We start from the raw sequence: 144,179 nt of genomic DNA on the forward strand, positions 1-144,179 counted from the left end.
GTGGGAGTCGAACAGGCTGGGATGGACAGTGACTTGGCCTCAACTGAGTACACAGGAGACATCAGTCTGAGGCCATGGGAAACAGGATGCTAAGGAGGGCAGCATCTAGCTAAGTTATGGAGAGGTGCATGGAATCATGGGAAAGGTTATGATAATATGTTCATGCCAAATAAGGTGATGTTCTGAGTTCTTGTTCGTGATTGGTTAGTTATGTTCTCCATATAAGGAAATGTTTATAGTTCTTGTTCATTGTTTCCCTGCCCTCAGCCAGCACTGTATACATTGTCGTGTTTTCCCCATTTCAAGGTCTTTGAAGTAACCATATATTGTATGTGGCTTATCCCTTTATTTGTACATTATAAATTTTGCTTTCCAGGTTTATTTAATCGTTCCTGCTTCGTCACCGACGTTAGCTGACTTTCCCCCAGGTGGGCTGCATCCTTGTCACTCTGCCATCAAGGATCCATTGCCACTCCTGGGGCTGAACCGGGCAGCAACAATATCCCACATTTGAAAGCTTGCTACACTCACCAGGCTCCAAATAAGGTGAGCAGGGCCAGTCAGCAATGGTCACCCCAGTCAACCAGGAGCCCAGTGATCTCCAAATAGGTTTATGGTGATGACGAAAGTCCAAGTCCAGTCAATGAGTTAAGCCTTGGTCAGGATCAGGGAGGTCCAAGTCCAGGCACAGGCATTTGCCCCAGCAAGGGCTGTGGGCACGGTAGTGTAGGTGAGGACAAAGGATGAGGGTCTGAGCTGCTCACACAGCAGATCTGGACAAGATAAGCTCCACACACAGCTCAAAGTTGAAAGAGGAAACCCCAGGTGCTTCCAGAACAAGCTACCTTTCTCTGCCCCAGCCCCAGTTGTCCTTAAAAGCAAAATAAACAGTCAGTGCTCTGGTGTGACCATGGCTCACAGCTCTCCCTGCTGCTAAATCACTAGAGCTGTACCCAGGACTGATTTTGGCTCAGACCAAACAGCACTGGTGTGCCCCAGACAGTGGACACGCACAAGTTAGGGGCAAGTTTAGGGCCACATAGGCTAGTGACCATTCCCACTGCTGCTCATTAGGGATTCTACTGGTTTGGGAAGGAAGAATGGGACTAGAATTTAGTTGTATAGAAACAAGCTAAGCTGTGCCCATCAGACTCCTGGCCAGAAAACAAGTCCTAGTCTTGTTTTCCCTTCCAGCATAGACAAAAATACTATTTTTTTACTTTGGTGGTGTTTTTTGTTGGGGGTTTTTTTGTTTGTTTATTTTTGGGGTTTTTTGTGGTTTTTTTATGCTAAGAAGTGACATACAAAATGAGGATTAGGACCACAGCCTTATGGGAAAAGTTTTGGGTCTGTCTGTTGGGGTTTCTTTGTGATATACTTTTGCTAGCAATGTGGGCATAAATCTTACAATTTCTTGCCTCAGTTGCTTGAGGGAGAGCTTACAATGGGATCTAATGGATGCAGTCCCAGAATTTAGGTCTGAAAGCATTAAATATCCAACTCACCTGCATACAGCAGCCTGACTTCTGCCTTGTTCTTCATCAGGAGCAAACGGATTTTGTGGAAATCAGAGACTTAATAATCTAGGATAGTCATTAGGCTCTTTTTCCACTATATGAGGACTTGAAGTTTCATCCTTTGAACCTTACAGAGAGACACAGAGGCTGTCAAACAGAAATTTCACTGTAATTTAAGCATGAGGATTCTTCTAGATGTCTCTGAGAAAATAAATTCTGCCAGATTTGCAAGAAAATTGCACTTCAACTAGCAGTATAGTGTTACGAGATATTTATCGTTTCTCTGTGGGCAATATGTATAAAATTAAAAAGTACTATAGTCATTTGCAAGCATAAATTAGTAAAATTTTAGTAGACAGTGCATTAGTGGACACCTGTGTTTCTCTTCAATATCAATGTGCTTTGAAAGAAGCCAGCATTTTAAAGGGCTCAGAATATTAGTGCTACATGCACACAATTCGGTATGAATTATTGTAAATCATAGACCTGGTCAATTTTTTTTATTGTTTTAAAGTTATCAATGACATTTGTTCACTATCTCTCAGAGTAAAAATAGTTGTCATATTTTGTCAATTGTTTTGTTCTTTTCCTTCAGAACTCAAAGACATTCAGTTTTCTATATGTGGCAATGCGCAGTAAAACTTAAAGGGGTTGTCAAGCAAAAATTAAATCTGTGTTTATTTGAAATTAATACACCTAAGCAGCCCCAATAATGAATTCTTTTGTAAATGTAATAATTAATAATTTATAAATGTGAGATTGAAAACAAAACTTTAGAAACCTGGTCTTCTCACATGCAAATGTTTGGCGTCAGTTATGTTCACAAACAATTTTAACCTCTTTGTGGTGTCCTTCCTGACCTTCAACCACCTCACTAAAAATGGGTCACAGGCCTGTCAACCTTGTGCAGAAATCTATGAAGTCTAAATGGCATTAGAAGCTTACCATACATATCGATAACCATATGAAATTGGTAATGAGATGCAACTTAGAGGGGTTTTGGGGGATAATTCTGCATCTTTGCAGTCTAGAAAAGTCAAACACACAAAAGTAATAAAAAAATTTTAAAATACTGAATGACAGCTTGGTTTTGTGGTAATTTTTTAGCCAAAGCAAATTCTTGATATTTATGTGTCATGTGGTATGTACCAAAACAAGAAAAGAGCAGCTCTGAAAAGCTATCTCTTTCACTGAGAAATTCAAAATTACCTCAAAAATAAACTAAAATACTTTACTAGCATTTCATAATAGTTTAAAATTTCCAAATCAAACTTGATAAAAGGAGTAGGCATTTCATTTCTTTCTAGATTCAAATCAATAATCTGAAGCCTTTTTTTTTCTTTCAGATTTCAAGCAAATTGGGTCTTGAATATTGTTGCCTTCCACCCTATAAGAAAAATAGTTTAATTTTACAGCAGTACTTTTTGTGAGCCAGCTTCTTTCATCACTTGGCTATAAAAATAAAAAATTTATTTAAAATACAATATACAAATACAATATTTATTTTAAAACATCTCAGTTTATCTCCTTTAAGATCTCCTAAATTTGTGAAAATTCTTGCAAGTTAATGTTTTGGACTGACTATTTGCACACAAATTTTTAAAATATTTAAAAGGATAGAATTGATGCTCCTAATGCTGTTTATGAGTACATTTATTCTGTCATCACTTATCACCTTATCTAAATTGTCAGATACTTCACTGCAAGCATAGTAGATACTCAGTCTACTACTGTAAAAGACTTTCAGAAATATCTTGAGTTTTCATTTACCTGCTTTACACCAAAACAACCTTGCACAGCATAAAATTGAAAAACATTTCTTCAGAAGAGATTTCCACAAAAAGCAGTTTTCCCTCAAAGCTGCTTGCAGAAGCAATGCTGCCCCTACTAGAAATATCCTCTACTTTTCAACCAAAGAAAAAGAAAATTTGTGTTTATGTCATAGAAATCCTGTAGAGTACTACATCTAATACTAATAATATGCAAGGTATTTCTCAGTATTTTCTAAGCCCCAAGGAGATAAGGAGTTTGGAAATAATGAACTCACCCTTCTTAAAGGTATTTTGAAGTTAATGTTTTAAAACAGTAACAGATATCTATGAGCTGTGCTAGTTTTTGTTGGGGTAGAGTTAATTTCATTCACAGTGGCTGGTATGAGGCCGTGTTTCGCATTAGTGCCGAAAAAGTGCCGATAATTTAAAGATGATTTTGCTACTGCTGAGCAGCACTTTTACAACATCAAGGCCTTTTCTGCTTTTCATACTGCCTGAATAGTGAGGAGACTGGGGATGCGTAAGGTGTTGGGAGGGGACACAGCTGGGACAGCTGACTCCAGCTGACCCAAGAAACATTCCATACCATATAGTCTCATGCTCAGCATGTAAAACTGGGAAGAGATGTAGGAAGGGAAGATGTTCAGAGTGATGGTGTTTGTCTTCCCAAGTCACTGTTACATGTGATGGAGCCCTGCTTTCCTCAAGATGGCTGAAAATTGTCTGCCCATGGTTAAGTGGTGAATTAATTCCTTGCTTGTCTTAACTGGATATGAATTTTATGTTATATTTTTACTATGGATTTTATTACAGTTCAAGTGCAGACAAAACACAGACTCTCTTGATCTTCCTCTTAGATTATTGCCAGAAAAGATGATCTATGACAGATAAATTAAGCCTGAAACATAAGTGCAAAGATGTAAGCAAAAGAATATTTGTATGCTTAAGACATGAATCTAGGACTTTGAAAGTTTACATTTAAAATGTAGCTCTGCAGCATGCCTCCTGTGTGATCCTGGGTTACCCACTCTGAGCCTAGCTTTGAGCCATTATCAGAGTTGCATTACTTCCCCAGAGAACAGCCTGCAGCACCTGATGGATGTTGTGTTCTTCTGCAAACGAGGTCAAAAATAAGCACCAAAATGGAAGGTGATGAGCACTACACTGTAGCAGTCAGAGGCCCTGCAAGGCCTCCCTGGCGGTTACCCACCTAAGACAAGAAATGCAGAGTCATGATGAGTGGACCAAAGTAGTCCCTCTTCCGTCCTCGGACCCTTGTTATCTCTCTGTAAGGCTATAGGTCGTATTCTCCTCAACCCTGGTCATTGGACAATTTCCAACACCCCAGTAACCTGCTTAAACCCCCATCTCTGCCCAGTTCAGTGGAAGAGCTGTCACTGGAACCCTTCGCAGGACCCTGATAATAAAGACACCGCTGCGGAACTCTACACAGGCTTCTCCTCTCTCAATCCCTGCGTCTGCCAAGGCACCTTTGCAAGCTCAGAGCTGAAATCACTTTAGAGCTGAACTCACAGAGCTGAAATCACTCAAGAGTGCTCGCTTAGGTTGCTTGCGGCTGGGAGCTAGCCCGAGGGACCCAGAGAGGTCGTGCCTCATCCGCACAGCGCTATCTGGGACACCTACGGCGGCAGCTGCCCAGGGGGGACCCCCAGGGGACCCCCGGGGGCCCAGGCTGCGATACTACACCATGCTCAAGATACCCCCTGGATCATCAACTCTAGTCATCTGTTAATGAATACAAACTACAAGGCAATCGTTTTTATACATTGCTACAGTTCCACAGAAACAAATCAAGAGTTTGCCTTCTTTCTTCTAGAAGACTGTTTCAAATTTTCACAGTATTCACAGTTCACAAAAACCCCAGGTTTCTCTTAATTTCACATTTAAATTAATTTATGTCCTTGTGCCAACTCAAATTTAACTCAAATACATCTTCACTCTTCTGCCCACTGGTGATTAATCACACCTTTTTCAGTCTCCATTTTGCAAGACTAAGCAAGCAAGCCTCCTTTCCTTCCTCTCCTCAAGGAAAAGCTTCCTGGCATTTGACTATCTTTCTTTCCACCTGTTCCTAATTTTGTAAATGTATCTTTCTCAGTCCTGAACACCATGACTCAGAGGTCTTATGAGACAAGTACCTGTCTACTCCACTAGAAATGCTTTGCTCAAAATCTGCTTAGGTAGCATTTCCTCTTTTCATGTCCACTTATGTCCATATTTTTTATACTATCTTGTATAGAAAATGACCCATTACCTTTACAACTTCCATTAACAACTTGATTACATTCTCTGTCTATTAATACTCTTTCCTAATAAAACTATTGCGCTCAGTTCTTGGGGTCATTTCAGTTTTCCTACCAAATTATATTCTCTTCCTACTTTTTTTTAAGGTTATTTTGTGACTTTAGCAATTTTTCTAGCATGTGTCTACTTCTGTCCACTTTATTTATGACAATATTAAAGAAAATTGTCTGAAGATGGATCTTAAAGAAATTTCAGTATAATGACTTCCTTCCAACCCAGCAGTTTCTCTTTCAACTTCATCCAATGTAGTCTTTTTTTACCCAGATATGTATATATATTGAACTGCTGTTGAACTAATAACCTCTTATGAGGCACTACATTCAAAGGCTGCATTGTATTCTAGATAGATGAGATCTGCTGCAGTTCACTTGTCTGGAAAATCAGATAAAATATTATCTTCTCTTAGGAAAGTATCACATTAGCTTCATTCCTTCTGCGTTTGTTAAAACCATGTTGTATCTTACCTCATCTTTTATTTACTTTCTCATCTCAAGCTCTTCTTCACTTCTGTAACTGTTCTAAAACGTTCTGTGTTATTAAGGTTATATTGCCAAGTCTGTAGGAAGTCAGCAGTAGCTAGGAAGTCAGTATTCTTCTTTTGTTTTCTTTAATGTAAACACATATACACGCTACATTTTTTTCCACTCATACAGACCATTTCCAATTCTACAGATACTATAATAGATATTCTTGACATAAATAAGCAATTTTACATGCAAACATCTTCAATGCTCTAGTCTAAATGCCATCTAGTCCTAGACACAGAAGTATGGTTCTAAATCAGTTATGTAAAATAGAAGGAATTTTTCTTCTGATAGTCTGATCTTGACTACTGATGATGAGTACTGTAGTCATCTCCAAAATAAGTGTTTCTTCTAAAACAGATTTAATCAATCTATAAACAAGAAAATAGATAATAAGTCATTTTTTGTCCAATTACATCTCTAAATCTTTCCAGTTCTTATGTATACAAGGTTTTAGAAATGTTTCTCAAATGGCTTCAAAATTATTTTAAGAATGTACCTTATAAAAATGGAATTACAAAATTAATCTTTATTATTATTATTATTATTGTACATTGTTAACATTAATCATTACGGTGCATAATTAGAAAAAAAAAGCAAACAAACAAAAAAGAAAAACACTGGAAGAAGAAGATCTGATTACACCATTGAAGTACAGGAAGAATTTCAGACATTGAAATACTTGAGCAAAGTAAAAAATGGTAGTGACTGAAAGTCAAAGCAGATTAATTTAAATTAGAAACAAGATGCATCTTTTAACAATGAAGGTGGTTAAGGAATGGAGTGAAACCTCAAGAGATGCCATGAATTTTCTGTCTCCTAATGTTATTAATAGAACTCTCTTGGTATGGCAGAGCACATCAGTCCTGGCTATAGCACCATGCTAAAATTATAGTCTCTAATCATGTTAGCATGCTGTTAGTGGCAGAGCTGGTGAGTTCCGTCACACCTTTGGAGAGCCAGCAATGAGAACTACAGTGATCAGCACTCCCCAAGAAAACCTACCTAAAAATTTTGCAGTTTAATATTAAAGATCATTTTTCAAGAAAATCATGATAGAAGGAATTTCAGTCTAGGTAGCACTTCTCCTTGAACTTTTCCAAATATACTGATGGTAAAGTGGCACTTTAATTAAATATACAATAACACACTTATTAAATCTACAAAAGGCTGAAAGATCAAAAATTGCCATCATCAACTACACAAACAAAACAAATACAATCTCAACGGAGTGTTTCAGAAACAAAAGAATCCAGTAAAGTAGAGGTATTTCAGAAAGAACATTATAAAAAATTAAATATTCTTGAAATAAAGTATCAGAGACCATGCAGGAAATGAGGAATCAGACCTTTATGAAACAGAGGTACTTCACATAGCAGAAAATAGATATAGTTTTTAAGAAGGCATTAAAAATTACAGTATGTATTGGCAATGTCTATCAAGAAGAATGACAATTAGAGCATGGTGTTCTCCAGAGCTCAGAAACGTGATGGTAAAAGAGCCCCATTGATGGATTCATTTCAGCCCAGATGACTACCTGTGTGCAAGTGTGATGCCACATCTTTTCTGTTGAATTAGGAGACAAAAGATGACCCGTCAGAATTTTTACCTTGTTTTAACATGATAAAACTACTGACACCGTGTTTGCTGTCATTGCATGACCATGTGGATAGGAATGATAGCTTCTGATCCATACCAAGAAATTAAACAGTATTGGAGAACTATCCCAGCCACTGATTTTCTTTGCTGTTAAACTGCTGCCACCAGAATTTTGGCCCGTGTTTATATGTGCATAGCCAAACATATAACATATGTTGGACATAGTTTGATAGTGAGGGCTAGGGATTTCCCCAACCAGGGACCATTCTCAAAAGATAGTCTGGATGCAAGAGACCTTCTTTGGAGCTACAGAGATTGTGGACATTGTGGACACAGACGTTTCTATTACTTTTTTTACCAGCATCTTTTCTTTAGTGGTAAAGGGACACTCGTGCTAACAGGATTCAAGACTATAAATTATTTTAGCATGGTGCTACAGCCAGGACCACTGTGCTCTGCCATACCAGGAGGGTGTTGACAATGAAAAACTTAATTTCATTGTTTCTAATTAGTTTTTGCTAAAACATAATAATTAAGATTGAGTGAGTGTCAAATATAATTTCTTTGAGACACAGAGGGAACTGTTCAGGGTAACATCTGAACTGCACAGAAATGGCTGTTCTCTAAAGCTAAAAGAAAAATAAATATATAGACACATGTAATGGAGAACTCAGAAAGAGAATCAATAAGAAATTGTAACATTTTATTATAAATTAATCAAATTAAAGTGACATATCTGCAAGAAACGTCAATGTGGATGTAAGACCAAAGACGTGTGTGTGCATTTACATTAAATGACATAGAAATATAAGATTTTCAAACTATTAATTGCACTTTATTTATGCTAAGGGGATGTTAAGTACCCAGTGTGTTTAATACCTGAATCAACACCTTGAAAACTCAAATGGATGTAGTGAAACTAGCAACATATTTATTAATCATTTTGATGTTATGGCTTAGGTTCCATCTGTCGATTTTCTTCCCTTTGTGACTGCTCTTTTAGTTATTTAAAAAATATACTGAAGTTAAAGTTTTATTCTTTTCAAATATATTTAGAGGTTGTAATTACAAGTTAATCATTTTTCCTCATATACAAAAATATCTTCTCTCTTAAAGCTATACTGTATTAGTGGCAATATCTTAATTCTTTTCAATTGTTGCTTATTTTTCCCTTCACCACAGGTTTTATTCAATGTACACAGAATTTCCCATAGTAGAGTTTAGTGTTTGGGCTGGAGAAGACAATACACTGTTGCTAAGACTCTTCTTGGAAGTTATAGAACCCCATTCAATTGCATAGCCAGCAGAACACACCAAACTTCCCATTTTTTACCCCTTCAAAGTACATTTCTGTGTCAGTTGCCCAGCTCATCTTCAGGGTGCTGGGATAATGCACAGCACACAGGTTAGCAAGCATGAGAGCAGGGCCCCTTTCTGACAGCTCCAGATCTCTAATTCAAGGGAGTTTGATGTTGAAGATCTCTAGGACATTTGTAGTACAGTGACCAGTACATAGATTTGAGCTTTATTTTGCCATCATCCATACTGCTCAATTGCTATCAGGCTATAATAGCAACAAAATCTAAAACTTGTAAGGAGGTTCTTGAGAAGAAAGCAGTTTACATATAGCTTCAGCAGTAATGTTGCTGAAACAAAGACTCAATGGAGATGAGTCTTTGACAAAGACCAGTAAATTATAAAAGGAAGGCTGTCTTCCTTTGTTGGGTTGACCCTGGTTGTAGGCCAGATACCCACCAAAGCCACTCTATCACTACCCTCCCCAACAGTGCAGGGAAGAGAAAATATAACAAAGGTTCATTAATTGTGACAAGGACAATAATAGTCACTCACGCATCACAGTTAAAGTATTTACCATCACAGTAAATCAGACCCGGCTTGAAGAAATTAATTTAATTTATTACCATTCAAATAAGAGTAGGATACTGAGAAATAAAACAAATCTTAAGACCACCTGACCCCCAGTGCTCCCTCCTTCCTGGCCTTAGCTTTATTACAAATTCTCTGCCTCCTCCCCCAGTGGTGGAGATAGCAAACTTGGGTTACAGGGATTTCATCACATGTTTCTGCCACTGCTTCCTTCTCAGGGAGAGGAGCCCTTCCCCTGTTCCTTTCGCCCAAGGGAAACAGTCCTCCATGAACTCCTCCAAGAGTCCTTCCCGGGCTGCAGTCCTTTATGAACTGCACAAGGATTTCCCCAGCCAAGAATGCAGCTGATTCAAATTAACAGCATTTATTCAAATTAACAGCATTTTTCAGGGCAGTTAAAAAAAAGAAAGAAAAAAGAGAAAAAGAAAAAGAGACTTTTATAAAAATAAACCCATCATGAATTTTTATCCTTTTGCTCCATTACAGAACATCTTGGATGAATAATTAATATTTCTTTTAACATTTTAGCTTGGAATTACTTTAATCAGGCACTGTTGTGGTCTTCTAGAAGAAAAGGATTTGCAAGTGCACTAGGCAACCGGGCCTAGAGGGATAACAGATGGGGCAGGCAGCACAAACAAAGCTATGCACATTTTGCAGGCAAACAAGATGCCACTGTGTGCATACACGGAGCAGATACAGGCTCCCACTGTCCATGCCTAGAGCTATGTAGCTGCTCTTCTGCAGACCTGAGACCCAGTTTATTCTCAGGTTTAACATCAGCTGGGTCACTGCACAAAACCAGTTTCTCTGCTGGTGGTGTGAACTATGGGCAAAACAAGCTGGTATCTGCCTGCAAAATAGCACACTGATAATACCTCAGGAGTGAGTGGGACACTTGCTTTGGCTCAAAGGGGAGATTTAAAATGTTGATTAAAAAATTTTGTTCCAATATGAAATTAATATTAAAAAGACATGGAAGTTCACAAAGGGCAACTATATCTCAAGTCTACAGAGTGCAGCAGCCTTGAATCATTTGTATATATTCTGTATTTAGAGTGATAGAAGTCAGTAAGGAACCTGACTTTATCTCGCTAATCCATATAGGGATTATTAGTGATCATTAGCCACTGGAAGGAGGCTGTCCTATTTTTGCAAACAGTCTACAACTGCCTTAAAATGCAGTATCTGTCATCATAATGCTTTCTGAGGTATATTCAGCTTACAGATGTCCTATGGCAGTCAAACTTTATTGATCTACTGATGATGTGCTGACTGGCAACACTCACAAGAATGTCTGTTTTGTCCCCTTCCTTCCTTTTCATACTTTATATATTTTATTCTGATTTCTGAGTGTAGGAACATGGTTCGTGCTGCAGAATTTTCAGAGCCCACAAGAAAATAAATTCTCTTTCCTCTGATGTTTATTGCAAACACTGTGCTGATGATTTCAAGCTCTAGCACTAGGCTAAAATGACATTTTGGGGAAGACAAAGAAAATAAAATTCTGAGTCAGGGCCAGGAGTTGGGACCCTAATCTGGACTTCCCAGTTCAATCAAGGAACACAAAAAAATGAGAAAGAATGTTCTTCAGTAAATTCATTCACTCCATGGAAAAATTATGTTTCTTTGAAAGAGGAGTGGGGAAGGAGGAAGGAAAAGGACAAGTGTTGTTTCCCAAAAGGACTAAGGTATCTTTGAGAGCTAAAGTATATGCCCATAAGTTATTGTAGGGCATAAGCGAAGTGTTTTGCTTAAGACCTACTTTTCATTGTTTAAATAAAACTCTAATGTATTCCATCTATACTTCTGCCAGCTTTGGACTGGGAAGGATGGTTTGTTCAAAGATGAGGTCATACTTGTGATTAAAGCTAGTTGTGAAGCCAGAAAAGCCTTTATGCATAAGACAGAGACTTGGACTAGGTTTTCAAAATCTTCTAGTTATGCTGCTGAGAAATACTGAATTTATAAAACATTACTGCTCATATCTATGAAAATCAGAAATATGACACAAATACTGAATAACCATTGTAAGAATTCACCACTGGTTCTGTATTTGAATAAAGCAAGCAACAACTTTGATGAGACTTATAATGTAGATGATGCATTATTTTAATTGCTGCTTCGTTCATTTCCTAGTCATAGACCACAAACCATTTACATTGGACACTGTGAAAATATAAACAAACTGCTGTTCCAAATAACTTGCAGTTTAAATAAAATAAATCATTATAGATAGACTAGCAGTGACGTGATTCAGAAGAAGAGTCAGAGATGGTAGGTGAGAAGTCATTTGGTCCCAACACAATCTCCACACAATCCCTGTTCTTTTAAGTGCAGGAATTGAAACTTGATCTTTATTTATCTGGGTGCTATTTTAAGCATCACTTATATTGTTGGATATTTTACTCAATCTTTGTTTACAGCATGTCATAGTCCATAGAGTGGCATGCTTCAAAATCAAAGCTCTTAAAAAAAAAAAGACCCATGTTTGAGCTAAGAACTTGTTCTGAAAGCAGTAGTGTAATGAAGAGGGCCTTAGCCTTTTTCTCCTGGAACAGAGAGGATTGCCCATCCTGAGCCAGAACAGCACACTAATAGAAAAATCATAGGGTCTTTCCTGTGCTAATTATCAAATTCATGCCTGGTTTACTTTTCCAGTCCAGATGTAGCTCATATAGAAGTATTATCTTTTTCAGTGGGAAAAATATCTAACAGATTACAAAAGATTTTGACTTCAAGGCACCTTTTTAGCTAAATGAGTATATGGTCTTCCTACAGCCTTATGCTTACCTCAATCAGTACAATCCAGTCTTTAGCGAGCTATAGAACTATGAATTGGTAATAAAAACAGTACAGCTGGCTCTTCACATGACCATGTCTCTTCAGCACCACAATCAATTGGAAATTCACCAGACCTCCACTTTGAGTTTGGTAGCTGCCACTGGAAACTTCCAGGAGTCAGAAGGCTGACAAAATATTGCATCATCTTCCTCTCCTATCTACACACTATCTAAGATTGGAATTTAATCCACTATCACGTTATGTTTCAGAAATTTTATAAAAAAAGAAGGAAAGAAAATGAATCATATAATCATAAGTAACACTTGAATAATTGTAGTTGCTTCCCTCTCTCAGTCATTTTCTTGCTATTCTTGTACAATATTAATGTTTAAACTCCTTACAGAGCCCAGACATGGTAGCCTGGCACAAATTGTTACCCATGAGGTCATCAGTCTTGATGATGACCTCAGCCTTGCCTACATGAAAGGGCAAACAGCATGGGGCCAAATTAAGTGTGGAGCTTCATATACTGAGTGCACATGTCTGATGCCACCACTGATTTACTTTTATGTGCTGTCAATCTATACTGGCAATATATACTGGCAATATATGAGAAGCAGGAAAACTTTTAATGCAGCTAAATTTGCATGTTTGGTGGTTCTCTGTTTACTTAGATGCAAATACACAGTAATGGGAGAAGTATGTGCATATTTCCTGTGCTGATTAGCTTGCCATAGGCTTGATCCAATTTCAGCTCAAGTCAGTGGGAATCTTTCCACTTTCTTCAGTAGCAGTTGGCCCACATCCTCAATGAAGCATACTGTACAGAGCAGAAATTCTCCATAAGAAAAATTATTAAAGGATTAGAGTCTACGAGGGGAAAATGGGCATAAGATGTCCTACAAGCACGCTGACAAGACAGTCACAGTGAGAAATGAATCTCAACAAACTGCAAGCCTCATTTAGTAAATTGTAGACATAGGGATTGAAATTTACAAAGTAAAACATGTTATTTGTTGCACTGAAAACTTTAATTTATTCCTTTAGTTTAGGTGACTCTTGTCTGTTCCAGTTTGATAGTACTTTCACCATATTATCAGGTAGTTTCAGTGTGATTTTTATTCACATACCAGTTTTAATGCTGAAATTGAGTTTGTCCAACTAGAAAGGAGCAGGGGTGTACTTTGGATTGAGCTAAATTGGAACAACTGGGGTTTTTCATCACTGAAACAGTTAACAGGAACAACAATTGTGGTTGGAAGTGGAAGATTAATTTTCATGTGCCTTTAATTCTCAAATGTTATTTTGGCAATAAATAAGTCGTGCTTAGAAAAACGTTGATAAAACCTCACTTTATTTACATTTTTGATTAATATAATTTAAAATATCAGAATTATGTGGTTTTAAATGGATTAATTTTATTAAAAATTTTCCTTCTCTAGCCATCACGGTTTAATCACTAATATTTTTTACTTTCCCTGTCTCAAAACTGAAAGGAAGAAACCCATTTACACCAATAAATGACTACTGCATTATGCAGTGCAGTTCTGTGGTATTCTGAAAACTAGTTTAGAAGAGTTATGTACCCAAACACGATAAGTAAAGAGCAAAATGCAGATCAGTAGGCAATACTCTGGGCCTAAAGTTTATATATGCCATACTACTCCATATATCATGGTATAGAACAGACGCCCAAAAAAATATTTGGAAGGCCATCTAGTGTTATCCAAGTGAAATGCAATATATTTAATTGCTTAAAATGCATGCACATGTTCTCTCATAGAACAACCAAAAAATCACAAGTATTCACTTTGGTTTTAAATTCAACTGATCATCACCATCTCTAGAGCATCACTGACATTTTGCAAGGAAAATGTGTTCATTTTAACTGTCACAAATATACGAGATTTTATAAAATGATGGAAGAAAATATAACTAAAAGGAAAATATACACAGAAAGTAAAACAAGTGAAATTTGTGTCATTGTAAGGCTTTAACAACTAACATTAAAATGTCAAGATGTAAAGAAATATAACTTTGCAAAACAGATAATCAGGAAGATGGTGTGATACCAAATCTGTGTGAGGAAAGAAGTTCATCCAGTTACAGTGCAGCAACACAGCAGTGGAAGTGTGTTAATTGCAAATGTGTTCTGAGTTTTAAAAAGTGTTCATTTTATAGCTGTTCTAAATATGTGTGAATAAATAAGTAAATAAATACTATCTAGTCTATCTTAATTTCTATCCACTGAACACACATGCACAAACACCCTTACTCATCATAAGGCCAGAAGAAGCTGTTCTGAGTACCTGCTCTTACTTAAAAAAAAAAAAAATACAGGCGGCAGAACCTCAGCATATTCATCATACATACAGCATGTATAAGAAATTAATGATTTTCACATCTTTATCCTTGTTTTATCTGCATTTGAAAAGACTTTCATACATGTGATAATTTAACTTCCTGGTTTTCAGATAAACCATTTAATCCTAGTAAGAAAATAAACTGAAGAAATCGTTGTAAAGCAGTAAAAATTTTACTTTGCAACATACTGTTTACTTTTTCTGCGATACTGTAACTCTTCAGAAATGCTGGGAGGCAAAAAAATTACTTTAGTATTTTTCTGAGATTATATGCCAGCCGACTGGCTACAGGAGCCATTAAATTACTTAAGGATTTAAAGTTTACAGCTCCAGGCCTATGATGGTATATAAAAATTCCTATTAAAAATTACAACTGCTTTCTCATTTCACTAATGAACTCACAGTGGGATTTAAAGTGTTTGTCTTTTTTTTTTTCTTGCACATTTAATCTTAAGTTATTTGAGATAAAAATCAAGTTCAGCTTTACTAGTCATGACAAAATTTATTATGGTGTCATCTACCTCATTTAATTTTTTCTGTTAAAAATTATCAAATTAACACTGCTTTATCAATGGCATTGTCCAAGTATGACAACATTTGAAGATGGAAAGAAGCATTCTGTGATGTTGATGACAAGGTAAGGACTTTTTCCATTAGCCTGTATCTGTGGAGGTCCTTTCCAGATGTGCTTATGTCACAAGACAGATATGGGTCACAACCTGGAACTATGCCATCTTCTTATCAGATTCAAAACTAGTTAAGTCACTGCTTTTTGGCTCCAGTCTGCCAAGTTGAAAATTACATCCAAAGAATTTTATTCTTAAGATACCAAAAAGAGTAGGTAGCAAGTTTTGTACCAAATTTCAGTTTTAGGCCTGATTTCATCCCTAATTCAAACACCCAGATTCTATTTAGATCCACATACTATTTAACTCCTAAACCATTGCAATGGTTTTGGACTAAATTACTACCAAAGCAACAAAAAGGTCAGGGCTCTTCCTTCTGAAGCAGCCATAGCAAAAACACAAGGCCTCACTCCCTGGGTGTTCACACCACAGAGGAATCTCCAGTGTGACTCCTCCTTTGGAAGAGCCAGGCTTTCTCTGACAGCCACTGGTGGTTGCACAACCACCAGTGATGGTGCTGGTGCAATAGCCATTCAGGCCAATTATTCACATATCCACAGCTACCTCCCACCCACCTTTGCTTTACAGGGACAGCTTGCACTCCCAGAAAGTGTCTTCACGGCCATTAGCAGCAGTAACCCAAATACAAGATGCAACAATCAGTTCCATGTATCACATGTGAGCCCAGGGCAACACCAACCAGTTACACCAGAGACTCTGCCTACTGCCACAAGCCTTTCCCATCACCTTTACTGCAACCTGCCTCCATATCCCAATGGATCCTCTACCTGCTCAGTCCTCTTTGCCCTCTCCCATCAGCTGTAAAGATCAGACCCATCAGTGTCACAGCTCTGCTCTCTGATACATGTGAAAGCAGTCACCTACTTATAGAGGCTGAACAGCTACAGGAGTGGTTTATCTAAGTAAAAAGTGCTAGCTCCCCATCCATTTTCTCCTCTGTATTTCCCCCCACTAACATCCATACAATTCTCAGCACTATTCTTCATTCTCACCAAGTGCCCGTCACCTCAGAGAGCTTTGGCTGTTTGCCACAATCAATACAAAGTTCATTCCCAATGAAAAATGAGATAGGGATATCAAAACATTTGCTATGCAAGACAGTGAACATCAGGGGGTCAGGACAGAAGTGTCTCCTGGGTACTTGGCCAAAGCAGTTTGGGAACAGACTCAGGACTGGTTTCACATGAGGAGGTCTGCTTCTGTGCTGCATAATCCATGCTATATAACCCGTGCTATGTGCCAAAGTACAGGTGTACACCCAGACGTCATTTTCAGTAGTGCCCTCACTGCTTCTGAGCAGAAGGGTCCTGCTGGAAGAGTTGCAGCCCTCCTGGGATGCCAATTTAGTAATCACAGCATTTTCCAAAAACTACAGGAGGGGACACAGTGGTCAGGCAATCACCACAGCATAACAAGGCCTGAGACCACTGGAATTGCCCAGAGGTACACATCTCTTCACAGGACGTGTCCGAGATTGCTCAGTTTATTGCTAGCTAGATTGAGGCTCAGGTGAGGGAATCTGGGAATTACCAAGATTTAGACTCACTGCCCAGGTGACAAGGGCTATTTTTCCAGAAACAGGAGTTATGAAACACTAGATGCCTTCATTTAAGTTTTCCTAATCCTGCCTTTTCTTCACCTGTATCTTAGAGAGTAGCTTTTCTCTTTTCCTCTGCTGACAGCGGCAGACACAGCCTCTCTGGGAGTGATGTTCCCGATTCCAATTACATCATCCTTTATGCTGTGTCCCTCCAACATACCAATGTTTGTCCCACCAAACTATAGAAATGTCTGCCATTCCAAACTTATTTCGAGCCCCTGGAGAAAGAAGGATTCTAACATACAGTGGTTAGTAAAGTCTTTATCCAGCAGAAAAAATACCAAAGCTATTGTCTTCTACACCTGAGACACTGAAGCTAAGAAAACCTGACGGTGATTGACATGTCTTTGTCTTGTCTAAAGAACAGAAAACTCCACTTTGCCTTTTCTGAAATTCCATCTCCAAAAAAGGGCCACAGTAAATGGAAATACCTGCTCTAGAAAGCAGTAATCAGGGATGCAAGGAGCTGCACAGCAGTTCTTTGGACATAAACTTTCTAGGCTGCTTTCTATGTTGCAAATTAAGATGCTGCAGTCAAATGAGTGCTGAGGAAAGAGCAGACCTGAGCTACCTTGACAGATAAAATAGGTAATATCTTCTGTGGGATTCTTTCTTGTTTCGAGTCAAAATTATGGCTTCAAAATCCCACTTAAAATTTGACCCTATTTTAAAACCCACTGACAGAGTAATAACAGAAGAATTCATAAAATGTTTGGCTTTGAACTAACCACACTGGGCCATGTTCTACAATATGACTGACTATTTTCAGAATATTTTACGTTTGCATCATAAACAGAGGCCTCTTGAGGTTTTTACACATCACAGTGGAAAAAGAAGTTAAGCAGTAATATCTTGCCTGACAGATTTGTTTAAGAACAGCACATACAGTATCTCAGATATTTAAGTATACTTCCAGTGAATAATGATCCTAGCATCTGACATATCTTTTATAATCTTTTGTTGGAGATTATTGTCTCCAGAATTTCTGGTGTTGTCATGCCTTTGTTATGAGTTGAGCATAGAATCCTCCTTACAGGTTTTCTTCCTTACAATTAAACCTACAATTGGACAAGGTTATATCATATAAATCAACTTTGAAGACAGGAAATATCTACAATGGTAGATCCCCAAAGATCTTCTGGGAAAATAATGAATGTTCATGTGGTATTCTGTAGGCTCAAAAGTGTCTGTGAAGACAGGAGTACCAAGATTTGGAACCTTCTTACCATTGCCTTAGTGTTGTCCTGTTGCATAATTTCATTGCCCAGTAGGATTGTAAGGTAAGACAGGAACCAAATCATTCATGGTGCTCTAAGGAGCACAGACAGGTCCAAGCTGTGTAGCTTTCTAAATTCATAGTGCATAGTCCATCATTACATGCAGTAAAAGCAAATGGATGTATAATTAGTTCAGCATTATATGTACCATAAACATATTCCATAACTATAGCATATATTTCTTTCAAAGTTGTGGTGGAACTTTATTTCTTCCAATAAGAAGAGGTTTCCAGGTGTGTACACTGGTCTCTTCAACCAGCAAAAAACACTGTTTAATTCAGGACAAAAGCAAATGCACTGTTCAGATGGCCAATATGTTCCACAGTCATTTAAACAGGATTCTGGACATTTGCATAGTCCTAGCAGCAGCCCAAGCAGTCGCTGCCCATGCAGTCAAGGGGACATTTCAGTTTCTGGTGCCCACCTGTGAAAGACAGGCTTGTGGTAGCACCAATAAGTATTTTAACAGCCCTTCATGTTCAGGTCCCAGCCTGCAAGGGCTGCAGCATGGGGTCTCCCACTACACAGGGGTCAGCAGGGATCACAGCTGATTCTTTCCCCGGCACTGGACTTCTCTGAAGGAAGTGAATAACTGAATCCAATTGCTGGCACCACTTCTGAAGTCATGCTACTACATGTGCTACTCATGTATCATGATGTTTTTGAATACTAATGGCTTAGTGTTCTGCACTTCCCTTTAATCATGTTAGAATTAAATAATTCCTGTTTTGGCATAACTAATTTATCATCACATTGTCAGAGAGTGAGGAAAAAGCAGAAATTCCAAAGATTTGGCATATCTCAATGTTCATATACACACAAAAAGAGAGAGATTAATAAATCAAAAGTTATGTTTCTGTTATTTGAAAAATAGTAAGTTTTTTTCAGGAATTGTCACACTGAAATCTATTTAATTTCATCCTTCATTTTAAAGGATGTCTTAGAAATAAAATTTTATTTTGAATACTGCCATGGTTTAGGAACTGTATTCCTCAATTTAGTGGTCCTACTGAAACACTCCGAACTGTGTGCAGTTCACTTGCTTCCTGATTTCAAACAACAATGACCCAGTACCAAACCCTGGGCTCTACCTCTAGTGACCAGCATCCAGCTGGTCTTTTTATCACCACTCCTTTAAACCATCAGTTCAGACAGTTTTCAGCCTGCCTTGCCCTCCTCTTACAGAGTCTATAATTCATCATTTTGTCTATGAGGGTATTACGGAGGACAGTGTACAAAGTCTTGTAGAAGTCAAGTCAAATGATATCCCATGTTTCTCCTGTTTCCTGCAAACTGGTGATTTTGTCATGGAAGGTTAGCAGGCTATCAGTCATGACTTCTCCTTCCTAAAGCCCTGCTGACTATTTCCAGCCATTATCTTGTCCTTCATGGTTTGGAAAGTTTTCATTATTAGCTCCATCACCTTCCCAAGGATCAAGGTAAGTCTAAGAAATGTAAAGCTCTCCAAATCGTTCTTCTTCAAGCCCAAACTAACACTTAGCTCTCTCATTCCATAGGAACTTCTGCTGGTAGCACTGAGTATTTGTATCAAACTCAAATGCTGGTAGCACTGAGTATTTGTATCAATCTCAACTGCTGCTGTGATTTCTAAGTAATTGATCTTGACCTTAAAAATAGCTTGTACTTTAATGCTTTGGTTAAAACATCATGGAGATTAAAAAACACACAAGAAGATGGTTGCAATTACATACTTATCAAAATTATTTTTAAGAAACCAGTAGTGTAGAAGCCAAAAAAAGAGGAAACAACAAGTTTTTTATGTGAGGTTCAAATTCAGAGGATATGAGATAATTCATCCTACAGTACTGTGGCTTAAAAACCAGTTGGCAAACATCTTGGAAATAAGATAATTAACGAAAAGACTCAATTATTATGAACAGACAACAGCCTTTTTTTTATGGTGTACCTTTGCTGGTGAATGATGGGAAATTAATGGTTATGATATATCTTAACATTTGTAGAGTTTCTGACAGCTCATCTTATGACATTACCACAGGCGAGCTAAGGAGATAAAATCTAGCTTTAATCATCCATGAAAGCATGAAAACCAGAACATTCTTGCAACAGCTCACAGTCTTATATGTAGCTACTTCCAATATGTTCCCAATGTCCTTTTTCTGTCAGGATGATGTTGATAGAAAGAAACATCTTATGAGTACCCCTATGAAGGTGATTTTGTGCAGAGATATGGATGAAGATGGCTTCAAACAAACATACAGGGGCAATTTTATTCCTAGTCCTTTCAGCACAGTAATTCTTGCTTTGGTTGTTTCTGCAGTTCCCCCTGCTGGCTGAAATCTCTGGCTTGTTCCATAATATGGCCGCAGAGATTTATGCAGGAATATTTTCAGAATAAGGTTTTTGTTCACCTCACCAATGTAATGGGATTCTAAGGTGATACATACTGATACAGAAATTTTTGAAATAGGAAGCCAAATTATTTCAGTATTTAAAATTAATCGCTGTTGCCTTTTAATAATTTTCATTACAGCATATCACCGTATCACTCAAATTGCTCATTCCTGCTAAATATAATATACATTCAGCCTTTCAAAATACCAAGATCTTCCTCCCCTCTCACCTTCCTCAAATTTTCTTCCATTCTCCCATCATGGATCAATGGTCAAAGGCAACAACAGATCATGAGCCTTCTCTCTCTTGAACTCAGGCCAGCAGACAAGCATCAGTGAGCTTGCCATTTGGAAGTATTTATTCAAGGCTGTTGGTAGTAAGTGTACAGTTGGCTGAAGCTCTGGGAATTACCTTCAGGACATCTGGCTTCATGTCCAACCTCTCCATGTGAACTTTCCTGAAAATAAAACACCAGAAAGTATAAAAATGTATTGACTTGTCTGCAGAAAAGATTTGCAGGTTGACTGCTTTATTGTAAAGTAAAAATTAACAAGGTTGATTTGAGCAAACAGAAAGACATAAAGAAGCTAAGACCTGCAAATAAAAAGACAAAACATTTTTCCGTTACAAGTCATTCCACTGGGGACTATCTCTAAAAGCATGATTTGTTTTTGACATCAGGTTTTAAGAAGCTGCTTAAACTTTTCTTAAAAAATATGTGATAATTTACAAGACTATATGAAGGAGAGGATCAAAGAACATCTCTCATTAATTATCATTTCACTGTTTGAAAAGCATCCTGGTTTTGTGCATGAGGGAAGAGCAAAACTTCACACCTGTGATCCTTACATCACTGGGGAGCTCAGACTTGAATTGCCCAAGTAACACTAATTCATATTTTCTTATAGTTCCTCTGTTGGGGAAACAAGTTTTACCTTGCAAAAAAGAGACGAACAGTATTTTTGCTTTTCGATAATTCAGTGTTTCTTCTGCCAAAGATTTTAATCATAAACTATAATTAATATTGCTTAAAAATAAAGCAGTGAAGAAAGCCAGTAGAATCCTTGCATTGCCTTTGTAAAACAGAGATAATATCCCCCAAGATAATAACTATCAATTTGAGTTGGACAAAGTTATAGCTTTAATTATGTACATTACTAATTAGTTGCAACTCATATTTCATATGGTAGCCACCTTTTCTTTACCTTATGGAAATAGAAAAATCAATATTATTTAAGTATCAAAAATTTAAAAAACTGGAAAGAAACATAATACTTCCTGACATGGATTTGAGTACATGTATATGAGTACATGCAAAAATACTGGATTTCAGGAGTTATCAGAATTATACAGACTTGATAAAACATCTAACCTATTTTGTACAAATCAGCAACAAAAACCTATAAAACCCAAAATAACATCTGAATGAGGGAGCTATATTTCTCACTTAGAGAACTCAGTTCTCTTTAGGTTTCAAACTTAGTTCCTAAGAAAAAAATAATTTGCCTTAGGATCTCCAGGCTACTGTATAGCTGCTGAGCTTACCATTAGGAAGTGGTACTTAGAAAATAGTGCAGGAATCCTTTTCTTTCAATCCAAAGTTCCAACTTGCTAACTTATTTACTTTCCCAAAATGTGGCAAAAGATAATAATGCAGTGTGAAAGCTTCTAGGAGGTTCTCCATGACCTCCATAGCTGCATCTGCCCCTTTGCACATCTTATCTGCAACATCTTGACAGCATTCAGCATCATACCCTGCTGTGAAAAACTAGAAACAGCTGTAGAACTAGCCAAGGTATTAGTACTTTTCATGATAAATATCCAAACCAACAACAAACAGAATGGTCTGAATGACAAGAAAATTACTTGAATCTTTTCTTCCATTTGCACTGAGTGTTTTGTGTTTCAGGAGATGCCAGTTCTCTGGTGTGTTTGTCTTTCATTTTCAATAACTACACTGTTTTCTAGTTTTGACTTTATCAAAATCAAAAATACAGAAAAACTGTAATTAAGGACTGCTTTTATAATCTTTAAGTAGACTACTGATTATAAGGCAGAGATCTCATGAGGCAGTAATATCTATTTAACTTCTTGTCTTACTGACAATAAAGCACGTGATAAACCAAAAAAAAAAAAAAAACAAAGGAATACACATTATATTAGCAATAAACTACTATCAGATGTATTCTAAAGATAGTATAGCCCTTATCATGGAATTATATAAACATGGAAAGTTTTGCTTGGAAGTGACCTTAAAGACCATCTAGTTCCAACCCCATGGTATGGGTAGGGCTGCCACCCACTAGTAACTATTAGATCAGGTTGCTCAGGGCCCCATCCAGCTTGGCCTTGAACACTTCCAGGGGTGGGGTAACCTCTATGGGAAAATGAAAGGATAATAACTATTTTTGTCTTCAAATATTATAAATAGAGTATCTGCTGTTATAATTAGTGAATTAACTACATCATGATTCTGCAAAGAATTCGGTCACTATTTATAAAGATCTTGATTGTTCTATTAAGGCCATCTGACTTAAAAATGAAACTAAGCACACGTGTAATAGTATATTCAGTAATTGTATGTTATAGTTTGTTATCAAGACTTTTATAAAATATATTAATAAACTGAGTGTTAGATTATTTTGGATGTTAATAAAAAAGTAATTGAGAGTTATCTGTGATTGAATGTAATTAGTATTATCAAGAAACTATTAACATCATTAAGAATGCTATTGTTCTACTATAAAGTCAAGATTGCTATGCTATTACAAGTAGAAAGCCTAGAAGATATTTTATTCAAAGAAATTACATAAATATTAATGCATATCTTCTCCTTGTAAGGAGAATTTAAGTCCAAGAGACCCCAAATTCAAATTAAGTGAGAAAAAAATTTGTTATTTTCATGCATTTTATAGGCATTCTGCACTGCCCAGAAAGTATTAACTGAATGAGATCTTACAGTTTCCAGGAAACTGTACAATGATTTCCAGGAAAGCCCTTTTCACTCCAGGACTTGTTCCCTTAGTGATTAATTTAATGCCCAGAAGAAGGTGACTGTTATTTATGCCATTAGCTAGCCTATAACTATTATTATTGTAATAAAAATAAAAGTTTAATTTATGATCTAATAATACTTAAAGGGTACAAACAAATGGGAGACCACTGTAGTCTTTGATGTCACAAACAGACAGTTCCTTCCCTTTAAGTCATACAAAAATGAGCTCCTTAAGTGTGAGCAAGACCTTTTCTGACCAGAAATATGGAAAGGAACCAGTAAGTCATGAAGTTTCATGGAGAGAATTAGAAAAATAAAGATGGCTAAGGAAGAGAGTGTCTGAAAACCAGAGAGGTAAAAGGAATACAACAATGATGAAAACCACTATCAGTAAGCTTCAAAACAGGGCCAGGGTATGGGAGACATAATCAGGATTTGCTGTAATGGAAGAAAGCAAAGTAGTGGAAAGTGAATGAGGCTGAGGAAGGATCAGAGACAAAACGAGGAGTAACCGTGATAATGCAAATAAGATGAACACTGAATAAAGGCACTTGTAGGAAATGATTGTAGAAAGGACTGACCAGCCAGGGAGTGGGACAATTCTGAAATTTAGCATCAGGACAGAAAATGGGAAGGAAATTGCAAAACAGGTTTACAAGAATAGGAGGTGAGGGGTGTTAAGGGATCTTTCTAGGACAAAGGAGAGAACACAGATGACAAGTTCTTCCTGCCTCTTTTTTTAAAAAAGAGAGGCTTCCACAATGAACCAGAAACAATTTTCCCCAAGGCTGTGTGCTTAAAAGATACAGATCTCCATACTTTATAATCTTTGCAATACCAATGCTAGCTGTTACCAGGATTTCCAATGCTCAATTGCAGGAGAAATTATAGGTTTCAAAATTTTCTTACTTAAATAGTGCCCTTCCTGGAAGTAGGAGGGAGGAGGTATGAACATGTCTTTGTGCTGTCATTGTCTCTAAAGTCTAAGTGTGTAAGACCTGCTTATAACAGGTCTTTTTTTTTTCTTTCCCCTCTACATAATCTCTACTCCCAAATTTTTGATGACAAAACACAGAGCAGAGCTTCCCAACTCTTACAAACTGTTGTCAAACTCACTTCCTTTTCATTCTTCTCTTCCTGACTCCTTTACTTCCCTCTTTTTAGTGGACTGCTTGCTCTCTCCTCTGCTGCTCTCTGTTTCCCCTTGGAAAGATATTTTTTTGCAAATAGAAAAGCATGTCTATGAGTACATATTATTACCCTTTTTGCAGGAATATTTACCAGAATAAAATCCATTTTATCAGCACACTTTGCATCTGTACAAAGAGAAAAGGTTGGCCAATCAATGTTCTTCTTCCTCTCCCTTTCTTCTCTTTCCTTGTTTTTAATCCCTTCCCTGTCTCTCTCCTTTGAAATACCGATCAAAACACACAAAACCCCCCCGCATTTGGAAGTTTTGTTCTTAGCACATAGCACAGGTCAGATTAAATTACTTAATTGTTGTACAAACATCACGCTGCCCATCATTAGTCCAGGATGAATGAGGGGGCAGGACCTATCCAACGGACCTTTGTGAAGAGAACAGACTTGTGCCAATTACAACCTATGTTATTCCTCTTATTGCACTCTTTCTCAGCTTACACAGATCATACTAACTCTGGCTGATCTTCCACAGTTTTTCAAATTTTCCTTTCCTCTGAAATTTCCCTAACCTAATGCTAGTTGTTGTATCCAGATGCAAGACTGACAAAAGTGACCGTGTGGCTGCTAGGAGGATTTGGGAATAGCATGCTATAAGTAAAACACAAATAAAAATGAAGCCTATGAAAAACATCTCCGCAGAATATTAGTTTCATCCACCTCATATTTTTAATACTCAAGCAACATGGGTGTTTATGTTACACAGAGTTTTACCATGCCCTAAACTTTTCTTGCAATGAAGATGGGAATTGTATCCAAAAAAAGCAATGATTTAAGTATTGATTACATCAAAATATGTGAATTGGAACAACTTTGTTAATACTGCAGAGTGAAACACTCCAAAAGATACTAAAAATGAGGACCAGGCTTAACTAACAGTTTCATTTTGAGTTTTTGGAGCACTTTATACCAAAATTTTCATTCATTTGACCATTCACTCTGTTTTTTCCAGGATCCACTCCAGACTACAACAGTACATGAAATACTAGTCTATATATAGAGTAGTATATTATAAAATAACCAAATTTATTCACTGAACAAGAGCCTGGGCATGACCCTGGAGGCTGGAGGTTAAGGACAACCAAAAGGGAAATTAAGATAGATAGATATATATATAGTGTATATATATATAGTGTGTATATATATATATATATATATGTATATGTGTATATGTATATATATATGTAGTATAATATATATATATATTTGATTCCTAATCCTACTATTATTTTGAGTTTTTTATAGAAAGTAGACGGTAGGAGAGACTGAAATACACTGACTTAAATACACTTTCATTTATTTGAGATGGAAAAGCTATTTCAAAATAGTTTCTATCCAAACTCTAACCACTCTAAGCATTTTATACATTGGGGTTTTGGCAGAAAAAATATTCATGGAAGTATTATCTTCTTCATGTGCTAATAGAAATCAGCCTTTTCTTATGCACTATTTGAGAACGTGTGGGTGGATGTATATGTGTGTGTGTGTGTGTGTATGTGTGTGATTTCAGGAAGGCTAAAATATACTGTATGGTAAATTAGGCCTGAAAGTATATTTTTGGTCAATCTCAACCTGAACTTCTTAAAAATAAATGACTTGCTGAAAAGTATTTTCCCAGACCTGCTGGGCCTAGGAAAGTATAGGTTTAAAAATCTGTAGCAGTTAATCAGAGGAAGCAATCTCTGGTATAGCTAACAGTATATGGTAAAAAGAAGCAGAACCTTGTTATTATATAATCTTAATCTAGATACCTTAATCTGGATTTTGTAGAAGAGTATGCACCAGACTTCATGCCACAATTTTAACTCATCGTTCTAAGAAAAAAAAATGGAAAAATAAAAGAAGAAAAAAAATTACAAGAATATTTACTTCTCTCAGAATGCTCAGTCCTGCATGTGACTTCTGACAATTTCTTTCACCAAAAATTTGCCCTGCCTAATTGAAGACCCTGCATGGCACTCTGTGATTATACAAACTAAATACAGAAGAATCTTTTTCTCAGGAATTTCTAGTCGTGACCTTTATTAATATAATTAGCCATAGTAGTTCAGTGAAACCCAAAAGAACAAAAGAACTAGTCTCTCTCTCTCTCTCTCTCTCTCTCTCTCTCTCTCTGAGAAATGGTATTTTGCTTCTCTCACTGTAATGGATGTATTTTACCTTCATTTTTAGGCTCAAGCTATGAATTTTTATCAATTTAGATTTTAAAGTATAAAAAGATATTAGAATTTGCAATAAAAAGGGAAAACTTGGCCCCTGGTCATTTAAGAATTGGAAAAGAATATTACCCAAAAGAGAAAATCCCTTCGCTATTCTTTTTATTTTCTTAAAATAAATAGCAAGAATTTTAACTGGCTTGTGCAATATCAAAATAAGTCAGGAGACTAAGTAATTCAGCTTGTAGCTGATTTAATTAAAGCACACAAATTACAAAAAGTATAAAATTTTTGATTTGTGTATATGCATATGCCAAATCACAAAACCTCAGTGGGGGAACACAGAAGCATATCACACAGTGGACTTTTTCCCATTCTGATATTAGCTTACAATGATGAGCAATTTTAGTATTAAAGCTAAAATATAAAATTTGGGGGAAAGAAAATTCACTCATTGAAGTTGTTCTTAAATATTTCTTAAAGCCTGCAAAGGAATCAATTCCCTCCCTTCCCCTTCCTTTGGTTTCATCCTTCTGGATTAAACTAAACAGCAAATCTAAACAGAAAGCTTAAAAACAAAAAGATTTAAAATAAGGCCACATTTGTGAAACCCAGTAATATAATCTTATGTACAAGAATCAGAATTACAGCTATTATAAGGCAGAAAATAATCAATTAAATACTTAATAAGCATTAAATAAATGACAGTTATTATCAGAGGTCAGATCTTCTTTTTTTCTTAATAATAGAAAAAAAAATCAAAGGTTTCTGGAAAGTCAGACACAAAAATTGGACATGGTTGTTTTAAGAGGTTTACCCTGCTTTTTTGATTATTTCCCTTAATTTAATCAATTCATTCTGTATACTAATGAAGTATACAAGATACCATATAGTAAGGTCAGGCTATTCCCTGTTCAGTTTTTGGTATGGAGTACACGGGAACTTGCATCACCCATCAGAATTATCCATCTAGATGAGAACACGAGAGTAGGGAAGCCTTTGTGGTGAGGTCCCTCACCAAATCCTTTTTTTGGCAGATAGGTGTAAGTGAGACTATGCAGCTGCTTCAAGCTTAGAACAGATCCCCTCATTCTGCATGGAATTTCCCAGCAGCTTCCACATCCTTATCAGTACTCACGCTCAGAGTCAAACCCTTCAGCAAGGGGATGACAGATTATAAAAACAAAGAGATTATATTGTCATACAAGTAATGACCCTGTGACAAACTATGGAATGCTCTGGGATGCATTTTGAAGGGATGGGAACTGATCAGTGAAATTCTATTCTGATTTCTTGGATGGGGAGGGGAGGGTTTGTGGGGTTTTTTGGCCTCCTCTGTTCTTTAACAGCCTGGCCAGCATGTGGTTGGCAAAAGCACATGTTCTACACTTTAACTGCACAGAGTGGCCCTTACTGGTGCCAACTATTACTGTGTGCTCTGAGCAGTTAATCTCTACCCATCCTGATAGGCAACAGATAATCATCAGCTAAGGTATTATTCAGTTTGTGCACTTGTGGGAAATTTTTACCATGCGGAGGGAGAATAGGATGAAGAAAAGATGGAGATATGAAACAAGAATTGCAATCATAAGATCACCCTAGGAGCAAGTCCTCCTTAAAAAGTGAGAACCAATTTTTGACACACTGGTTTGAAGAAAGTCTTGCTATACCATTTCTTTTTTAATTTGCTGTTACAGCTAAATTGTCATCTCACCTGAGTTTTTCAGAACTTAAAGTGAAACAGAATGTCAGCACTGACTAGATAGACCATGGCTACATATTTTGCTCCAGCCTAATACATATTTATCCTGTCAAATCTCCTAACCACGCACAGAATTTTAAATTGGTTACAAGATAAGTTAGAATATTTTTTGCAAAATCATGTATTATTTAATGTATTTACTACATAGTATTTCAGATAGATATTATATATATTTATATTATATTATTTTTTTCATTTATAGTTTGGAATATTTATTTTAATTCAGAAAAATGCTATTCATTAAATAGAACAAGAAAGATTGAACTGCAGCAAAAAGGTCTGGACCCTTATTTAGTAGTGAATGAAAACTATTACATATCAATAACAGATTTGTGTTGTGCCTCTGGAGATCATTCTGGTCATTAGAATTTTTACTTGTCACCAAGAAAAATGTCAGATCAGAAATAGCTAAGTACAGAAGTCAAGACTAAAAGTGACTTCACAAATTACAAGGCAGTAGTAATTCCTTCTTTTTTTCAGTATCTCCTAAAATCCATTGCAGATATTTAAACCTCTACACATTCTGCAATGTCTTTTGGGCTTGAGAATTTTTTCTTTCCTCTGTGAAAAGACATTTGAGTGTTCTATATGATAAAAAAGTTTTATAGTGGAAACAATAACTGACACTACCATAAAACTTTTACCTCAAGGTTCTCTATTTTTAATGGGTTTGGATTCAAACCAGCAGGAAAAATACTTCAAAAACTGATACTTACATGACATAAACAACAGTTGTTACACTGATCATTTAAATGTTTCATAAATTTACAATCATCTATCTCTTTGCAAGATAGCTATTAAAAATAGCACTTCAATTCCTTTTTTTTCCTGGTGAATGAATTTTGCTGAGTTTATTTTACTATTTTATGATTACATAATGACAAAGTAGTTCTCTTTCTTTTTTTAGCTGTGTACTTCATATAACATCAAACTTGGATTTCAAGGTTGTACAGATTCTCTTTTAGAGTGAGAGGCAAGCACTGAGATATGGACAGTGGTAGAAGAGAAAACATCTCTGTACAGACTCTTTCCAAGAAACTTTGTTTACTGAGTCATATCATATAAATAATAATAAGGGTGCATGCAAACCAGAAATTAAACATTTTCATATCATTATTTGAAATTAATGTAATATAGATATTCAGAGAAACCTACTTAACTGCTGGTGAAGATGCAGAAGACATAAGAGAAATTTACTTTCTTATACCTCTGACTTCTGTGTGTTAAGGAAAGAAAAGAACAAATGGAAGCTCTGCATTAAAAAGCCACAATTTTTGTCATCAAATTTCAATTCTACTTCTTTCCCTTATATATCAGAAGCAGCAGTCTTAAAAGTGCATGAATTTCTTTCCCCAACTGGTCACTTCAAGTGTGAAGAGCACAGTTTGGAAAATTGAAAGGCATCCAAGGACAGTAGTTTATTTTACTATGTTGTAGCTTAAAACTCCTGCATAAATGTGTGCCAATTGACAGTGTGCAAAAAATACATTGTCTATTATCCACTCTAATATGGCAAGCCATCTCCTATTTCAATATGACCTATAGTCATATTGAAATTATGGCTATAGGTTTTGGAACCCTGGCTTGTGAGAATTTCAGACTTTCTGTGATGACAGACACTGGCCCCCCAAGAGAGAAGTGCATTTGACCTGAGGCCGGGGAGAAGGCTTCCAAAATTGAATGACAGAACAGGGATTCTGGGTGTGTGGTTGAATGGAAGTGTGTAATATCACAGGGTGGAAAACTTAGAGTTTAAGGTTTTAGAAAATAGCAATATGTATAAAGCAAGATGGAGGTTTTAAGGCAGAGGCTGGTCCTTCTTCTTCACCTTCTTCCTCATGGGTTTGGGTGGTATTGTGTAATTGGATAAAAAAGTCCACATTGTGAGGCACGAGTGATTAGTTATTGGGTTAAAAATAAAAATAATTTAGGTGTCATTTCTTAATTGGACAGTTTATCCTTAAAAGGCCTTGTAGAGAGAGAGACACGGCTCCATTTTTAGTTTGTTTGAGTGAAGTGCTGTAGAACTTACAGTTTGTGAGACTGTAATATAGATAAGAACTAATAAACATCTGAATCCGAACAAGAAATACCATATTGTGCATTTAATCCTGACCTTGGCAAAAAAGAAGCAAAGAATCCACATTGTTTGTACACTGGTGCTTTGATCAAGGGCAGAGAATTGAGAATTAGTGATTCCACACAGCAGCAGAAGGCAGACCCTGCCCTTCTTGCTGCCCATGCAGTACTTAGAGAATCACTAAAAAGACACCAAACATTACACTTTCTTGTGATATGCAGTATTATCTGCTTCCTAGTTTTGTGGTGTGTCAAAGTCTGGTGAAGTGACTTCAATCTATTTCTACCATGCATTGAAGAAAAAAAGAGCTGTGAGCAAAAGTACTAGAAGGGTGAAAATCTGGATATGTATGAATAAAGTATTGATGTCTAAAATGAAAGCTTCTGTTTATTGATCACAAGCTTCTTTCTGTGGCTGTAATAGCTATAGCAGAAAAGTATTGGAATGAACTCAGCAAAGAATCAACCATTTGGACTAATGCTATAATTCAATACTGTTTATGGGTGGATAGCTACCAAAATAATATTTCTATATTGAAATCAGTTAAAAAAAAAAAACAACAGCATTGTTCAAATCCCATTAAATCACTCAGGAAATCTGTCCCACTGACCTGACCAATATTCCTGATGAAACCTCTCATATCTGGAAATGCCCTATACAACTGAGATGGAGCCAGAGCTAGCCTATTAATCTCCTAGAATTAGTATAATCTTAACAATAAAGCAAAACTGAAATACAACAATCCCTCTAACTCTACTGAAACTCATTATCTTGTTTTTCTTGTCTGAATAGACATCTAACCATGGCCCGCAAGTTATGGGTTTCCAAAGAACACCTTTACAGAGTATAAAAGTCTATAAATTTTCTACATAAACTTGACTTTTGCACTTTTGTAGTGGTGCGTTTCGAGAGGGGGGATCCCCCGGAGATGTTCCCAGTGGTGCCCCCCTAGGCTGTGAGTTGGCTGGTGGCAGCAGGCAGGCGAGGAGACTCCACACAGCTTCTGAGGGTGCTCATTAGATGAGGGTTTATTGGGGTCCTACCCCCGGGAGGCAGCATGGTTTCTGAGGGAGAGGGGTGAAAGGGGAGGGGGAGAGAGGGGCTGGGGGAGCACCAGCCAGGAGAGCTGGCGAAGAGACAGTGAGAACCGTCCCCCGGCACACTGAACAGGGAGATTCAAAGTGGGCGCGGAACAGATTGGGCCAATGGCATTACAGACACAGGACACTGCAGGGGAGGATCACAGGCTTGGAATAAACCAGACATTTTCCAGGGGTAAGACAGAGCATACCATTCAACTAAAATATAACACCACACACTTTAACCATTAATATACTGTTTTAATGTAAAACATGTCAGCTAAAACATTAAGACGAAAGGCCATTGAAGAAACAACAATGAAGAAGGACCTGACGCACAGGTGTCCTGGTGGTTAGTGCTAGGAGAAAAATACTGTGGGATGCATTACCATTTACTTAAACTAATGTCTATACAGATTATGTTCATTTTAAATTGAAGATTCTTTTTCACATACTTTTCTAAAAGAATTAGTGATTCCATTTATTGTGCATTACAGGAAGAAAGGTAAGGTCACTTAAAATGGATTTGAAGCAGAAGCAAAATTAAAACTATCTTAGTATGACTCAACAGATAACTGGTTTATTTTTTAATATTTTGGGAGACGTAATCAGCAATTGTTTATTTGCAATACATTCAGAATCTCAATATATCATACATTTTGCTTAAAACTTTAGTGTAACCAGACTAAGGTGAATTCATCAAGTAACAACTCAATATCTTTTAATGATTCCAGATGGAATCTTTTAATGATTCCAGTGGGAATAGCCACTTCTCTCAGACTGGACACACACCATAGGGACAACCATTCAGTTCAGAAGAAAGAGGAGGGGAATTCAGCCAAAGTGTCCTCTCCATTAGAATGCCCAAGGAAAGGATATTTTGTACTGGCTGCAGAAGCAGTATAAGAACTGGGAGAGTAATTCATTCTGCAAGTCAACAAGATTCTTTTGTGCTTGCAAGCCAGCAACCCATTCACCTTTAAAGACATTCAGTGCGCATTTAATGATTTATAAATAAGCAAAGAAATCATATTAATGTACAAGACAAAGGGTAGTACCAATTGGACTGAATATCCTGGTTCTCACTACTTGACACATATCCCTGACTTTACATCCTATTTAATGATACATAAAAGATAATTACTTCTGTCTGACGCATTTGTAAGTGCTGATCATGCTCCCTATTCTCCACATTTAACCTGCTTCACTTCAAGCTTCAGCTGTATTTATATACTAAATGCAGGGGGGGTTAATAGTGAGAAATGGTTGTATCATGCATAAGAGTAACTAGTCCAGCATGAACAAAAAATTTCAGGCTATATTCACAAATTTGTAGATCTGATGCTTCAGTTCTCAGTTGGTAGCAACTATTTTATCCAATCATCTCCTTTCATAAGCAAGTGGCTGGTTCAAGTCACTTCTAGTCTCTCACTTCGAGTGACTTGAACTTTAATATTAAACAAAAAATAAATTACAGATTACTCCAACCAAAAATAAATATTATAGTTACCATCACACCATCACAACCTATAAACATAGCAACAATCTAGCTCTGAGAAGTACTAATTTTTGTACTTTTTTTTTTTTTTTTTGGGATTCTATTTCTTTCTTGCCTGTACAGTGAATTACTTGGTAGACCTGAATGATTAGCAAATTCATCCAAATTAAAAAATGTTGGTTCAAGTTTTATCATGAATGCATACACACAGACAACATTAAACATTGTGACTTAAGCTGTTCTAATCCAGACATAAAATATATAAAAATGTGTCTGCTAAAGAGGCATCAATATGTGTCATCTCTGATAGCAAAATAATTATTAGACCACTTAACTCATCAATATGCTTGACAAGAGATTAGTATAGACAGGGTCACTGCAGACATGTCATGACATTTTCTATATTTTTTCTGGTTTAGAAATTCACAGCTATTTTCTACAAAAGAGGTAAATACTTGCAAAGCTTATTTAGAATCCTTCACCCTTCTAGTGTTTCCCATAAGCCTTCTCTGACATTTGACCTCCCTCTCACAGGTCAGGACATTTTATCTGAGTTGGGAACAATTACAACTGACAGCAGCTCATAGCTTTTTTTTCCCCTAGTCTTAGTTATAGAGAAAGAAGAACAGAGGCAACAGATTAGAGGATTGTGCAGCAATCCAATTTGTGGCCTATTAGAGTCTTGAACAATCTTTTATTCTTGCTGAATGGGTTCATTTATAAGTTTATCCCATGGAAACTTTGGTCACAAGGAAACACATGTGACAAGAAACTTGATAAACAATTCTTAAAGAATTACAATCAGAAATCACTTCCATGGAATCTGATGCATTATCAGAGCACTCAGTACAAGGAATAATGCTGGAACTTTTGCTAGTAGGCATTTTCTGAAGTACTATTAAAAAATACATTGAACTCTTTTGAAGACTTTCATTATACCTGTTTTCTTCACAAGGTGTTCATCTCATTTTCAGACCCATCTCAGATGGGTCCTGTCACTGTTAATTTAAAAATTATAGTAGATACAAGCTGATTCATTATCCAGTCATCTTTAATAGCCAGAGTTTAGCATTAGGATTAAGTATGGCCCACATTAAAACAAATTCATAAGGCCTAGATATTAAATTAGAGAAATGGGCTGTAAAAAAAGTTCACAGTAGTTCTTTAATGCAGGATAAGCTTCCTCTTTTCAGGGAGAATATTTTTTTTAGTTATTTCTTATTTAGATACCTATATTTGTCCTTAGAAATAGCAGTTAGCATCTTAGCAGTTCAGCATCTTCTAATCCTTGATGGTTTTCTTCTAACAGAATTTCTTCATCATTAGATGAAGACATTTAAACAGCATGATCCACCTCTTAACAGCTATCCTGCACAATTCCTAAATTCATTCTCTTGTAGAGGAAACTTTCCACAGTCTATTTTAGAAGACTGTTTAAACTATACAAATGTGTAATCACATGAGGGCCTCTCCAGCACCATCCTCCAGCCTCTCACAGAACTGATGCAGTAGCTGTGGGATAGCCACCTCGTTCTCTCTCTTCCAAACTCAGTTTTAGTAACACTTAAGCATCCCATTCAGCCCAGAGAGAAGTCCTTTCACAAACCCTGCAAACAGAGAAACCCTGCTGTATGGCAAAACTGTCACTACTTCTGTCCTATGACTTAAAATTTAAAAATAAAAAGGTGCTTTTCTTAAGAAAGCCATGCCATAGGAAAATCACCTGAAAGAGTGAACATTTATTATTGCAGGTATTATCATGCAAGAGTCTGTGTCTCTGTTACTCAGATATATAAGAAAAGCTGTGCTTTGTCCCATTAACCCTTTACCAGCCTCAGTCGACAGGGTACACTGGCAACAGTAACTGCTGAGAAGAGCACAGAAAGTTACAACAAACTTAATTATGAACGTGTCTTCAGCCTGAAGACAGGATTTCCCCTGCTGTGAAAGTACAACACATGTACCTGCTTCTTCCATTTCATTGCATCCACTTCATGTGTGTGCAGGTTTTATGTAGCTTTTCTTGCTCTGGCATTCACTCACAATCCAGGGAAAAGTGGGTAAGTGTAGGACAGCATGAGTTTGGCTTTGTCAACACAGTCATTGATCACTAAGGAAAGGACAGTTTTGAGCTTGTGTGCAAGAGGTAGCTGATTTTGAATCCAATTGTCAAGCTAAAAATGCAGACTTACAGCCTCACTTGAGAAAGTGGCAGAGGTAGGTTGTGTTATGGTTTTCAGTTATTACTCTTTTAGTCTATAGGTAAAAACCAGTTTAATTGTGTGGCTGTTTGAAAGGTCCCATTTAATCATTAAAATTGTTCATTCCAACCACAAATAATGAATAAAATTACCCCATTAATTAGAGACAAAAGGGATTTTAGCTGGAAATCTCACTTCAGGAAGCTACACAATTACTGACAAACGACATAGGATAACTAGAATCAGAATATTTTGAAATGTTTTTCATAGAAGGAGGAAATTATTTAGCTATGGTGTGAACTAAACAAAAGCAGATCAAATTGTATGATACAGTAGAAATAACATTTTCAGTTACTGTTCCACTATTATTCTGTAAAATCCCATCTTTCATGGGTACTCTTTTTGTGTCTAAATTGTATAGAATAAAATATTGCAAGACAGGTTTTTAAAATATTGCAAAAAGAAAAAGGAATTTCAGTTTGACATTAAGACAGTTTCTAATCATTGTAACAATGTTAACATAATTTAAAATGTTCTTAACACTGATTACTGAACTATTTTTAATATCAGAACTATAGTTTCAACTTTATGTGCAGTTTTATATTGCTTAATTCATTTACTATGTCATTTCACCATAGCCCTCATTGAATTTGATTAACAAGATATGTGATCAGTTATTAAAAGGGGAAATGTTTGCTAAATGGCAGCAAAATAACTGTGACTGAAGATCTGATGAAGGACCATAAGGAAAGAAACATATCACAAAAACAGAACAATTTATAAGTCTGCGGTGCATTTTGCATTTATTGAATTTTACCCTTTCAGACTGTTAAGTGATTGTAAGGAACACTATACTGACTTTCCATGTATTCTATCTGGGGGAAGGTTTAATATCACTGCTAGCACAGTAGGATATGGATATCTTAGTAATTTTAGAAGAAACTCATATTTCTTTCTGTCCTTCACCAGCAAGGAGGTCCTGCTTGGCTTTTTTTTAATCTACTGTATGGCTGGAGCAGATTTTCTTTGTATTATTGAAGTTTTTGCTGCTCCAATGAAGTGTAGAAATGAATTCAATGCTGGAATTCAGCACAATCTACATATTCTGGGTAGCAGCCAGTGCGGCTGGTAATTCCCTTCTCCAGGGAATGACAGGTGTTGATGATGATCACACTCAAGACCGGTGTGCTAGCTTTGGTAGCTGAAGTCATTTCCATGGAGACCTTTGGAAGTCATAGTTAAAGCTTTAAACATGGGCATATTGCTTGCACAGCACAACCAAGGGAGCCATCTAAGCTGGGCAGTAGGAGCAGCTAAGAACACTTGGGCAAGTTCTTAGACTGCTCTCCCAGCACAATTAGGTAGCCAACTGTGCCAGAAAGAAGCACCTATCTCCTCTGAGGATTCACAGCTGTGCATCCTCCTTTACAAGCTGCCAACAAGGGTATTTTAGGCATTTGCTACAGCAATGCTGCCCTCTTCCCTTCTCAGAGGCCAGCATACACAGAGCAATTATAGCCCACATGCAAGGCACAGGTCCCCACCTTCTTCCATGCCAGAACACAGATTCAAAGCAGGACTCACCCCTCCATAAGTATTGCATTAATACCTTGGGTTTTTTTCCAGGTTCTTCTTGTGAATCTGCTCTTTCTTATAGAAACAAGGGTATCCTAGAGGATACCCCAGGATACCCCAGTTTTCAACACCAAGCTAGATTTACTTTTCCTTCTTCAAACCCAAAAAAGCCCAGGAGAACTTTGGAATGCTGAATCCAATTCCCTGCTGTTCAGTCACCAAACCTTATAGTAACCTGCCAATTTCTACCTTTACAGTGCTTAAAATTTTACTTCCTCTACTAGGAGGCAGAAATTGTTGCTCTAATGAGTTAGAAACTTTCATATTTCTAGTCTGTGTTTTTTCCTGTCTGCTATTTACACTCACTTACTCATGTGTCAATAGTGTCTCATTCACTGCCCAGCATATTTATATTTGGCCACCCTATGCCTTCTTAGTCCCTGTTCTGTTAGGTCAAACAATGTTGTCTTTCAGGTGAGCAAAAGTAGGGTTAAAACAAATGGAAATTTTTCTTCTTCCTCCTTTATTGAAAGCAAAGTAATAATTCCCTTTCTTTTTCATGTTCCTACAGCTCCCCCTCCCGTTTCTATTTATTCAGGCCCTTGGGAAAAGACAATAGCACCTGAAGCAAATTCCTTTCCTCTGCCACAGTATGGGAGGCAGTGTGAAATGCAATCTTTCAGTACACTGTGAGTTTAATTATGCTAAAATTCAATTAAGCTCATAGGCAGTTGAGGACCAAAGACACCGGGCCAAATCCATCCCTTTTGTTCATCTGTGAAGCCATCAGGTTAAATTGTTTTCCCATATATGTAAATATTACTCTGGGTGAGAGTTGCATTGGCAGGAGAGCAGATTCACCCTCTGACCCAGCTATGTAGGCTCTCACACCTCTTGCAATTACCTCACATCTGCTCAAAAGAGAGCTGACCTATATGTGGGTGAAGGTCTCTGCCAGCTGATGCGTTCCCCCAGGATGAACGTCATGTCATCTCATCTCATCTCATCCATCTCATGTCGCACTGGTGTGAGACACAGGCGCAGGGATGCTTTTATTGTAAGAGCTGGTGAGCACTGTGTTCTTTCAGTTTAGCCTTTACTGTAAAGCCTAAAAATTCCAAGAAGTTGCAAAATGTGTTGATGGTTTCAATGTTTAATGCCACCATTTTCAAAGCCATGTATGTGTTTGGGTAAAAGTAGCAAAAACCATAAGGAAAAAACAAATTTGAAAAGTCTCAAGGTAGTAGTTATTTTAAATGCTATGTTTTTAAATGCTGAGAATGTAAAGATTTTAAGTGATTGATCTAGAAAATGCATTTACAACATTCACCTACAATCCTAATCTTTACAAGCGAGGCTTTGTACATGTAAGTAAATACAGAGTCACTTCATAACCTATGAGTTTTGTGATTTTTACCTGCAGATCCTTATCACAATTTCCCATCTCATAGGTGTTCTAGAAACAATTTGTATTATTACATATAAGGAGCTGTAAGGATACAATTGCATTTCCCATCTACAGTTCTTCTGTGAACCAGAATCTAAGTATCTATCAACTTGAAAATTCAAACCTAATTTATTAATAGATAAATTATTTTAGAATCCTGATGTGCTACAGACCAAAAAAATGGGGAGAGAAAGAAACTGAATACATGAGAGTCTAACTCAGGTGCAGACCTCCTCAGATTAACAAACCTCCTTCAACCTCCATTTCTAAAATTGAGAGCACTTCCCTGTTGCAATATGTCTGCAACCATACTCACTTCTGACAAGTTGCAGAGGACATCAGGAGATCTAGCATGCAATTCAATAACAAACAGAATACATAACATTCTTCCTTTTGTAAATATCAGCAGCACAGACTGTCAGTTAAATAACATGCATCCCCATCACTGTACCATTTTTCTGCTTTGGACCTATATGTTTTTTTTTAAAATGTCATTCTGATGAGCAAAAATTGTTTGTTCAAATCAATAGCACATGTATGACAATGAGCCAGTGATCAGGAATAAAACTTCCAGTGTTTTCCACTCTTATGGTTTAATTCCCTTGTTCCCATACCACAGGTGCATTATGCATCCTACAAATGCCACATATTGCCAACACATCATCAGACATTGCAGCATCTACACCAAGCTACCCAGCACAATGACTGGCCCATATTTCTCTTTATTATTTTCTAGCTACTCACACATCTTATTAAGTTTCAACAACACATTTCCTCTAGCCTGCCACACCTACCTTTTTCAGTATTGACTGTTGGCCAACACTATGTGTGATAAATAGGATGGATCAGCTGCATCAGTGGACAAGGAAAGGGCTACAGATGTCAAATACCTGGACTTCTATAAGGCCTTTAACAAGTCCCCACCATATCCTCTCTCAACTGGAAAGAACTGGATTTCATGCATGGAGTTTTTGGTGGATGAGGAATTGATTGGACACCAGAAGGATAGTGCTTAATGGCTCAGTGTCCTGACGGACATCAGTGACAAGAGGTGTCCCTCAGGAATCTGTATTGGAACTGGTGTTGTCTAATATCTTCATCAATGAAATTAACAAAGAGATCACATGTGCCCGCAGCAAATTTGCATGACACCAAGCTGAATTGTGTGATTGATACTCCTGAAGGATGGGATGCCATCCAGAAGGACCAGGAAAAGCTTAAGTGGCCCATGAGAATCTCATGAGGTTTAACAAGACCAAGGTGCTGCACCTGGGTTTGGAAAACGCCTTCTATCAGTCCGAGGGTTGGGGATGAACAGATTGAAAGCAGCCCTTCTGAGAGGGATTTGGGGGTGCTGGTGGGTGAGAGGCTGGACATGACCCAGCCATGTGTCATTGCAGCCCAGAAAGCCAAATATATCCTGGGCTGCATCAAAAGTAGCATGGGCCAGCAGAGTAAGGGAGGGGATTCTGTCCCTTTGCTCTACCCTGGATGTGCATCCCCACATGGACGCACCCAGGTCTGGGATCCTCAGCAAAACACAGATTACACACTAGGAGTTGGATTCATCTAATCTAGAAGCAGAGACCCTACTAAGAAATTATTCTGTTCAGGTTTACTAGGTCCTACATTCAGTCAAGAGGAAGAGGCAAGACTACCCATCAAACCATTCAACCCAGATGTCTAATTGATTTAGAGGGACAGGATCTGTGTCTAGTACCTATAAGAGACAACTGCCCTAGGGAAGGTGCACATGTGATATCAGGACATAAATCCTGTGCTATGGCAGAAGTTTCCTCAAGGCATTGAGAGTGCAGTGTAACTAACTCCAATTGAAATCAGTGGAGGATCACAAAGACTAAATGTGTATTTAGCTAAAATAAAGCAGAAGTTATAAAATTATAACAGCAAACATTGATAAATGTTGCTCCAGTACTTGTATATTGTTTCAATTAAATCCTTGCTTTACTCTGAAATGCATGTAATGCATTCTATTATGGAATAACCAATCACAGAAATGTGAAGGACCCTAGATGCATGGTGCAGAAATGTAGACTTCAGAACTTTTTTATTTTTCCATTTAAACCTCTTAATACACATGTATCATAAATGAAAGACATGCATTGCCAGCCTTCCAGATGTTCTTGGTTTCCTTTGGGCGCTATACTATTTGCTGAAAAAGACTTCTTGCTCAAGAGAAGCCTTTGACAAATCTTCACTGGTTGAAGGGTATCACCCCTGTCTAATGGATTCTAAGTACAAACAAATAAATTAATCTCTTTCAAAAATAAATAGAGCTTGCAAATAGCAATCATAGATCTAAATGTGAAAATATGGAGTTTTTCGTGGTTGCAGGGCAATACTTCTAGGTTAAAGCCTGATTTATTAAATCTCCATCAAAGTTTACTATTTCAGTCATATCATCTATCAATAAAGAGGAAATAGTATTTTGTTTCCCAGACTATGCAGAACTCATGAAGCTGAAGTAATACTAGTTGCTTTTTCTGTCAAAAGGAAGTTTGTGCAAAGAGAAAGAAGAGGAATGTAAAATGGATACAAAAGACCTTGTGATAATTATCTGTCACTAACTACACATCAAATCTCTAAAAAACAGTAGGTTAATGATGGTAACCTGTATAACGAAGATTTCCTTCTATAAGTATATACACTCTGAGAAACCTTTTAACTCCAGCTTCCCTCAACATGGCAGAATATCATATTGCAAATGATAAGGGAACAGTTGTGAGGCAGGGGAGGAAGCAGTTCTCAGCCTGGTAAAAGCCATTTAACTTGATGCCATTTCAAGCAAAATTTGGACAGCAAAAAGGAAAGATTTGTTTCCAAGAGCCAAGAAAGCTGACAGTCCCATCCGAGGACCAGCATACATATAGCCAGCAGCATTTCTGTTATATCAGATTATTGGCACTGCCAGACTAAGAAACTGCTAATTTAAAACTTTCTCTGCTGCCTCAATCCAACATAGGAAGTATTCAGCAGCATCAAAGAGTTTGGTGGTTCCAAATGTACCACAAGCACACATGATACCCACCAATTCATCAGCCTGAAGGAGAGGGTATCATATAATCAACAAGAATTACAAAAAAAATATGAGAAAAGTAGAAAAATATTGAGAAGAATTTGTATTTTCCTCATTATAGAGTGCCCAAGTGGGAACCAGCAACTGAAAATCACAGGAGAAAAATCACTGGCAACTTTTCTGACAGTGATATATGTACAGTTCAGCAATCTCATACTCTCAGAGAAATAGACATAGGATTGACAAGTGACTGGCTGGAATATCTCTGAAATAATTGTGGAAGAGTACAACAACATGTATCAATGAAGGATTTACTACAGAATGCTACTTAAAAAAATAGGAAGGCTCCAGCATTGAAAAACTTCATCCCAGAATCTGCAGCAAGGTCAGTCATTTTAAGCAGTTTCCAAAATGGGCAACACTTACAGATCCTACACTCTTAAAGTCAGTCTTAATGGAATGTCCTCATCATCTTCTCTGCTTGCCTGCACATCACAAGCTGTAGCATTCCATCTAATGACAACTTGTAGAATTAAAACATATGTAGCTATTATATCTTCTTTCACACTTGACTTGACGTGCTGCAGGTGTTTCTAAAACAACACGCAATTAAATGAACAGAAAGTGAAGATACAGTCACTAGCAGAGCCCATAGTAGCCACAGTGCCAAGACTTCCACCAAACCTGGGGAGTTTTGCTGCTGAATTCTTACATGTGACTTTAATGTATATTATAAAAACAATGAAAAAAGGCACAGTGTTCAACTACTCACCATACATGTGACTGAGTCTTTATATAGAATATAGTGACTAATTTGAAATTCTCTAAAAGAAATAGGACACTTTTTTGCATTCCAGAGGGATTTTCATCTCTTACATACATACTGTATTACACATAGGTATGGATCTTCTATCTGTATTGTGTTACAGATTAACTATTTTCATGAAGAAATATAAATACTGTACTACAAGTAGCAGTAGTACTCTGCACCATCTAGGATTTTGTCTGTGAACATAAAAGAGACTTCAGAATCTACCAAGTGAAGGAGTATAAAAATTAATTTTCCATATTGTTGACAAGATAAAATGCATACACTTGGCCTAAAATCAACTGTCTGCCCTTATGCCATGTAACTATTTTATTACTTCAGAATAAGTACATTCAAAACTCCCCTTTGAGTCACTATACATCACACAGTATCAGTCTATACATCATTCATCCAGGAAATACCACACGTACAGCCAAAAGCAAAAGTGCTATTCTGTACCCATACCCTCTGCAATGAAAACAAAATATTAGGGTTTTCTGTGCTGCAGGTGTTTTTTCTCCCCTTTTATTTTTCATTGTCTTTACTACTAGAAAAAAAAAAAACTATGGATTTTCACACATTAATACATCTGAATGGATGTTTAAGATCTAAAAGCACAGATGGTATTGGAGGTGAGCCAACTTTGAGGCTTATTTTGTAGCTTGAAGCTTTTTTGCTCTGCTGATCTGCATTCAGAAGGCACCATTGGGCCCAAGAAGCAAAATACCCGGAGTATTCATGGGCATAGGCAGAGATTCTTGTCTCTGTTTAGGCTGACTTAAGATCTATGCTGTAGCTTTGCCAGATTTCCAGCATGTGGTTGGTATGCAACGACACATCTGCTCTGACTGAATGGGAGAGAGGGAGATGCATGAAAATGGCTACTATTTCAAAATCATGCTTTTCTGTGGCAGAATCAGAATCTGCCTGGAACAGGAGACATGAATTTTAGAGGACGAATACCCAAGTTAGTAAAGGTAAAAATAAACATGGAGTATGGTTTTACTGTCTGACTTTTATTGAACTTGTATATGTCAAATGTGAAACATTTTATTAGAGGAAATTATTTTTCTTTCCAAAAGACTCTCCTTTTGTTCTATCTAATTTAATTTTCACAAACCTTTACATTGACAATCTCTTGGCCAGTATCCTCAACACATAGTTGCTGTGAGTTCAGCTTTCCCTCAAAGGATGTGTAGAACAAACATTAAAAAGGTGTGCAAAAGTACTAGAAAATCCTCATTTCAACTTTGTTACTGCCATGAATTTTCTGAAACATTAAATATATATAAAACAGTCTTTCTGTTCTCCCCTTATTCTTCTGTAAATTTTCTGCAATTTTCATTTCATTTTTAGTGCCTGGAGGGTCAAAGATTCTTCCACATAAAGGATGGAAATGCAGAAATAGACAACCTCTGTTCTAAAACTATCATAATATTAACAGCTAGAGTACTAAAAATTGTGGGGAAAAATGAAAAATTTCCCAGGGTGCAGGAACTTATGTAATTTATTCAAGTTAATATAAAAACCTAGCAAAATTAATCTAGATGAATCACTTGAAGACCAGCTAAGTGACTGTGTCTTATCCTCTAATAAATTATATAAGAATGTAATTCATTTATAAGGATATTGTGATATTAAATTAATCTATCTAAAAACAAGAGACAAAAGGAGGCATAGAAATTTTGCAAAGTATACTAAATTCAACTTTAGTCAAAGACTTGGGATATAAATCTCTTTGTCACACAATTCCCACATAAGGGTCACTGATGTTCCAATGCCATTGTCTATATAGGAGAAACATGATGGTCAAAATGTTTCCTTAGGCAGAACTGCCTTACTAGTGAAGAAAGGACCCCAAAAAATCTGCCTGGGTGGCCAAGAAGGCCAATGGCATTCTGGCTTGTATCAGGAACAGTGTGGCCACCAGGAGCAGGGAAGTCATCCTTCCCCTGTACTTGGCACTGGTGAAGCTGTGCCTTGAGTTCTGTGTCCAGTTCTGGACCTCCTGAATTTAGTAAGGATGTTGAACTGCTAGGGCATATCCAGAAAAGGTAACAAGGCTGCTGAAGGGTCTGGAATCCAAGTCCTGTGAGGAGCAGCTGTGAGAGCTGGGGTTGTTTAGCCTTGAGAAAAAGGAAACCCAGGGGTGAGTTTATCATGCTCTAAAACTACATAAAGATGGTTGTAGCCAGGTGGGGTCTGCCTCTTCTCCCAGGCAAACAGTGACAGGACAAGACGACACAGTCTTAAGCTGCACTGGGGGAGGTTTAGGTTGGACATTAGCAATTTCTTCACAGAAGGGGTGATTGGGCATTGGAATGGGCTGCCCAGAGAGGTGGTGGAGCCATTGTCCCTGGAGGTATTTAAGAAAAGACTGGATGTGGCACTCAGGGCCATGGTCTACTTGACAAGGTAGGTTATGTGTTGGATTTGATGCTCAAAGGTCTTTTTCAACGTACTTGATTCTATCTTCAATTCGAGCATTTTGTACTCACCTTCCAAGTAGATAATGTCCAATATACTTATATGGTGTCCTAATTCCAGATTTCTGAAGGTCCTATGTCATCTAATATCATATTTAAGCACTAATTTATGAACAAATAAATATACCTCAGTGCATAAGGTGAAACACATTCCTTATTAGTGTGCTAAATACTGTAACAATTAGAAATTTATGTGGACCTAGAAACCAAACTTCATCTCTGATTTTTGTTTGAAATTAATCTGGTTTGCATACCTATATACACAGGATGTTTGTGAAAAAAAGTGCAAGGGGTGACAATTACTGCTCAATATTCAGACATCTCCAATTTTATAAAGTATTATTGCAAAGCTAATAAAAAAACCTCTGCTATAATTTTTCTCATGGATCTAATTACTTTTTTCTCCACATTGAGTCCAAAATTTTCAGTCTTTCTCTGTCATCATGTGTTATCATTGTTGCTTTGATCTAAGAAATAGCTGACTAATATCTCTTTGAAGTTCATCAGCTCTCTACTGATTCTTAAATGTTAATTAAATGCATTTTCAGCCTCACCTGAATGTTTCAACTTTCCTATGAATATAATTTTTTTCTAGTCTATAATAATTTCATGGTGGAAGAAATTTTCACAAGTAATGCTTTCATACAAAAAAATTCATTACATTTCAGTGATATTTAAGAAATGTGTTATAAATCATCTGCAGCTAGCTTATATTTGCTTAAATAACCATATGTCAAATCATCCATTTTTATCTCAAATTCATAAATTTGGAGTAATAAAGCAGTTGAAATATATGTTCTTTTATCAACTGTGCACCAAATAACTTGCAGATCAAATGTACAAAGACAAGGGAATTCAAAGGATGTATTTATTATGTCACTACAGATTAGTTAATAATGAAGATATCTAATTATGTAATTAGATTTAGCATTCAGATGCCACACACAATTAACTTAATTACAAATGAATTAAAAAATCAATCCTGCAAAAGGTAAACTTTTACTATGGGGCTGCTCAATAAATTTTTCAAATATTGCAGACAGAGATATGAAGTATTTAAGATACCACTAAATGCAAATTAATGACAAAATAATTTGTGTGTTTCTTCTTAACATGAACATACTCATACATCAAATTTAGAGTCCATTACTTTGTCTAGTAGATAGCAGTAATAATGAAGATAATGCAGAATTCTAATTATATCTGGAATAGGACATAAAGAAAAGCAAACTATTTTGTACTTAATGTCATCTTCTCTAAAGAAAAGCAAAAATCCCAGTTGGTCAAGAAAATGCTTCATATTTTTGTGATAATGACCTAGAGACTATGCATGGTGATTCTGATTAAAACATGAAAGAGCTATTTCAAGTCATGTAACTCAGTCATAAACTGAAATTGTAATTTTTCTAAATTTCAATAACCATTGAGAAAGCAATAGGATAAACTGACAGATTTCCCAGAAGTATTTCAAAATGACCAGAGAAATCTTCAAATTCTGATTGTAATTTTAACTCAATCCATTACAAAAACAGACTGGTGAAATCAAATATCTACATTTTATTAACAGATACTGAAAAAAAAATACTTCAAATCTCTTGAGTAAAAATATGCTTCACTGACAGTGAAATCAAGTGACTATATATTTGATGTACCAAACCCAAAACCTGTGAGGAGTTGGAGTGAGTTTTCTCAGTCCCAGTGTGCTTTGGATCACATGCTATTGGGCTCCCCCAACAATTATAAAGCAGTTATATTGAAAAACTTTTAGCTTGAAGTTAAAGCAGTGGAGTGAATGGTGCATGACTACTGGTCCGGTATGAGCTGCTCAGGACCATGACCTTGGATGAGGGAGTCTGAACTGGCTCCATAAACTTAGCTATTAACACCACAACTGATTCCTAGATACATACTTAACTAGTCAGAGAAACCTACTTTCTTTCTGCCTCTGATCCCAGAAAGGAGAATCCAGTAAAATATCACCAGTCACAAGTGTCTCTTCTGTAAGGCTTTCTTCATTCTTCTCTTTTCCCACTTGCTTAAGCGAGGCTCCTAAGAAGTTTTCATCATTCATATGGCCCATATCTGAAGGCTCAAGGATGCAGAAACCAATTATTATTTAATTAATGAACAAAAATCACTAAAATTTTAAGGCCTGATGAATGAAAATTGAAGACTATCCATAATTTCGCTGATGTGAAAGGGAATACCTCAACTGGAAGAAGATTACGGAAGGTGAATAGGATATTTATGACTTTTCCCACGTTAATTATACAACATCTACTCCAAGAAAATTTCACAATCACTGAAATTGTAGTTTTGCTGGAAATGGGACTCATGCTAACACTAAATCAGGCCAAATACAGCCTTGTGTTTGGGCTTACATACCCTTGAGTTCCCTGGCAGACAAGTTCAGCAGTGTGCACCTGCAAAACAGAAAGCCAACTTAATTTTTGACTTCATCAAAAAAACTGTGGTCAGCAGATCAAGGGAGGTGATTTTCCTCCTCTATTTGCCCTCTTGAGATGCCACCTGAAGTACTACATCCAGGTCCAGGACCTTCAACATAAGGACCCATCAGAGCAAGTCCAGAGGAGGCCACAGAAGGAACACCTCTCCTGTAAAAACAACTCACTTTGCTGAACAGCACAGTGGGGAGAGGGTTCATATCCTTCTTCCCATCCCTTGTCTTTGCTGTTAACCACCGCTGTCTGGAGTGTAGAGAAAATAATATTGCAGTTCAGATTTGTTAACACCCACTTTTGCATGACCCAGAGATAGGGGATATTTTTTTCACTTTAAGGGTGTAAAAATCATACACTCTATGCAAATTTGCAGCAAATTTCAGTCCATTTCAGTCCCCTGGTACAAACAACCTGTTTAATAATAACTTATTTGTGTTCCAGTTGTGGATGCTTCTTTGTAAGATGAGATTGTGTTCATTCTTTATATACTTTATATACCTTATTTTTTTTAATTCCTTGGGGTTTTGTATCTTAAAAAAATGGAATCTAAATAAAAGGTATCCCGATAGGTAATTGCTGCTGACTGAAAATCCCTCAATAGTACAATTTCCTCCAAAAGCATCAGCTCATGAAGCTTTAATTAAATTTTACTTTTTGGGACAATCCACTGACTAGACAAAATTTTCAAATAAAAACTTTGAAATAAAATATTGCTGTCATTCCTTTCTGAGGCTATGTGGTTCATTTCAATTTCTATATTAACCTTAATATATACTTTATAGTCATTACTGTAAGCGTATGAAAGAATCAAAATAATAAGTTTGAAATATCATTTAACCAATTCAAGAAGTAACATTGTCCAAGAACATGCTGTTAGCTCACCAAGCTGAGTGGGGAGTTGAGATTCCTGCTTCCCTTTGATACATAATGCAATTAACTTTTAGGATGTCTGAATTTCTTTCCCAACTGAAATGCCAGGTCCTGACCAGATGGGCTGATTAGGGAAACAATATTTATTCCTGTAGTTTGCTGTCTAATTTTGCTATCTTTTGAGTGTCAGAGCGAAACATTCAGAATAAATGATCACTAAAGGTCATCCAAAATGAGTTAATATTTTTTAAAAAGCCTACAAAGTTATAACTGAGAATCCGCTTCTTCTGTAGTGACATCAGTTGTGTGTTTATCTTGAATTCTGCTCATGCACACTTACACTCCCAACAATATTGAGCTGGACACCTGCCCACACAAGAAACAAGTAACAGTTATCATTAGTTCTTATCATAAGAACTGCTACATGTGCACATCCTGTAAATTTATTTCAGCATGTAGCTTTTTGCCAAATTTATGAACTAAAAAAAAAAAAAAAAACCAAAAACAAAAAACAGAAAGTACAAAAAATACCTTAACAGAAAATACCTTAACAGAAAAAAAGCTTTTTCTGTTGAAAACTAACATCTAATATTACTGATGGCCAGAACTAATGCCCTCTGATGTGTTAGATGATTTTAATTTCCCATGCAGATATATTCATAATAGCAAGAAATGCTGATACAGTTAAAATTCAAAAAGGAAATCCTGTCCCTACAGCTGAGTACCAGCACTTTCGCTGTGAAGACACCAATATGTCTTGCATCATTCTGCAGAGATGAGGTGGAGCTTAAGACCTGCCCAGCTGCACCTACACCACCACTCAAGTGGTGAAATGAAAGCCAGCTCTGAGTTGCTCCCTGCTGTTCTCTTTGGAGCACCTCTGTGACCTGTCCAGGTATAAACAATCCCTGCTGCTACAGGGGGATGCTTTCAGACAAAGATTTGTGAGGACACTAAGTCAACTCATTTAAGCCATTCTCTTTTTGTCAGAAAATTATATTAACATAGAAAATGGACAAATATTTTGTAGATGGCTGTTTAATGAGTCTATGAGAGGGTATCATCTATTTTAGTTTTATGTGTAGACCAGCTCCATCCTAGTACTTTTCCCTTCCAACTACTAGCAGCAATCTTTTTCTGACCAAAGTTTTTTTTTTCTTGCTAGCACCAAACAGGATTTTTAAATTCCCCAAACTGTAATCTTGCTTGCTATCTGGCACATGCTATCAGCATGTTAAGCTTAAACTAGTGTTTTGGGAAGCCAGTCATAAATTCCTTCTTCCTTTTCCTCTCCCACCATTCTGCTGCTCCTGTTTGTTCTCTCACCAGGTAAATATTGTCCCAGTCCTCCAGCCCTGGCTCACTCACCAGTGCTTCCTAGTTCCTGCTCACTGTGGTAGAAATGCTACTCCAGCGAGTCCACAAGACAGTGACTGGACATTCAGCTGACCCCACTGAATTTAGAACCCCTGGCAGAAGTCTGGACAGTTCTTAGCTGTCAAACTGAATAGCTGTCAAAGCAAACCATGAACCTTTTATCAGAAATAATCCTAAAATCATAGCACAGGGATGACCAATCACTCTGATTTTACAGACTTACTGTACTAAACCATCTAAACTGGTACCCTTAGTCTCAGTGAAAAAAAGAAAAGGAAAAAAACAAACAAAAAAAAACACAAAAACAAACAAACAAACAAAAAAAAAACCTACACCTGTCTCTCTCTTGAGCTCTCCTAACTCAACTCTCCTGAAACCTGAAAACTGGGGATCAGTACTTCATTGTGCCATGGTCAAGCTTCCTCATGGAGATGAAAAAATACACCTTGTGTGAACACTTGCATTTCCCTAAGGTGACAAATAAAGTCTTCCTCAGCTTCAGATTGTTTAGAGCTTATCCTTCCACTCCCATAACACACATTCAAGGAAAGTATCTTTGAACCTTAGGTTCTATCCTTGATAACAATGCTCCTCATGTCTCACATTGAAATGACGTCAAATTGCAACCAGGAATAAAAGAGGGCACAAGAGAGAGCACGAGTAGGTAATGTCTGCATAGCATGAGGTAGAAAAAACATCAGTTCTGGCTCCTAAAGTATTTCAGAAAATTAATACTAAGCCAGACAGGAGCCAAGCCTAGTTTTACCTGCTAGGAGAATTCAAGCATTCTTCCCAGTAGTGATTAGGGCTTTCTAAATGGAAACAGGATTAAAGGATTCAAATGTCTTTAGAGATAACAAAGAGAAGGTTTCCCTTTACCAGCATGAGTGCTATGATTGCTTGGCAATGATTGCCACCACACATTCTGAATTGATTCAGATCTGCCAGCACTTGTTGGACAGCTAACACTGACAGCTAAGTTCTGCTAACAGTTACTGGATAAAACTCCTGGGGACACTTGGAAAAAGAGGTGTCTTGAACTACACAAGGGTGCCTCACTCACCTGCCCAGGAGTCCTCTGAATATGGGTGCTAGCCTAAATAGATATGCTTAGGGGGATTTCAGGTTGGCTGGCAATGCACCTCCCATGTGTACTAATGAGCAGCCCAGAAGACCCCCATTAGCCCTCTTCTCTGCAGGAACTGGGGAAGACTACACATGGCAGCAAAGTATTCTCAGCTGACCAACCCTCTGACCTGAGGAAAATAAACCAGGTGAGACTCAAAGGCAGGACAGTCACTTTCCCATAGCACTGGGTGCTCTTGATCACATTCTACACTTCAGCAGAACTCAGCGCTGCACTTCCCCAGTCATATCCCTTCTATGTCAGCACTTCCTTGGCAACCTGACAACCTGAGTGTGCCCTCCAATCTGCAATGCAGCTAACATTCAAACTACCTGTTTAATAGTGTATAACAATTTTTCCAACCAAAGATGGAAGAGAATGCATCCTGTGTCCCAAAGGGACTATTTCACAGCCATTTTCCTTGTTTTATGTACAAATGACATGGGTACAGATATAAAAGCATATTCCCTCTTTCCAAAAAGTCTGGTACTGAGCTTAGATCTGTTCAAGGACTACATTAACCTTTACACTGTTATTTACATGAATTTTGTCATCTTTTAATTACTGCTGGTTCACCCACAGAAAAAGCTGCCCTCTTCTTTTTAAGTGATGGCTGAGTACAGGAATTATTTGTGCATTACTGAACACATACCTAGTCATTAGTCTACCATTCATTTCAGAAGTTGATTACATTAACAATCCAACCATTTACAAGAGACTTAAAAATATGGTAGGTTTTTGTTTGTTGTGTTTTTATTTTAAATAAAAACCCACACTGCAAAAGCAAATGTAAAAAAATGCATTGTGCTTTTTTGTACCAATGTACTGTCTTGAAAGTTCTCTGAAGAAGACAAATATTTTCTTTAACTCGTGTGAAAGGAAGACATCAAATACTTGCATGTACTTCAATATGCATCTATGTAAGCAAAAAAATTAAAGGAAAGACACAGTCACAGTGCAAAGGAACATGCTGAGTGGAATTTGAGACAATTTTATTGATTTGTTTCATACATACCTGTATTTTTCATTGCTGTTTAGCATCTTGCATACCAAGGTAGAATAGCATGTGTCTGCAGCAAGTATCAAGTTCCACTTTACTGTATAGTTTATTCACCAACCTATATCCACATAAAACACACTTATTGATTTCTTATATTAAAGACATAGGTGATATCAACAATTCTGTACTACAAATCATGGGATAATCTCATACTCCTGCGCAGCCTTCTATTTAAGAGCTTCACTTCTATCACACTGGGGTTAATACAGGAGGTTGTTTTCAACCCTGAATATCACTAACTCCATTCAGCTGTCTTCATGTTGACACAAATGAAAAACAAGTCCTGTGAAAGCATTACCAAACTGGTATAATAACTGATAAGCTACAAAAATCTGTTCTTTTCTTACAAGCTTCTCTATTCCGCACAATTTCTTCTGAGACGGAATCAGGTAATTTGAAGCACAAACAGATTAGCTTTTCCCAGATGTCCCTGCTTAAGCACTATATTTTCAATATATTATGTAACATGTCATTAAAGTTAATTCATCTATTTATTGCCAATAGCTTGCTGGTTGGATTGGCACATCCCCCATTAATGACTCACTGAGGAACCAAAAGTCATCTTTATGGATTTCTTATTACATATGATTTTACATATTCTAAATAGCATGATTTTCCAAATTTTGTTTTAGTGTTCTTGATTAGCTCATCAGTATTTTGTAGAATTAGTAACCTTATATAAGATAATATTTTTTTCTAAAATCATGAACAAAGGCAAGAGAATCTCTAACTTAAAATACCTGTTTAAATTAACTTCTTTAGGGAAGTTATTTATTTACTGTAAGTATTGTAGTAACAATGAATTTTCCTGATGCTGAACTGTTAAAGTCTCTAAAATTCGAGAACAATGTATAAGAAGAATAAGCACTGTACAGATGCTACAGGAAGTTGGAAAACACATAATCTAAAATAAACAGGGTTTTTTTTAAACATTATTTTCTCAATATCCCTTTATAGTCACAGAAAAATCTCTTAGAAGATTACTCAGGACTTTTACCTATATTTGACACTTTGATAAGGAAATCAAATGCCAAATGCCACAGGTATGAAGAAGATAAGGTGTCTGATTTTGTGAATTTTGAGGTGTGGATTTTGTGAATGGAAGCTGCAGCACAGCTGTTTTCTCTGCAGTTGTGGAATGATAGGAAGAGGCAGTCCTCGGGCAAAGGGGCATAAGGCAGGCAAAGGACTATCACAGACCAGTCTCTTCTCCTCCAGCATACATGTGATACACCTCTAAAAGGAATAGCTGTCTTTTAGGTTGAATATGTTGTTATAGTGGCCAATTAAATATTTGAAATAAATAAAAAATCAATCAAATTAATCAATTAAATATTTTAAAAGGTGTTACGTGTTGACTTACTGTAATAGTAGTTAAATCTTTTTCTGATATTTAACCTGTAGCCTCCAAGAAGCAAGAATCCATTTTTCCCCACAAGCACCAATGTGTCCACATTGTCAAAGCAATCAGCTGCACACTAAAGACCTTATTTTCAAAAGATCATGAGAACATAACACTAACTTGACTATTTAGCACTAAACATTAATTTTACCAAAGCATAATAGCCATTCAAACATTGCAATCTGTAATTAATTGGGAAACTTATAAATCAGTAAAAATCATCATGCTGACCATGGGAACTTCAGTTTGCCTCTCTGTAGGCTCTCTCCCCAGCTCAACAGCAAAACTATCCACAGGTGTTAGTGCTGTGTGAGTTACAGCAGACATATAGCATCTACTTTTCTCAATCATGCTAACGTTTCTGTGACTGTGAAGAAAGAGAACAGCATTAAACCATGAATAAAGAATTAGATCAAAAATGCACAGACATTTCAATATAGCTTTTTCGTGGGTGGCATGGTTTGAATTAAGCAATATTATATCTTGAACATATCAAGGTACAGAGTTTTCCCTATTTCTTTTTGCGTTATGCAAGCTAGACTGATGTTTCGGCAACTCTCATTAGTTATTTGCAGATTTGAAGAGAATATTTAAACAGTTTTTACTTCTAAGTTGCTATAGCATTTTTCTTTTATAATTGCAGCAGATGTTATAATGGTTGTTATTGTGGCCAAGGTGAGTTACAGAATCAGAGGCCTCTGAACATGACCTTTTTTTAAAAATGCACAAAGAATGATCATAAGGAGGAGCTTTGTCAATGGTTTCACTGTGGCCAAATCATCTTTGAGAAAAGTGAGCTGTGGGTTTAAATCCTTGGCTCCTAGACAGCAGCAAGGTCTGATCCTTGACAGTATCGAATGAGAAACAGAAGGTCACTTACAAAGTCTACAAATTAAAAGCTCCAGTTAAAACAAAACTGACAATGCATGAGAGTCTTTAAAATAAGGAGGAAAAATACAATTTAGAATCAAGAGTACTATGAAACTCATCAGGGAAGATAATCGGGAAGAGTTACTTATTAAAAGCCCTAGTATATTATGGAGAACACCTTAAGATACCAGAGTGTAGAATCAAGATGCTGCAAAGTAGGATCATATCACTGCATAGAACAAAAAGAAAAGTGGGACTATAAGAAGACAACAGAAGGCAATGCTTATCTTATCTGTTAGCATAAACTGTCCCACCTTAAGAAATAATTCACAGGCATTTAGGCCAAATAGTTTACTGTCTCTCTGATATGATATAGTAATATAAATTTTTAGTTAGGATATAGTAATATAAATTTTTAGTAAGTATATAGTAAATATAATATATAAATGTAATATATAAATATATAGTAAATATAATTTTTAAAACAGTTTTAAAAATTAAGGTTGCTAAGTTACAACATACTTTATCAGCAAATTTACCATTTCTAAAGACTCATATTGAAGGAAACAGATAACAGTGGTGCTCCTATCATTTTCTGAGCAGATAAAAATTATTTTTCTCCGGTGTGAAAATTTAACTTTAAAACAAACTAATGTGTGTGCTTTTCTGGCAACAGAAATGTAATTGTTCATTTCCATGCTGTAAGTTGTATGAATTTAACAGGAAAATACATTGTTAGAAGTGTCTCTCAGTAATGAGTTTGGTTCTCTGGATATTTTAAAAAACACATTTAACCTTTTCCATTACTATTGTTACTAATGTACCAACAGTATAAGCCACTGTGCTCCTAAAATGCAGATACCTATATAGATTTAATTACCTTTAATTTAGCCCTGTTGGAAGATTTCTAAGTTACAGCTTCTGGAAACAGCACAGCTTCCTTTGGTCTGGTCAAGCCTTATACAGTCACCCAAAGTCACTAGTAGCTCAGGAACATTATTTCAGAATATTCCACCCTGTACAAAAGATTTAAGTTCATGCTTCAGCAAGGTGATATCTTTATATATATATTCCTAAACTCAAACCAAATTGCCTTGGTATGAAACCCAGTTGAGAAAAGATGTCTGGGTAAAATTAGAGGAAACAGATAAGTTACATTCACATCATAACAGATGTTATAACATCTGTTATATGGAAATATAAGGTAAAATACAGTTGCTGCTCCCTAGATGGAATGTGGTTGGCATGCTCGAAGCTTGAAAAAATAGTATGCAAAGATTTTCCTGAGATGGAGGGAAATGTTAAGGAAAAGTGAAAGGTCAGACTAAGATAGCTGCTCATGATTTCTAGTTCAGACACAGTCTTTGCAAATTTGGCTTGCATTCCCTGCAACCTTCAGGAAATCTTTCTGAAGATTTCCTGAAACTGGCAACTTTCAGGAAATCAAATAGTGCAAGACAAAACAGATACAAAAATGGGGTTTGAGGAGTAGATGATTCTAGGTTATGATTCTTCATTTTAACTAATTTACAGTAATATCTATTGAAAGGACTAGCAACAAAAGTTTTGTGCCATTAAGAAGCAGTGTAGAGTTTGTATCAGTGCTGAGTTTCACAGTATTTTTTTTCACAACTGTTTTGTCCATGTCTTTACAGAAGAAGGAGTTGGTTGTGAACCAAACAGGATTCAGTATCCTTTGGGTCACTGGAAAAGAATTATACATAGAAAAGAATTGGCTGGATAAATATTAGGTGTACTTCAAGTAGACAAAGCTGCAGGACCACAAAATATGCATCAATAAACATTATCAGATGTTTTCTAGGAAACTGGTGAACCTTTAAATTATATTTATAAAAGTTCAATAGCTTCAAAGGAGATTAAAGAGGAACCCAATTCTCTTGATTTTAAAAGCTGTAGGAGCAACATAAGAAACTAAACAAGGTGTTTTAAAATAAGAACCGTTATCGAGAGATATAATCTTAAGAAATAACTTAGAGAATAAGCCATATCAAAAAGCAAAGAAACTGTGTTGAGGGAATAGAGAAATGGGTATTCATTATTAACTCATGAGTTTGGAAACTGTAGTTGTGTTGAGTTTTGTTTGGCTTTTTTTCACAATACATCGAGGGATAGTAATCAAGGATAATGAGATGAGAGTTATGTGGTTTATATCACTCTGGGGCAACCTAATCTCAGCATATTAAAGAGAAAAACTGCAGGAAGTCTAGGATTTCAGCTGTCCATAATTGGAGGGTTCACTTCTGGGAAAAAAAAATGCAAAACAGCAGGATAGTTCTAATTCTGGAGACAAATTATGTGGTTCAGAGAAAGAGATTGAGACTGCAAATCCTTCTCTTGCTATCAAGTGAGAAGCGAAACAGGGATGTATGAAGAATGTCTTCCTTCTTGAGCCTTCCACTCAGGCTATGGAAGTGATGTAGGAAGTGTGGTGGGAAGGGCTCTGCTTCACCTACTAGAAACCTATAGAGAAAAGACTTCTTTATTCTTCCATTTTAATAGATGGTTTCAGAACTGGCAGAATCTGGCAGACTGAATGTACTGCCACCAATTTGCAGAAAGAAAGAAGCAATGAGTTGAGCACCAGAGTGTTATTTGGATAGCACTGTACTTTTACTTCCATGTGCTTCATTTGGAGAGTAAAGTAAGTCATTACACCATGGCTTAGATGAGGAGAATCTTAACTAGGTGAAATGAGATTTATTTCATTTAGAAGATGTCATCGGCTTCAGGAAGACTTCACTGGGAGAAGCAGTAGAAGGGAGGATCAAAAATGCTGTCTCAAAGCAGAAGGAGAGGACTACGGCCTAAACATAGATTTTCACATGTGAATTAGCAAAGACTGATTTTTATGACTGATGTTTTTATAAATAAGACAGGTAAGTGGAGATCAAAATTTAAGACCTTATTTATTTCAGATATTAATGCAAAGCATAGCATAAACTCGTAGTAGTAAAATGGCTGGTTATTGGGAGAAAAAGAAGTTTGAGATTAAAATCATTGACCATAAGTTCAAAGGCACAGCGCTTATTAATAAGCCCTGTATCTACCTTGACTTCAACATAATATTTATGAAAAAGAAATTCAAGCAAAATGGAAAATACAAACATCATAATTGAAACTCATGGCACTAAATTCAATTTTTTCTATATATTCTTGGAAAATTCTATTCTGCCCAATTAAAATGTGACTAATATAAATAATAAACTAGGTTTTCACTTATAGTTTTATTAGAAATGAGGCTCGATTCCAGATAATTTTTCTCTCAACCTATTATTTCCTGCATTATAAAATAGGAGATACCAGAACTTCCTCTGAATACAATTTCAAGTCTATAAATCACCAACTACTATATCTATACAGTGAGATAAGAAATTGAATATAATGAAGTGAAAATAGATTTCTCCTAATGTCATGTTATTTTGAGCTCATTATTTTCAATATATGGTTCTTATGCCTAAGTACAAACTAAAGTATCCTATTTCTATGCACAATATGGAAAAGTCATCACTTCAGAGTGCATGTTGATCCAGCTACTGCACAGTGAAATGGTAACTGAGGGTTCCTACATTATGTATCATTTAAATTATAAGCATGCCACCAGCAATATCAGGGGTCAAATATTAAAATTTTGCTTATATTCAGTGGTTACTTGGGCAAACACTGGTGACATCAAGTCATGTCATGCTGAAATGAACTTTTAACAAAAATACCATTAATATATGGTGTTTTAACACATATGCATCTTCTGTTAATAAAATGTGGAGTATGGTCATATTAGCAAGTTTATAAGAGCTATAGCTTCATTTAAAACTTCCTCCTGCTCTTTGATGTTGTACAATCACCAACTGCTCCTTTGAAATGCAGCAGCAGCTGAACCAAATCACCCTCAATCGACATTAGTGATAACCCATTCAATCTCCTGTCCCACAGTTGACCTCAGTCTGGTTTTGATCAGAACTAGTTTGGGTAAAAAAGCATTCACCTTCACAGTCTGACAAGGAGAGTCAGGTAAATTGAAAGCTATTTTTGTCAGCATTTCAATATTGTATGGCTATTATAAATATCTACATAATCAGCATTACATAAAGTAGATTGTGTGTTATCTGAACTTTCAGCTGATAAGCAGTTGATCAGAGATTAATATTTTAATATACAGCTAAACAAATTCATCAGCATAAAGACTTTTTTTTTATATCCTGGGTTATAAATTGACAGCAGCAGTTTTCATTCCAATGGTATCAAATATATGATCAATGCTTGTGAGAAATTCAAAGTGACTTTAGATAGCAATGTCCTAAGCTACCTTACTCTGCTGACTGTTACAGGGTTGTGGATTTCAATATGCATTTTAATTTGACCTTTTACAGTCATATTACTCTTTCACCAGTGTTTTTTTATCTTCCCTGTGCCTGCTTTGGACTCTGAAGTAATCCTGTCTGAACTTAGGATTCAGTATTATCCAAATTCACCACTATTTCCCTGGAGTTAAATGTTTCTTTGATTCTTCTAATCAAAATATGTGATTTTATGACAAAAGAAGCATTTCTGTTTCAAACAAATTTGTCTTGGAAAGGTTTAAGACCCTCAGTTCCAGTAGACTGGTGTTGAATACCATATTTTTCTGTGCAAAGCTGGGAACATTCTAGCCAGGTTGCAAATACACACAATTATTTTCTCTGAAATTTTAACATAAATAGCCTTTAATTTACCTGACTATTTAAAATAATATGTTCCAGTTTCAAACTTAGGACAGGAAAACAATGAGTTTCCAGAAGCACACTGTAGCATCCCCCAGGGTCCACATGACACACCACGTAGAGCACTTAGTTTTCAATAAATTAATTTTGTCATATGGGATATGACAATGTATTAATACTAATTTTTTCCCCTTTATGCCATCCACCAGCAGAAACTAGATTCTAAGGACACATAAGCAAATCTCAGCCATCAGTTGTGGCCATGCATCCCTACTGCAGACAGCTGCATTGTGTTGGTGATTACAGGAAGTTTTCCTGCAAATGCAGATTCCAGTTTATATAATATTCTTAGGGACTGTCACAGTTACCTCTGATTGATGTATATAATATATGTTTGGCTGCATTCAAATACTGTAACCTGGAAAAGCTTTCAGAAAAAGAAGCAAAATGCTCAGAAATCAAAATATCTGAAATAATATCTAAAAATACCTTAACAGATATTTTAATGACCCTTCCCAAGGCCAAATCAGCTATATCGGTCCCATACCTGGGAGACTTTTGTGTAGCCTTTTCTTAAAGACCTCCAAGTGTGCAGACTTCATAGCTTCTTCCAAGCAATATTTTGCAGCACTTACCTAAAACTGCTGTTAAAATGCCATTCCTGATTTCTGATTTAAATCTTTCTTGCTTCATTTTGAGCCCTCTGCTCCTCATCTCCTCCATCTCTCGTTAACTGATGGGCAGCTCTTGACTGATAATACTGCTCACACAGTGAGGAGATGCTGTTTTAGAACCAGAGGAGATGCTGCTTTAGAACCAGACCAGTTACAGGAAGTGGAGGCAGGAATGGTTTATCTCAGAGGCAGAAGATGACCTTTGTTCTGTCATTCCTGTTAAACATAAAAGAGTCTTGTATGTAAATTTGTTAAATGTGTTAAGAGGGTGAAGTGTGTCTTTCCCAATAATAATCTGTACATTTGTGCTCTTCTGCCATGAACAATCTTGAGTAAATATGCACACATTCACATCTATTCCCAAACTAGGAATATATGTAAAAATATTTTAATTAGATTATTTGGGTTTGAAAATTCATACAGCAGCCATGTTTATTAGTATAAGAAACCTTACAGATGTTGATTTATGAAATCTGCTCCCTGCTCTTTTAACGCAGTAAGTGCTACTCTGATGTGAAAGGAAAGGTTATTGTCTTAATACACAAATTAAGGATTAATTTGCTTTACACAAATTTTTACTGCTCCTAATTTTCTTCATTTCTTTCTGGGTGTTTACAGGAACTTTGATTGTCTATGACAGTTGAAGTTATAGTAGTTGATCTATTAATCTTCCCACTCCTCCCTTCCTTCTTTCCATTTGATGATAGGGGACACATCTGCCATTTCCCAGCTTTCTAGTACATTAGCTGATTTTTATAAGACTTCCTCAGTTAGTCTCAAATACCCTAGGAAGAAGTCCTTTAGGTCCAGTTTGCAACGTATTCAATCAACTTTATAACAGTTCTGGAAGAGAAAAAAGCAAGGTAGACTTGGGAGACCGCTAGACTAAAAGTAATCTGGAGTACATAGCAGAATCTTTCCTTTGATTACAAACAAAGAAGCAGTGAGCCATCAAGCACTTTCTACTTCTGAAAATATTTTGTCAACATTCTATCACTGAAGTTTCTTTAGAAGCTTCTTAGAAGAATCTAAATTCCTTAGATTTGCAAGTATTTAAGCCTATATAAATTCACATCTACTATTTATATTGTGGTATTGCATAAATGGGATGGCAAAGTACCCTCCCAAAGACATCTTAATTGGGGTTAGGAGGAAATAATTATTAGACAGTCTGGTAGGTCCTGCAGGAAGGTGGAGAAGCTGAAATAAGACAGCAGGGGAGCAGGTATTTCTGAAAGATTCTAATATGCTGAATAATTTGATTTTTCTGCCATAAAATGTTCTAAGAAAAATTTACAAAGTGTTATGATGATTACAAGGAACAGAATTTGATCTTAAAGGTATGAGACACTTGTAATTTCTTTTTCCTTAAATTGTATAAACTTTTATGCTTTATAAACTCTTAAGATTGATGTTGTGTGCCAAAAAAAGTCTTTAAAAGAATGCATTAGGGCCACAGTGTCTTGGCCTAAAAATAGCAGATAGTCAAAGTTCCTTTATCACCCAAAATTATTGGAAATTTTATTTTTTAAAAAAATAGTCTAGTAATTTTTCTTTTGAGTTCTAAATTTAACAGAAGCAATGCTGATAGATGCAATAATATTCAAAGCCTTGGAAAGATGCCATTTCCCAGACATCACTGAAAAAAATATTCAGGAAATTGTTTAAAATTCCTCACTCCTCTCCCAAATATCAATAACAAAATGAATACAGCATTTCATTTCTGCTTGGGTAGAAGTCCTGGATATTCTAAGAGGCTATTAAACAGATAGCTTTAGCGCATGAAAAATGCATGCTAGTCGTTTTGTTCTTATGTCAGTTATTTAGCACACTGTACATAAATCAGCCTGCAAGATATAGAGTTTAATCTTTTCTGGTTTTATTGCTCTACCAATTCACTGTACTTATATTGCATTCTGTGAAGATGAAACTTTGATTTAAAATTTTGCATTTGTAAGCCTGAGTGTTAATACTGCACACACAACTCAGACAATCACTGATGGGAATCACACCATTAGGCTTTGCAGCCAACATCCCCCCTATGGGTTAATGTAATTTGTAGTCCCAAATGAATTCACATTGAGTGTGCATACAGATAGTACTGACTTTTGGACAAGAGCTCCTTCTTGTTGTCTGTGCAACATCAAGCACAATGTAGCCTTTTGTGTTTGGAGTTTCCAGGTTCTATTACATAATTTATGCTCTTTTGGTTTTTTTCCGCCCCTCTGCTGGTAAAAAATAGTAATTTATTAATCCATTATATAGCTGTGTTTTAAGTCCTTTATGTCCACTTATCTTTAAACACAACATAGGGACTGAAAATGGAAAGGTTTTCTGGGAGCATGGAGGCCACTGTCCTCCCACTATAGCCACTGAGCCCCAGAGACCCTTCAGAAAACAGATAAAATGGGAAAACCCCTTAAGCTCCTCCACATTGCTGGCAGGCAGTGACATTTACTCTCTCTGTGCTCTTTCCTATGCTGTTTCAATTCTGCTTTCCAAGTTCCCACTTCCCTTCCTTTTTATTACTACATACGTCCCTTTTCCAATTTTTCTTTCATTCTTTCTTACACTCAGCCTTCATCCTTGTTTTTCTCTCCTAGGTTTCCTAGAATTATCTTCTTCTCTATGCTTGTCCAAGCACCATCCCTTCTCTAATACAGTGGTTTGTGTTCACATGTTACAGGTTAGTGTTATCAATGTTAAAATATCATATCTCATAGGAAAACTTATAATCTTTATTTTAAAATCTCCTGCCATTAAGTATATCCCCTACTGTTAAAGCTTCCAGACATTCTCTTTTATTTTAATAGCTAATCATTTCTTTATCATACTACATTTTTGTCATGCCCTGAAATAAATTTTCTCTTTTAATGTGAACTTTGCATTTTCTGATTTTTTGAATGTATCCCTTCAAACATTTGGATTTGTTGCATTATTTTCACCTTATGAGTTGTTATGCATGAACATGTTATGCTGCACTGCAGAAAAGGTCCATGAACACCTTGGTCAGAGTGACATCTAGAAAAAAAATTAGTCCCCATTTCAAAAATGTCTAATTTCCACAACCTGTCTTATTTTTAAACAAAGACTGATCTATCTTTATACATCTAAACACATTACTTCAGTGAGTAATTTACACATTCGGAATCCCATATGGCAGACATGTCCAGCAGTCCTGAACTGTAACCTCAGTATCAGACAGACCCTCTCTCCTGAATTCTCTGCCAGCTGTCTGAAGCATCCTGCTCCTCCCCACACACAGTACAAGGAATTTATGTCCCTAACAGCACCATGAATTCTACCCAGCTCTCAGGCTGGATCTCAGGCTCTTAGATTGCTAAGGATTCTACCTCCCAAGCCTCCTTTACATTTAGCCTGAAGTGTTTTTTCATGGACATGTATTTAATACAGATGGCAAGCCATAAAACTGTTAGAAAGGTTATTTATTTTGAGGTATTTCATCAGGAAAAACTCACCAAGATGACTCAGTTCATTTCCAAGGCTATCCTAAGGCAAAATATGTTGGTAGTAAAGTCAAATAAATCACATATACAAAAAACAATTACAAACAATTGTGATTTTTTTGTGGAGAATAAATTTTAAAAGCTGTAAAATAGGAGCTAAAGTCTTCTAGCATTAAAGGTTCTTCATACATTCTAATTCAGGCCAGCTGTTTAGTGTGCAAAACCTATTATCTTTCATAATCATTAGCCTGTGCATTGAAACTTACTTTTTAATGCTATAAGTTGCCAGATTACCCTTTAATAATTGCATGTTGAAATATTAAAAGTACACACCCAAATTCTGCTAAGACATGATTGTCTCTCAGAGCTATGTTCACCCACAGGAAGGCTTCAGTGCCTTCATAAAGAATAGGTATGTCAAGTAGATGATCCTTGTGTACATTATATTGGTCTAAACTATTTTAACAGTTATCAAATGTTCTTCTTCCGTGCCTGCAGTTTGCATACTTTGCCCTTGTTCCACACCATGAGAACTGTTTCTTGGTGAAAGGCACCGCGTGGAATATATCTGAGAAGAAACAGGTGACTCGCAGGAGATGGATGGGCTCAGATTTGCCTGCCCAGTCATCAGATACCTCCTAGCTCCATCTTCAGTAAATTCTCCTCAGTTAAACTCTGCTCCATCCCCAGAAATTTCCTGTGGATTTTCTTGCCATATATCTAGAGAAGTGAGCTTTCCTCATAGGGACACAGCACTGCCTCCAGAGGTAGCAGTACGACTCCTAGATGGTTATCTGAACAGAGAGGTTCAGGGCAAGCTTAGGATATCACAGCCTTACTTCTTTAAACGTTTTCTACTCCAAATGAATTTCAATTTATCACTTCGTGATGAGCAGTTTGACACCACATAACAAGACAACAGAAACATCAAGGTTGTAGGTCAAGACAAGCAATCAGAAGCCAAGTAGGGAAAGAAAGAAACTAATTCCAGAATTAAGATTGAGGTAACAATGGGATCCTGACAAACCTGGAAAGAGTGAGCAGTCTGGCCAAAGCATCAATACACCAAAGAGGAATTATGATGCACATAGAACTCACATGTGATTATTATCATATAAACAAAAATCCTGGACTGTTGTGGAGACCCTCACTCTTCCTGGCATGCTGTTGGGTACCTATAAGAGTGCCCAATAAAGGTAGGCTATTTTTATCAAATTTCTGAGACTCATTTCAAGACAAGAGACATCCTTCTCTCTATGGTCATTTGAAAATTACAGGATTATTTAAATTATGACTTCTAGTTGATTTTGGTCTCTGTGTAAGCATTATTTGAATCACAGTCTACAGTTGCCTGTTTCTGCATTCTCTCTAAAGGAAAACTGTGACAACTAGCTCAGAGCTGAATATTTACACTAGTGACATCAGCATTTGCTGAGATGAATTTAAGCCTTAGAGTTTGAATTGAGAAGACAAAGAATAATGATTTAATAGCATGAACAAAACCATGGCTTGCATCAGCATCTTGCAATACAACCTGAGATTTTTATCTTTGTAGAAAAAGGGGTTACCAGAGGGACTTGGCCTTTTTAAAACATTATTGAATGTTTCTATACTAAGTACAGGGCTAGCAGGAAAAGAAAGGAAAGGAAGAACAGGTGAGGGACTACTGAATACAGGATATGGAAAACAACAGGAGAGTGTGCATGATTCACATAAGGTCAACAGTGGGTGGGACATGAAAAGGTAAAACCAACAGACAGCACTTTTAGGATTAGCCGTATCCAGCCAGAACTTCAGCGTGGAGGCTGATAACATAATCACCACCTGATGAGCCCAGGTTTGTTTTCCTGAACTTTCACAGATCATGAATACAAGACAATGACATGGACTTGAAAAACAAATTTTATGGCATTTAAAAGCAATAAAACCTACTGCATATCTGTGTTTTTGTGAATCTGACAGCATCCTCTTGATTTTTTGAGCTTTCCTCCAAAACTGAGAGAAGGCATTAAACGCACTTTTACAAAAACTAAAAATCTCAGGGGTGCTTTACTGAGCAATAATTGAGCTTCTAAGAGAAACAATAAAAATTGCTTGATTTTTGTTAAAATTTCTAGGAATTAACAAACGACATTTTCTTTCTGAGCATATTGTATGCCTGTCCTTCTTTACTCAAAATCGTAGGGCCTCAGGGCCTAAAACCCCTCTGCCACTTCTTTATTACATGTCTGCATGATTTAAGTGATTCAAAGCTGTCATATGAACTCTTCTCCTTTCACAGCCTTGACAGAAATATCTACTACTTAGTTCTCTATTGTGACTGGTCTGAACAGAAAGGAAATTTTGTTTCTGGTATTCTCTCTTAGTAGCAACAAGAGATCAGCATTACCTGACACAGACAATAAATAGTTGAGTTGCACAACTATTTCCTTTGTTGCCGCCTTTGAATTTTTCCCATCCTTGAATTGAAGGCTACTTTTACTGTGCATCTGAGAATGAGATCTCATAAGCAGCATGTACAATGAAGTGTCTCATGACCACTTTTCTCTTTCAGGCAATTGATACCTGTCCTAAGTCCAGAATCACTACAAGTCCTATCTTCTCCAGTGGTTAGCAAAAACCACGTCTAGATCTCTAACCATGCTCTGTGATCATATTGCGGAGATAAATGGAGACTATTGGGACTTCCTAAAAATGCCCATGGCAGATGAGAGGATACCCTGGAGCCCTGGGAGTGTTTCAGTACCTGAGTACCTGAGGTTCACACCATGAGGACTAAAAAAAGCCATCTGGGGTGTTTCACAGAAAGCAGCAGCAGTGAATGAATCAGGCCTCCAGCCACACCTCCTGCCCAGACTGCAGACTTCACATGAAAGTTCACAGAATTGAACAAGGTAGAGCCACAGCTGCAGACACAGGAACTTTGGACTGTATTAGAAGAAAAGTGTCTTGTTCTGTCTGGTACTGAAACTACAGAGCACATGCCTGCATGTCAATGTCTCTCCCCTTGACTTAAACAGAATTCCTTAGACAGTGCTTAGCACAAGTAGCATAAGACTCAGAAAGATTTTTTAAACCCTCAGTGTTCAGGTACAGGTAGCACAAATATTAAAATCTTTCTTTGTGGCAGGTCATTTAAATGTTTTTCATTTCTATTATACCAACATTTTCTTATATTATCATATGTATTATAAATAAGTTTTTTGTTTCATTTGGCATTAAAAATTGTTAGTTTCAAAAGGAATAAAACCCCCAAGGGTGATTAATTCATTGTGATTTAGAAAATAATTCTAAGGAAACATTTAATTTGAATTTTAAAAATTTATGAAGGATTTTCTCAAATGCAATTTGCATCCAATAGTGGGTTGATTTTTTTTTCCTTGATGTTTGTACAAAATACAGATCTTAGGTAACAAAACAGCTTTCATGTAAACATACATCTAGGCATCCTATTTTTGCATACATTCTGGGTTAAGTCCTGAAGGAAATGAATGCCACAAGGTTTAACTGATTTACATCAACTGATATGACAACTTACACTATGTGATAATTCAGCTTTCCTTAATAATTTTGAATTGCTTCAAATTATCCTGCACATCCATGGAAAATTAAAAATACATGAAGTGAAACTTCTGTTTTCAGCCCCTTTTGACTCTTCTGTACTACCCTGATTTGCCTGTAGTGAAGAAGATTGAATTATACAGGCTGAGGATGGATCAATACAGGCAAAATAACAAATACCTGAATGTTTCATTCCCATAATGTTTGACCGTTCTGTGTCACATATTTTTTCAGTAACTCCTGTAAGGAAGCATAAGAGATAACACTGTGAACCACCAGAAGAAGTGAACACAGCAGATTTTTTTTTCCTCAAGATTTTCAATATTAAAAAGTAGAATGAAATATATGGAAAGAATATATTGGCTAGTCACTTGTATGGTGTAGATCAGTCTACCACCTTTAGTTTTAGCGTGGTCTTTTCAACTTACATCAGAAAACGATTTGGCATTAGAGAGCCTGTCTGACTCTGAAGTCATTACATCTCAATAGGAAAAGTAACATCATTAATTATCAGCTACATCATCAGACTTTCTGGAAAAGAGCTGGAATAAGAAAGATATAGTCAATTTGCAAAGAGTCTTATTTTCCAATCACAGTGATATAACAATCTTTGAAAGAGATAGTTTGAAAAATAAGGCAGCTAGCATGTATTTTTAGGTATTTCATAGAATGTCACCTCAGTTGTTTCATAAGCATCAGAAAAATATCAAAAGCAAGCTCCATTCTGAGACCAGAGAAAACTTTAGTATGAAAGCTCTCCAGCCTGAAGTGCCTTGTATATTACAGCATTTTGTAACCTCTCTTCAAATATTTCTCTGTCCCTAAAGTTTCAAATTCAAAGGCTCAGAAATCAGGGGCCACTTAGTCTCCATTACCTTGAAGGATTTTTGAATAAGCCTGATATCACAGTAAGTCTTTTCCAGAAGAAACATTTCACACTATAGCAAAAAATTCCTAGAGTCAACAGAATTTCAGAAGTGGAGGTTTTGATTTGCTCAATTTTCTTTTCTCTCTCAGAGTGCAGAAAAGAAACAGAACTTTACCCAGGATTTATATTAATTTCCTGAACATTTGGAACCTTCCCCTCTTTCCAAATGTCACTGGGTTGATGGGATGACATGCATGGGTATTTCTAGCACAAATAATTTTATGTGCCACAGCACTACCCATCTTTTTAGAAAGTGAAAGATTGTGCACAATCAGGAGCCTGAACACAGCTGTTCGTTTCAGGTACATAGTTTTCACAACTTGACTATCAAATGTATTTAATCCATTCTGCTCTGATAGGAAATCACAAACATGATCTCAAAGCCAATTCTCAAATAATGTTCTCAAAATTAGGACCTCCGTGAAAAAAATATTCCTCTTTTACAAATTGGAAGCAACATTATCTCCAAAAATTCCTCCAAAAGTTTGTTGACAACTCAGTCTTCCCTATGCCTTCCTTCTGTGAAGGAAACAGAGCATTTCTGAGGCCTTAATGTAGGGTTTTAAGAAAAGTACTGCACAGGGAAGGATGGTCTTTATTAAAAACAAGTCACCAGACTGACAGACACTTCCCACTTACTAATTTCCCTATCATGCCTGCAAGAAAACTCTGGGAAAACACTGACTTCTTTTCACTGCTCCAATTCTTCTTGTAATCTTGGCCTGCTCATTCAGTCAATATGAAAGCAAACAGACAGATGGGGGTGGATGCGTTCATTAGGAGCAGAATCCAGGTAATCCATCCCTTACTGTCCAAGCACTCAGTGCAGTGTGCTGAATATCTAAGGATAGACCCTTAAAAAAAAAGTGAGTTCAGTACAATAGCATGAGGTGTTTATTTCAGTGCCAAGGTTAAACTAGTTCAGATGATACAAGCTTCCTGTGACAGAATAATTCGCAGGGTGGTGTTGATGCCATTTACTTATTCATTTAGAACCTCTAATCAAAATAGTTTAGGAAATAAATGGCTAAGTATGTCCTACATGTAAAATAATTAAACATTCAGAGCATGATATTTATCAAGTATGTATATTATATTAAATATGATATTCAACTTTATCTAAAAGGACAAATTAGGTCCAATGAAAGAAAGCAAGAAAGAGAAAGAAAGGAGATAAAGAGCTGATGGGGAAGGAATTTACCAACAAAAATTTACTAACTATTCCTGGAATAGCACCAGAAAATCATGGTACTCACAGTTATATTTCTCCATGTATACTACCGTTATTTATCAAGAATGGATAGTAATGTAGCAGATGAATGCTCATTTCATATTCTGAATTCCTAATCTAAACAGTCATATTGCACTGTTTGACCCTGTCCTGAATGAAGAGAAATCATGCTGGGCTAAAAAGATCCTCCCTCACCTCCTTTAGGGCACGCTGACCCTGCATAAAGCAGAGCAACACGGGAGCAGTGAGGCAGCTGCAGTGCACAGTGACAGCAGCAGTGTTGCACCATGGCATTACTCCAGCTGAGCTGAGCATCTCTGCTAGTACAGCAATACTCTTCTGGGACTGGAACTTGCTCTTTCAGCCTATGCTCAAATTTCCCCAGAGAGTACAGAACAAGCAGGAACAAACTCACAGCTGGTACAGCAGCCAACATTTATTATTAGGAGTGTCAGAAGCATTTCTGAATATAGGCTGAACAGTAATCTTGGTATGTTGCCCCCACCTCCTGTTTCCAACAATCTTGAAGTTATTCTTAGGTAATTCATAAACCCTTCACAGGGCTCTCAGAAGTGCAGAATAACCTTGGGATCCACTGGTACTTCATGTATGCTTGAGCTAAACAACTAAAAAGGCCAGTAGGCAATGCTGCTGGCAGATTATTGACTTTCTTGTGATGAGATAACCTTTACAGACAGAGAAGACATGCCACACTGAAAGAGCATACTTTATGCTTAATTTAAAAGCTCTAAAAATACCCCAAGTATTTTGTCCATATTTCTTATTTCCATGTGTTTAGAAGTAAATCTGTTTGTATTTTGTGAGAAAGGAGATTTGGGATTTTACCCGCACATGTACAAGAGACTAAGGTTTCCTGTGTATTTAGATTCTGCTTAGCTGTCACAACGTGAATAAAAAATATATAAGTATAAATGTTCCCAAAGAAGGATAAGCAAAAGGCAAGCCTCTGGGAAACCTTCATAGGGAAACAATGGCTGGGCCAACAACACACTGAATTTTGCTGCATCAGAAGGATGCTGTTAATCATCAATTGTTCTCTTCTGCCCCTTCTACCATTTCTTTGTAAAATAAACAGCAAAGGAGGTAAGATCAAATAATAAATATTAATTTATCATCAATAGTTGTTAAATCAATAGCCATCTCTGTGATATGCAGTAATAATTATTTTCTCCTCCTGCCTTTTCTTAATTTAACTTCCAAATAGTTTTTATTAATAGTGGATTTTTCATGTGGATTCTTAAATGTGTTTTCTATGTAAACTTCTCAGACGGATGTTTTGTAACACTTTCATAGCCCAGCTGTAAGAGATACTTTGTAGTAAGTTAAAATGGAAATAAAATAAAAGCACTTATAATTTAGAATCCTATATGCTATTACTGCAAAAGGCCTTCATTATGTGATCTGTGTCAATGCTCTGCTACAGTAGAACTAAACACTAATATGAGGATGGGGCATTTTAAAAAATATTATAGCAAGCCCAAAATGTGTCTGAGTTGAGCATATCCTGGTTGTCTTCATTAAAAAGGTTTTGTGAAGAATGAAGTAAGAAATGTCTTGAAGAAAAGGCAGCCTTTCAGTGACATCTGCTGTAAAACAGCCAGGTCCAGCTGCAGCCTTGAACAGGCATCTTCTGTTTGGGTTTCCATCTTCTTTCAAGGGGCAGCCGCATTTTGGGCCAGGACTGTTCAGGACAAGGAATCTGATCCAGTGGCACTGCACATAGGAAGGAGAGATTAGGTTTGGCCCTTTTTCCAGACAAACATGGTCCCAGCACAGAGTCAAGAGCTGTCATTGAACTCCTAATCCAAATGCCCAGCTCCAAAGTCTGCACTGCCCTGTTGAAGGTGACTCTTCCTAATGGCAATCTCTTATGTCACTGTGATCTTCATACAGCTGTGTGAAAGCCACTAGGAGATTGATTTCAAAACTTGCTGTTCAGTGGAAAACCTGAGATGTATTTTTGAATGGTTTCTCGGCTCCCAGTGTCACTTCTTGAAAATCAAAATTTGCATTTCTCTTACATACACTTCCTCTGCAGCTCCATGAAACTGCCTATTAGCTACGAAATATGAGAACTACTGGGCAGTTCTACACTTTTGGTAGGCTGCCAAAATAGACACCCCTGAAAAGGAGAGTACCACAATATTCTGGTGCCTAATCTCATAACTGTAACATGTATATATACTTAACTGAAGGTATCATTTCAATCCTTTACAACACTTTGAATTTCTAACATATTCTTTTTATAGTAAGAATGGGGGAAACAAGGGAAAGATAGTCCTGACCCCTAACCACAAATGAAACTTAGAAACTAGGAAAACAAACAGTTTCATTTCTAGATTGAGTAAAAAGGACACAGCAGAAAAAATGGAAATTCTGGGCCTTCATCTGTTCTCTGGCCAAAACCGCTTTTTCCATCACTGTATATAAAGGGTGGATATTAATAGAGCTAGCAACGGTGAGGCCTGAATTAAATATTTCAAATAATTCTGGTTTCATTTATCAATCTGACTACTAGCAATCAGGGAATTTTTTAAAAAACTCCAATGATTTTTATCTTGACAGTGCCTCTTTAATAACTAAATGGAATTCATATTAATTATTTATCTCCTTTAAAGTGCACTGAATAGCTTTGCTGAAAATTACCACGTTTATATTTATAGAACATGTATGGATAGGTTCAAAATTTATTATTTATACAGTGATGGCTTTATTTATAGGAATCAAGTTCAATAATTAGCATCAAATACAAAATCTCCAGGAGTGATGGTAATATTAATGGAAATAGTGCCATTAGGTTTGTTTTGTCACTCCTGAATTTTCAGTGGCTGTTTCAGTTCCTTACTCTTTAAGTCTTCTAATCAATACTGTTACTTGGGTTTCCCTTGTTCCTTTGACAGATGTGAAGATGAGCTCAAAATGCAGTGAGCCCAGCCTTGTTTTCAAAACTCCCTACGTGTAAAGGTGCATAAGGATAGTAGGATAAAAAAAAAAAAAAAAAAAAAGAGGAGCAATACAACTGTTCTTCATGACTGTGAAATGAATGACCTCTCTGTTACACGGCATTTTAGATGTTGTTAAGGTTTTGAAAAACTCCAAACAACCTTCACCCTATATTTCCAGATTATATTGAAATTGGCCTGATAAATACAAACCTTAAACAGATACTTGCAGAGAAAAAGCCTAAGGCTGTAATCCTGTGGCCTTGTACCCAGTAAGACTGAATGCAGTCCACTTTTATTGCCATCATGTAACTAATGCACCATCAATATTTCATGCATGTAATTTCAAATGAGTAAATAGCTTTCTGCAAGTTGCATAATTTGCTCATAATCTCAGTGCATCTTGTTCCATTTAAAGCTAAGTGCTACCATTTTCAAAATGCCCCCGCAGGAATGATTCAGCCTAGCCAAGAATGATTATATGTTACAGAGTCCCCAGCCTCACTTCTGCTGTTACCCATCTTTACTGCAGGGTGAACAATTTATCCCAATGCAAACACCAAAACAAAGTAATGCAACAGACCCTACCAAACCTTTAGTGTTGCCACTTTTTAGTCACTAAGGCAGAGAGAGGACAGCAAGCAAAAAGCTGAGCTGTGACATATGAGGTGAGATACGTTTAGCGAAGGTAATGAAACCAAGGGCTCAGCCATTAACCTTCAAGGAAGAAAACCCCAGCCCACTGCTTTAAAAATTGCTGGGACCAATCTTTCACCATGACAAGCATTAGTAATGAATAATTAAGCATTTAATATAATGTTGCTTTGGTGAAAAATGATAATTTTACAATTGATGGCCCCAAACCTATTCAGTGTTATTATGGTGCAGTAAAAGCAGGAAGAGAGTTTTGATGAAATGCTTGTTTTCCACTGGAGTGGGATTTTCCCCTTTGTTTTTTTTTCCTGATGGCTGGACTGAAGCAGTTATGGTTATTAGGTTCAAAAACCTTTCAGAGCTGAACAGTGGCCTGCTGAGAGAATTTCATGAAAAATTTAAAAAGGAAAATTCAACCTGGAACAGTTTCACATCTCATGCCAGCCTGCCAGAGGTTGAACTGTGTTTTCCCCCATAATATTAGGCTAATGTCAGGGATATAAATCATTCAGCAGATGCAAATGCTGAAATCTTCCTAAAGGAAACCTTAACAGTTCTAGAAGCTATTTCGATTGACTGACACAGTTATTTTAAACAATTGAACAGATGCTCTCTAACAGTTCCTCATAATCGAATGTTTATTGCAAAGGAACTATTTGAGTAGTAAATTATTCGAACTGTACTCTAATACCTCTCTTTGCTGTTAAGAAAACTGAAGAACTAAGCTGCAGCAGCTCCTCACAGCCACTTCTCTCTTCTTTAGACTTTGTTGTTGTTAGAAAGAATTTTAACTGTAGATTATCACAAAATACAAGTTTTGGTGGGATTGGTGAGGCGATGGCAAATTTTTCATTACATATCAGACTACATTATTGTTCTGCTTTAAATTGGTTCAAAGAGAACTCCTTTCTAATCCACTTTCTAATATAGCATGGAGGCATTAAATATAAAATTACACCTTTTATCCCATAGGTAAGAGGTGATGGGAAGTTTTCACTTCTTACAGTCATACACTTAGGTATGACATTTGCCAGTGACATTGAACATTTGGTTCCACTTCCACAAAATAGGTTCAAGCACTGTGAGTTTTCAGTGTATAAGAAATTATCCTTGAGAAGCAAAAGGCTAAAAAAGATGTATCTAGTCCTTCGATAACAAGATTTAGGCTATATTTTCCTCTCTGTGGAGTAGATTATTCTCCTAACCTCTCAAAAACTGAATTACCTCACATCTATGGTATACCTTTTCTGACTTTTAAAAACACCGTAGACTGTGGGGCATGTGCATATGTGTGCACACACACATGTTTAGGGTTACTAATTCCTGTGAAGTAAGCACAAATCAAGAAAGAACATGGAGTTAAATTATTCTCCAGATAGATTGCAGTCTGTAGCTATTGTGTAGAAATGGCCACTAGCTGGTTGCAACAGCTTCTTTTATCAGGGTTTAAAAATGCATCAGCTACAGGAAAATCTACTAAGCAGATTATTGCTGAAAATCAGACCCAAACAGTTCATAAATGAATGAATTATCCCAAGCCCCTAAAAGAGAGAAATACAGGTTTTTCTGAACACCTAAGAAAGTTTTCTAGACTATCTACAATAACAAGAGATGGAGCATTATGAGTCTCTGAAATATAACTATTTGTGCTTTCTCTAGATAGTATATACTTCAAATTAAAAAAAAAACAAAAAAAAAAAAACAAAAAAAAAAAAAAAAAAACAAAAACAAAAACAAAAAAAAAACCACGCCACCACGGAAAACACCCAAGATGGAGTAGGTTTTTGCTGTCCAAATTTCTTCTTGAAAAGTAGACACAGTAACTCCACCATGATTTTAAGTAGATCTTAACTATCACCATTCCATTTTGCAGTACAGCAGTAGAGATTTGGAGATAAAGATCTTGGGGTGAAATTTTCAGAGGCACAGGCACAGCAACCAGTGCTACCTCATTTCCCCTCAGTCCCAGATTTTCTGCTTCTTTTGTCATACAGCACCATCTGTGTCTTATTCTCCAAGTTTATCACCACAACACCCCATTCCAACCACACACTTGAAAAGAAACATCTTAGGACTGCTTCTGACTGCATTAATACAAAGCCTAACAACTTATGCTCTGGATTTTATGGAATTTGTATAACAGTACAGCACAACTCAGTATGAGATTAACTGCAGGAAGCTGTCTGTCTTCTTTCAGGAAGATAACTTTGGCAATAACAATTACTGAGCTTTCATCTTCTTACTGAAAATGTCTCAGAAAATGACTGAAATTTGAAAAACCCAGATAAGAAGGGAGCTTAAAACTGCAGACATTAAATAGTATCCATGCTATTACAAAAATAATGCTAAAAAGTAGAGAAAACTCTAGGGAGGGAAGGAGAAAGTCAGTTGTGTGTAGAAAGAGAGGTTAATTTGTTCTTGACTTTAGAAACAGAACAGTTTTTTTCTCCAGAAACACCTTCTTAAGATCTAACTAAGAAATTAAGTTCAGCGCTCATTCTTATTAATCAAATAGGTATATCCAAAGATAACCAAAGAAAATGAAATCTTTAGGAGTATTTCCTCCATGTATAGAACTATCTCCAATATTTATACACCATCAAAGATTTCAAACAATGAAAATACAGATGGAAAACTAACATATGTAATAGGGAACAGGAGGGAACATAGGCTCATATAAGTGCAGTACAAAATTCTACTAACTGCTTAAAGTTTAGAAAACATGGTAGGCTTCCCATGAAGGCATTTTTCTTGCTTCTTAGCAGAGATGACACAAAGTGAGTAGGTTTACTGCTATTAACACCAGAAATAGAGACAGAAATTACAAAAGAGCCTTAGTACCTCACTCTGAAGAAAAAAATCCATGAAAGTCAGCATCATAAGACTTAGTGAATAAAAAGGCACACCTTGGAGAAGGATTCAGCTGGACACCAGAGTCAAATTAAAAAACAGTCCCTCAGAAAAGCTCAGCTGTCATTCCAGAGGAAGCAGAAGTCTCAGGCAACCTTCTCCTCCCTTTATTCCTCAGGATTTTTCATTGACTTCTACCCAGTCAGTGAGTAGAATGAATAGATAAATTTGACTGAGAAAGCCATTTCTGCACAAGACAGGGCCTTCACATTTGGTAAATTTTATGGTGTGAATGCAAGCAGTGTTTCTCCCTTTACCAGGGCACCCTTTCACCCCAACTCAAGGCAACATTTTCAAAACACGTATCTATATCCTTGTCAGAAGAGAGAAACCCAGTGTTCTCAATGCACAAGACACTAGGAACACACCTCTTCTATTAATAGGCTTACCTACACTGTTTTCCATTATTTATCTGTGTTTTTACAGAAAGATCTACACTGTAACATAAGGCAACACTCCATATTCATAGAATCGAAAACTTGATCATAGATATAAGATAAAGTTTGACTATCTTCATTCCACATTTTTTTGTAATTTCTACTAAGTTCACCTTTTTATCCAGCAATAATTTGATTTCAGAAATGCTAATATACAAAATATAATTTATCTAAAACTATGGGAGATTAGATTACTTTGTGGAGATTTGGACCTCAAATACTTGTGGTTTGGTCTTAGACAAGACACAATCATGTTGTGTTACCTTACCAATCACTTTAATCAGTTCCCTGCCAGTAAAAGTGGCTAAGGCATGATTACCTAAATTGCTACACTTGTTCCAGGGAATCAAAGCCAACAGCAAGTACAAATGGATCAGTTACTTTGGTGAATGCAAACAAAAAGGTATCTAAATAGAGTGCCATGGTTACTGGATAAAATTAGGGCATATGTATCTCATAGGCAATATTGAACCTGCTGTTTATAAATACACTTATGTACATATATATACATGTATAAAGAAAAGTAAACTAAATAAACAGTATTAAATACTGAATAAATGGTATGAAACTGTATGAAATGCAGTTTCTAATACCGAGTTCTAATGCAAATTACTGTCCTTCCCAATCAGAATCTTTTCAATTGATTTACTTTAAGTTGACCAGAGAGATAGATCCAATACATGAACAAAATGATCCAAGGAATAACCACTGAGAAAACACTCAGTCTGCACAATTCACTGTGTTCAGTGAAGCAAAAACAGCACTATTTTGAGTGTCTTTCATTTTATCCATATAATTTTCACTGTACATTTTATCATGTCTGCAACATCATAAATCATAGAATCTGCTGGAATTTGCAAGAAATATTTGAGAAATTGTTCCTTCCACCAATACCCCTAGAAGAGAAAGAAGAAAAAAAAAAATAAGCAAACCAGTTTTGGTGGTCTAAGCATATGTGAAATAGGGTTCATTGTAGAATGTGCTTAGATTTCACAGGACAAAAGATTTCTGCCTCAATACAGAGACCATCCAACCCTGAGATCCCTGTGGATGAATCAATACCTTGAAGTGTAGCCATGACAACCAAAGAGATAAAATAGGCTCGGCACACACAGTATTCACAGTATTGATTTTTCAGCACAGGACAATACAGTGCTCTCAGTGCCTGAATATGGATGAGGAGTAGCTGGCTGAGCCAGACTTCTCCTGCAATGTCTGAAGTGATGCTGCTGAGGAGAGAGCAGCACTTGGAGGAATTTCACATCACAACAGTGAGGCTGTCCATTCTCCAGTCATTAAGCTAGACTGCAGCCTTTCTGTCCGCAGCTCACAGCCCCAGGTTTCTAAATAACTGGTTAGCCATGATCATGAAAAATAAATCTTTACTATTCCTTTTGTTTTGGAAATAAGTATCACTGACATGCTAACATTTATGACTGGGGCTTTGGATCTGCAACTCTCAGCATTTAAAGAATGAAACTGCTGCACTTTAAATAAATAAATAGAATATATATTACAAGTAAAACACTACCAGCAGTCCAGAACAGCAGTCTCTCTTCTTAACAAAGGCAAGAGTATTCATCATTGCATTTTTTTGTGGCTCTATTCTGCTCATGTTATGTAGGGCCTATATTAAGACATCTAAAGTTTGCAAACTCTTCTAAAACAATCCATATGACTGTGATTTTGAGTGGTCTGGAATGCTATGTTAATATAATTAATGGGCACCACACACAATGATCATGACTTCTAACAGTTAAATTTAATTGGAACAACAGAACAGCAAATTTAAGTGTATCAGATAAAAAGCTCTTAAGAGTATGGAACATGTTCATGAAATCATAAACACAGTTAACATAAAAATTTCCTCAAAAATGTCATTTTTTTGAATTATCAATTGAACATTTGCAGCTTATAAACAAGGACAATTCTTTTTCCAGAAATCATCATTGGCTTCCATCAAAAAAACACAAGAAATATCAATATATTATATAAAATAACATTAAAAATCAAATCAGTTTCAACCAGGGTGCAATAATTTCTAATTGTTTTATTGTGATGTTTCATAAAATGTCCAGTTCCTCCACATCCCTGGTACTTAAATTTCTACCTAAGCCTGTGCCAACACCTACTCAATAATTTTTTTGTAATGCCACACTGAAGGCACAATCTACCTAACCTCAGATTGGCAATGAATGTGCTTGTGGGTTTCAGAGCACAAGGCTCATGAAAATATGACCATCCCAGGACAGAGCTCAATACATTCCAAGAGCTGAATCACACAGAAGGTGACTCAACAACCACGCCTTCCTGGTCTTTCTCTCCTAAACATCATGTAGCCCTTCATGACAACATTCCAGTCATGTGAGCTGTCCCTCCTCATCTCTGTAACTGCAATGAGATCAAAGCCCTGATCAAAGCACACAGATCTCTAGTTCCTCCTGCTTGTTCCCCATACTCTGTGCATTTGTGTCCATGGGCTTCATAGAAGTGTTTGAGTGTGTCAATATTTCAGTCGGGTTGCAAAGGCAGACCCCAGTAGTCTTCTCTCATGGTTACATCTTTGGGTGCTTGTACTTTTTGGAAGTATCCCCTCTTAAGCCTCCTTTTGCTACTTGAGTGGTACCTTCAGTTGTCCCCATTGCATAGCTTTTACCTGTTGAGCCTGCTATATTCCTGTACCACTTCAAATCCAGTTTAAAGCTCTTTAAGCAGGACTGTATTTCAAAATTGAGCTTTTAGAAATAAAAAAAAAAAACCTTTTAATCCTTCAGCTTTATTTTCTTCATAATTTGCTCTTTTTTTCTTGAAAGCAACTATTTCCTTTTTCTGCAAGTGTATCTCTAAAAAATAAGCCTCTAGAGGTGGTGCAGATATCCCAGAGTAGATTCCTACTCATTGACTGCTTATATCAATCACCAATATCAATCTTATAGCAAAAAATACAGCAATTATAGTTACTATGAAGTAATTGTTAATACACAAGTAAACTTTCAGTGAGCCAGCTATAGCTAATAAAAAATATAGATTACCTAATTATGTTAAGGATATGTACACGGGGTATTTCCCCTCCAGACTCACTGTGCATTGTACTGCTGTAAGTCTGCAATGGATCTTCATTGCTGCTAATGTTAATCCAGCTCTTTTTTGCCTACGGAATTAGGCCAATTTGAAGCAAGAAAGAATCAGGCCAAGCTATTCTCCAGAAGTGCTCAAAATGCAAATGGCAAGGACTCCTAGTTTCACATTTAAAAAAGCCCTTCAAATTGCACTTTACTAAGTGCTTCTACTGTAACATTTTATTTCTGTATGGATGCCCTAAGAGCAGCAAGAACTCGTTTGCCATTACAGCTGACAAAACTTCAACCGTACCTATTTGCTCTTGGTTAGGGCATACAGGAGAGGTGTCCTTTCCTCTGTCTTCTCAGCCACTGCCAAACAAGGGGTTGACATTTCCCATCCTGTCCCATGAACCAAATGAGCTACTGAGAAACCACCCACAAGCATCCAAAAGAGCTGGAAGAATTATGTCTGTGAGTCACCATATAGGAAGCTAAGGTTAGGTTCAGAGATACATCTCCCAGTTAGATATTAACTGATATCTCATATTCTCAAGATACATAGCACATGTTAATATAGAACACAATCTGAGTAAAAAATGTCCAGCAAACTGAAATATCAGTACTATTAAGGAAAAAAATCATGCACATCCAGCAGCAAAAGTCTTAGGGAAAAGCTATTTTCCAAAAATATTGCCATATTCCATCCTATAAAATAACAAACCTATTGAAGCTTTTGGGGAATGAACTGACCTGCTTCTCTACATGCTTCATAATGCACTTGTGATAAGTTTTAATGGTCCGTGACATTTATGCACCTGTTCCCTTGCTGTTGATTTGCATTCCATTATTAAAAATAAGGCAATCTTGTTTCTAATTGCATGCATCTGTCCACAGTTCAAAGACCTTAATTCTTCCTTATTAACAGATAGCTGGTTATTTAGAGAACCTCTCTGTACAATTCATAAATTCTCTGTAAGATTATGATCTCAAAATATGCCTGTGCCAGAATATAAAGTGTTTTATTCAATGAGTTGCCTTTGCCTGCATATTTTTGTTTCCCATGTTGCATATTATTCAAGAGTAGCAGATAAGAGCTAACAGAAGAGGATTGTTTTCTTAAGTATTCTAGCAGTGAAACGTATTTAGCATAGACAGCAAGTCAGTTACCACCAAAACTGGGTCTCTGAAAGGTGATCATACAGACAATGTTACTTGCCTGTGTTTGTTATGACCCCAGAGAAAACGATCCAAGCAACACCTGATTAAGGGTTTGGAGAAAAACACAAGGACAAAGGCAGCTGTTATCCTTCACTTGGTTTTAGTCACTAAAACCGTAGGAGAGTGAGCTGTCTTCCCTGAGAACCTGGTGAATGAAGGAAACACTAATATTCTAACACACAGACCTCCCACAAGTTCCAATGAAAGGATTTATTAGAACAAGTAAGTTCATTGTTTGTTTGGGTTTTTTTTTCCTAAAGCAGTACCAACTCCTGTAATTTTTCTTCAAGAAAGTAAAAATATAATAAAAAACTGCTGCGTTTTTTATATGCCATGCCCAAAAATACACCAATGAAATACCACAAAAACATTCCAATATCACTAGAGACTGAAAAAGGGGTACTTAAAGAAGTCGTCTCAATTATGAGGTCAGACACCCGGAACATTACAAGCCCACTGAATTTTATTTGGAAGGAGTGTACAACTATGCCTCTCTTTATACCTAGCAGTATTGAGGGGACAATGTTTGCAAGAGCTACCAGCTTAGATTCAATCTTGTCAATCACTAACCTTCCCTAAAACCCTTTCCAATTTTCCTAGTCTGTACTTGTCCATTTGATAAACCTTTCCTATAAATAGTACTTGGCATTCATTCTGATTAAGCAGCAATTTTCCTTCAAATTCATAACGTTCAGTTTGGTCAAGGTAATTATGAATGTCAATTCTAGATTCCAAAATGTGGAAAAATGTTTTACTGAAAAGTTTCTAACAAACTCATAAATAAATTCCTGCAGATTATTTACTTTATATATACATCTTGTATAAAATAGATATAAGTATAGAATCATAGAATTGTTTGGGTAGGAATCTTCATGTTTATCTAATTTCAAACCAAATGTAATGCATTTTCCAATACACTGTAATAGCAGTAGAGCTCAATCTACTTAAGAAACTACACAGCCTATGATGGCCAGTGACAACTTTTAAGTCCTTTTAGCAGTGAAACTTGATAAATCTAATAGTTTAAATATTAAATACTGATGTAAGACAGAGCTGGTGATCCAAGTGTGAAATATAGGTGACAGAGCACTGACTTGTGACACGTTTTTGCCAAGTAAAAAAGAAAATAAAAGGAACAGTTTTTAAAAATGTTTCTAAGTCACATGTTGTCTCCTGGGAGACAACTAGCTTTAGTCTAGAAAATTAGTGACTTGCAGACTGACGTGTTTGATCCTATTTGCCTGCAAGAGGGCTACCAAGGGCTAAATTCTATGTAGTAGTTAAGAACAAAGTTCTGTATGAAAGAAAAGCAATTAGTTGGCAACAAGGGAAATATTTTCAAGGACTTATAGACAAAACTCACCATTTATTTTACTGACCAGGAAGATGTCTTGAAGGTACATTTCTAACATCATCAAACAATAGAGGTTCCCACAGTAATAGAAGCACCTGTTACAAGTGACAAAACAAATACAGCTTATAATAAAAAAGACTTCTTTAAGTATTTTATTCCCTCCATTTTAAAGTCCTCTGCTCCCTTTAGTGGCCCTCAGGCCACTATGGAGGAGTTTGTTTACAAAAATAACTCATGTGAAACTGAACTTTCTAATTTTGCCAATATGCACCACAGTCTGTTTGAAAACTTAGATGAGAAACTTTGGCCTGGATTTTTAATTTTAATCTAATAAGGCCTCACTGTGGTTTGTAATGTTTTGAACTTGGTGTACACACCTTCTGAGTCTTTCATCAAAGAATTTCTGGGCAGAGAAAAACTGTAAATGTTAAAATAAACAAAGGATCTTAGTGCCTGGGAGCAGGTGTCCCAGCTGTTTGGTAAGATTTGCAGGCTCAAAAGATATTACTTGCTCTTATCCCAAATGTCAGATGCCTGTTACAGTAGGCATATATTTAGTAGAGGAGCTTAATCCTTCCTGCTCCATCAGTGCTGAAGCTGCAAACACTTCTGGCTTATGCCAGTGCAAAGTCAATTTAAAGGATACCAAATACTGATGAGCTAACTACAGTAGCTGGAGAGCAGTAGTAAACCATCCGTAACAGCTTCTGACAAACTGCTGAGCCTTGGAAAATTATGAAAATTAATTCTCAATTCTTGAATATTTTCAGGTTTCCTAAGCACTGTTGGCTATAACTCTAATCACAGCACAGAAAAATTTTAATAATGTGACAGGTAAGGTGAGAAAGATAAATAAATCATAAAACTGTTTAGAAAATGGCTTGAGGTTTTAAATAGAAGTACACATAGACACCAGGCATTTCTGTCAACAGCCTTTGCACATCCTTGCTTGCATAAATCATACAGGAACAGCAAGGTCTAGCTGAAGTGCCTTGAAGGCACTAATAAGTCTTAACAGTATCAGTGATAGTGGGTCTGAGTCTGACCCTGGTTATCCTCACCAGGCCTGATCCAGAGCTGTGGTCTGATCTCCAGCCCCAGCACCACGAAGCTGCTCTGCCCTCTCGGTCCAATGTGGCTGTGGTCTCTGGGTCTGCTCTGCTCCCTTGCTCATGTGCACCTGGGTCCCAGCTGGCTGGGTCCCTGCCCTGTTGGCTCTGTTGTCCCCTAAGAAACCTCCTGTATCTCATCTGGCCTTTGCTGCTCCCCTCCAGTGACTCAATCAAATCATACTCAAGTGACTAAAATAGAAATAATCTTCATCTCTTTGTTCTCATTATTCCACATTTAGATTCCATATAACAGCAAGCATTTTTAAAGACCTGTCAGAATGTCTCTGTTGACCTTTACAGTAGAGGAAAGGATTCAAAATTAGTTTATATTATCTTGTAATTATTTTAAACACTTTTGAAAAGTTATTTAATTTATACACTTCACCGTTCTGGTGATTGGCCAGAATGCCTGCTAAAACATAAATTTGGGCTCGCCATTTTCTGTAACCTTGGAAAGAAACCCACAGCAGTGAGATAGCATGAAAAGAGTCACTGTAATGACTACAGGAATTTCTAATGACTGGGAAATCAGGCAGAGTGACAGCCATGACTTAGTGTGACTTACCTAACAATTCTAATTGTCTTGTTGCACAAAATCCCTATTCAATCTCAGGTGACAGTCTTAGGAGTAACATCTCACAAGGTCTATTATTCCGCTACAAAAGGAAACTAAGCTAGGTTGGCTCAATTAATTTTAGAAAATTGTATCTTGCTAGTCATTTATTATGTTTCTAATACTTACAAATGCTTGTCATATTTGTTCCAATGTTCTTTTCTAGAAAAAAACTTGCTTGACCTATGCTTCCTTGACTCTCCTTTTTGGTTTTCAAAAGATAACATGATGCACTTCACTTTTCTGTCAGTTATCCTGCACAAAATAAGCAGTAAGAGTCATTATTCTTTTGGTAACTAGCCTATGTTTAAGCTCATCAAGAAGTTGATAAGAAAATATCTGCGTTATCTATCCACACAGTACTCTGGTTTTGCCTGAGCTCTTTCAACAATTTGTGGCAATAATTGTACTGAAGAGCTTTTCAGCATTTAATTTTTTTGGTGAAAATCAGTAGAAAAAGCAACCATTAAGCAGTGTTGCATTTCTGCATCATCAATCATTAGTAAAAAGGAACAGATCATCCTCAAAATCTCTTTTCCTGATAATAGAGTTAAATAACTATTTCCTTTACACTTAATTTCCTTTACACTACTAGTTGGTCTATATATATTCTTTTATAATTTCCTTATACACACCCTTAACAACTTTACTTGGTTTATATTTTTCACCTACTTTTTATCCTTTGATGTCAGTAATGAGTTTGTGATTTTGCCAAGTCAGTCCCTATTTACTCTTCTTACTTCTTTTTCCTGTAATTAGTATCGTCCTTCTGAAAAGTAAAGGCTTTTTCTCTCTTTTTAAATGTAAGATTTGCCTCTAAGATCTCACCCAATTTGTTCAATTTAATTACCTCATACTGGTTTTAGTTCATTTATTTTTACCTTCATAAGGATTCCAAAATTAAGCATACCTTTCTTTAGCCACACTGCTTTCCTTCTTCAATCAATCACTTCCTTTTGAGCAAAAACTGTAGATTTTGATTTCTGGGCTAAGGAAAATGAAGGGAATGTTAACTCACTGTGTATCAGTTACTAAGCCTCCACTGATACTCTTGTGTTTGAAATAATTCAAGAAAGGTTATTCAATGAGGAGCCTTTGACATTAGCCTTTGGAATCAACAAAGAAGTGGCATATAGACCCACAATATACTTAGAATATGCGGGGTAGTATATTGTATCATATTCAGAGGTAGAGTTCTTTACTAAGAAACCAGTGAAAACATCTATTTATATATATATGTATATACTGTCATTTATGTCCAGAGTACACTGTGTATTACATAAATTTTAAATTTACATTTACAGGAGTGAATAACAATGGTGTTGGATGTTACCCCTGATTTGGGTCCAGGATCTGTGATTGAAATATAAGCAGCAGATCCTACCACACAGTCAGTAAGAACAAAGAGTCACCATGCAAAGCATGACAGATGGCAAAAACAATGAATGGTAGAATACTTGAACAAACAAAAAAGACTGACGAAATATCCCTAGGCCTGGCATCTGCCATGACATCTCCTACGTCTGTTGTACCTGGCCTACAATCAACTGAACAGCATTCCAGTGATGTAGGGAAAGGATGGGACAGGAAATGAGGCCCTGAGGGCAGGCAGAGATACTCTTCTAGCAAGGAAATACCCAGGGCAAGTATTGGTCTGGTGAAGAAGTGCATATGGATTACAGAAGTGTTTCTTGTTTTCAGAAGCGCATTTTGGAAGAGATTTTGTCCTCTGACATAAGAAATAAAAAGCACAACATAAGGTAAAAAAGCTGGTTTCCATCCAGACTAAAATGGTAAAAATATATAACAGCTTGGCTTTAAAAGGATGTCCATCTGTTAGCAAACTAGTGATCATACCATATCCACAATGGTCTAGCAAAATAACAGCCAAAAAATTTATTGTCCACACCCACAACTCAAGAAATATTTTGGGCTGGTGTGCTTTTTTTGTTTGTTTGTGTTTTTTGGGTGGTTTTTTTTTTTTTTTTTTGGGTTTTTTTTTTTTTTTTTGGTCTACAACAAGACCATTTTAAGTGATGAAGTGAAAGTTTTGCCATTTTAAAATGTCTTTAAACTGTCTAAATCTTACAAAAATATCTTATTGGAAAATGTTCCCTGTCCTTACAGGTCCTGGTGGCCCCACAGAAAACCAGTTCTTTGCCTTGGTAGGAGAATCTTGGTCTGAAATCTGATAATAGTATTTGACATTCAGTGCAAGACCTGGTGGAGATAACAGTTTTCCACAAAGAGTGTACTTGGCTAAAAATGGTGTTCTTGACTGACGTATTGGAACACAAGTTAAATAGCTGCACTACCAATTTCAGCAGATTGAAGATTGCCTGGTTAGCAAACACATGCCAAGGCCTTTTCATTACTTGCCCATCTAAGCCAGCTAGATCTAAAGCTAACTTGGATATAGTATCCAAGCTGAAATCATGTTCCTAATATATACAAGCACTTCAAGGCTTTATCTCATGTCAATTCAAAAAATTTTGTGTGATTAAATAAGTGAGGCCAGACTGATGGTACTTCAATTTTCTGAGGTTTCAGCATCTCCTGCTGGTTTGACCAGAGCTCTGTTTGCAAATGAATAAAGCTGAAGTCTCAGAATGGTGTTTACATTTGCTGCACTTCATACAGCACAGGTGCTGCACTGGTACACCGTGCAAGGAGATGAACTCAAGATGTGTAGAGCTGTTCAGCTGAAATGTCACCATGAGATTCTGTTCCTACTCCTTCATATTATGAACCTGAATTTCATAAGGCCAGAACTGAAACAACAACCTTCAGTAGAGTGCAAGCAGCAACATTTATTAAAATTGCTTTCTTGGTATATTTTTGTTTGACTCTCAATTTATCAATGTTTTTAAAAATGCGTGAAACATATAATAGTATAAGCCTTGTATTACAACACAGAGTCTTCCTCTAGGAATGGTTATAATGATTTACTAGTTTAAGTTCAGTGCAATAAAAATTTGCTTGGATCAGAAGAACTATAATTCGACTGTCATTGGCTAGTTGGCAAACACAATCCCATACAAATTAAAATGTCTTTGTTGCCTGGCCTAAGAATGTGAATGACCATTCTGGAAAACAAAGAATTTACCCTACAACACCAATCCAGTACTAGATTTTACAGACTTTTGAAACAATACTTAAAAATGTAACAAATTCAGAAAGGTTAATTCATAGATATGTATAGCCTACCAACCCTCCTTTGTGAGAGTCATTTTAGAGGCCTTCAGCTAAGCCAGGTGTATTCTACAGTACATACCACAGATAAAGCTGGTCACACCAGCACAGTCTATATCATAGAATCATAGAATTACTTGGATTGGACTTCAAAGGTCATGGCCATGGACACCTTTCACTGTACCAGGTTGCTCAAAGCCCTATCCAACCTGGCCTTGAACACTTCCAGGGATGGGGTATCCACAACTTCTCTGGCAACCTGTTCTAGTCCCTCAGTATCCTCTAAATAAATAATTCCTCTCTAATACATAATGTAAATTTACCCTCTTTCTATTTAAACCCATTATACCTTGTCCTGCCACATTTTCCCCCGTGCTGGGACTATCTGAGCCAGGACACCACAACTGGCATTCAAGTGTAACACAAGCCTGCAGAGATTTCCTACCTGCTGCTAACAGCAGCCCACCTGGAAGAGAAAAGGCAGAGTCCTTGGACATCTCATGACGTGCTTTGCAACAAAACTGGTGCTGTTTTAAATGTATCATGACCTTCCAAATGGTACCTAATTTTAAGGAAATGTTTTATTGTATTAATTTATAGAAACAGGAGATTGGAAGGAACCGGCGTCATCATGCATAATCCACTGCTATTACAAGCAGTCACATCACATAATCCTTTTAATAAACTGAAGTGTACTTGGATACCATGGTGATGAGTACTTCATAAATATGGATATTTGTAGCTGAGCAGAAAGTAAAATGAAAAAAAAAAGTGCAGTGGAAGAAAAGCAAGACTATGAATGACAAAGGTGAGTATAACACAGTTCTAAGGATATTACAGCTTTGGATTTTTCACAAAAGACTAATGAAAATTTTACTGAAACCTTCACACCTCTGAAGTAAGAGTGATGCCAACTAGAGAAGAGGTCAATTTCACACGGGACTTGTGAGAAATAAAATAATGGAAGAAAGAAAATAAGGATAGTAAAGAACAAAAGAAAGGCCACTGTCAATACAAAAAACTTACTCCATTCTTCACAGTGCACAATGCAGTGGTAATAGCTCAAAAGAGCAAAAGCACGGCCATTTACAAATTTATCCTGAGGTTATTTAATCAGACAAGTTTATAGAAGAAAAAATAATTTCCTTACTTTTGAACCTATCAGAAAACCAGGGACCCAAACCAGACCTAATTTAACATCCTTAATCACAATAACTCATTTTATGCATTGTGCCCCTCTATTTATTTTCGTATGCTTGGCTTTCCTGCATTTGCAGACTAGTTCTAGAAGATAATTCCTTTTTTAATGAAGGAATTCTGGTGGAATATATATCCATTTTAATTTCTTTCTGTAGGGTTGATCAGTTTCAGCATGAAATGGAAATCCTCTCCTTGTATATTCTTGATTCAATCTCCTTCCACGTAGGATAAACCTTCATTTAGAAACCACACCTTTATCACGCAAGCTGCCAGAAAAAGGAATTAAATTTCCTAAGGTAAACTTTCTATTTACAGCCACAGAGAGAAGTATTGAAATTTAACAAAAGCTGTAGCTCTAAATAAAAGCACAGGGAACCTCTACCCCTATCCTGCTGAAAATGAGCTTATGGGTTGCACACAATGAGTAACATTCCAACTCTTTGCATCCCCATTGTCTCCAAAGGACTTACAACAGAGATATATTTGTCACACATTTTATTCCAGACAGAGGAATGAGGAGTAAAGAATTAATCATTTTCATTCCTGCAAGTGCACAAGAGGAAGAATTGGAACAAATGTTACAACAGTTATGATTATAACAGAGTAAAATTATGTATTTCTTCTCCATTTTTTTAATATTAAATACATGTTTAGGTAAAAGAAAAAAAATCTAAATACTAGGCTATTTGTGATTTTCTAGGAATCCCAAGGAGGAAAAATGAAAGCATTTACTATGGGAAAAAAAAAAAAAAAACTGATCTCGTTATTTCCTATCCCGTGCAACTTTTCTGTTGAAAGCAAAGAAAGCAAAATAAATTTAAGCTGTATCAGATAGGATATCTTCTCTGTTGTGCTACAAAGAACAGGTATACATTCCCTTGAGAAATTAAAGAGATCGTTTTGGTGAGTCTCTGATAGAGATTGAGGGTTTTTAAAGCCATTGCAACAATTCCTTTAGTTGATTGGATTATGAAAGGAAGTTTTGAAGGTCAAGAAGGGAATATATTCCCTTTATAAGGGAATTCTCAGTATGGTCACAATACATCAATTAATTTTTTTTTTTTTTTTTTTACTTTTATGAAATAACGTTATTCAAGTAGGAAAGGACAAATATTTCAAGTTCAAACTGCGGGGGGTTTTTCAACCAGATAATTTTTCTTGCCAAAGTTTCTTCCTATATTAGGAGAGAACCGGTTTAGTTCAGTTGAGTCTTCTGAAAACATGAAAATATGGCAAAAAATTTGCAATGACTCGGTGTACCTATGATGTCTTCTTATTTGCATACCTGCTTGATAACATTTGAATTTGCCAGGCCCTGTGTTGCAAAAACCATCAGTCTGGACAGAGTATTGAGGCCTCACTACCAGGCTGCATTAACAGAAGTATGTGATGGCCATGACCACTCTCATCACTAAATGGGACTTGTCTCAAGAGTACTGGATCTTAAAAAACGTTCTTAGCTAAAAGTCTGGGACAAGAATGTGAGAAGGATTCCGTGGCTACAACTACACTAAAAACTAATGTGGTGGGTTGACCATGGCTGGACAGCAGGTGCCCAACAACTCTGCTCCATCACTGACCTCCTCAGCTGGGCAGAGTAAAGGAAATACAATGAAAAAATTAGTCAGGTAAGGATGGGGAGACATTATTCACCACTCACTGTCAAGGGAAAAACAGACTCAAGCTTGGAAAACTAAAGAGAAATAAATCCAAATCTTAAAAACTCTTTCCCACCAGCCTTTCCTTCTTCCTGGGCTTAAGTTTACCTATTATTTTCTCTATTTTTTCCTCCCCAGTGGAACAAGGGGATGGGGATTGGGAACCGTGGACTGTAGGAGTCACTAATAATCATTGCATAGAGTTAGTCCAGTGTTCCACATTCCTCTGATTGCACACAAAAGGCATTCCTTGTATTTTGATTAAAGTCTTCTCCATTCTTTAAGGCCATTTTTATGCCATTGTCATGTATTTATACAATTAAATCTAATTTATACTATTAGACCTAATTACTTAATTGTTGTAGCGTACATGATGAAATAATGAGAATGTGCAATTAAGATGTGCAATTACATAATTACAATGTGTAATGACATTAGGTATAAATATAATAAAATGTTATGGAGAAAATATACTGTTAAAAACAGAAGAAATTTTTTAGATACTACATTGGTTTTAAAAAACGCAGACAAAACTATTAAATCATTCCTCAAAGCTTAAGAATTTTCTTCTTAAGTCCCCACTTAAAACACTGCCCATTTTTAGCAGAAAAATTTATGTTTAATACAATAAAAAAGGGTAGGGTACTGTATGGAAAAAAATTATATATGCTGGAATAGCCGAGGTTATCTTTTTTGCCATATTTTTGAATATCAGTTTCCAGTTTCCGTGTCTTTTTTTATAATCTGGACAAAAACTGTCAATTTAACTCTTATATATAAACCATATATCAGCTTTAGAATTTAGTGTGGTTGTACAACATGGAGCCAATGAACTAACACAGAAATAACTAATTCCAGCCTTGCTGTGAAACCTGGTACCAGCTTCTCTCCAAAATACACGAACAGAAAAGTATCATGCCCTCAGGAACCTCCTAAAGTATCTTTTTCATCTTCCCAAGATTTGGAACCTCCTCACTGCCTCCTTCTACCCCACCCCTGAGAAATCCCACAGCTACCACCTGATACTTCCTATAGATCCCCACAAACACCTTTTACTGCATTCTCAATGGTGTGTCACAAAAGGTGAGATTTCTCATTTGACAGCTGTTTACTTGTTAGAATTAGGTTTAATTCCTGTAAGCATTTTAAACCCCCAAAGATACAGAAGGGTGAGATGGATTCCACTGTACCTGGGGCAACTTCATTGCTGTTGGTGACATACAAGCATCCCAGACTGACCCTGAGCTCCTAATGGAGCTGGCAAGTAGAGCAGCAAGAATTTTACAAGTAAAATGAGCACTAGTGATTAGAATTTTTCTTTTCTTCAGAAAAATAATCTTGACAAAAGATTTTGACTAGCTAAATTTGAATTTCCCAAATACATACTTTGGTAATATTCCCACTCTGAAAATTCAAAACAAAATATAATTTTCACCTGTCAGTTCAAAATGTTATTCATGTTTATTTAAAAAGCCTTTTGTTATAATATATCAGTTCTGATGTCTTTTACTTTATTCTCTGGGGAGCTTTATTTTCAGGTATCTTTCTCTTACCCTTTAATTTCACTAGAAGAAGGAAGGGAAGGGAAAAGAACCACATAAATATAAAAGTTTGGTAAAGTTTTCATGGCCAAAATACTGATGTTAGAACTGACTGGATGCTGTAGGTTGATTTCTACTATCAGTATCTGAAGTATAATATCTGAAGAGTATTTGAAGTGATAGGAAGGTAGACATTATTTCTCTATAAGGAACGCAAAGAATAATCCCAAACACCTTGAAGTGGGTGCCCATTAAGGGATAAAAGGATCAGTGGAAGTAGGAGGCTGGGGGAGACTTTACTTGCAGTCCTAATTTCTAGATCTCCAGCCCCAAGACATGAGAAACCCATAACTCACTGAGAGCAGAGCTGCCAGAGTTACAGAGGAGCATTTCACTCCCTTCCAGCTGGGTGGTCTCTGTGGAGGAGACACTGCACAGGTAATTAGGTTGGTAATTTGGACCTCACAGCATCTGTCAGTTGCAGTCTTTCCTGAGGCAATAAAGCTTCTTGTGACATACCAGCAAATTCAACACCTACACGGTAGTGAAATCCCAACTGGTCGTATGCTGTGAAGCTTGAGATTTGTGGGCCTTGAAATTTTGTTCTGAGCAAAACAACTTTAGATGTCTTTTACGAATCTTCCACTATGCACCTTTCTTTAAAAAAGTAATTTTATATCAAAACAAGTTATAAAGAAACATATTTTTTCCTTATTGAAGAGCTCTCAGATAATAGCAAATTATACTTAGGCTTCTCAAAATGTTCTTCCTCTCTAAATATTTTAACCTCAGCAACTCCCCAATGTCAGACCTGAAGGCCTGTGTAAAACACGAAGATCCCTCTGTAACAGGTGTGTACTTCAGGTTTAAAAGATTATCTGCCTTGCGCTAGTTCAAACTTGGCTTGTCTGATGCTTCTTCATTCTTTTTGTGGCTGCACATCTTAATATCAGAAATATATAAATGTAACACATCCTCAAACCTTTAAATGTAAATTTAAACACTTTTCATGATTGAGATTATGCTGGCAGAATAGCTATTAAAAATGGAAAGGAAATATATGGTTGCCAAATTTTCTCTTCACTTTTTTTCCATTTCCTGACTGACAAATCCTTATAAAAAGGGACATGAGGAAGAAATATTTATCTTGCATTCCTTGAAAATCCTAGAAACACTAATAATAACAATTTTTGTTACACTAACATTTTGAAACACTAACAATAACATTTTTGCTCTTGACTTCTAAAGAAAGACTAACTTTTTATATCTGTCAACTTTGTCAAATGATAAAGTGACTTTCTGTGTCAGATTATCAGCAATATTCTCATAGGGTAGGTTTGCATTTTATGTTAGATTAGATTATCATAATGTCTTGCTCTTTTTATTTTTTTGCCATTTATGATTACATTTGTTATAAAATAAAATTTAAAATGAAAAATAGTTTTAGCCTGAGAAATGTATTGGCAAACATAATTACTACCTCAAATATGATAAAGCCATATAAATCACCCGCTCATAAATCCTGCATTGTAATGCTCTAAAATCTATCACTGGCCTTTATTGCAACTTTTCTATTGTACAGGTGAAAGAAACATATCAGGTGAAAGAAACAATTCTATTGCTTCTTTTGCCTGCTATGAGGTTTGTGAAATTACAAAAAATATATCAGAAGTAAAGCACTGTCCATGAAACCTGGTAGGGTATGTAAAAGTTAACTGCATTGTGTATTTTACCCTGTAGTTGGATTACAACAAAGCAAATCATGCTCTGAATACTGTGGTGGAAAAGAATAAATTTTTCATCCAATTAGGCATTTTATGGATGCTTGGGACCACGTGGACTGAGCCCTGGAAAGCAATCACACTGCTCCCAAAGAGATAAGATAATGCTGGAGGATTTATCTGGTCCTATGTTTATACAGACAGTTCATATAGCCTGAGTTCTTGGGGCTGCTCTGGCCTGGTTTTCAGCCCTGAGCTGAGCCAACTGTCAAATGACCTAGCAGGTCATTCTGTTTTACACGCTTCCTGTTGAGCACCTTTGAAAGAAAGTCTGAAAATTGAATTAAAATCTGTTCCTAGAGATGATTCAGTGAGTTAGAGTTACTACATAAATATCCCACCTGAGTTTTAAGCAAGACCTGAAACACTCATAAGCAGAATTCACTGTTCACAAAACAAGGTGAAAGATAAAAATTTATTTTCTTGCTTGTTTTTAAGAGACATAACAACATACAAACAAAACTTGCCTCTTGAATATCTGCCTCGTTTAGTGTGGACACAGCCAGGACAACTGACCCCAAGTGATCAAAGGGATATCCCATTCTATATGTTGTCATATCCAGGATATAAAGGCAGGGTGGAGAAGAAGGAAGGGTGGACACGTTCCAAGTTATGGTGTTTCTTTCTGAGTCACCAGTACATGTAATGGGACCCTGCTTTACTGGGAGTGGCTGAACTTGCCTGCCCATGGAAAGTGGTGAATTAATTCCTTGTTTTGCTCTGCTTGTGTGAGCAGTTTTTGCTTTCCCTATTAATTTTTTTTTAATCTCAACCCAGAAATTGTCTTACTTTTATCCTTCTGATTCTCCTCTCCATCTCACTGGGAGCAGACAAGAAGTGAGCAAATGGCTGCAGGGGGCTGAGCTGCCAGCTGGGGTAAAACCTTCAGCTCTGGTGTTGTACACCCACAGATACACTCCAGCTTAAATCCCCCCAGATCAAAAATGCTGCAGCACTGCTTTCCCCCTTGATCACAGGCACACTTCATCAAACGCTTCCTCTTATTAAAGTTAATCAAGGCAGCTGCTTGGAGGATCCAGTCAAAATGAAGCCCAGCATAAGAAAGTTCTTTCCATCCCCTTTAGTCAGATAGTGGCAGAGCCAACAGAGCAAGGCTGGGAATACAGGACAAACACTTTCATTTTAGGACACTTGTGAGACAGAAGAGTAAGGCAAAGAGACTCTAAGGGCTTAAGAGACAGATGCAACATTTGGAGCCTCGGATGGCAGGGAGCTCTTTTAAATGCTGATCAGCATTTGACAGTACCAGCAGTCTGTGGAAATACTGCAGGATTGGGCTTTTATTTAACATTTACAAATTAATACAGCATTCAAGATAATGAATGGCTTGAACACACATGCTTTCACACACCACCTGTCCATTCCCCTCTCACTTCTGTTGTTTCTTCTCACTCTGAAGATAGCTTGCTAATTGCTACACTTGTATGTAATATGACATGGCCACAGGGAAAGGAGAAATGGGAGGGGAGGGGGTGAGAGAGAGAGACAGAGAGAAAGAACTTGTGCTTTGAGTAACTACTTCATCTTGTCTCTGGTGGTAAGAGTTTATTATTCTAACCCCTTGGTCACCTCTTAAAATATATGAAAGGGCAATGACAACAGTTCTTAGACACTGCTGAGGCAGACCTGTGATATATGGCTACACACCACCCTCAGTTTCATCAGTCAACTGCTCCCTTTGCTGGCATTCACAACTGAAACAACCAAATGTGTCTATTAGCACCCATCAGATGAGCACTTAGTCAGTAACCAGCGAGACCCATGTTTTATAAAATGGGATGAGTCTTCTGGATAACAACTTATTTCTTAAGTTGCCATCATCAGAAGGATGAAATTATATAAACTCAGGCTTTTGCAATAAGATGCAGTATCCAGATGGAAGACCCATGTTTTATAAAATGGGATGAGTCTTCTGGATAACAACTTATTTCTTAAGTTGCCATCATCAGAAGGATGAAATTATATAAACTCAGGCTTTTGCAATAAGATGCAGTATCCAGATGGAAGATAATGTGGTATCAATAGGGATTTTTAAAATACCCAGAGTGCTTTTTGGAAAGCTGCAAAATTTCTAGGGAAATTGATAAGTATGGACTTTCAAGAAGTGTATATTCTAAACGGTAATGCTGTATGAGACATTTATTTCCAAAAGAAAGCACATTAATGTTTCTGCTTCATTGATAATAATGATGAAAAACTCTTCTGCTACTTTCAGACTAAAACATTTTTCATTAAAATGCTGCCATTTCCATGATCTGATGCTTTTCTTTCAATCTTAACAGCAAAAAAAGTATTCAACATAAAAAATATTAAGTCATTTTTGAGCTATTTGATCAGGAAATATCCCCAAGCATGAGTATTTGTTTTGGAATGATGTTCTGTTAAGAACGCACTTTAATCTCTGTCACAAGAAGATATTTGCATCTCAAAACATCTGCATAAATCAAAATAGCTAATTTACATCAGACATAAGTTTACATAACTTTTTATTTTGTCAGCTGGGACCTAAGCATTTTTCTAGATGTAGAAAACAGAGCATAGGCAGTATCCAAAAAAGGTACCCTGAGCACACATTGTGAGTTAGCCATGACATCCATTGTATGACTACCATATTAAATGGGTGGCACTTTTATTTATTGCCCCACGTGTTCCATGTACAGCCTTAACTCAGTACTTAGAGCACTTCCTGATCCACACTGTCTGTAATATGAGAGGATACATTTTAACACATCTCAGGAATACATAACATGAGCACTTAGTCCTTACTTGAACATTAAAACTCACACTTTCTGGCACTGAACCAAGCTAAAGCTCTAGTAATATGTATATAATAACAGTATAAACCGAAATATATGCCTTCTGTATATGCTGCACAGGTACTACACACATAAGTTCTAACTAGCAAAAACAATTGAAAAATTTAAGTGCTTCTGTGTGAACACTTTTTTCTTGCAAGTTGGATTTAATTTCATATGGGTACTGAATAGCAAATCCTGCTGAGGGTACTAAAATCAGGTAATCTCTCTGTTATATCTGTAACTTTAATTACATATTTGGATCAGACTTTTTTTCCTGTATGGGGATATTGTTTCCACCTGCAATAAAAATGACAGTTAGTAGAGTTTTCCCTTTCTGTCTGCATGTGAATATCTGCTGGCACTTCAAAATCATTGACACAGCAACATATTTCCTGTGCTTTTATAGGAGACTGGAGACCAGAAAGATCAGTATTACAATTTTATGCTGCTGTTTGGTTTACCACTTGCGTGCTAACCCGATTAAGATACTAATGTCAATTTGTCCTTCAGACATAGTATATCTATGTTCTTTGGGATGATTTTTCACAGAAATGTTCAATTTTTATATTCAGAGTTCTTAAAGGTTTGAGATGTTACTTTTTACAAACTGTATAAGAAATGGTAACAAAAAGAAAACCTCACGCTTGTTACATTTATTTGTGTTCTTCTGTGATACTTTCTCACTCAAATTAATGAATTTATGTCCATAATACCCTTGTGAGTGAAACATTCCCATTTCCATTTTTCTCTGTACCCATGTAGATGTTTGAAGCTTTTCTTCTTGGCTTGGGAGAGTAGGGGGAGGTATTCATTTGTTGAGTGGATTTCAATTTCTGTATAAAGCAGCTGGGGACCAACCTATATTTTAAAGCAAAGGAAAGCCCAGGGAAATGTACCATACTTAAATTGGAATATATCAAAGCTGACAGTAAGCAGGCTCTCTTCGTTTTCCACCATCTCCTTGTTCTATTCTACATCCCTCTTATATATTCTTAATTTTAATTCTTTTTATTACTTATTATCTATGCTGCTCAAAATATGCTAGGAATTTTTGGAGACAGCCCTTGCCCTGAACAGCATAATGCAATAAAAATGTGTAGTTCCAGAATGTAATTTCTCCCCCTATTACTGTTCTATCTGAGCAGCTCTGAATTTAATGCATTTCTTCTCATCTCCATTTGCCCCAGGGAAGGACCACCATGTCCACTTTACATATGTGAAACCAAATAGGTCTATAGTGTACACAAGAGTAGAGCTCTCAAGCCAGTTTTTCTAGTCTTTGGTCTCATTCTGACGTGATCCACTTGGAAATGGGCTGCAGGGCCCTGCCACTGACCATTCATCCATTCCCTCTGCCTTAGCAAAAATTCTGTGTCATCCTCAGATAATTTTTATAGGGCTCCTGGTGCCACCTGTCTAAAGGGCATGAGTGCTCACAGAAAAGTTGATTTGTGGTTGCTCTCTTAAATAATTGAATTAAGACACAAGCATCTTGCAGCTCCTTAGGTTCTGAGCAAGGTAAAAGAGAGAGTCAGATTCTAGCTCCCACAGACATCTTTTCTGTCCCCAGAGGTTAATGGACAGATTCTTGGGGAATTACATATCTATTTATGTATGTATTTATCTATCTGTCTATCTATCTAATCTATCTATTTCCTTTGAAGGCTGAACATAAATTACTGGGGAAGTCACTGGATGAAAAGTAGCAGGGGATTTCACAGCCTGCCTTATAAGACCTAGGTAAACTAAGAAGTCAATGAACTATCCCCATCTCAAGTCAGTTGGACACCCAAACACAGGGATCAACTCTGCAGAGCTGTAATACGTAAAGCTATTTGCACAGGCCACCTGTCTTTCCCCATTCTCCCCTAGGCAGTAACACCTTCAGTCATGCACTGCAGAGCCACAAAACTGAGGCATTTGCAACCCATGGAACATCTGCCTTTTGAATTTCTCCTCCCTAAATATGTTCCTCTGCCACCGGAGTCTGAAAGTGTTGCTTTTGATTATAAACACCTCCTACATCCCTGCTGAGCAGATTGCCATTCTCCCTCCCAGACTACCTCTGCAAGTACACTGGGAAATCTGCCAGAGTACAGGGTTCCCCTTCCTCCTTCCTTGAGAAAACTGCATCCTGAGAATATGGTACAGGTGCAGCTTTCACAAGAAACAGCCCCCACAGTCAACTAAAGTTGCTTTAGTCAGGATGGAGACTTCTTGGGGATTGTCCCTTATTTTCTACAACCTTAGTAACTGTACACAAATACATAAAGTTCCAACCATTCTCTCTGGGATACATGAGCATATAATAACTCAGAGTAAAATTGGTTCTATAAAAGAGATATTTATTAAAAATGTCTTAAGTAACAGTACTTACCCTCTTTTACATACAATTTCCCTTTAAATTAGTGGGAAAAGAAGGAAGAGAAGGATGGAGGAAATAAATAAAGTACAGAAAAAATTATTTGCAGTTTATTGGGATTTGTTTCTCCAAGTATCATCACATTGATCATTAAAATTCCCATCTTTCAAGAAGACAGACCTGTGGTCACATTCCTGTAAACTCACTAGCTCTCACATACTTTCTTTTCTCATTTGTCTCACAGTCATCTAGATTCACACTGCCAAGTCTCATGCAGTGAACATGAAAATAAAACCAATAATGTCTCCTACAATCCAGCTTTGCTGGAAGTGGCTTCCATATGCATGTGATTCCAGTGTCTCTCTCACGTACAAATATGAAAACAATCTTTTTTCTGCTCCACAGCCATCTCTCCCAGGCAGTGAATTTAGCAGGGCAATGTGACCCTCTGTCTGGATGTATCCAGGGTAAGGTGACGTTGCAGAATAAGGGTAGGACTCTGACTGTGACTTCTGTACAGCCAAGAACATTTTCTTGAGCAAGAAATCAAACACACGGAGGTCAGCTGGACAATGTGATGTCCAGAAGGGATTCAAACCACCCGCAACACCCTTACTGCAACAGCAGTACTTGTAACTAATATTCCATATGGAACAATAGTCAGCGCTGCAGCCCAACAATACAGTTAGTTCTTCCACGGATGGTGATCTAATGTTAAAGAGAGATGTAGAATAAAATACAACAGCAGATGAGATAAGAAGTGTTGATATTGGCTAAAAGTTGAACATAATACAAGCAGAACCACAACAGGCAACTGGCACCAGCCCTCTGGACATAAACACTTGTTTTCAGCTCTTGGAGCCACCACTTCCAGCCATTTTTTCCCACCGTTTCCAGTAGTGTGCACTCATTCATAATATGGCACTATCTCTTGTGGAATAAAACTTCCCCAGTTCACTCTGCTTCCTCCATATATATATATATATATATATATATATATATATATATATATCCCATTAGAAATTGTAATCAGTTACTGCATAGCATGATATAGCACATATAACTGTGCGTTGCAGGCAGAAGACTCCTGATTCAGGGAATTTCACTTAAGTAACTAACGATTTTTAACATTAAGTTCTAATTACTGATCCTGGTATTGAAAAAAATAGAAAGCATACGATAAAGTCAACACTTTGCCTCCCCCTTCTTCAGACTCAAGCCCAATACGTCTCTTCCCACCTTCCCAGTCTCACTTTCCTATGATTTGCCAAACCCTTCAATGAGGTATTGGGTAACTCAGGAGCTCCAGGTCAGTGCCAATTTCATCTGCCCTTTGCTTCTTGCTGTTTTTCTTCTGCTCCTTGGCTCTTACTGCTCCTCAGGCCTGGTGCAGGACTCTCCATCCCTTCAGGTGTGTTCCTGCCCCAGTGTGAGGGTCTCCAGGTGTGATCCCAGCACTGTTCCTTTTCACACTGCTCTCCCACTTTTCCTCCCTTTTCTCCTCATAGGTTTATTCACTTTTTTCTTCCAGTGTCCCCTCCCAGCAGAGCTCTATGCTATCAAATCCTGCTACTGCTGCTCCATGAACAGTGACATGAGATTAAACCCCATTTACAGTTCCACTTGTTATATCTTCTAAACATTTTGCATTCCAAGTTTGTTCAGTAGCACTGGAAGTCCCATGGAAGTCCACATGACTGTTAACATAATGAAGTGCTCTGCTCTGTGTTCCCAAATAGGGGTTTACCTCTGTCCACCATTTGAAGAAAAAGGCAGTATGTTTTATTCAGAAATTTTGTGGTTGCTAACCACACAAAAATGAAGAGTCAGAATCATAGAGGTCTGCAGATGCACAACAAAATTTTGGGATTTGCTGGTATGGTTGAAATTAAATTCTGAGCTGTTAGTGATGGTGAACAGGATCTGCTGTAGCAGAATATAACCTCCTATTATTGTTGATGCAGATGTGGTGCTTAGGGACCTGGCTTAGTGCTGGTCCTGGCAGCATTAGGTTAATTATTGTACCCAATGACCTCAGAGCTCTTTTCCAACCTTAATGTTACTATGATTCTGTGAAAGAATTCACTATCTTAATCTGCTCTGAATTCACGTGTTGCATACCAAAGTATTTATTACATCAAAAAGACATGCAAGAAATGACAACTAGACAGCTGATCCTACTAAAGTATCTACTGAAATCACATTAGTGCTTTGGTTATTAAGCCAAATAAATATACTGCCTGGCTTTGGGGAATTTTTGAGGCTGACACTGCAGGACCAGTGACAATTTCCATCTCTCGGTTACCATGGTTACAGTAAGAAAAGACTGTGAACTCTTGAGAAGATAGATCTCAAATACTGAATGTCCCAGTTATGGCTTACAGTTATTCTAGCTCTTGATTAATTTAGATATATGCAATATTTCTCTTTAATCCTGGATTGTAATCCTAATGCAAAATACAAGATTCCTTTTTCTATGTGAAAGAGCAGTTTGTCTTTTTCATCACTGAAAAAAAGCATTTTTTGCCATTTAAAAGATATTTTTTTCATTTCCCTGCACTAATTATATGACTAGTGTAAAAATGTGGCAAAAAATTTGAAAGAGATCCCTGCTTGCTTTAAATCTCTCAAAAATTATTTTAGACAAGGTCAAATTATATACTGTGAGGAGGAATGTCAGTATTCTTTCTGAAACAAATATGCCTGAATGATGTTCTGCACATGAGCTACTTTTAAGTCATTTACTAATAGTATGTGTTTTTAAATTAACAGAGAACTTTGTATAAAACATGAACATGATCTAAGTAGTGTTGACATTACATTTATGATACTAATAATGAATGGAAATTATATGGTCAGGCAAAAGAATAAAGAAAAATAAGCTACTATACCTTAGGCTATGGTTTCTAGAAGTCAAAACCTCTGATAATTATTTTTCATGAACCCTTTATTTTAACAGGTAATACCACAGTGAAATATTAGATTAATTTCAACATGAAAGTTAATTGCATTCAAGCATTTGAAGGATAAACAGTAGAAAGTGGTGAAATTTAGGATAGGTGTATTGGTGTCCAGGCTTTGGTAGCAGGAAGCCTACAAGGGTGGCTTCTAATGAGAACCTCCCAGAAACTTTCCCCATGTCCAACAGAGCCAATGCCAGCCAGTTCCAAGGTGGACCCACCGCTGGACAAAGCTGAGTCCACCAGCAGCAGGTAGCACCTCTGGAGTAATACAGTTAAGAAGAGGAAAAAAAATATGCAGCAGCAACCAGAGAGAAAAGTGACAGTGTGTGAAGGAATCAGCTCTGCAGACACCAAGGTCAGGGAAGAAGAAGAAGAAGCAGGAGGTGCTTCAGGCACCAGAGCAGAGACTGCCCTGCAGTCTACAGTGAAGCCCGAGGTGAGGCAGCTGTGCCCCTGTGGCCCATGGAGGTCCATGGTGGAGCAGAGATCCACCTGCAGCCCAAGTAGGAGCCCATGTCAGAGCAGGTGGATGCCCAAAGGAGGTTACAACCCCATGGGAAGTCCACTCCTGGCAGAACCTGTGTCCCTGTGGAGAGAGAAGCCCGTGCTGGAGCAGTTTTCTGGCAGAACTTGTGACCCCATGGGGCACAGACAACATGTGATGAACTGACAGAAGTCCCCATTCCCCTGTAGTGCTGAGAGGGAAGAGGTAGATAAAAGCAAGAATAAAGTTGAGATGGGAAAGAAGGTAAGGGGAAGGTATTTTTTAAGATTAAGTTTTGTTTCTCATTATCCTGCTCTGATTTGATTGGCAATAAATTAAGTTAATTTCCCCAAGTGGAGACTATTTTGCCCATGTTGGTAATTGTGGCCCTATCTCCCCCTGCTCCTATTTCAACCCTTTCATTACATTTTCTCTCCCTTGCCCAGCTGAGGAGGGGAGTTAGAGAGTGGCTTTGGTGAGAGCCTGGAATTCATCCAAGGTAAACCCACCACAACAGGATAAAGAAAATATGATAAGGACTAAAGGAATACAGTTAGAGAAAAGAAAATATGTATCTGGAGTCAAATCAAATATAAAATATCGAGTCCAATCAGATGACAAAAAGAATTTTAAAAATTCTGTCCCAAGACTCAGCTGAAACAGGAATAATCAAAATGTTTGATACTTTACTTTGTACAATAGTCCTAAGCTAATAACAGAAGGGTCGATGTTCTGAAAAATCTTAGCATCTGCTAAGAGATAATAACTCTCTTCAAGTGAGAGGTCAGTATGACATTCCTAAGTCCTCCAGCTGAACATAGCTCAACAAGCCTTCTGACAGGTTGAAAAAGTGTGAACCTAACACCTGTTGTTTTTAAGTACACATATACTAGAGCTGTAACAGCCCACTAAACAGGGCTGGAGCACAAGCTCAGCTGCAGCTGGTTCCCACATATAGGAGCACTTATGAGCTTCCATGCTCCCAGACAACATCTAGGCATAGATTTGAACACAGAATAGGCCAACGAGAGCTTCAGACATCCTGCTTTGTGTAGGAAGAAAGTTTAAGTATCAGGGTATAAGTTGTGCCAGCTAGTTACCCTGAGGGCCAAAATGTTGTTCATTTTATTTACCAGGATGCATTTAGTCATGAAGTTTCAGAGCAGTAGGGCATAAAAGTAAATCCATGCCCTTCTCTTGAAATCCATTGCAAATGGTTTGAAATCCATGAGACTTTTCTGTTTTGCTAAGGAATAATGAATGAAAAAATACTCAAAAGCAAAGAAAAACGAGCACTGCTTTTTTTTTTTTTTTTAATAGAAAGCTTAAAATTTACTAAGAATGTGTGGCACATCCCTCAGGAATCACTGAGCTGATATTTCATTCACTTCTGCTGATGTTTAATTCTGTGTAATGCTTTCTGAGAAGACAGAATTTTATTCAGCCTGTGCTTAGTGAGGAAGTTAATTTTGTGGAAGAAGGGGATTTTAACCATTATATTCAGTTAATTTTGTATAGAAAATACTGTCATAATACCAGGAGCTTCAGGAGAGATGCAGGAAAGGAAGACCGGTTGATTTATATGTACTGTAAAAACAGATTCTACTGAGTCATTTTAAGACTACCTGAACACAAAATTTGCTTCTGGATTTACACATAAGACTACTTGAGTAACTACTGACAAAACAGCACTTTGAGCCAGTCACATATTAACATAGCTCACAAAGTAGTCCACAGGACCCTCTGGATATCCCAGCTTAACAGTAGGAATGGCAGTTTTGTCTAGCTCTGCCACTGACTGACTAACTAACCTTATACAAAATATTTAATCTTGCTTCACTGATCCCTTCCTGAAAGAGGATTTCAGTCCTTAACTACCTGAAAGCTATGTATGAAAATGTGTGCAATTATATAGTAATATGTGTTATTATATAGTAAATATTACTATAACAAAACATGCAAAGGAAAACCCCTTTTGCATGTTAACTTAAGGCTAGGTCAAAATACTCTTGCAATGAGTTTCTATTATGCTTACTTTACAATAAATCAACACGAAAGCTCTCAATATTCCAAAACCTTGAGGAAAACTATAGACCAGTTTGACCAGATCTGAGCTTTGCTGGTCTGTATTTACATTCAAAAAAGGACTCAGCTGACCAATTGCAGCCCCTCCTCTAATATGCATTAACCTAAAGCAGAACAGCTGCCAAAATGATCTCAGTAAAGCTTCATTGCATTCCCTGCTAAGTCTTCATTTTGTCACTTTATAGTATTTGTAGATCAAAAACAGCTCTCCAGCCCTGCCTTAAGCAGTGGATAAAGCAATTTCCTTTAAGAGTTTTAGGGTATTACACCCAAGTGCATTTCTGAAAAGTCTCAAATGGAGCAGATAAAAGGGCAAGCAATGGATATAAAAAGAAATAATTTCAGCTTGATACCTGGCAAAAGGGGGTCATTTTTGTGTCTGTTGATTTCACAAATCATTAAATTTAACAGCAAACGTAAAACGAATGTTTCCTGCCCGTTTTTTAAATGTGGAGGCGTACAGGCACTTGTAATGTTCCCCTATGTGAGTGGCCATTAGATTGAGCATTGCATGGAGGGCAGATGCATAAGTGCTCTCACAGTGTCATCGTCAGACACCAGATGCAGTTGTTGTAGCCCCAGGGCCAGAAACCACAAGTACTTATTGTGATTGCAGTCAAAGGTCTCATCTGTGTCCAGGTTATTCTTTTCTTCTCCAGGAGAAAACATCAGTGATTCAGCTTCACTTAAACTATACAATGCTTATATAGAAAATGACATCACTCACTTTCTCTGCATTTATTTCAGGAAATCTCTCTCTGCTTTGCTGTGCCACTCCTTAGCTGATACAAGTATCTGCAGCACAGGGTGCCTTTTTCAGCTGATTCCAGCTAGCCTGGTACACTACCTGACAGGGAGCTATCTTTCCAGATGTTTTTCCAACTTCCTTTTCTTCAAGTGTAGCCTTCACCAACAATGTATTGCAGTAAAGACCTTCCTCAGGCTGTGCTTCAACAAGACAGACAAAGTAATGAAGAACAGGTCCTGGATTCAACAGCCCACATTTAAGAATACCCAGCTATGACAGTGCACCGTATCATTGCAGTGAGATGTAACCCTTATGCCCAACACTGGCCTGAGCACCTTGCCCTCTAGGCATCTGCTGCATAAACACTGGGTTTCTCATATTTGTAGCTTGAGATGTTTGTTGTGGTAATTCAATCAACACTAAGGAGGAACACCATTGTTTCTTAGAGTATCAGCTCCAATGCTTCAAAAAAAAGTGCAAGTAAAACAGAAGTTAAAATTACATTAAAATAGAAAAGCCAGGATACAAGAGTTTGGACTCCTCTGTAGAATCACATTTTAATGAATTTAACATTGAGTCCTGCCTTTGATGCTTTTGATTACTACATAATAATTCCCTCATGTGCTTGAGTAAACACAGGTCAGACAAGTCAGGACCATCATGTTGGTTCTAATACAGAAGTATCCTTTTTCCTGAGGACCTAAAATTTATGTTTTTAACATCTTGCCTTATACTAAGTCAATCAGTAATAAAAATTAATATTTTAAAAAATAAAAGCAATTTTAGAAAGGCAAAATCTCTTTATTCCCTTTACCCTTGATAGTTTTACTTTTCTTGGCAGTCTTCCAGATTTATATTTCCTGCTCTTTATCAGCAAACTTCCAACAAGAATAGTTTTGACAGACTGAATAATAGAAAACAGTGTATGCTGACAATCAGACTTGAATTAATGGACAAGTATTGGTACTTAAAGCTTACTTTTAATACTAGCTCAGACGTGTGTTACAGCAGTGAAATACTAAATCACTGTGGACAGGAACAGAAAATGTGCACATTGGTATCACATCTCTGAATTAGCTCTAACATTTCTGTTTTTAGTTCTTTTTTATTAACTATCAAGATCCTGTATGTGGTATTTCAGTAATTAGATCATGTTTCATGGAAAAATTCCTTCCAATTATGGTGATCATACCATACGGTACTTACTTTTGAATGTCATTTGTTATAAAAAAAAAAAAAAAAAAAAAAAACAAACAAAACAAAACAAACAAACCAAAAAAAAACCCAAGAAAACACCACAAGAAGGGATGAGAAAGCGCTGACTGCCCTGAGTTAGTCTTTGTATGACTGTACTCAGAAACTGCTTGAATCTCTAAGTTTGAATCACTGTAGGGAAAACAAGCAGATATACCCATGAGTTTTTCATTCAGAATTTGTAATTCAGATTTTGCTCAAGACTTGATTGGGAAAAACTCTTCCTGGGACTAATCCAGAGAAAGGCTAAGTTTTACAAAGAACCCCATAACTCACCATGTCATTTGTACTAATTGTCAGTGACAATTTGTGGTGTGAATTCCGCTCAGTATCACTTAATATGATGCAGCAATTCTCATTGGGAACCCCAAATGCCAACTTCCTTTCACAACACAATCCACTGATTTCTCAGGATTTGGCCTATTAAAAACAGACTAAGAAATTAAAAAGCTCTATCTCAAAGTGAACATTTTCATTTTTCCCTTCCTAAGGGAAAGATGATATGAGAGAGACAGACCTTAAGATCCACCCTGGCTCAGGTAGCAGTACTGCACACAAGGGCTGGCAGCTACTGCAGCTGTTACATGTCTCAGAACTGGGCAGAAGCAGTAAGGAATAAGCAGTCCCTTGCATTGACAAGGAGCACTTGAAAGGCATCACAAGCCTTTCTCTTCCTTCAACAGCAGTCAGGCCAGTGCCCCTAACCCCAGGAAGGTCACAAACTGATAAATTACAAACTACTGACCAGCCCCTGTCACTAATTCCGCTGGAGACAGGTTTGGTTGATTTGCACTCGTAATCATGCAGGCTGCTATGCAGCACTAGTAATATGAGAACTAATGAAGCAGCAGTTGCTTTGCTCAAATTATTCCCCATCCTTCCCTTCCAGTGGTTGCCTGACTTAAAAAGAGAGGCCCTGAAGGCACAGAACATGCTGGATTCCCAAGACCCATATATCAGGGCATCCCTTATGCAGCCAGCAGTCACCCCTCTCTAACTCTTGCTGCAACATCCAGCAAAATGCACAGCTACTTCTGAATTATTTTGACATATCATTACCTTTACAATACAGCTTAGATTTCAAGCACAGCTTTAAAGTGCAAGTTGATTTATAGGCATACAGGCATATGTTTTTTCCACCAAAAAGAAACAACTTGATTTCTTTATTAATCAGTCTTTCCAAAGATGTTGTTGAGATGTAACTAAATAATTCAAAACAGTATCAGGAAGGAAGAGAGTACTGAAGGACTGAAGGCCTCTTTTCTAAAAGAAAACTGCAGCTAGGACCTGAGGCATGGGACATAAATTTAATACTTATTTTGATAACTTGAAGGCAAATTAGGTTTCCTTTGCAAATACTGGCTTACCAAATAGGCATGCAAATACTCTAGGGTAAGCCTCCAATACAGCACACGGAAAGTATGAGTTATGAATATACTACAAAATAAAAGGAGCAGATCTGTATCTCTGGTGTTCATTGGAACAGTGAGCCTTCTGACTGCGGACATGCAGCCACTTGGACATTTTTGGTATGTGTTTACACCACTGAAAAAGCACAGAGAGAAAGAATGGATGGTCAGTCAGTGTACAAGGATGAGACAAATCATGCTATGGGCAAAACCTACATGCACAAGGAAAAAAATGCTTGCAGCCTGAAGGGGAAGTACAGGATGGCATAGTTTCCAGACTAAAAAAGAGGTTATACCACAGGGGTTAGACCAATGAGTGAAAAGTAGAGGAGCAAAGCAAGACATCAAACTTTTCTGTCTCACAAAGAATCATAGAATCACTAAGGCTGGAGAAGACATATAAGATGGTTGAGTCCAACCATTAACCCAGCAGCACTGTGTTCACCACTAAAGTGTGCTCTCAAGTGCCACATCCACATGCCTTTTGAATCATCTGTATATCTCCCACACCATCATCTGTTTCACTTCTGATTTTGGCACTCTATGTCCGTGTGTGATCTTGGAGCAGAAAACAACTCTTATACTAAAAGACCAGGAGATGCATTTCTTCATGTAAACTACACAATAACCCCAGATTTAGTAATTTGCTCCCCTGCCCAAGTAATTTGAGAATAAATTTGATTCACAGTATTTTTCACTAATACAAAACATGCCAACAAATATCTCACACAAATCTTTTAAAAAGCCAGTTATCCTGTAAGTAGGAATCTTGTGTCCTCTAATCGCCTAGCCAGCAAAATCATGCCATACCCACACACATCAACACCTTTCTCCAAACTTTTGATTGCATGCAGATCCCTCGTATATATACACATATAGTATACATGTTACATACATATTACGTGTATGTATGTGTGTGTATGTGTATATATATATATATGTATATATGTATGTATGTATATATGTACACACACCTAAAGGGAAGGTGCAAAGAGGACATAGTCAGGCTCTTGCCAGTGGTGCTCAGTTCCAGGATCAGAGGCAATGGGCAAAAAACTGTAATGGAGGAGCCTCTCTCTGAACAACAGGGAACACTTTGTCACTGTGAGGGTGGCCCAGCACTGGCACAGGTTGACCAGAGAGGTTGTGAAGTCTCCATCCCTGGAGATCCTTGGCCCTGATTGAGCTGGGGAAGCTGTATGAACTGACCTCTAGAGGTCCATTTCCATCTCATCCATTCTATGGTTCTGTAACTGTGATTTTTTGTACACTGAATAGTGACATAATGAAAGGCTGGGTCTTGCAAGTATAGCAGAGGAAGTATTTGGAAAGAAATCAGTTTTCTAGAAAATCCAGAGATAAATGAGCTTACAAAATTCATGGTCTGAAATTCTTTAACTCCTGTTTGTTTAAAAATATATAATTGAGTTTATGCAATAGAAAATCTGATATTGGGCAGAGAACTAGCACATACATGCACTTGCCTTTATGACTTTTAAAGTAATATACTCATGACAGAAAATCAGTATTACCTGAAGAAAACTAGAAAAAAAACAGTGCAATATAATTTTTAAAGTGAAAAAAAATACATACAGCTATTGTTCCTTAAATATAAAATAGAAGGAACACAAACAAAACTAAAACTAAATTACTAAAATGTATGGAAAAGAAAACTCCCCCATGAAAATAAGAATGGAGTGAAGGGCAGTGAGAGGTATCCCTTCCACAGCCATAAACAAATGGAAGGGGTAAATGTTTCTGCTATACTTTAATAGCTTATCAGGAGATTTAGAATCCTTTGTTTTAAAACATTTTCTTCTTCCTGTGATCAATGTTGACTGCAATTATTCTGTGAGGTTTTGATACTTGTTTGTAACTTTATGTCTGATTTCAAATTTTTGGGGCTTTTTTCTCCAAGTATTTATTTTAAAGCATTTACAAACTGATCAGTAATGCACTCATCTGAACTTTCTGGGAACACATAATTAATACAAAATCTTGACTCCAATGTAAAACTTGATACTTCAAAGACCCACTTCTAATTGCCTTTTATTGTACTCAAGTAGCTGTTACCTGTACTTTGTCCACCTCCACAGTGGTATTCTTAGATTTGGTAATCTTGTCCATGTTTCCTTAGCTGCTCCTGATGACTTCTTGGTATTTCTAGGCCCCATTATGCTGACTTGTGAACAGTGTTTTCCAGTGCTCATTTGTTGGACTGGGCTGAACAGGGCAAAGGATGTCATTGTTATTGACAGACCACCTACTGTACATGGTGGCTGCTAATAGGAACCCACAGAAATCATGTGAAAAACAGTTTAACCTTGGCTCCCCCAGTCCTTACATTTCTACAGTACATGCCTTGAACTCAGACCTCCAGTCTCCTCCGTCAGAACATGCAAGTTTTGGGGCTGATGCAGATGGACTCTGCTCTCTTCTGGTGAAGCTCCCCTGCCTTTGCCCTCTGCCCTCAATCTCCTGTTCTGCGGCACAGGTGTGACTTTGGAGGCAGCTGCACAATCCTATGGTGCCAACATAAACACATACTGATAACTATGGAGTAGCTCTCTTAGGGTTGATGTGCTTGTTTTGCCAGGTGATGCACATTTGTGATATTAACTGAAGTTTGGGAAGAAGCAAACTTAACCTTCTGGGAAATCATGCAAGGAGTGCTTTTTCTCATCTTGAACTTTCCACTGTAATAATGTTTTTCTCATTCACCACAGAATGTTCAGAACCAACTGGGAGAAGTTTTTAAGATGTTTGTCTTCTCAGAATAAATTTCTTCAGTGAGTTTATAACTAGTTCTGCACTGGACTATTATAAGCAATATAAGTTTACCTTTGACTGGCACCTCAAATTTGATACTTTTTTTTTTTTTTAATTAAGATCTTTCACACTTTTTGCTATAAAAAGTGTCTTGCTTTCTTTTCAGATTAAACATGTTTAAAGTAAATGACCATTTGCAAAGAGGATACCAAATTTGACTTTGCATTATAATGAGCAAAACAGCAGCAATGTCCATTCATTCTGAGATGCTTTACAGGTCAAGGAAATAAAGTGCTACTGTTTCAGACTTAAATCATGATGGGGCTGCTCAGCCAGAGATCAAAAACCTAGATTTAACTAAATTAAAAAAAAAAAAAAAAAAAAAAAAAAAAAAAGAGGAAAAAAGGAATCAGTGTTGCTGTTTCTGAAGGCGATAAGTTAGCATGTGTAGTCTTTTTGCCGCGAGCTGGAAGCCCTTTGCTGGCGGGAGGCCGGAGCGTCTCTGCGGGGGAAGAGCGGCCCCGAGCGGCCGCACAGAACTACCGCGTCCCGCGCCCTGCGGGGATCCCCAAAAGCACCTGCTGACACCATTTAACAGGTCCCAGTCGGTCGCCAAAAACAAATAAAAAAAAATAAATATTTACCTTTAAACCATCACGTTGTAGAAACACTTCGTTTTACTTCTCCATTCAGACATCTGAGAAAGTTCCACATTAGGCTCAAAAATGTGGATGTGAATTTGGTATCTATTTTGGGAAAACACGCGGAAGCCTGGAAATTTAAACCTGAATCCAGCAGAAGAAGGCAAAGGAAATTAATTATGTGTGTACATACAAAAGACCTGGAAACAGCACTGCTTACCCTGTCATTTTAATATCTTTGTTTTCATAGGGCTTGGTTACACTGCCTACTACAGTGCACCACTCCCAGGGCTAAGGGTAAGTATTCTTCATCGCTTTCTAGTTTTTCTTAGGAAAAATACTGCTTTATCCCTGCTCAGTTTTTCTGCTGCCCAGCTGCTCTGCTCAGTGAGGTCTCAGAACTTGCTCATGGAAGCTGAAATCCTCTTTGACAAATTGCATTTTTTGATAGAACCAAGCTTGCCAGGCTGTCAGACTGAGACAGCTGGAATGAGGGATTTTTCAAAACGTTCAGGAATGATAGACAAATTATGTCATGGAATAGCATCATATTGAGGCATAGCATTATAATATAAAAATTCCCATGAAATTACAACAGTGCAAGCATTCTTGCCTGAGAATAGTCTTCACAATTTTAAATCTACCCCAAACCGGAAACTACACAAATTTGATTGAATCAAGTTTTATCTTCTGATGGAGTCTGCATCATAATATGGAAAGTAACACAGAAAATACCTGGATTCCTATAAAACAGTGCTTTATATAACATAGAAAAAGTATTTTACAATATTTTGCATGCTTAGCAATCACATTAACACACAGTAGAATTCACTGAAGGAGCTTTTACAATCCCTCATAAACAGAAAAGGAAATTAAATATTTTAATGCTGTTATATGAATTGGTTATCCTTCATCATCTGGGAAAATGCTCTCAGTTCTGGTCATCTAATTCCATTGGATACAGCAGAATTTAACAGAAGTCTTTGTAAAAGTTGTGATAGTCCAAGAAATCAGTCTTATAAAACAGTAAATTATTCCACAGATCCATGCTAAAGCTAAAGGTTCAATTCTGTCACAACAGGTAACGGTATTCTAAAACCTGCTTGGCACAGTTGAAACTCATACAACACAAACTACAAACATAAGTTTTTAGAGAGAATTTGATATAGGTTAAGGAATGTAGAGGAACACCTAATAATGACCACTTCTCTGGAGCTCATTTCTCATCATACAACATTAAAGGGCAATTGGTGACATCAAAATGCAAAACAATAGTAAAGGAATTATTCCAGCTGAAATAATATTACTCCAAGGGCTACAGCCTCAAACAGTGCATATGCACCTTACTCATACTAGGGGGAAACATTTCCCCATGATCCACTCTTCAGAGAATTCTGGCACTTTCAGCTGACTCTCTGGCACCAAACACTGCTGAAACAGGACACCAAATCTCAGGTTTGGCACAGTATAGCAGTTCCTACATTCCTAAAATTCCTGTTTAGTCTGTGCAAATTGGATCTAACCAAACGATCCTCCTGGGCTTACAAAAACAAGGATAAAATCTAAATTCGGCAGTAGAGTTTGGCAGCTATATTTAAAGCTGAGCTGCATGTAAGCTCAAAGTAAAATTCTACAAAGCAGTGGTTCTTCTGCTGTCTTGGAAGAACACATGCAGCTCCAATGGTCAGTGTAGGCACAACTACAGAATTGTGTGAAATTGTTTATCAATGCAGCCCCAAATTAAAAAAAAAACTCATACCATTTACTCTATAAAATTCCATGTAGGGCTTCAAATTAATTTCAGAAACTATTTGTACTATCTATATATTTCATGATGCATGCAGTTGCCTTTATAATCTAGCCCATCACTTCAAGCCACTAGAAATTAAAATCATGAATAAATAGGTGATAATGGATTATACAAAGAAGATTGAGCCCACCTGTCAATACCTGTATCTACTACCTGTGTTCTCAGAGAGGAAATGCTTGAAAGACAAACCCCAAAAACTTATATGGAGTACAAAACTCTTTCCATTTTTCATCAAACTTAAATTATTTCAAATGTGAATGAAATCTTATACTCTACAGACTGTATCTGAACTAGATAGAATGAGACTGGCTGTGTTACAATCCCCACCATGATTCAGGGAAAATGTCATCCAGGCTAGTAGTACATCCATACACTTTTTTGGGGGTTGTTAATTATTCAGCTGGCAAAGTAATGCAATGGATCTATTCTGCATTCCCTTCTTGTAGAAAGGCTGGCTCATATAATAGTATTTCTTATTATGAATATAAACACAGTGTTGGCAGGAAATTCTCCCTGTGTTAATAGTTATTTCAATATTGCTTTAAGAGATCTTCCTTTTTATTGTACTGCGATGTACCTACAAATCTTACTAGTGACCATTATACCGGGTATTGTACAATTGAAGAATTGCAAGGCAACTTCTGGCCCAAAGTGTTTACTGTTGAAGACTGAAATAAAAAATAAAAACATAATTAGGGTTGACTTCATTATGTAAAGATGATTCTTCAAAGCATCTTTTATATAAAACATAAGAAACAAAAAATACAATTATTTGTTTTGCAACTATCAAAGCAATAAACATTTTAATATGTTTAATAAATATAAAAGAGCAGTCTGCAATACAGTTCTGAACTTCTTGAGACACTTTTTTTCCCATTTTTATCAGTTCAGTTTCCTTACCTCTAAAGTGGGAAAACTTTATCAAAACTGGCAAACCCATCTTTAACTCATTCTTTCTGAAGCATTTTGGTAAGATTAAGGAAACATCAATGTGGGGTAAAATTAAGCATTCATTGTTTTCTTCGTTTTTTTAAATGCAGGATTTTCCACTAAAAAAGCAGATGACAAACACAGAGAGAGAGAAATAGCAGAGATGGATAGATAAGTGCTTCTCAGATAACTTAAAATCTACTTATAGAAATTTAAGCCTGGAAGTTAAAGCTTAACATAAATACTCTAAATAAATTCTGAAATAATTTCTCCAAACCATCAACAAATATGTCAAAAGTTAGTTATAACTATGTGTGCGCAACGGCTCCATTACAGGTGCCATGTGATTTCCAAAACAAATTATTTTTCATGTTCTCATAACCAGGAGAACAGACCAATGCCATGTTTCCATTTTTCTAGTGTTCTTTTATCAACTTTTGCAGGTAATTTTTTTCATGTTCCCTGGACAACAGTCTTTTTTTTTCCTAGTTAAAAGACCAATTTTAAACCCCAAGACATTAAAGCACTGGAAGGAAAATAAAATGGTATGAAAATGTCCTCTAAAATCCTTTTAAATTTCAATTCCAAGCTTAGATGTAGCTTTTCCATGTTTAATCAAAAGCATTCAGGTGTCTGCTGTCAGAGAATTTAGCGGAGAATCGCATTCTTACTATCAGCAAGTTGCACTCCTTCCAAGTGCTTTGTGCAGTGACCTTAACAACTCAGAGTGCTGAGAAATTGAGGATTCTGACTGAAGCAGGCTCTAAATTCATGAAACATGGTCTGAATTCTCAAACATTTAAAGCCAGCACTTACTAACTGCAATGTAGTGAGCACCATTGCACTCCACTGTTTCTGAATTTAATTTTTTCTTTTCTTTCTTCAAATAGAATTGAATATAATCAGTTGAAGGATAGTATCAAAGGAGGCATCAAAGAGTAACATTTTTAAAATAAACAGTATTAACTTGTCATAACTTGGTGTTAATAAAAAGTCAGGCTATTACAGTGTAGAAAATACAGAGTAAATGTGAAGTAGATATGGAGAGGAAATATGTTGGAAGTTTACTTTGAATATAAAAGGAAATAGTATTAAGAAGATCATGTTCAGGAAAGAATATCTATTACAACATCATGCAGCTTTTTAATTTGTATGGCTCTTTTATGACAAAGTCCAATATGCAAGCCTTGGCAGAAAAATAACCCTTAATTAAAATATTTGTAGTTGTAATTGCGTTTATCTGAAAGTATCCCTGTATATTGTAAGGACCCCATTCAGGTGCCAAAAATAGGCATCTAGTGCCATTTGAAACAGCTTATTATTTTTGAGATATCCACATGGATCTAGCAGATATGACACATGTCTTCCTGGGACAACAGTTGGAGGGCAGACAGGATAGCATTTAGGAAGCTTGAGACCATGCATATTAAATGTCACTATTTATCTATATTTGGTCAATTGATTTCAACTTGAGTCACACATCAAATAATTGAGAATAATTACCAACTGAAGTTTCTCAATCAGGCAATAAGGAAGCAATTCCATGTACATAAATGAATAACAAACCATTATAAAGAGGGTTATAATTAAAGATGATACTGCATGAAGTTTGAAAGTCTAATTAGGAGTCTAAAAATTGTATCCTGATAAATGTGTGAGTTCCATTTCATCCCAAATTAGTCAAAAATTTTCAGTTAAACCACCTCTGATGATTTTTGAACCTATAATTGAAGACTCTCATCAGCAAATTTCCAGATTTAAGTAGTAAGCAACTGCACCTCTTCACTCTTGTGTTCAAGATAATCCTGCATAAGAATGAGGATGGTTGGATATTAGAAAAAGTTTCTTCACCCAGATGGTTGGTTGGGCACTGGAACAGGCTCCCCAGGGAAGTGGTCACAGCACCAGCCTGACAGAGCTCAAAAAGTGTTTCCGTGCTCTCAGGCCCACAGTGTGACTCTTGGGGATGGTGCTGTTAAGGGCCAAAATTTGGACTTCAGTGATTCTTGTGGGTGCCTTACAACTCAGCACATTCTGTGAAGGTAAAAATCAAATTAAAATTAAAGCATAATTTAGGAAACATTAATGTTACACTAGTTCTTTCAAGGCAAGCTTTTGTCTCCAGGCAATTAGCCATTCTGCCTCCCATTCATGTAGCCTTACACCCTACTATTCCAGTTACATTCTGCAGGCACTGGAAAGAATGCATGAGACATGAGGCTACCTGGTGTGCACTTCACCATAACTCAACATTTATGTATAGTTTTGGAGCTATTTGTAATAGTAATCCTGGTTGCCATCAGCAGAGAGGAACAGACATTCTAGGACACGACCCATCTTAATCTGTCACAGACATAAGATTAGAAGAACCACAGCTTTTCCACAGTAGACTATAAGGGGAATGTAGACAACTATCTCTAATGAAGACAACTGAGTTACAGATTATAGAGTCATAGGATGGTTTATGTTGGAAGGGAGCTTAAAAATCATCTAGTACCACACACCTGCCATGGGTAGAGACACCTTCCGCTAGACCAGGCTGCCCAGGACTCCATTCAGCCTGGCCTTGAACACTTCCAGGAATGAGGCATCCACTTCTTCAGGAAACCTGTTCCAGAGCCTAACCACACTCACAAGGAAGAATACCATTACACCATTTACTCAAATAAATCCTACCTCTGCTACCAAAGATATGTTTTAAACTGTTAGAATGAAAATTTTGCTGTTGACACATTCCTGGTTGCAGCTCTAAAGAAGACAAACATTGATTTACAAGGATGAATAAAACAAACTGCAACAACTCTGAGACAACTGCTGCTTTCCCTTTGGCTAAAGGATGTATTATTTTCTGTTGTATTTTAAGGACCCTGTAACCATACAGTACACTGAAGTAAAACCCTTTGGAGTTATTACATTCTATCAGGTAGCTAATATGTCTTTAAAAAATACTCTAAATGTGTTTACAGGCTAGAGACTAACAATCTGTCAAGTAATTCATGTTTCTGAAGTCTCTAATATGGTACATACATTTGGTAGGATTTCTTTTTCCCCAAGGAAAAAAACAGTGGCAGTCCTGATTACATCACGCTAGAAAAATTGCCTCTCCAGCTTCTTGGCTGCATTAAACAAATGAAACTACTGTACATTATGTAAACACTTGTAAAAATGTCAGTGGAAATTAAACAAGTTTTTTCAGCCTCTTGAGGAAGATTTCTGCAGGTATTTCTCAATATAAAATATTAGGGCTGTCTTGAGAACCACCACTCTCACAACTTGCAAAGTCTGATTTCTTTCTGCACTGAAATGAGATGAATAAAATGAAATAGTTTAGGAAAAAAATCACTTAGGGGGCAGGTATCTGCTCAGCTCTCTCCCTACAACATTCTTACACTCCCTACAAGAGCCAAACACAGTATATCAAAAATCCTCCTTTGTCAGAATGTGACACAAAATGAAAGGCTTTGACATGCGTCAGAACGTGATTGGGAGCAAAAAGATAATGGTACAGAACTTAGAGGGAAAAATACAGTTTCTACTCCCTGGATAGGACACTGTTGGTATATCCAACTCTCCCACACATTACAATCTAAAATGCTAAAGAAAGGGAGGGTGGAGTGGAGCCAGCCAGGCTCTGTCAAAACCCTTCAGAAGAGGGAACTCAGCACTTTCCAGCTGATAAGCCACACAACAGCTGAAATCCACGGGAGATAAAGGAAGATGTCCTGCTGTTCAACCAGCAACCATGACAAAATCACTCTCCTTGGACTGAGACAAGTTCCCATCCTAAGGTACTATATTGAGATAACTGCCCCCAGGGTACAAGAACCCTCACTGAATTAGATGTAGGAGTAAAGCTGCTCAAGCTCCACCTAAAACATAAAGAAATGGTAACAAAAGTTAGTTAAGAATGGGGAGAAGTTGTCAGAAGACTCCATCATAGTTTCTGGGAACAACTGAACCTGTCTCCATCATAGGAGTATCATTTGGTAAGAGCTGTGTTCTCTACGTGATGGATGATTATTCCAAGCTAGTTTTCAGTGGGGAATGGAGCTTGTCTGTATAGTGCTTTAAATTAGTATACTGCTTTGAATATATTTTTGCAGTCAGAGACTATCACTGGCCATCTTCAAACGTTAACCTGTCACAATTTTATCAATGGAGAGTGTATGCTGTAAACTGTTAATGTGAGTCCTTCAAAGGGACTATCATTCCTTGACAGTGGGTAAAGGTGTGAGACCCAGGAGGGGGTTTCTCTTTTTGACATGTGACCCCGAATAAGTCAGTGAAACTACCCTCTGATCCAGCAGGACTGCTTACTGAAGGTACAGAGTGCCCCAAAGGGACACCAAGAGACAGGTCAGGCAGAAGGGTCTCAGCTTTCCTGGGGCACTGACAGACAAATCAAACACTATGGGTTTGAGTCAATCTCCCCTTTTCACTGACAACATATAGCAGTCTCCTGCCACAAGGAATATCTAAGCAAGCCCAATACACTCTATCTTTTGAAAATAACAGAGCATTCAACACAGACCCAGAAGTCAGAAATTCTCATATTTTCAGTTTATAAACTTATATTTAGGGTATGCATCCATGTTCTTTTCTCAAGCAGGAAAGTTATTCACAACATCCTCACCATCCTCATTATTCACTCTCAGCTGCTGGTAGTTTAGTAGGACAGCAGACAAAACTTAAAAATTTTAATTTCTTTCACAGTTTTAAATATCAGGAAGGAGAAATAAATATAAATTGTGGTGGTGTTTTTACAGACACAGGTAATTATAATGAACCAGTCTGTTATGCAGGCACTGGCAGAGGGTAGAAAATATTTCTGCTAGTTTTGTCAGAAAAGAAAACATTATGTGGAACAAATGTCCCTACTACAGCAGTAGTTTAGACCGTATAATTTAGTCCTTGTACCTATGTTCTCCTACCAGTGACATACAGTAAATAATACAGTGTTAAAAAAGTAGCTACAAAGAAGTCAGAGACTTCCTTTTTCACAAGTGATCACATGGAAAAGATAAGGACTAGTGAGTATAAGTTAATCCTGAGGAGATTCCATTTGAACACAAAGGAAAAATTTATCACAATGAGAAAAATCATCCTTTGGAATACTCATCCCAGGAAAGTGGTAGATTCCTCAACACAGAACACTCTCAAGATTCACCTGGACAGGGTCCTGGGCCATCTTGTCTAGACTGTAGGAAACCTTTCCGCTTTTACCCGGAAAGGTTGGACCACAGGATACTTGAGGTCCCTCCCAACCTAGTATTCTATGATTCTATGATTTTCAGCTAATGATGGGTCTGGGTTTTAATGATCCCTAAATAATCAAGAAACCATTCTGAACACATATTTTTTAACATTTTTTTAAAGTAGCTTTAGCTGTTCTTAGTAAAATTGTTTTTATAATTGAAGTTGTTATCTCTTTGGAATTTCGCAATTTCGCCCTCAAACCAAGCATCTCGACATTCACAGCACTCCAAAGACCTATGAATTCTCTCCATAAAAACTGCCACTGCTGTCCAGGCTAATTTAAATTATGCCTTTTTCCTCTTAGGAGATCTTCTGAAATTAGAATCTTGTCAGTTGATTGGCAATTGGCATTAAGCCAGGATATAATTCTCTGGTATGCACCATTAAACCTCACAGTGAGGATTAATTAGTACTGCAAAAGCACTTTGGAAATGAAATGCGCTGTGTACTAAATAATTATTATTTTTATTATTATAACATTGTAAGAAAATTAGCAAGTGACTAAGAGACAGTTTACAAGACCTCCCACTGAAAAATACATTAGGTGACCCATTTCTGAGAGATCATCCAAATAAAATTATCCACCTCTATATACATCTAAACAGATTTAGATGTATATAGAGGTGGATAATAAGGTGCTATAATGGATCAGCACTGGTAATATAGCTGGGTTAGGATATGGGATCAGTGAAGAAAAAGAAATTTGCCAAGTAATTTACAAGACAGTGTTATGACAGGGTTTTTCTGCCAGTTATCTGCTGTAATCATATATATGCGCATGTGGGCAAGCATAATTTGTGGATATCCATGGAAAATAAGCTGTAGAACTCACTTTGATTAGTCACTTATATTTAATAACTAAATCAGGAGCTTATTCCCAAAATATTCCTTGCAGCATCAAGCACAATATGTGCTCAGATCTCACAGGTTTAACACAGAATCTAGATTTTTCTTCATACTGACAAAAAACAGATTTGCCATGATTCAGCAATTCCTCTCTCCTCAAAGGCTAAATGACTCACCTTAGGTTTTTGCACATAATGTGGATTGATTTAGAGCCATCTTCATTACCCAAACCAGTACTTACCATGTCCTTAGATGTATACACAAAGCCGAATGTGTGATTTCACAATCATGCTCAGCTATCACTTTGAAGACTTGCTTCATAATTATGGAAGTTAGGAACCAACTTTGCCAAGAGTGGGAACTGAGGCTTTGGATAGGAATCTCTGGAATAGTTTTGCCTACATTCCTTCAGCTAATCCTTTCCTTGTTTCCTTGCTTAGCAAAAGGAAAGGTAGCAGATTATGCATTTGCCAACTCTAGTGTAATAAATGGCAGTGAGAGATGAATAAATTCACACAGTGGGACACAGTAGAATTTTGAACATAATCTGCATGAAAAATGCAGTTTTGAGGCTCTGATTCAGACAGATGCTGTCCCATGTATTTTTCTTCATGTTCTTCAAACTTTGTGGCTATGCAAAAAAAAAAAAAAAAAAAAAAAAAAAAAAAAAAAAAAAAAAAGCAGAATGGCCCAATCTATCTTTCCATTGCATAATCTAAGCCTTAGCTCCAGCAAGGACTGGTATTTTCTCATTAAACAAGTATGCATAAAGATAAGTTCTGCTTGGACTTTTTGTTTGTCTTCTGCTTTCTAACAGACAGGATGCTTTCTAAGGTATGTATTGTAAATTAATGAAAGTAGTAATCCAGTTATTTTTAGACACCATTAGTCAGTTCCCTGGTTAAACAGGGGCAGTTGCATGTGCAGCAAAGAAGTCTGTGATGGAAGTTATGTAGGAAGCACATTCAGCACACCCTGTGGAAGAAAATATGAGTGGCTATCTGTCAAAAGCCACACAAAATGCAGGCCTGGATCTATGACAGTATGTGAAATTTGTAAGGGTAATGTATAGTCACAGAGCATGGAAAAGATCAAATGGCATGCCATTCATACATTATTTATATTAGTTTTGAGGACTAGCAGGCAGACTGCTGCTGTTTGGAGACTCAGGCTGTTCATCCAGGTTAAGTCTTGGTGAAAAACACCACACAACCTCTGGCTCATAACTTTCCTGCCCCTAAAAGCTTCTTGAGAAATGAAAAGATTACTCATCACTGACTTTATTTTGATCTCAAGACAGAGAGGTTTATACACACTTGGTATAACCACAAGAAAATTTCTAGAATAATTTGGAATACAATAAACCTTTGGTTAATCATTAATATGTTCATTTCCTGCATACTGTCAGTGATAATTAAACTAACCATTCCAAAAAGAAGATTCTTAACCTTGCCCATCTTCTCCATCCTCATTAAATTGCTTGTTAGATTTAATTTCTATCAATGTCTTACATAATATTTATCCTACATATTTCCCCTGCAGTTTTGAAAAAAATTCTTCTTCAACTTTCATTTGCTAATGGGAATAATTGATCCTCATCCTCTTCTGAGCATTTCTTCATGGATTTGTTCTTCCCTCGTTATTTATTTATTTTGAGGTTCAAAGTGCATAACTAGTACAATATCCTGGCATGGAATATTTAGTCAAACACTGGAAATCCTGACTAAAATCTCAGTGTTGCACAGTGCTAAATGACTTCCACAAGGGGAAAAGGGCTCTCAGGTCTTTAGCTAGAGACTAAAAAGATTTGTAAATGGATATCAAGGATATTTTTGTAAATGGACATCAAGGATATTTTTGTTGTATTTGGGTGTTTTTCATACATCAGTCCTGCTCCATGGATATTTTTCTCAGATTAGGCTCAAATACATGTCTATAAAATTTGGGAGCATTTTACTAAATCAGAGTAATGGATTCAGATGGATGAAAGACATCTTTAAAAACTGATATCAATAATAATGAAATAAAAATTAGACTCCCTTAACCTTCATTAAGCTACATAATTCTTTTGTTTGTTAATTTTTTAAAACAAGATATTTTCACAGAAAAAAAAGTTGGAATAATATCAATCCTTGAAAAATAATTGTCATTACAAATTCTGTAACAATTATTTTCATTCTTAAACAACCTGAGTTTTAAGAAATCAAAGAAAATAATTTGAAAAGTAAGAAAGACTTTATTTCTTAATTCTAAAATACCAATTCAAAATTAATAATGCATTCAATTTTTAAGAACAATTTTGAAGAAGTTTGATCATTTTATGTAAAAACTCTCAGAATATACCAAAAACCAAACCCATTTTTTCTCTGTGGCACTCTTTTTAAAAACCAAAGATTGTCAGCTAGGCACAATTCCTATTGTCATATTCAGATCAAGACATCACCTCTTAGATAAGGTGCTCCAAGAGTATGGTAAATTCATAAAAATTGCATAAAAGCCATATAACATATTATCTATATGTCTTATAAATATCTTCACAAACCATTTTTCAAGCCATTTAAAAACACTCTAATTTGTGAGATTATTTGTATTTTAGTTCATTTTCTAGACCACTGAATCATCCTATATCAAAATTTAAAATTGGGGCTGAACATTTGGAGTACAATAATGACCCTGTCATGTCTTCTTGTGCATATGCTCTGACTGTGGCAGTTCATAACTACTTTAACATTAACAATTCCATCTTTCACTAGTGATGCAAATTTTTCCAGCCCACAATGTTGCACAGTCTGTGAGGGGACTGTATCAGCTATGTGCATTGATTGACAGCAGAGATTGTTAGCATACTGACATGGCCATGAGAAATTACCATACTCACAGGTTAAAAACACATTATTTCTTTAAAATTCATTTCACAAAGCAGAAAGCTTTACAATTATTTGGATTATAAGGAAGTTCAGAAGGCCCTCTGGGCCAGTCCCAGATCAAATAAATAATTTTACTTGTGTCTCTCAAAAAGGCAAAGCTTGGTAAAATGAACTAGCCCAATATATTTTATTTCAGCTTTTATTTTTTATTTTATTTTTTAAGAGTAGGGAAGGGACCTTAAAATTCTTTAAGAAATTAGGAAATTTAATGTATCTTTCTGTTAGTGAACAACACTCAGTACAGTACTTCTATAGAAGCTTCCAAGATTATCTCTGTGCCATGACAGTAACCCCATGAGAGTGATTGTCATTGCTTCAACTGCAGACCATCCCAGACTGTGACCGCAGAATCATATTTACACTCTCCTCTATAGCCTCAGCCAAACTTCCCTTGTAAATCTGTTTCTACTGCAGTCAACAGTGCAATTTTGTAAATGATATATGTAGTTAAATTATTGGAGGGAAAATAAAATCTTCCATAGCACCCTCACTTTCACTCTCTGCCTGAATTTTCCTTCCTGGATAAAAAAGGCAGTACATCTTCAGAAGCTGAAAGGAGGAAATAGTGAAAAAAAAAAAGACTGAATCCTTATATTTGTAAGGAATCAAAGAGCCCATCATGGATACCAAGTTTCCCCTACATATTTAGCATTTTTTATTAGATATTGTATTCCAAATGCGTCCTAGACACTGACTGAAAACCTCGGTTTGATCTTTACTGGGGGTGAATTGACATCAAGACTGATTTGCATCAGGTGAGAAAAGATATTTCCTTTTTAAGTAATCTGATATGTATTGCAATGGTACAGTGGTATGTATGCTGTACTGTTGAATTACTTCCATGAATAACTACCAAAGTAATTTCAGAAGATATAAATTATTACTAACCCCAGGCTACAGTAATTCATGAATTCCAAAGCTTTTTAATTTAATATGCATATTTTATGTACTTGAGGATGAAAAGCACACTTTTTCGACTGACTCTGTTTTGATTTACACCCTCAGCCCCATGCCTGAGAAATGTTATTTCACACACAGTGGGAGGGAGATTATCACTGTATAACGTAAATATTGTATATATTGATGTGCAAAAAATAGATTGTTTCTTTTCACATAGTATCAATGCCTCTCAGTACACAACTTTGGAGATTTGAGATAAAAAAGGAAAACTACTAATTGAAAAAAATGTAAGACATGGTTATGGGAGTTTGAGATATGATGTTTGTACAAAATGATTGTGACTAAGCACAAGGGGTACCTAATTAACTTCATAATTTGACTGTGTGCTACTTCTAAAAATGTCTAAAAATAATGCCTTGAAATCAGACCATGATTGTATATGATACTGATGTTGTGAAAAATGCTCCATTTACACCAGATAAATTCTTCAGTGGTAATTCAGATCACCACAAAATGATTTGGGTATAAATACTGTCTGTGAAGAAATATAGCTTTCTGCCATTAGAAAAATTCTACTCCATGCCAGAATTTGATTAGCATTCTTTTAAGTATTTAGAAACAATTTTTTTTTCAAAATCTAAAGAATTTGTAGGGTGTCAAAACCTCCCTTGTGGGTCCCCCTGCTGGGGAGACCTCTAAAAAGTTCTGTGCCAGGAATGAGAGATGGATGGGACTTCTGGTTTTTTGGTCTTCAGGTTATTGTTTATTTTTCTCATATCGGAAGTCCTGCACGCCATCTACATCTCAGACTTAGTGTACAAAAGGAAGGCACCAAAAGTTACAAAACAAGGTCTTTTAAAGCTATTTTGTCCAATTAACTCTTAGAATGTACTTTATTTCTATCTTTCTACCAATAGTTATTTTTCAAGGTCTTCTTTATGTTTCAAGGTCTTTTAAAGCTATTTTGTCCAATTAACTCTTAGAATGTACTTCATTTCTATCTTTCTACCAATAATTATTTTTCTATCCACGCAACATCTGCATTGTGTTTTTTTCTAACCAATCACCCTGTGCTCCCAACACTGCAGAAAATGGAGTAGATGAAGAACAGGAAGGAGATCAGACAACACCCAAAATCCTCCATCTTCTTTCCTATCTATCCCCATACTAAAAACCAAAACTCTAAGTTTTTCACCCTGTGATAAACTATACTACTATCTATTTCAAACATTCATAGATTCCAATTCATCCTAAAATCTTGGAAGATTTCTCCATGGACAAAGGTTAAAAGCCCTGGGGGTCAGGACTTCTCAGGACAGGCAGAGAAATATTCCCTGTGCCGTAAGTTCCAACAGGTTCCAACAAGTAGGGTTTTACTTAACACAAAAATCAACAGTTTTACAATTAATATCACCCAAGTTCATTGAATGAAAGACCTGAAAAAGATTAAGTTTTTTTTCTAGACAGGATACAAACTGATATTTCACTTTTAAGTGTCAGCTTAATGTAAAAATTTTGTAAAGTCTTTACTTTGTGTCTTTCTCTCTAAGTTAACTTTTTCTGATGCAGACTTCCTATGAATTTCTGTGATGGTAGGAACTAAATGCAGTTTGGGGGTCTTTCCTGATGGACAGGAAATAGAATACTGCTTCACTCCAAGCAGAGGCCAGGCAACAAACTGAGGATGCCAACCTATGGTAGCTGGCAGGTTTAACTTCCATTAGAAGTCAACACTCTTTCACTTACTATCCAGTTCTACGGCTAAATGAAACAGTTACCAAAAGCTTGTAACTGCCTGTTCAGAGCACAGATGAAAGGATGGCATCTGTGGACTGCAGTGCTGGGAGGCACACGTTGCTTAGTCCTCAACCACAACAACAACAGCAACGTCTATTAAGTAGTGGGGAAAACCATTTGGGAGAGTCATCTGTTAACTGTCAAGGGTGAGCAGCATCACCAAGATCCATCCAAGTATAGACTATAGTCACCTGCACAAAGAATGCATTCTCATCTTCCTCCTTATTTGAGAATTTATTCCATCATGCCTCCAGCCAACCACACTGGTCAGATAGCAAGGAACAGAAATATAAAAACTCCCTGTTCATGGTCCATTTGCCAGAAGGAAGAAGTGTGTTTTCTTTCCACTGTTGTCAGAGAGACAACCTCAGCAAGTTCAAGCAAGCTCTTGATGGATCAGTCAGAAATGACCAACCTCGAACCTTGAACTGTCAGCAATTCACACCTGAAAGACATATGTGTAAGTGACCACTTTACCATTATTATGTTTTACAAGGAGGCAGAGAGCCTAAGGGCAGGATTATCCTAAGCAGGTGTGACTTTGGCATTCTCAGTGTCAGATGGACATTGTGTTTGCTCACATGTAGCTACACCTGCTGCTTGGTAAGTATTCCTGTGGGAATTTGAATGTTACAACAGAAAGGGAGCAGAAACTAGAGCTGAAGCTAGATCTTTTCACTGAAAGATACTACACAACACAGATTTACTAGATAATACTAATTCTTTTGTTAACTCTTTATTCAAACATATTTCTTCTCTTTTTGCTAGTTTTATTTTGCTTAGCTCTATAGAATTAAAGATTTGCTTAAAGAAAATATACTGGCTTTAAAAATATTTGTATGTGAATACCAGAGATAAACCATAGGAAACTAAGTCTTAGCATGCATTTGTTTATGCACAGAGACACTGTGGCCACCTCTGGTCAGTGAGGAAGAGAAAAAGAGAGATATGATATTTGCTCATTAGCAAGATGACAGCCACAGGATGGCTTGGGAATTTAGAGGGGAGGCATTCACAGAAACACTTTTCTGGTTAAAAGTTCAGTTGAAGAAATGTGAGCTTATGGGGCAGAAAGTCATTGCTAGCTCAAAAGTTTGAATCACAGATACAAGGATGTCTATATTTTCAAAGACTTTTAGTTTTATTAATAATTTAGAGCACACTTAGAGGTCTCTGGAAGTCATGAGCCTCCAGAGCTGTAAGTATAAAATGCTCCTTTTTGAGGTTAACAGATAAGAACTAGAGTTACAAAGCTGGACACACAAATTATATTTACACTTGAAAATTAAGCACATCTGGGTTCATGCCTTGGCCTGGGACAATCATGGTCTGACCCAGTTATCATCACTGAATTTACAACTTGTAAAGCCAGATAATTCCTTGGTCACAAATTGCCATTGCTGAGCAGTTACAATTTGAATTTCTCCTTCAATGCAAACTGCCAAATGGGAACAGTTCTGCATCTGTGCAATTCCCACACTACATGCAGGAGCAGGTCCCGGTTGGCATTATCTGAAACCATGGTCAGCAACTCCTTGCCAGCTGATCAAACTCAGCTGCTCAAGTACATTCCCTTACACTGTTGAAGTTACTGGTACTGATATGGCCAGAGGCAGTGATTCAATTTTCCACTGGGCCTAGCTGAAATAATTTTTTCTTCAGATTTCTGCCTTGGTAGTATTGACTTATTCCCTGCCCATTTCTGTAATGTGCAAGGCAGATTACTGAGACACCACAGACCTCACATACAATGAGAATTTTCAAAGTTCACTGGTTTTTATATCCTGCCCTTCTACATCCCTTTTTTCCCTCTCCACCTCCTGTCTATAGACAATGAACCAACAAGAGGCAGAAGCTGAGACCCTCCACCAGAACAAAAACATCTTCAACAGGAGCTGCCCAAGAGTGAACTGCCAGCTGAGCTAGAGATGAGAAAAGAGTACAGCCTGAGCAAGGTAAGCCAGGAAGGAACCCCAGGAACATATCTTACATGTGGGCTGAGCTCACACTTTTTCCAGTTCTTCCTCAGCACTCAAGAAGAATTCTGGATTATGCCAATACATTTTTCTCTCTTTAGTCATCAGTCATAGCAATTATTTTCTTTTTCCCCTGTGCAGGGCTGTATTTTCATAGCAGTTTTTTACCATGATTTATTACTTCAGTGAGAGCAATAAAAGTATCTTTCCTGAATGACACATGCATGTTTTTCTTGTAAAGTGAATTAATGACTTTGTTTATGGCTACTGTTTTTAAGCTCTCCAGTCACAAATACACTACTTTTATAATTTCCTCTCCTCTGTTTACCTATGGATCATAACAGCTTTAGTCATCACATCCAGTCATCTGAGAGAAAAAGAAGAAAAGGAGCATTGTCTGTCAAGTTTTGACAAAATAAAATTATTGATTGCAAAATGTTTCCAATAATTTCTTTCTTTATCTCAATAATGGCAAATGTATCATGTCAATGTTCTACACCCTGCTAAAATAGCAATGGATGATACAACCCATAAAGTGCAAAAACAAACATTAGGGGTTAGATAATAATAATTCAGACATAAGCACACATAAAAATGTCCTGCTATTCTGCAGTTTTGCAAATCATTAGCTCTCTGGAATAAGGTCTGTGCCTTTGCTTTGTTTTTCACACAGCATAATGGCACACTGACACTGATGGAGACTTCCAGGCAGTCCCAAAATGTAAATAACATTACAATTAAATTATGATGGCAATGACTTTTGTTTTTTTGAGTATTCAGCTGAAATGAGCTCTATTCTTTACCTAAAAAAGGATAACAACAGATTGTTTGATGTAACATTTTGTATGATCAGTGTCCAGAATCCTGGTGTTTCTGTGGGTAGAAATAAAGTCTTTATTGTTTAAACAAATACATAAATGCAGCATAAGCATATATCACAAGAGGAAGGAGGTTAGGATGGCCCCTTGAATTAGTAAACAAATTAGGGCATATAGAAGGTAGTTAATGCCCAAGTATTCTTCAGAGACCTAGGATTCAGCTGAAAGCCTTGTGACTCTGCTGTCAGGTGTGGTGACTACTTTTACTGAAACCATCAAGGCTTGTTCACCACAGTTCAAAAGCTCTGGTTCAATTAATGGTCCTGCCAGACTACTGCAGTGCATAGCAAGCCCAGGATTAGAGCTAGAAGCCCCTGAATCTTGGCATGAAATACACTAATGAGGAGAAAAGCACAAGCCATAGAATCCCAGAATAGCTTGGGTTGGAAGGAGCCTTTAAAGGCCATCTAGTCCAAGGTGCCTGAAACTGGCAGGGACATCTTCAAGCAAACCTGTTGGCTTAGAACCCTGTCCAACCTCATCTGGAATGTTTCCAGATATGGGGCATCTACCACGTCTCGGGGCCCCCTGTGCCAGTGTCTCATTATGTAAAAAATCTTCATGTAAACCTTCATGTAAAAATCCTAATCTAAATTGACCATCCTTCAATTTAAACTATTTACCCCTTGTCCTGTCACAACAAACCCTGCAAAAAAAACTCTTCCCTCATTTTTCTTACAGGTCTCCTTTAGGTACTAGAAGGGTGCTATAAAGAGCTCCTCTTGTCCAGGCTGAATAACCCCTACTCTCAGCTTTTCCTCATACAAGGGGTGTTCCAGCTCTGTGATCACCTTCATGGGAGTACAAAAAGAGGACAATCACTATGACTGTCAACAAAAACCTACAAAGGCTGGACCTTCACAGCAGGTTGAATGTCCACCCACAAAGCAACTACCACAGTGAGGCTGTACTGTTTTATACCATAACTTTGCAGGAGAGAAAAAAATTTCCTGCAAGCACTAAACCTCCCAAGCCCTGGTCTTCAATAAGCTCTGCCTCACGATCAACTGGTTCTTCAGTGGAAGTACACAAAATCCAAGGCATGAACTTACTATATAACAATGAATCTATGTCAAAGACAAAATTTAATAGGAGCATTAATGTGTTGACACATAATGAAAGAATAAAGTCCAACTGAAGGTTTCCCAGTATGGGGTTTGCAATATTTCTCCATTATGTCAAATAAATCCATGACCTTGCTACATTCTTTCAGTCAGTATTAGAGACTTACACAGAGGTTTTCTCTTTGACCACCACAGTTTGTAGGAATTTATTGTCTCAGAACCATACAACCCAATTTGCTAGAAATTAGCCATTGAGTAAGGAAGCAGAGGCAAAGGGACAGATGTGAAGACAGCACAATCCCATACACTTTGTTTCCATAGAAAATGAGGCTAACAATCATAATCAGTATGAAATTGGTTTGGGTTTTTTTGTGTAGATAATTGCATTTTCCTTGTGTATATATTTCCATCATTATTGTTTAATGTAAATCACTCTCTCTCTGCCCAGCATGATTTACTGACAGGATGCTTAAAAGGGAAGAGTAAAAGCCTGAGCCACTACGGAAGGGATAAAATATATTTCATATAATTTCATTGATTTTGCTTTTGAAATTGAAAAACATAATTTAGGAAGGCATGTCTATTCATTTGAATTTAGAAATAAGAAATATGTCTCATGATTCCCTGCCCCTACAAACTAAATTATAACCATGAATTTTTGAGTTGCATTGTTTTATATGATGAATTTTTTCCACCAGACATCTATTTAGGAAATCTTATGAAAGCCTCCTAACAAAGACTAACCCACAGATCTAATAGGACAGTAAACCTAACGAAAATATTAAAAAGAAAGAAATATTAAAAAATTACAAGACAGGTATAAACTGATATTACTTTTCAGTTCACCATATGGTATCTATCTTGGCAGCCTGGTTAAAAATCTCCATTCATTTCACAACACAAAATAAAACTAAACACGTGAAGAGCAGTCTAATGAAAAAGCTGATGCTTCTTTCATGCTGGAAGAACTGCTTGATTTCCAAAAGTTCCCATAATTAAAGGGAAAGCAAACAGTCGTGTAGATTACCTAAAAGGTCATTACTTTTGAGGGTAGATTAACATAAACTACAAATATCAATGCTATTAATATAAAGGATAAAGAGTTCCCTTTTCCTGAAATCATAGACATTTTTCAAATGCAAATGGGGTGCAACATATAACTAAATTTGAACATATAACTACTCATAGTAATAATGGTGCCCAAAAAGTTCAATGAAGATGTATCTACATTTACCCACAGTAGCAAGCAATAGAATCAAAACCAGAAAATTCTCTTCTGCACTCTTGCTGAGAGAATGATGCAAAAGAGCTTTAAGCAAAGGGGTTTTTTGTTTGTGCAAAGTAGTGAGGAATGGTAGACCAGATGTTAAAGTAATTTAGCCAAACATTCTTATACTCAGCAGTGCTTTCTTATTACTGCCTTTTCCGTGACAGAAAGCTGTATATTTGTGATATTTCAACACTGATTTTCTCTATCAAATTTCAGTGCTAATATCTCATGTTCTTTGAAAAATATTTGGGATTGATGACTCTGAAGTCTGAATTTACCCTTATAGAGATGAGTGAGGCAGAAGGATTGATACTACTGTGTACATTTAGTGAAGTGCAGGTCAGGCAAAAAGCCTTTTCTCAGAGGTTCAAGTAAAATTTGGCAGTAAATTGGTTACTCTTGCACTTTATGATTTTCCAGAACAACAAAAAAATTGTTCAAGACTCTGACAGGCTTGGTGGTTGTTGTGGTTTTGTCTTTTTTTCCTTCAGCGGCATTTTGGTCCGCCCTAATCTATACTGCTTGTTTTGCCTGTGACTGAGCAAGACATCTTGTCATAACTGTGCAATGATATATCTGTCCCTAATCTCAAACTGACAGGGTTATCAGTCACAAAGTAGGCCATATTTGAACTGAGTTAAAACAAAATACACATCACTGAGCAAGACTTCTTTTATGTTACACTTTACTGGTTTTACATTCTTGAGATTATTTGATCAGTTATTGAATTCAGTGAAATAAATGAAAATATCTCTGGTTTCCCTATTTTTTTCTGTATACCAATAGCTTCTCTTTAACTAGGCAATTGGTGACTTATATGCTTATTGTCTCCCTTCACTAATTTAATCTTATTAAAATGTGACCTTCTTGAGGCTCTGAGGAATACATCCATTTATCACTTGTAATGTGAAAAATGTTCCAGCTTTCTATCCCTACCTTTTGTTAATAGGTCTCCAAGTTCATATGAAATTGCTGTTCAATATGTTTTGTGTCATTGGCAAGCTGTTAAATGAGAAACTTTCTCAGTGAATTTTGTGAGAATAAAGAAAACAATTACCTGAAATCTTTTCTGTCAAGTTTCCTTTTCAAAATATCTCCATCCCCTGAGGACTAATAGTTTCCTATTAATGCTTTCAATCAACCCAACACATCTCTTTCATTCGTAGTCTCTACACAGCACTGGACTTTCAAAGTGAAACTTCTGATTCAGTTCTAACCCATTCTTAACTTCAATAATAAACACATGACAGCATTTCAAATACAATTAATGTAAGGGAAGATGAGGCTACTTTAAAAACCACTGCCTTAATTACAGTCCAAAGATTCAGATTCAAAACTAGAAACATTAAGAAAGCATAGCAGTAAGGACCCTCAGAAGCATTCCTATTCCTGAAATACAAAACCAGGATTTTTACTAATATTTACCTCTGAAAAAAGACCTCGTAGTTGCAACACTGAAATATAGAAAACTGGTAGTTCTTGGAATGAAGAATGCCCACTACAGTCAAGGTCACTATCTTTCACTTCTTGAATATATGCTCAAGGAATAATTTCCTCTGATATTGAATGCAAAATGCAAAGTAATTACCTATTGATTTGATCTTTGAATTAAGTTATGATGATAAGGCTGAGATTTCTGGTCTTGAACTAAATTTATCTTACAAGAAGAATCCAGAGAAAGTCATGAGTTTGACACCTATTGACTTCAAAGTTAATGCTAAAGTTAGACTTAGACACATTATGGATAAAAATGCAAATTTGTGAAGTCTGAGACAAAATCTAAAATGCCCCATAATTTAAAAGATTCAGGACATCATATGGACAAGTCAGTCTAAGTCTATTCTTGGAAATATTCTTCATTCATCTTCCTGCCAGCTGCTCAATCACAGCAACAAGGGCCAGACCAGAACCATTCTTAACTAAAAATCTATAGAAAAAAAATCTGCAAACTTAAAAAACTGAGGAAAATAAATGCCACCCCCAAGACGATCAATAATCCTGTCCATAGAAACTGCTAGAATTTATGAAAATAAGAAAAAAAGTTTTATTATTAAAATATCATTATTTTTTTTTTAATCATGGGAGTATAAATTTCAATAAAAAACATAATACCTTGCCTTACAATATCTTTAGCAGTTGTTGATATTACTGGCATGAGTCGTTCTTCCTGTCTTCCCAAGCAACAGTCTTAATCACTATACCTTGCTAAATGATTTAATCAACTACCAATAGGATGACAGTTGATTAATCAACAAATAATATTATCACTCTTTGCTGTTCTGGCTCCATGCAGTCTTCATATTTAGTTACATGAACAGATAGGTGCTCACAGATCAAGTAGTTTAGCTTTATTGACCATTACTTTATTGACCATGACTTTATTTCTACTGCCTTAGATGGAGAAGTTTAGTACTAGATGAGAGGAATTCCAACCCAGCTGTCACCAGAGTGCTCACTCTCCCGTAGCCTACCAAAATCAGAATACCTGTTGCAAATATTTCTGCCCTCTCACTAACAAAACAAGCCCATTTACCACAAGAATTTCTGCTTGAGGGAGATTCCATTTCATCCCTGTGGAGACCAAAAGAGAGCTTTCAAACACTGATAACCCCAAGCAGACAAAAGACTTGGATTTCGTTTATCTGGATATTCATAGGTATGAATAGAAACAGATACAACTCTTGCAAAATTATGGCTCTTTTCTCTATTATGAAAGTTCTTTGAAGAGATATGACTTCAGCTGTGTTCACATTCTGCACACACGCAGAAAGCTCCTTATGCCATTTTGCTGGCTTTCCTTTTAAGACTTATTCTGCTTTCAATAGTTCACGTTTTTTTACTATGGTCAAGGTCCTTTCAAAGGTCTTTTTCTGTATTCATTATAGTATAAAGTATATTTTTTGAACCCTACATGCCATTTCCCTCAGCACCACTGTCCAGCTGTGTTTTTTTCTTTTTTCATTCAATAAACATGAAATAGGAAATAGCTAGCAGGACAGTCCTTGTTACTAGCATTAGCAAGAAGAGGCCCAGGAAGAAAAACAAACAAACATAAAACAAACCAAACCAAAAAAGAAACATCAGAGTATAGTGTTTTGAATTAAAAAAAATCTGAAACATTTAAAACTTTTAGAAAAATCAATTTACAGTTCTATGGAACTTTGTAGCAGAAGTTCTAATTACTTCATTCTGGAGAAGTAACCCAGGCAGTGTGTAAATTCACAACAAGGCATCTATATTCCATGTACCATGTGGCATCTCCTGACAACATCCTACTGCCTTCAGTGACTTACACTGGCTTAACCTCTGGCTATCCTGATTTGATTCTGTATTAAAATATGACTACTGAATCATTCTTTTAAGCAAAGCTGCACTGCACTGACCATATCAATTCTGTCCATTTATTGAGGGCTTTTTTTTCTTCACATCCCCCAGCATTCCTCAGAAATATCATACAAAACCTCTTCTGAGACTCAGCATCAAAGATCACTAGTCATAGAAAGTTCCAACTCCAAATTCCATTTTGAAAATTACAGGGGGTTGTTCTAATAGATTATTTATTTTAGAAAGGCAAGTTTTTCTCTGAAATTCTTCTACCAATATTCTAGCAATCACTGCACTGAAGTAAAAATTACTACTTGGACCAGAGGGATTTGCTGCCATGTACTTCAATCTTGGTCACAATCTATACTATAAGCATATTTTGAGCAATTTCTCATGAAATATCAGGCATGCATGGCAAAGGCTAATTTTCTTCTCTTTTTTTTTCTTTTTGTGATTTGTGGGTCAATTTGCATGATTTTGCACTCAGTCTATCATGCAAGTTGTCAAATAGAAGCTGTAACTCAGCACTCTGAAGAGCTCAGATTCATTAGAAAACCTGCAAAATCAATTTAAGGTGTCATTCTCATGAAACCTGAAGTTTACCTTTTAAAATGAGCTCCACAAAATCCAGCAAAACTTAATTTTACATCTTTTAATAATGGTATTTCATAATATATACCTAGACAGCTGTTTGCTCTACTTATATTTAAAACTCTATTACATATAAAGCAAAGTCTTACTTGTCTTAAAAATGTGGGGATTTTGTAAATATTACAGCATGCCTGCCTGTGGTGAGGGGGCAGTTGGAACTCTTTAAGGTTCCTTACAACCAAGTCTGCCACCTGCTGATATAAACAGCAGCCTGAAAACCTATTTGTGATCAAGTGCAGTAATTAACTTTAGTATTAAATATGGGGTTTGGTCAATTTTAAGAGCTTTTTCCAACCTCAGTGACTTGCATTATGTTGAACCTAGACCAGGACCAATATTTTTAATTTTAAAATGTGACATTTTTGTATTTACTGTAAGACTATATCTTATTTAGGATTTTTCAAATTTCATTTCATATAGTCTGACTTGGAATATATTGAATTTTTTCTAAAAATACTCTCTGTTTTTATGAAGGTCACCAAAGCACAAGAAAGGATGAGTATGTTATCTTGGTTGGGTATGTGAATGTTATTGCTTTATTCTACGTAATTTAATCATCAAACTTATTCATCTCATGAGACTGTAATTTTCTTTCAAGTGCAATTATATTTCACAGTATGCCTGCTGATTAGGCAGAAACAGAAATAATTCATCAGAAAATTACAGAAAGAATTAATCATCACCAACATGTAAAGTAAAAATACGATATTCAACAGCCAATAAATAATTAAATCCCTTTCTTTCCAAATCCACCAAAGCTTAATAGGAGGCATGTATACATGTGCCAGTAAAGAATAAAGATCATATAACCACCCATTAGGGGTTTCCATTTTGAATTGTGCAAGACAGATGGATAATTTATTGCTTGTTTCTTTACAAAGCAGTATTTTAATAGATTATGTAAAAGACAGCTCCTTGTAGTATAAATATGTATTTTATTGCAAACTGTGCCTCAATCTCCAACACTAAAATCCTGAAATGGAAAAATTAAAAGACAGTAATAAAATAACAATTACTATTCTTACATCCCATGTGACAGTATCATAGAAAAACTAAGTCCCAAACAATTCTTTAGACAATTGTAGCCTGATCCTGTAAATACATGTGTTGTATGCCGGGTTGCTTCAGTTAGGGATTTTAATAAATGTTAGTTAGGTTGGTTCTCTGTACCCCCATTTCCCCCTCACAATGATCTGCTCCAAGCTGTCTGCCATAGGAGCTCAGGAGCTCTTACATGTCCAATTTATAGCCACCCCCTGTTTATTCCTGAAAGTTCTGTGTCAGTCACCCCATCCTTGCAATCCCATTTGTCCCAGAACGCTGTACTCACCTCTGTAACGTTCCCGTAGGTTGCCATGGTCCGCGTCACTCCCCTGTTGTCTGTCCCCTTTGGGCGAGGGGGGCTTCCGCCCCTGTCTGCCCACCCCCTATTTAACCCAACGCTTCCTTTGTTCAAATCACCATTTTGTTCATGCGCGCGACCTGGGAACGCTGCTCCAACTACCGCTGCAGCCACGCGGGAAATAAACAGTTCTCAGTCACGTGGGACAAGGTGTGCCTTCTCTCGCCTTTTGCTTCCTCTCAGCGTACGGCTACGAAAGCTGCATTACCCCCCCCCCCCCGGAGCGCTCAGCCCTAGAGCCTCCAAGCACGCAGCAGCCTCGGTCTCGCCAGAAGGCAGTGTCTAGCCGGGCACCCCAGCTGCCCGAGACCGGAGGGAGAAGAACAAAAGCTGCATACATGCACATATGTGCACATCTATTCGTTTCTGTAAGGCCACTCAAAAACAGGCTCAAAAACCTTTACTGGAGTCAGGCCTCAAGTTCAGTGTCTCCAGTCATTATGTCACTTAGAGGCAGAAATTTTTCTGCTCATGGCAAACAGTTTATAAATTAGAATAGTCCATCAGTATATTCGAAGTCCCTGTAAGAGAGAGCAAACAAAAAGCCACCTACAAGACACTAAAATGTTCATTTAGATTACAAACTAAAACGTCAGATTCCTAGAAGTTTGCCTTTCAGACCAATTTTAATTTCAACATATGTAAACTGAGATATCTTCAAGCATCTTGAGGTTCATCACAGCCCTGATTCAGTTGTTCCAGATGAAGTCACATAACTGGCAGATACAGCACAGAAGTCAGGGCAATCATGTACTCAGAAACAATTCATGACACAAAGATACATTAAAATCTTACAAATGGTCACTAGCAATGATGGAAATCAAGAATGCACATGTCTTGTTGAACTGAGGGCCTGTTCAGATTCTGGAGAAGATGATGGCAAAGGGACAGTGTAGGGACAACAGAAATTCCTATCACAGGTTGCCAACACTTAAAAATAAATGAGATGTACAAAGGAGCTATGTCAAGTAGCTAAAAATAATATGGAGAGCTACAGAAAAATTATAGAAGGACCAACTCAGAAGTAGTATTGCCTTTTTTGCAAAGCCATTGCAAAGATACACAATATTTTCATTGAACTCTGGAGACTAAATATAGCAGAACTTCATGAGGAATAATGTGGAATGAGCCTGAAAGCACGTGCTGGAGAAGGGGTAAGTTTTTTATCAACAGCAGCAAACATGTATCTTATATATATTTTACTCATATATATAACTTATTTCCATGAGATTTATCCATTAACCCCTGTGTAGTAAATACATGTTAACATATGTATCATATGTCTCTGTTTCTTCATAAATAGATATTAGCTTAGGTCTTCCTTGGCAAAGTTCTTAAAAGCCCTGAAAGTTATAAAAATAGCAATTCCCAGGAATGAGTAAAGGAGTAAAGCAGTATAAGGTCATTACAATGATTAGATAATAAAGTTAAACCCAATGTCAGAAAATCACACAGAAGAGATTAGCTAAATAAAAAAAAATTGCCAAGTTATCTCTCAAAATAAATACAATATATTTTATTTAAAAGGAAATTTTAAGCTTTTGACTTTAAAAATAAATATATAAATGTTATAAAAATCAGTAAATGTTGCAAGTTACAGCCTCCAGTGTAAAAATGTATGACATAAAATCAGTCTAGATTTATCTATCATTAAAAGTTACAGAACAGTTTTAAGACAAAACAAAAAAAGGTTTCTTTTTACAGGTCTATCTGCACAGAACACCTGTGTACAGAATCTGTGTATTTAGATATGGTGTAAATAAATTTGAGATTGAATTAATCATTTCAAATAACAAGAGATATTTTCAGTGGAAAATATATTTGCATTATATTTACAAAAATGCAATATAATTTGTAACATTTTCCATATCAATCCTTGTTTTTGTACTTCATTTCACTACTTCATTAGCATTTTTACCAGTAAAAGGTCATAATTTATTATAAATTTGCACATGCAAGAAAAGAATTAGGAGTGTCCACTGTTACAGTATGAATTACAAATACAGGCAAAATATTAAAAGACTGATGTAAATGTAATGTGGTCTGGCTGTAGGTACTTGAAAACCTATATAAATCAGGCTATGATTCAGAAATTTACTTCAAATACATTTCTTTCAAGTCCAGCACCACAGAGCCAAGAACAGGTTTTGCACTGTTAAACAAGGGTCTTAAATATCACTAGTACTGATTAGAGTGATAGAACTGGATCAGACCCAATGGAAATGTCAAGAAGATTAAGCCACATCGTGTGAATAAAAACACAAGAATCTATAGATTCAAAATGCTTTTTAAGCACTGTAAAAAAAGTAATCCAAAATCTTTCAATAAATAAAAGGCATGCGGTTCTCACAAATTATTAAATAAAAGCATGAAGTTCTGCCACATTTAGTACTATGAAAGATAATTCATATGATGTGGTGCAGCTATCAAAAATAAAAAGTGATTCTGTATGTAGCTATCCCAACCCATATCTTAAAATGGAAACATGGAGCTGTTCTACATTATATAGCAAATGTGTGTAATTCATAGTTATAAAAGCACTAATGCTCCATACTCAAATTCTTTCCAGTTTCAACCTTTAGAAGTGAAGAAGTAACACTGCTGCCTAAACTAGGCCTTATGAAAGTTAAGACTAAGCTTCTTGGCCCAGCTCCTTCTATACACAAAGGAGACACATGGAAGTCTGCCAGATTGAATCAATCCCTAGAGAGATTTATCTCCATATGTCTTTTACTAAGGTGTTCACAACAGAAATACGGTTTCTGCTATGAAAATAAAAGATACACCATGCAAAAAATAAATTTTCTGGACCAAATTAAACCTTTCACTAGTGATTTTTGTGTTTGAAAAAAAAATGGAATGCATATAACATTGACATTGGGAAAAGCAACACTGACTCTGATGCTGATCTCATGAACAACTCCTTTACAAAAACTCCATATTCTGAGTAAGATTATTCTTCATTAATTGTGCCTTATAAAAAGTTGACAAATTCCTTAATATAGCTTTGGAATTATTAATTAGTCTTGGTATCCCAGGCTTCTGTTGATTTCTCTGCACAACAAAACATCTTAGAAAATACCAGAACCATTTATTTTGCACCCAGCACATTTCATAGCTACATTGCACCATAACAAATGTATGTTCCTGTTATTAAACTGACTTACACTATCCAGAAAGAAGTGGCAATGAAAGCAGAAGTGCGGTACATTTCTTCATGTAACAAGAAGAAAGACGAAAAAAGGAATAATACCATCTATTTGACTTCAATAGGAGTGTTTTCTGCAACACAGAAGTGGCTGTAAAATTAGACAGTATTTAAATAACATCAGAGCTAACTCAAACTTTCAAAATAGAAAAAAAGTCAACGGAAATGTCAGTGCAATCAGACCTTTCATGAGCTTCACTGATCACTTAGCTGTTTTTTCAATATCTGTTGCATCCAAATACCTATCTGACTTAAATAATTATCAACAATTAGGAAGATAACCTGCATTAAACCTGAAAGGGCATTGAAAACATATCACAGTTTTTGCTGGGGTCTAAATTTTTGTCAGTCTGAAAAATCATATGAAATTGTGATGTTTGGTTAGTTTTTAATACTGAAAAAGGTTTTAGTGTAAGTAATTTAAAACAGCAAAATATCCTTCATTGCTATTAACTTACTTAATTTGTGCAATAAGTATGAACTGCATCGGAAAAAAAAAGCACCATAGACTTTTTCTTGTATAAGCCTTGCTACAGTTAGGGGTGTGTCTAATACAAATACTGTGACCAAGAAATATAATACCCAGCCCTTCCTAGAACAGACAGTACAAACTTGTTTCAAGCTGGTAATTTTAAAACCCTCAATAATTTGAATACCCTCAATACAACCTGCTACCTGTTATCTTAGAACTGAACATTGGATATGTTTTCAAAAATACTTACTCATCTGCAAATGAAAGAGGAATAAAGGGCCCTGTTGACCTACCTACACTTACTATTGTTGTACAAAAAAAAAAACAAACTGATAGGAGCACTCATGTATTCCCAATGTATTCTTTGTTTTATGTTTTGAATGTATTTGAATAAAATCTACTACTTCTAAACCAGAATTTAAATTGAACATATGGTGCTACACATTTCTCTATGAAAGGAGCCATAAACTGAAGTAGAACCTAAAACACTTCTCTTTATCATTTAATCAGTCTGCAAGCTTTACCACCCATTGTGTTACTTCCTTTTATGAAAATAATTAAAATCACAGTGCTACAACTTTGACTAATTGCATTAATATGTAACAGCCTGAACCAGTGTATTGAGCTACATCTATACTTCAAAAAGGGTATCGAGGAGGACTCAAGGAACCACAGGCTGTTCACCCTAAGCCCCTGGGAACAGCAACAGCAAACTCAACAAGAAATTATTTCAGAGATTATGAAGACATGTACTGTTTATGCTAGAACAATTTTTGACCTCCTTTAAAGTCCTCTAACCTATAATATTAATATAAAATAAAAAAAAATATAATTTATTCAAGGTTTTACTGAACTTTTATCTTTTTATTTAAGTAAAAATTAATTTATATATACAAATACATTTTGACTTTTTTGCTATATTAAATTACAGTTATGAACATATTTTATTTTAAAAAATTGTGGCTCAAGAAGTGTACATAAAATATATTTCTCAGTTGTTCAGCTTATTTAAACTTGACCAAACTTTAGATACCGTACCAGAAAGTAGAACAATTTAGTTATTGAAAGGGCCAGTGTTCATCAAGGTGTAAACTGTGTTCTTTGTGTACTGATTTAGACTGAGTGCACCTGTGTGGATGAAATTAATCAGATTTATAATTGAACTGAATTATCCAAGGTAGTTTATCTTACAGTGATGGTTTGGCAGGTGGGGGTTTGCTAACACGACTTTCTCAGATACAGTTTACAATCTGTTCATTAGTGTCAGAACACCAAGCAGGTGCACTTCATTCGCTTGGTTTGTCTGAAAGTGTATTCTGACAGTTGAGCAACATAGACATGGGAAAACCTCTACCCAAGTGATATTGTTCATGCAATGAATGAAGATGAAAATCTGCTTGCAGGGGTGTAAGTTATTAACAGGAAGCAAATTACCTCACTGAATGTAAGAGAAAAACACAGTCCAGCTTCTTGATAGTACATGTCTGAAGTGTTTTATCCAAAATAGTTTAGAATTTTTTACTCGATGGAGCTTAAAGTGTTTCTTCAGAACATTTATGGGGCTTTTTTTCCTAACCATAAGTGGTTTATTTTGTACAGGTTTTCATATCTTCACTCTATACTAAGCTGTATCTTTCACTATTCTTGTAATGGAAAAAAAAAAGGTAGAAAGGATCCTCAATGCTTACAGAGCATTGTACAGATTAGAAAACTAATCATTTTCCTTGAAGAATAAGATAGAAATACAGGAGGTGACCCCTGTGATAATGAAGCAGGGGAAAGCTATTCCTTATTTCTTTCAAATTCCCTGGCACATGATGCCAGATCCACTATAAAAACTTGAGATGGAGCAGGGAATCATAAACAAAAAATGACCCCATTTGATCTGATTCAAGTGGCTGATGTGAAAGAGCATTATGGCTACAAGCAATGAGCTTCCTTTGTGTGGCACCTGCATGCCCTGAATATAGAAGAAATGTCCCAGCTTGTCATTATCACCCACTACTGGTTTTCCCACTGGGTACTGATGAAGTCCTAAGCAGGTTGCAGACGATCAAGAGGGACCTCAGGACCTTGGGATCTGGAGCACAAGCTGTGTTCTTTTCTGTCCTGCCAGTTACAGGGAATGATGGGGCAAGAAACAGGAAAATCATGCAGAACAATACCTGGCTTTGAGACTGGTGTTATTAGCAGAATTTGACGGGGTTGATTATGGATTAGTATATATGACGCTGAGCCTGATGGCAACACACAGGGTCCATGTATCTCAAAGGGAAATAAGATCTTAGTCTGGATGTAGCCGGGCTCATTGAGAGAGTTTTAACTAGATTTGAAGGGGGAGATGGACATAGCCAGACATGAGGTATGGGAAGGGAAGAACTATTGCAACCACCTACGTAGCAAAGTGAAGCTTAAAGAAGGGACACCGCCAGCAAGCACAAGTACCCAGAGGCATAGCAACAAGAATGGACTGTGGGGCATCCCTTTGTACCCTCACTGGGATATTGACACAATCAAATACTTCTATAAAGCCTGTGTGCACAAATGTACACAGTATGGGGAACAAACAGGAGGAACTAAAGATCTGTATGCAGTCACAGGGCTTTGATCTCATTGCAGTTACAGAGATATTGTGGGACAGCTCACGTGACTGGAATGTTGTCATGAACAGCTGCAGGCTGTTTGGGAAAGACAGACTGGGAAAGCACAGTGCTGGAGTTGTCCTCTATGTGAGCCAACACATGGAATGTACCAGGCTCTGTCTTGGGGTGGATGATGAGCAATTTGAGAGCTTATGAGTTGGGGTAAAAGGGCAGAGTAGCGAGAGTGACACTGTTGAGGGTGTTTTCTACAGGCCCCTGGTCAGGAGGAGGGAGTGGACGAGTCCTTGTACAGCAGCTCGGAGCAGCCTCACAGTCACAGGCTCTGGTTCTTCAGAGGGACTTCAACCACCCTGACATTGCTGGAGAAGCAGCACTGTGAAGCACAAAGAGGATGGGAGGAACCTGAAAAGTATTGATGGCAACTCCCTGACACAGATAGGGGAGGTTCCCACAAGGAATGGTGTGCTTCTTGACCTTTCACTAAAAAACAGGGAGGGCCTTGTTGGGAATGGGTCTGACATATACTAGCAAAGCTGACCTACCGTAGTCTTCATCAATAGAGTTCCCTATTTTACCAGGTCATGCTTGCTTATTACCTGCTAAAAGTGAGAATAAATTATATCTTCACGTTAATTAGTAAAGCAGAGATAGTACAACTATAAAAATAGCCCACATTTGATTATTGCTCATAAATCAACAATAGAAGCTCTCACTAAGAGCCTCTTCCCACACACATTATCTACCTCATACAAGGTAAAATGAGAAAATCCATCCCTGAGTTCAGACAGTGATGGTAAAAACAGAATTAAAGGATAACATATTTTCAAAGTAATTCTAAAAATACAACAGTTCCCTTAAGATATCATTATTTTATCTTCCGATTTCTAGATATAACTAGGAAAAGAATTTTTGTCTCCATATTAATTTCAGTATTTTTAATTTATGTTCTGATTGAGAAAGGAAAATCAAATTATTGGAAAAATTCATAAGAGTATAAAAAATTTGAATCCAAAATTGCTCAATTCCTGATTGAAAAAGAAAAATGGTCAATTGAAACTCACACTCTCCACTAGAAAAGTGTGATTTTTAGTCACATTACATTTTCTCATACATTTTCTCCATTTTTCACATAAAATATTATCACTAAAACTACTTATTGCTCTGCATATTACTGTTCATGAGTATGACATTGTATTTATCACCATATGCCCTTTTCAAAACCTTTATTGAGGCATTTCTTGCAGGCTTTCCTACAGATGAATAGGTTGGGAGATTTAAAATTCCAAATATGTCAGCACTTCCATATACAGCTTACAAAGAAATTTCATCCCAAAGGTGCATATACTTACAAAGTATATGCTCATAACAATAGTCCAGGTTTATTTATGCTGGATATGTAATAGCACTTTCTGTACTACTTTTTTCTAGATGAGCTTATGCTTACATTTAAATATGAATTGACTTACCCCAAATTTGCAGTACTTCTTTTAGCCCACTACCCAGAATTCTTCAGTTCAGAAAACAGTAGCTGTGTTTTTAATTAAAACTTTTCCTGAATATCCTCAGAGACAGAGTATCCCCTTCAACCTACGCCAAAAAGCGTATAGCAGTTAATCCACTGAATATTTAATTGAAATCCCATTATCAGCATTTTCAACATTGGTTTCACTTGGAATTTTACCCATTGAAAATGCATGAATAAATAATATTTACTTTCACATATGCAACTGCTGCAATCACAAATTCTTTCAAGTAACTCATACATTTTTAAAGGGTTTTAATTATTTCTATGCCATTCCTACCACTTTTTCTGAGTTACAGAAATACACCAACTGAAGCACCAGTAGTGTATGTCTGGATATGCTGAATCATATCTGAAATTTTTGCTATAAATATGTGTGGTCATATATGCATTTGTGCATGAATATGCACACTTATACCACAAAAATACAAAGTGCCAAATTCTATCTTTGGATTCAAGTTTGAGATCAAGACTCAAGATTTGTTGCAATCTATCTTCTAAGTACAAGGAGATAGCATAAGTGGCTTTGCATTTTCTCATGACAGAAAATGCAATCCCAGCTGTAACGAGCGCAGATCTCCAGGACGGTTTGGATGGATGAGAGATCTCTGAAGTCAGGTCTTAGAAAATGTGGTTTATTAAAAGGGGGAAAGGCCCTGCTTGGAGTTGCCAGGCGCAACTCGTGGCAGGCCCAGGGGGAGAGGGAGAGAGAGAGAGAGAGGGAGCAAGGGTTCCAGGTGAGGGTCCCAGGGGAAGGTCCAAGAGAGGAAGGTCCAAGAGAGGAAGGTCCAAGAGAGCGTCCGGTCCCTCGGGCACACCTTATCAGGGGGCTTCAAGGTGGGCTGGAACAGGACTTGGGCCAATGGGGTCACAGATACCTGATACTTCAGGGGAGGGTCACAGGTGTGGGATGAACCATACACTGGGGGTGAGACAGAGCATTCCATTTGACCTTTGGACCTATCTGCAGGTAAAGGGCATTGTTTAATCAGAAGGGGGGATTGCTCTCAGCCTGGCTATACTATTGTTTTCTAGTTATTCAGTAGTCAAGGTTTGTTATTTCAAATCTAGTTCTCATCTCAATGTCTGTATTTTCCAAATCTTTTGCCAGGCAATCATATTTATAACGTTTTCCTATTTCATCTTCCCCAACACCCAGCAAGTTCAGCTTGTAGCAATAGTGGTAGGCAAGGTGGGCTACAGCGAAAGAGACATCAAATAGAGGACTGCCTTGGTGTCCAGCAGTCAGTTCCCAGTCTGAGGGACCATTATGTTGTATTCCTGCAACAGTGGGCATTTACTTTATCATACAATGAGAACATAATTTCCATTAAAAGCAAGTGGAAAAGACTCATGACCAACTCCCAGAACTCAGT

Source organism: Anomalospiza imberbis, chromosome 3 (assembly GCF_031753505.1).
Source record: "Anomalospiza imberbis isolate Cuckoo-Finch-1a 21T00152 chromosome 3, ASM3175350v1, whole genome shotgun sequence".
Lineage (NCBI taxonomy): Eukaryota > Metazoa > Chordata > Aves > Passeriformes > Viduidae > Anomalospiza > Anomalospiza imberbis.